At 46.9% G+C, this 117,441-nt stretch overlaps 2 protein-coding genes and 1 long non-coding RNA gene across 6 annotated transcripts; 2 read left to right on the top strand and 1 right to left on the bottom strand.

Annotated features, from left to right (window-relative positions):
- Nucleotides 1-496: 496 nt before the first annotated feature.
- ACTR1A (actin related protein 1A) lies at nucleotides 497-16,968 on the bottom strand. Its single transcript, XM_033131305.1, has 11 exons — nucleotides 16,815-16,968; nucleotides 9,114-9,178; nucleotides 8,119-8,194; nucleotides 7,246-7,371; nucleotides 6,309-6,433; nucleotides 4,895-5,111; nucleotides 4,080-4,172; nucleotides 3,325-3,499; nucleotides 3,161-3,222; nucleotides 2,443-2,483; nucleotides 497-2,259 (listed from the first exon to the last, which is right to left on the bottom strand). Exons 1-11 carry the CDS (start codon nucleotides 16,860-16,862, stop codon nucleotides 2,157-2,159), a joined length of 1,131 nt encoding a protein of 376 aa, XP_032987196.1. The 5' UTR covers nucleotides 16,863-16,968; the 3' UTR covers nucleotides 497-2,156.
- On the top strand, nucleotides 9,187-16,796 carry LOC117036406 (uncharacterized). Of its 2 annotated transcripts, none has more exons than XR_004425365.1 (4): nucleotides 9,187-9,564; nucleotides 11,708-11,820; nucleotides 12,271-12,346; nucleotides 16,221-16,796. It is a non-coding gene; the product is annotated as an uncharacterized LOC117036406 (long non-coding RNA). The 2 variants fall into 2 exon arrangements; XR_004425366.1 differs by having other exon boundaries at nucleotides 16,166-16,796.
- A 1,532-nt stretch (nucleotides 16,969-18,500) lies between the features above and the next one.
- On the top strand, nucleotides 18,501-115,921 carry SUFU (SUFU negative regulator of hedgehog signaling). Of its 3 annotated transcripts, none has more exons than XM_033130638.1 (12): nucleotides 18,501-18,866; nucleotides 22,985-23,119; nucleotides 46,032-46,168; nucleotides 79,006-79,148; nucleotides 80,041-80,126; nucleotides 80,363-80,435; nucleotides 83,342-83,498; nucleotides 85,355-85,466; nucleotides 98,864-98,998; nucleotides 100,592-100,730; nucleotides 109,487-109,555; nucleotides 111,961-115,921. In XM_033130638.1, exons 1-12 carry the CDS (start codon nucleotides 18,685-18,687, stop codon nucleotides 112,048-112,050), a joined length of 1,458 nt encoding a protein of 485 aa, XP_032986529.1. In that variant the 5' UTR covers nucleotides 18,501-18,684; the 3' UTR covers nucleotides 112,051-115,921. The 3 variants fall into 3 exon arrangements, with proteins under 3 accessions (XP_032986529.1, XP_032986530.1, XP_032986531.1); XM_033130639.1 differs by having other exon boundaries at nucleotides 83,345-83,498; nucleotides 111,961-112,600; XM_033130640.1 differs by lacking the exons at nucleotides 100,592-100,730; nucleotides 109,487-109,555; nucleotides 111,961-115,921 and adding an exon at nucleotides 99,584-99,696.
- The last annotated feature ends 1,520 nt before the right edge of the window (nucleotides 115,922-117,441 follow it).

Below are 117,441 nucleotides of genomic sequence, written 5' to 3'. Positions count from 1 at the left end.
CCTGGGTTCAAATCCTAGCTAATAAAGAACAGAACCGTGGGAAATTACGTGATCTTTCTGTGGCTCTATTTCCTCATCTGTGAAGTGGATAAAAATACCTACATTTTGTAGGGTCAGTGGGAGGATCAAATGGGGTAACATTTGTAAAGTGCCTGGCAATTCCTCTCTACCCCCAAGTATATAGGTTTTAAATGGAGAACTGATTAATCAGAATACCTGAGCATGGGTCCCAGGAACGCATTTTAATAAGCTCCTGAGTTTCTTATACACATGGAAGTTTTGAGAGCCTAACTTCAGGGATGTCAAGAGCTGCTTCCCACATTCGGGTCTCACCCACGGGCTTAATTAACAAGATGGGACTTGGGCTAGGTCTGGGCAAGACTGGCTGGTGCAGCAGTGCCCTCTAGAGGACAGACTAGGCCCAGTCACCACTTCAGATTCTGGGCCCACCACCATTCCCTCTTCCCAACCAGTACTGACTAGACACAGGCCCAGCTGACGTGTCTATTGGAAGGACTTTATTTAAGTACACTGGGCCCCACCAGGCAACGTGGTTTGTGCGAGGCTGTGCGAGGGACAGGCTTGGGCTAAGAGAAGGGAGGTGAGCTGGTTAAGCACACTGCAGTCCACGGGTTGCCACATAGCTTTCACACACACCTGCTGCTGTGGCCCACACCTGGCAGGGCCTTTGGTTGTTGGGTGGCATAGGGAAGAATACTGCCTAGAACTTGGGATTGGGGCAGGTCTTGGTGTCAGGTGAGGGTGCCGGTGAACATCTGCTAGCCCCAGGTTTAGTACTACCCAGGCTGAACGGCGTTTGGACCACTGCTCGGCCAGCCCGGCTCAGGGCAGGTGCTGATAAGCCTGAGTCCATCAGCTCCAGGCACTCGGGTCTGGCCTCCTCCCTCCCGAACCAAACAAGTCCAAAGTCAAGAATGGCACAAAATCAGCCCAGAGGGGGCCTTCTCATTTCTACAGCCTAGCCTCCGAGTCAGCTAGAGTGGGAAAAGGCAACTTGGTTAATTGCAGCTCATTTTCCAGTATTAGGGAGAGCCTCTGCCAAAGATTGATTCTACCTCCTGTTTCAGAAAATCCAACCAGCCTGGTGATTCTAGGGCAGTGAGCAAGCGGAAGAGGGAGAAAGAAAGGCTAATAACGGGAGTGACTTTCACGTGTAGCCTCAGATCCCAAGTGGCCTCAACCTATGGATACTGTCGTTTACCCTAAGCAGGCAGTGGTGGGCCTGGAGGCTACACGAAGCTTAGGTGCTGTAAACATTAGTGTGAACAGGGTGACTGGTGGCAGGAGGCACTGAGCTCCCTCTCTTCAGTCCCCATACTGGACAGACACTTCAATAAATAAAACTGTTTGAAGATGGCATTGCCCAAGGATGGATGAAAAGTTAACAGGGCCTGGAGCCAACAGGCTCCTTAAATTCTCCAAGGCCCCCTGGATGGGGTTGGGGGTTGGAACATTAACTTGGCTGCCAATCTGAAGTAGCACTACTCCTGCCCTCCTCTAATTCCCAGTGTAGTCCCTGGTCCCCAGGTGAAGTTGAGGGCATCCTGCCCTCTCCTGACCCTGGAGTTACTTTAGTAACAGCCCTTCCAACTGCCCAAACCCAAACTGCAATCAAAACCAGACAGAACTCAACCCCGGTCCCAGTCCTCGGTCCATGATCGAGAGACATCGAGAATAGAATGATGAGCAAGGGAGGCAGCAGCTGCCTTGGGCCTCAGGGCACCCTGGGGGTGGGGTGGGGGTGGGGCTCACCCAGCCTGGAATGGGCAGCAGCAAGGTCTCCTGGGGGTTGGGTTTACCTCCCTCCTTGTCTCCCCATGGTAGTAAACAGTCTCACACAGCCAGACAAAAGACCCAGTTGACGAAGGAGTGGGGCCCTCTGCCAGCACTCTTCCCTGTCAGGGGCCAGTTAGTGGTCAACCCCAGGCCTCAGGCCATCACCATCATGGGTAGTTCACTGTCCTTTCTGGGCCCTAGGATCCCTGGGCCACACTCGCATAGGCGCACATACTCGTACCCACACACCCACACGCACACTCACACACACAGGCAGTTCCTCGCAAACACTCCGACTCAAGAAAGCGAGTTTTAAAGTGGAGTTAACTTCAGAGAGAGGTGAAGATGATGTCCCAACATTAGAAGGTTTTCCTGTGGATGGACCGGGCACCATCTTCCTCGTATTCCTTCTTGGAGACCCACATCTTCTTAAAGGTGTCCAGGGAGGCGAGGATAGAGCCCCTGGAATGGAGGGAGTCCAAAGCAACATTGTGAAAGAGTGTGGAGAGGGGTATTCGTGGAGCCTGCCAGGCCCCATGGGGCCAAACCAGACCAGGCTTCTCTTTAAAGGATGGGGGTAGGGGGTGAGGGGTAATCAATGCCTTTCCTTCCTGTTCCGCTCTTATTCCCAGGAGAACTACTCACCCAATCCACGTGGAATACAGTCTCTCCTGAGGTGCAGATATCTGCAAGGGTGGGTGGAAAGAGGAATCTGAGACATTCATCTTCCCTTCTGCCTTTCCCTTCCAACTCTCCTCTTTCTGGCCAGCTCTCCCTGCCCGAGGCAGTGGATGCATTTCACACAACAGGCTTTAAGTTATGTCCCTGCTGGGCCCTGTGGCCCCTCTGGGGGTCTTGTGACCAGCCTGACACTCATCTTCAGAAGCAGGTCTCCAGCAGCCTTACGTACAATTCCCAGAGAAGCTGGGGCTGTGTGGGGCAAGATTCAGCTGTGCTGGGGGCCAGTGGGAAGTAGAGTCCCTGGCAGGAAGCAGACTCCTTCATTTAGGAGCCCTCCCTCCTCGGGCAGGCTAGCTCCCCTCAGCAGTCACTAAGACGTTGGATTGTCACAGGGGAGCAGCAAAAGTCAATCTCCTGTCAGTATGACAGTTTCCATGACAGACCACACGAGAGGCTCCAGCCTAGCAGCCTGCCCCCCCTTTTGTAGAGCTGGAGAGTGAGAATGGGTCCTCGCCTCTGGCAGACCTCAGGGTCAGTGTGGAAGCAAAGCTGTCTGGTGGTGCCTGTGTACCCTTGGCTGCCTGAAAAGCTTGGGCAGAGCTGGAGGGGAGGCCATACTGTGTGGGACTTTGGACTCTTGGAGGCCTAGTTCCACCCAGCCCCACCCCTGCCACGCTCGTACCCTGATCTTCACGTCTTTTGGAGCCAGTTTCTTCACTTCACTCAGTAGCCTGTCACCAAAACCTGAATGGGCATGAAAGGAGAATCTCAAATGAATCCTCTGGGCAACCAAATGTAACAGGATCTGGAAGCTTCCAGGGGAAGGGCCCAAGAGCAAAGACCAACCTTTGAACAGGGTGGAGCCTCCTGAGAGGACAATGTTAGAGAAAAGTGTGCGCCGCAAGTCCATGTCAGACTTCTGGATGGCAAACACCAGCACCTCATGGATGCCCTCACTCTCCTCGCCAATCAGGTCTGGCCTGAACAGCAGCTCAGGTGCTCGGAATCGGGAAGGGCCAATCTGCAGGGTGAAAGGCAAGTTTCCGAGGCTGGGACTGAGGCTGAGTCCCTTCGACAGTGGGAATGAAGAGGCCCCCTCTGCCCACCTTTTAGTAACCAGTGGCTCAGGGAAGACTGTATGCCAAGGGACTCAAGGAACAAAGAGAGGGCTCCTGGGAAACTAGAGAGGAAGCTCCTCTGTTTAATCCTAGCTCGGGCATTTCCCAGCCAAGAGACCCTGGCGTTAATACATAGATTAACTAATTCATGGAAATTTCTTCCTATCAGTGGAGATTCAGGGAGAGGCAACTCACCCTACGCAGCACCCAAGTGGTTAAGGACGGCACTAACCCCGCTCCTAAGCCCCGCCTCTAGGACAATGCCTGTGGTGCCTCCTCCCCTCCATGTAGGAGAAGCAACGTCCCTGGCACTTTGCTGGGTAGGAGTGGCACTTTGCTGGGTAGGAGACGGTGCTGCTCAAGAGCTCCACTCCTCCAGGCAGGGGGTGTAAAAGGACTGGCACATCTGACTCCAGCCTCCCCATGCGGAGTGTTTGGGCCCAGAGCTTTTGGGGGCCTGAGGGGAGAGGTACGGTTGCCTACCTCAATGGTGCTGCCATCGGGCAGGTAGTACTGAGCCTTCTCCGTCTCTAGTGTCTCATCCTTCTGGGGATTTATGGATAGGTAGCAGGCTCTCTGCAGAACCAAGCATGAGTTAGGCAGGCAGGAAACCTGGTTCCTACCTGGTCAAAGTCCCAGGGGAGTGGTGGTTGCTGCAGAAATCTGCCCAATCCAGTGATTGCCCTAAAGGTGGTTAGAGCTGCTGCCCCAAAGCACGAGCAGGGAGATTTCTGCTGGCCTTCACTGGTGGCATGTAGGATAGGAGTCCCCACCTACTCCACCTTCCTGGTGGACAAGCATGGAAACTTGATTCTTGGATCTGGGTCTGAGACCACAACCTAACTTTAGACTAAGGCATCTTTCTTCTATTCATACATGGTTCTGAGCCCCGTTTACCCAGCTCAGAGCTCTCCCTAGAGCCACAGGTGGCAGAAGGACAGTTTACTTAAAAAGTAAAATGCATTCTGAATTCTTCAAGGATGTAATAGAACATACGTAATTTGTACATAAGGTATAAAAAACCTAGTGATCACTGGTGTACCCATCACCCAGTTTAAGAAGTAGAAGCAGGTCCCTTTTCCCTACGAAATGGCAGCACTTCGGGAAGGTGAGTCTGTCGGTGTGAGGGGTCCCAGGTGGAGATCACACAGACACCACGAGGCCTGGCTGGGGAGACCAGAGCCTGATCCTGACTCCCAGGACGGGAACTTCGCCTCTCTTCACTCCAGGTCACGGAGATCCTGGCTGTTCTGTTCCCATTCCCTATCCCACCCCTGGGCCCATGGGGCAGCACTCACTTCTTTTATGGCCTTGACAATCTCAAACTCGGAGGATGAGTGGAAATCATAGCCCTCCTTACGCAGGTAGAGACGAAGGAAGCGAGAGACGTCTCGGCCAGCGATGTCAATACGCATGATTGAGTGGGGCATGGCGAAGCCCTCATAAATGGGCACAGCATGGGTGACGCCATCCCCAGAATCCAGCACCACACCTGTGGTCCTGCCTGTGGCATAACTGAAGCAAAGGAGGCAAAACATCACTAAGCCCTGCTTGCTCATGCTGGGAAGAAACTCATTTCTTTTTCGAGATCAGTGTCAGCTAACTAAAGCTGGGGCTGGCCTCGCTCCAGTGGCTTGGGCCTGGACTGAGTGCTGAGGCGGCCTGAGCATTGAAGCAAGCCTTGAAATACCTGAATGAAAGGAGCTGAGCCACTGCAAGCTCCCTCCTCACTCCCGGAAGAGCAGGCCCTCCAATCTCAGGAGATGGCCTGGCCTTCAGCCATTTCAGGGACTTAGCCTGAGGGGCAGTTTTACTCTCTAGATGAGAGGGAAAAATTCGAATGCCTACAGGGACTAGGCAGGAAAAGTAAATGAGTAAAGGAAAATAAGAATATTTTAACTTCCACATAAAACTAGATTTCCCCCCCACACATGGTCCTGTATCTCTGTCCTTAGTTTTTTTCTCTTTTGGTAGACAAGAGTGTAGACATATATTTATGTGATATGAGGAGGAAAAAACCCACAATGTTTGATAAATAGCAACGAGCACTCTGCCTTCGTGTAGGGAGGGCAAGGAAGATTGGAGCGGACTGTGGTGAAGTCAAGGTAGCAAACTACCTACATGGCAGCTGCTTTAGTTCCAGCTGATTTTTGCCCTATGCCTAGGAATACAGGCCCAACACTACCAGATATTCCCATTTTTTTCAGAGAAGCCAGGAATTTGATTTTGATAGGAAATCTCCCAATTTTTAAATGCTGGCTCTCAACTTTTCATTGGGAGAACCATCCCCTCCGCAGTTCACCAGGGTGCAACCTCAGCCACAGACCTAACTCTGGTGTGAGGCAGGCTGGGAGTAGGACAGGAATGACGGGCCTGAGAATAGGGACCATGGCGGTGTTTTCAACATGACCCTACCACCAGCCTCACACAGCACCTGCACAAGGAGGCAGAATAAATAGAATAAATACCTGAACACATAAGAGCCTTAGGAAGAGCTGTAGCAACACGTGGCCTTCCCAGCAGGCAAAGCGCAGAGCCCTGGGCGCCAAACCCACTGAGAGTATGAGACTGGGAGACAGCCTCACCACACCCTTCCCCAGCACCTCTAACCCTTCCCCAGCGGGTGCTCAAGTTGCTCTGAAACAACCCAAAGCAGATGCAGCCTTGATTCCGCCCAAGGACTGCTTTCCCCCAAGGGGCCAGGCTACTCACAGGCTGAGCACAGCTTGCATGGAGATGAAAAGGGCTGGCACATTGAAGGTCTCAAAGAAAACTTCGGCAGCTCGTTCCCTGTTTTTCCGTGGGTTTAAAGGTGCCTCCGTCAGGAGCACAGGATGCTGGTGAAAGATGCACAGACGGCGGTCAGGGCGAGGCTAGATTTCTACCCCACATTAGTACTGTAGGAGAAGCCCGAGTGGCTGGCTAGAGAGCCCAGGGGACCTCTGTCAGCCTCCCTCCAAAAGAAGTCAAACTGGTCCTGTCACCTAGCCCCGGCCAGTTTCTCAACTTTCCAAAACCATGCCCCCTTAAAAGTCTCATTCTGTCCTTGCCTCCACCCCTTTACTCCCCTCTTTTTCCTTTAAGATTCTTATATAGGTCACTGCATCAACTATATATCCCTAATTATCAAGACGCTTTTGCTAAACTCTAAATTTGGAATTGTGATAAAAATAATACATTTTTTTTTTTCAGAATAGAAAATTAAATTTCAATATTGAACATACTTTTAAAAACAGAACATATCCCTCCCCTGGAAATTCTGATACACCTAGTGTGCATGCATGTTCCTTGGTATTTCGGAGTTGAGAGTTACTTCCTTAGAAGTTAAAGAGTACAGGCTCTGAAGTCTGAAAGACGTGGGTTTGAATCCCAGCTCTACCATTTTATTTACTGGGTGATCTTGGAAAAACTACTTGGCTTTTCAGAACTTCTGTTCCCTTATTTGTAGAATAGAGATAATACCACCTACATCTCACAGGAATGGTGAGAAGACTAAATGCGAACATGTCTGAAAAAGCACATGGCCTGTTGCCTGGCACACAGTAAGACTCAAACACGCTTGGCAATTATCGCCAACCTCATCTCTGGGGTAGGGGTTCTGCCCAGCTCTGCCCACGCTGCAGGGCTGACCCCCACACAGGACCCTCACCTCCTCTGAGAAAGTCTGCAGCTGGTCCTTAGAATAGACGTATTGCCAGATGCGCTCCATGTCATTCCAGTCCTTGACAATGCCATGCTCCATGGGGTACCGAATGGAGAGCAGCCCCCGGTGCTCCTGGGGGCAGAGAGCGGGACGTACAGCAGCAGCCAGCCTCTCAACTGGGCCCGGTGGAACCTGCTCTCACAGGTCTGGGAGTTCCCACCCTGCAGTTCTCACCCAGGGCTAAGGGTGGGCACCCATTCTCCAAGTTTCCAACGGTACGCTGCAAACTGCTCTCACTGCCCAATCAGCACGCAAAGCGGAAGGCTTCTGCTTTTCCATGGGCCCTTGGGTGCCCCTAGGGCAAGTGTCAGGGGGCACCCTTCTCATTGCCTGGCCCCCAGACATAAACTCCTGGCTCCCACCCCCGGGCTTCAGCACTTGGAGCCCAGGCTGGCAACTGTGGTGGTGGTTCTGCTTCCAGAGGCTGCCTGAGGGCTCTGCCAAACTGTGCTAATTAACTCATCCTCAGGGTACCCAGCCAGGTTCTCCCCCTAATCTCTTTTGCCATAAAATAACCAAGACAGTCAATCTGATCATTGTCAAGGTAGTGGTAAAATACGGAAGGAAGGCAACAGCCCCATTTTCTAGACTGGTCTCTGTTCCTCAAAGTGGGGTTTGATCTTTTCTCTCTAAAACCAGAGGCTGCTCCTGGGAAAAAAAGACGGATGAGGCCTAGGATGAGAGAACCAAAGGGAAGATTTTAAGAGGACATTGTTCCTTTTCCTCATGGTTATGTCCTACTGTTGGGACACTGCCCTCGTGGGGAACAATGAAAGTCCTCTGCTGGCTTGAGGCGTCTTCGCTAGGAGTGGGAATTACCTCAGCTTTGGGGCCAATGAAGATGTCTCCTTCGAGGGCTCCTGCCATGACACGAACATGCTTGGGTCTGCCCACACTACGAAAGAGAGTGGGAGGACCACCAGTTTTCATTTGACGACAGAACACATGACAGAACACAGGAAGGATGTATCGAGGCACATCCTTAGATGGGAAGACATATTCAGTTCTACTGTGATTATCTTTGAGGAGTGAGGTTACAGTGGGTTTGGATTTTCTTTTTTCTACTTTTCTGCATTTCCCAATTTCTACAATGAACATGTATTGTTTTAAGTTATTTGTGTATTATTTCATATTTTAATTATATTTATATTGTTTTATAAGTCATTCAAACAAATTTTAGGGGATTCAATACCTCTAGTTCTTCTCTTTCCCCCAAGTATATGAAGACCAAGAAGGACAACGAAACAAGATTTTCCAAATGAATGGTTAACTCAAAATTTTGAGTGTCCTTAGCTCCCTGCCCAGGCCTTCTACTAAGTAAACACTGCGTTGTTTTAACGGTGACAGATGGCCTTCTTCCCTTTTCTCCCCCTTAAGCCCCTTCGCCAGGCACCTGTGCCCTTTTCCTGCTTGCAGTCTCTCTGTCTTAGGAGGAAAGTGCTGAGAAACTCGTTGTCACTGAAAGAGTAGGTATGGTTTAATGTCAAACCCCATCCTGGGTGACAGAGTTCTGAAAAGACGGCTCCATAAAGAGGCAATCATCCAAAGCAAAGGGTTACCAACAACAACATTTTTGGCATCAGATAAAATCAAATTTTAAAAAGAGGTCTTCTGCCTGTGCCTCTCAAATTGTACCACGTAGACAACTGTTTCCTTTGCTGACTCCAAAAGCCAGCTCCTGTCCTTTGCTTGTTATTTTGAGTACCAAAGCGGACCCAAAAAACAGATCCCTTCTCCCCAAAAGACAGAGGGCTGATCATGTAACAAAGCTGACAAGCCTCCCAGGCTTCTGATTAAGCTACAGAATGACTTACTAGTTTGGAAAGCAGTATTTGGGGATCTGATCACCAGCAAAACCAGCTTTAATCACACCGGATCCCTGAGAAGAGAGGAGAAGAAAAAGTCAGAAGCATCACAAAAACAAGAGGAGATATATTATCATACAATATGTATAATACGGTTTCATTTTTATTACAAAAAGAGAGAGACCTTATCTTTGTGTATAATATATCCATTTAGATAAGCATTTGCCTAGTGACTGCATACCAAAGGGAGGGAAATGGGACTGGGGATGGTGAGAACTTTCACTGCATGCTCCAAGTATTATTTGACTTTTCTATATTCTTTGACTTTTCTACACTGAACATGTTTTACTTTTGGCATTAAAAATAATATTAATAAAGGAAGGGAAAAAGAGAAAACCTGAGGAGAGGAAAGAAAAGCAGCTAGAAGCACCAAAGCATCCAAGTTCAAGAACAAGCCAAGGTGAGAAGAGCGTGTGATTCTTTCTGTTATACCACCATGGGATGCTTTTCACTGACTCTCCCTGCCCTCCAGCACGTATATGACAGACACCACCATGAGCGCTGCCACGCTTGAAGCTGACTCCAATGGAACACACGTTACCTGGTTCTTACTGCAGGAGCAGATCGCTCTGCTCTGTGGGGTTTGCAGTTATTGTTTTTTAAATTATGCTTTGTTTTACTCCTTGGTCTCCTAATGATAAAGAGCAGGGAAGCCCTAAAGCATTGTCTGAGAAGAGACCCAACATTACAATCCAGCAGCTCCAATCCTTGGCATGTTGGGTGGGGTGCCCAGGAAGAATCTGACTATTCCCACCAGCATATGATATCACCCTGGGCCCAACCAAAGTAAACGTTGACTCCAGACACAGGTACCGACTCCATGCAGGACAGCTGTGGAGGCTGGATACTGCCTGCAGATACATCGTGTTCTCTTCCTTCTTAATTCTTCCACCACCCCCACGAGACACTCTCATCCTTCCACCCCAACACGGATTGCAGCTAATTAGGGCGAGCCTTTTCCTGCAGTGGAGTGTGATATTTTCAGAACCCACAAAGCAAGCAGTAAATACATCAGGAGATGTGAAATAGCCAAGGTTTTACCTTTTCACCAAAGGCTTCCCAGCAACACCCCTGGTTCCCTCCCTGTCTCTTATTCCTGCTTTTCTACGGGATAAGGGGTTGAGATGGGTCATCCAAATGCCTGATTCTGGAAACAGAGAGGGAGGAAGTAAGAAGTGATTGAAGGATAGGGAAAACAGTAAGTTCAGCAGGATAAGCCAGTTCTCTAAGACCGCAGGAAACTCTGCCAAACGGGAGACAAGTGCGAACTCGTTGCCTGGGCAGAATTGCAAGGAGCCTGGAAAAGTTGCAGCTGTAGGGGTGGCCCGTTAGCTCAGTTGGCTCATAACACCAGGGTTGCCAGTTCGATCCCCGCATGAGGCACTGTGAGCTGCACCCTCCACAACTAGATTGAAACAACTACTTGACTTGGAGCTGAGGGGTCCTGGAAAACACACTTTAAAAATAAATTTAAAAAAGTTAAAAAAAAATAAGTTGCAGCTGTAAACTGGGCTGAGAGATTGGGAAGGAGGGAGAATTATCCTACTGCAAACGCAAGGGCTCCGGGGCAGTGGCATGGACAGTGAGAATAGCGCTGTACAAGAGAACTCCGGGAATTTATTAGCTCAAGCTTCCTATGATTGCTCACTGCCTTCATCTGGGTGTGGTGATGCCAACTGACTCACGGGATCTCCTGGTAAAGGCTGAAAACAAGAAAAGATGAGACCTGTACTTTAGTCTCTAGATAGTTTTAAGAGATGATTTTCCTGGATATTTGATTTTGAGTTTACTAGCAAAAGGGCTAGAGTCTGAGTAAGAAGGCAGATTAAGATGTTAGGTTCATTTCTTTCTTTCTGTCCTCCCAGCAAGAGTATAGAAGGCCAAGTTCAAATATTACCGCCTTTCTCCTGAGGGCTAGTCCCCAAGTGGTTTCTATTCGACTTTATGGTTTCCTTTGTTGTCTCTTTTCAGCCCAAGTTCCTCGAAGTCAGAGACTTTATGTATCAGCAGTATCTGGAATTTGCAGGGTACTCCAATAGGTTCTGGCTGACTAAAATGAAAATCAAGCTCAAATGACTGGCAGATGAAGTCTAATGTATGAGCAGCCGGAATGCCAGAAGCCCCAGGCAGAGGTGGTACAGAAAAGGCCAAGGCAGTGTTGGGAATAATGCACAAGACCTAGGAGCCAGACCCAGGAGCTGGCCTGCCAGGCCAGCGGTTGGGTGAAGAATGGGTGGGGACAGGGGGAGGCAGTTTTCCCTCTCTGTGTTGCCAAAGTCAGGCACTAGGATGGCCAGTCTCTCTGTTCTGCTCAAGCCATACCATGATATCATACAAAAGGGTCATGTCCATTTCTTTAACAGTATTTATAACTAGAAACTGTGTCCCTGGCAAATGGGCTGCCACTCTGTTATTCACTCCGGCAAAACCAAGTGAACAAATGCCTGTAGAGGCTTTTTGAAAAAGTAGTCTCATAAATATTTGGGTGTTAAGGACTCAAATCTGCCAACCACCACTAACCCTTCATTCTCCTTCTGATACAGGAAAACAAATAGCAAATCCCATAGCAAGGTTCTCCCAGTATCTGCTGGCTATAGGTCCCGTGGCTTGGGTGACTTTCATCCTATGTGTTCTGGATTATTCTGGACATGACCAGGTAGGAAGCTAACTGTCTCCTATTTTACAAGTGGGAAAAGGATGTTGAAAGGTGGATGGAGCCTTAGCTTTTAGGACACTCGTGGCCCATTTTGGCCCAAAGACATCTTTTTTTGGGCCCACAAAGTACTTTTTAAAAAACAACTTAATTGACATAAAATTCACACACCAATTTACCCATTCGAGGTGTGTGACTCAATGGTTCTTAGTATATTCAGAGTTATACAATCATTATCACAATCTAATTTCAGAACTTTTTCATCATCCCCCCCAAAAACTCTGTACCCATTAGCAGTCACTCTCCATCCTGCCCCCCACCCCCAGCCCTTGGCAACCACTAATCTACTTCTGTCTCTATAGACCACAAACTACTTTTACATTAACTTCTGACAGTTAAAAATTGGAGACTGCATATGAAATTTAACATTTCTGATTTCTCTTGAAAAATCAGGTCTGGCAACACTGGGCCTGCATTCCAGCATGGGGACAAGTGGCTGAAAAGGAGAAGCAGCTGGGCCTTTGGTCAGGTATGCTCAATGCACCTTCCATATTCCTTATATCACCTTTAAGGCTCTCCTCTTCCTCTCCCTTTTTAATGTCTCTGCTTGGCCTCTGCAGGCATTGAGTTGCAGACCACTATTCTAGGCATTCCCAGCAGCTCATTCTTTTTTTTTTTTTTTTAAGGTTTTATTGGGGAAGGGGAACAGTGTGTATTTTTCCAGGATTTTTTCCAAGTTGTTGTCCTTTCAATCTTAGTTGTGGAGGATGCCATTCAGCTTCAAGTTGTTATCCTTTAAGTCTTAGTTGTGGAGGGCGCAGCTCAGCTTCACGTCCAGTTGCCGTTGCTAATTGTAGGGGGCACAGCCCACCATCCCTTGAGGGAGTCGAACCAGCAACCTTGTGGTTGAGAGGACACGCTCCAACCAACTGAGCCATCCGGGAGCTCAGCTCAAGGTGCCGAGTTCAATCTTAGTTGCAGGGTAGAGCCCACCATCCCTTGAGGGCGTCGAGGAATCGAACTGGCAACCTTGTGGTTGAGAGCCTACTGGCCCATGTGGGAATTGAACCGGCAGCCTTCGGAGTTAGGAGCATGGAGCTCTAACCGCCTGAGCCACCGGGCCGGCCCCCAGCAACTCATTCTTGATAGTTCTCCTTCCACACAGTATCTGGCTTCCTTCTTACCCTCAGAGCACCTAACCTGGTGTGAAGCCCATCCTTGGCTCTCAAAATACACATAACTGAACAGTGAGGTATTTCTACAAGTCACCTCCCCTTCACCCTTTCCGTTAAGCTAGGGATGGATTCTTGCTGAAGTTGTACAACCAACAGCCTGGATGTCACATGGCAAGTGGCCATGTTAAATAAATACACTGCCTTCATTTCTTCAGCTAATTCTAGGGTCCCTTAAACTTAAGTGAATCAGCGTATCTTAAAAGCTGATTCAAATTGTAAAAAAAAGAGACAATTAGTGAAATTTGAACATTGAGTGGATATTTGATGATCTTAAGGAATTATTGTTATTAGGTTTGATAACAGTATACTGATTCTGTTTTGAAAGCATGTAGGAGAGGAAAGTAGGTGGGAATGTAATCAAAAAGATTGGCCAAGAGTTGATAATGGTTATAGTTAGGTGACGAATATGTGAATGTTTGTTATACTATTCTTTCTCCTTTTGTTTATATTTGAAATTTTCTATAATAAAAAGAAGAGCTGGTGAATAAGATGCCAGCATTTAAGTAAAAATTCAAAATACAAACAGTATGCACACAACGTATATATAAAATCAAGGATGGAAAGGAGCACATCAATTTTATGATTATGGTTGCTTCTGGGGTTACTTCTGGAACAGAAAGAGAGGACGGGATTGTGAAGGGGTACAAAGAGTTTTCAATTATACCCGTAATGTTTTATTTCCTAAAAAAACAAATCTGAAGCAAATGTCAACATTCATTAAACCTGGGTGGTAGACACATGCTACCTACGTATGTGGGTGCTTATTATATACTTCTCAAAAATTTTCTGCATTTTTAATGTATCTCATTTTTTTAAAAAGGGGGTTGAAGCAGCATAACATCTCTCCAAAACAGTGGAACTCTTATTAATGAACTTGTAAAGATCTGATACTGTGCTTGCATTTAGGCTCACATAGTCACAAAGACTTTTAAGATAGACAGTTTTAAGTATGTTGATCCATTTTAGGACAGAACTTAACCTTTGAGATCTTAGCAAAGACCTGAGCTTTAGAATAAACATAGTAATCTAATCAAAGTGTGGTGGTCCACAAAATGTCCTCCCGGAGCTGTCCTCCTCTTGTATTATCGTGTTGTGTTGTATTGTGTTGTATGCCTTTGGAAAGAATAACTTATGTTTAGTTTTTAAAAATCACTCTATTGTCATTAAAACACAGGCAAGTACACCGCCCCCTCACTCCCCTCCATTTTTCTCATTAAATTCTGATGAATTGGTTTGGTGCCAGAATAGGATGAAAGGAGTGGTCAACAATTGTCTTAATACTGGGAAAGATTGTGAACTCAATAACGAGGCTCTTCCCTCTCTTCCCTGCTTTCTTTGTTCTCCTTTATTTTAATTACACTCTTCTTAGCCCAGAAACAAAATTGTAGCCATATGTTAACCTATGGAGATGTTAAACCTGCTAAGATACATTATTCTCACAATATATAATTGCCTCAAATATTTAAAATGATTTTTCTTATCCACCTTTCACTTTGAAACAAACTCTCTAAATGGCAAACAGCAAGAACTACCGAAGGCCCCAAATATAAAAATGTGGCAGATGCTCAGTAAACCCTAATGGGACAATTACTTAAGTTTCTCCTACTTCACCGATTGGCAGAATTATTGGCATAATAAAGGAAATGCTTTCCTAGAGAAAAAAAACAAGTTGATTCTTTAAACCTTAACAATGAAAATGCACCACTACCTTAATGAATTTCAAATACATTACCAAGAAAGGGAAAGGAGAAACTAAGAAGCATTAGCCTAAGTGATATTAAAGAAAATGAGGGGGAGATTGAACTTCTGCCCAATAATTCAAGAAGCAGATTTGGTGGGATGGACACACTGCTTCTTCATGGCTGATGAAAAAAAGGAGCTAATTTCTTTTTCAAATTATGAAGAAGGCAGATGCAGCACACACAAACAAGCTGAAGACAGAAATAGTGGTTTCTGAAAAATCAACGTCAAGAACAAGGAGTCCTACTCAACCCTGTGCAGTAACTAACTAGGCTGCCCCACCCCATCCTTTATTTAGGGACATCATTGTTACTGTGATAGAGATATTTAGTCATTCATCCACCTACCCATCAATGCAATGAAAAAACACTGAGTACTCAGTGATGCCTGAACATAGGTACTCTGGTGTGTGGAAGGAGGTGGGAAAGGGGAAAGTATTAAAAAATAAAGGGATACCATCTTTTCCCACAAGGATTTAATAGTCTAGTGAGTGAAACAAACAAACAAACAAAATCCTCTCCAAAATGATTTGTCTCATTGAACTCAACTTCTTGCTTTTCAAGGCAGAAGCCATACTCCTGAAGAGAGGGAAAGCTAACAATAAAAAAAAGCACCCTTTTTTGAAAAAAGTTAGGAACTTGGAACCTGATCTCGATTTGAGTCTTGGCTCCTCAACTCACAAACCTGGTAGTTCGAATACTGTTATTTAACCTCTCCAAGCCTCACTTTCCTGCATAAACTGAGGATAATGATTCCCATCTACCTACCAGAGCTGGAGCTTAAAAGAGATGATGCAAATGAAAAGACCTTGCAATTTACCTAAGGTCCAAGAGGGCTGGATCAACAGAGCAAATCTGACAGTCATCTTAGGAGAGAGGGAACGGGCAGTTTTGCCTCAATGGAGAGATTTAGAAGGGGTACAGAAAAGGTATCAACCAATTTTGGTGGGATCAAACCTTTGGAGGAAAGAAATGCAGTTGTTTTACGATTGTCTCCTTCCGCGCAAAATAAGAGCAATATTTAGATTCTTTTCATTTATCACTATTGATGCTTGGCGTGGGGGAATGGAATAACGGATAAAGCACTGGATTTAGTGCGACCTTGTTTGAAACCTCTTCGCGCTCGTTTTCTCATTTGTAAAACGAGCATCAAACGTCCTGCCTTAACTATGTACCCAGTTTTTGTGAGGATCCAACTTGAAGGTTACGAGTATGTGAAAGCCCTCCATAAGCGCTAGAGAGCCTGGCAAACACTATGTAGGTAAAATTTCCCCCCCAGTAACTAGGCGTTCCAAAGAGGAAGGTACCTCCCTGCTTGCTTTGTCACTCTCCCTTCTTCTCGAACTTTATTAACGCTATAATTTACAATCACAGAAATAACTGAAATCTGATGGCCATTTCTGACACCACATTCTTGGGCCCCACCCAGATACACCGCCAAGCAACCCGGCCAGCTCCAGACCAAAGGAAACTTAGCCCTTCTCCACCCGCGGACCGGCCCTAGCCCATCAGGCCCTACCACTGAGAGTTCCGACAGCCAATCCCCACAGTCCTCGTGCACTGCCCCGCCCCTTAAAGAGAAACGCTTTGACGGCCCGGAAGAACGGCAAGGGCGCAAGCCAATCACTGCAGAGGGCAGCCCTCATCAGGCAAGGCTCAGAGGCGGGGTCATCGGTCAAGATGGACAGCCAGAACAGCCAATAGAGTTATCGGAAACTGGGGAGGGGCGGGTGCCGGGCGCTCACAGAGCGGTTAAGGCCCCTAAGAGTCAAGGGCCCAAGGACCCGGCTCGGACTACAGCTGTTCCCTTAATCCACTCCCAAGTTCTCTATCCCATGGTTGCTGGCCGGCCGCCCTGCGTGCGGTCTATGGGTGGAGGAAGGACGGAGGTAGCGGCGGTTGAACCCGCCTGACAGGCCAGACCAGTGACAAAGAGCCGGCGGCGCAGGCTTGAAAGCCGGGAAGCGATCCCTTCGGGGAGGAGAGCATGAGTCCCTTTAGAGAAATGGAAGACGAAACTCACGTTGTCGATCACAACAGGCTGGTTGGCGATCACATCGTAGGACTCCATGGCAGAGGAATCTCTCCTTCTGAGGAAGGAACTGCCTGCCGGGTCCGCAGCTAGCGCCACTGACGCGCATGCGCAGTCTAGCCGCTGATGCAGGGCGGCCAGGGAGCGGCCAGACCTCGCCTCGGAAGAACTACAACCCCCACGATGTCTTGCACCTGCAGTTAGAGGGCAAGGCAGTTTCGGAGCCCCGCCTAATTTAAGAGACCCATTACCCGGTGTTGCGTTTCCGACGCACAGTACCCTGGGCTTTGTAGTTTCCATAGATAAATACACGGGGATTCAGATTGATGGTTGTATTGCAAGCTTGGATCTGTAGGGATCCCTTTGGAGGGATTCGCAGTGCATGCTGAAGTACTTGTCTGTAGTTCGCTTTGGATTGATCAGTAATTCGTAGATGTTCGGATTTTACAGATCAGTTCTGCCACTCCGCACCACTTCTGGACAATATTAAGGCTACCATGTTTTTATCTGGATCCATAAGATATTAATAAACATCTATGGCCACCACACTCTAATAAAATAAATTTTAATACACACACATACGGGGAAGGACATATTCCCAGAACAAAGGAAATAAATTGCATAAAATTTGCTTTTTAGGAAAAAAATAACAACACATTTTCATTGCTTTTTGCATTTTTTCCTGGATAGGTATAAACTTTGCAACAGGCTAACACTGGTCTGAAGACTGGCATTTGGAATTATTGGTAGAGAATTGACATTGATGAGTGAGAAAATGGAGGTGAAAAGTCACTGCTTTCAAATGATTTCAGTGCATTTTTCTCTAGATTATTTCCTCCGCTGCTTCAAGTTGCAGGGATGCTTGTAGTCAATAGCACTGGTAGCCTGGACTCCTTTCTATTCGTCTTTTGGAATTTCTTCAAGATCATTGAGTGGGAGATATTACTTTTTGAAAAGTTATTGTAAACAAGAAAATAATTCCCAACCCGGTGCCTTAGAAATTAAAAATTCTCCCAGTTACAGAGAGTCAAAGTAATGGAGAATGGCAGGCCCATAGTAGATAATGAACATTGGTGTTCCTCAAGACAATCTGCATATCTCTGCCTAAAACACAACAAAGAAGAGATTGTCATTAACATCTATTAAATAATTACGAAGTTTCTTTAATTGATCCTAGTTTACCAAACTCTTGTTACTTTCCATCAGAATTCCATAATAGGTATTTTGACATACGACCCCTGAGTTTGGTGGTGTTGGTGTCAGTCAATACGATTAGTGGACATTCCAAGGTGTAGGAAACATTCAGATTTAAATCTATTTAAACTAGTGCCAAATGGAGGAATGAATTAATCTATTGTCAAACTTATGTTTAAATCCTTGTTAGCGTGTCACCCGACCAGTGATAAGCTCTTCGTCAGCGCACTTCCCAGTGCTTATGTGGGACCCTAGCACCTCAAAAGGATGGCTCCACATCTGTATTTAAACCTGGGCTCCTCCTAACACTAGGGGGAGGCCAAGAGCCTTGGGATACCCCTAACACAGGGAGAGGGAGGCGGGACCTATTGTCAAGGCACGCAGTCCCACGTGTGACTGGCACAGACATTAGCCAATAGAATCTGGGATAGGGCGCGCCGGTGCCCCGCCTCCTTGAGCGTCCAGCGGCCCCCCCAGGCAACCTCTGGCTATCTCTGCCGCGGCGACGGCCTGGGCGGACGGTGCGCTGTGCGCAGGCGCGAAGCCTAGACCTCGCTGCAGCCCCCATCGCCTAGGGGAGTCGCACCCTCCAGGTTCGCCCGCTGGCGCGTCAGTGCTCTGCCGCTCGTCTGCCCTCCCGGGTTCTCCCAGCGCCCTACGCGCCCGGATGGCGGAGCTGCGGCCTAGCGGCGCCCCCGGCCCCACCGCGCCCCCGGCCCCTGGCCCGACTGCACCTCCGGCCTTCGCCTCGCTGTTCCCTCCGGGACTGCACGCCATCTACGGAGAGTGCCGTCGTCTTTACCCTGACCAGCCGAACCCGCTCCAGGTTACAGCTATCGTCAAGTACTGGTATGCCCTGGGCCGCGCGGGGACACCAACTGGGCAGGCTGGGCAGGGTTAAAGCACCAGGGACGAAGTAATATTCGGAGGAGGAGGAGAAGAATGGTTAAAGCACTTGGATGAAGGGCTTCCTGCTGCGAAGGAAGGAGTTGTAAATGGGGACAAAGGGGTTAACGGAGCCTGTGGGTAGCGAAGGGTTAACGAGGGCGGGGAGGTTGAAGGGTTAACTGGAATTAGGAGAATAGAGTGAATTGGGAGTGTGTAGGAGCTGAGCGGGGAAAGATAGGAGAGTGGGAACTGTAGACGTGGTGAAAGGAGGGGGCGCCTGTAGGGGGTCATTAGTGGGCGAGGGGAAGCCAAGGGGGGGCAGCTGAAGTGGGATGGGGGAGACGAGGCGGGGCCTGGGGAGCATATGAGAGGGCTTTGGAGGAGCGCGGCTGGAGGAGCTGCGAGGGTATGAGACTGCACAGGGTAGGGGTGGGTCTGTGGACTCGGGCTCTCCTGCCGTTTAGAAGAGCAAGTTGTGAGCGTTATGCTTGTGAAGAGATGAGGAGGTCTCCTTTTGATACTTTCCCAATGAACTCAGACATCATATCAGTGCGGTGCTTTGGGGTTTGAAGTTTCACGGAACAACTTTTCCTGATAAACTTTCTGCTTACTCTGCACAGTTTTTTTCCTGCAGAGCTTCCTCTGCCTCTGCAGCTGCTTTGCTTTAAGACATTGGCTAGAACAGAGGTAGGGTCAGGGAGATCCATGATTTGGCTGAGGATGGAAGGGGACCACAGTAAATGCTGAAGACCTGGGACTTGGACAGGGAGGAAAGAAGGCAGTGAGATGTTGAGGAGCTTCCTGGCCACAAGCTTCAGGATTTAGGAAGCAGTTTCTGAGAGAAGCTGAGAGTAACCCCCAAGTAGTTGTTAAAGATCAGACCTGTTTACAGATGGGCTACCCTTGGAGTAGAAATGGTCTTTTTCAGTTTCTCATTCCTGTTTGCAACCTATTTCTTCCTGCAACCTTTGGGCAAAACTGGTGTTATGGGGACTGTTGGAAAGGGTCTGTCTTCGTGGTCTTTCTCAACCAAAAGTTGACGGAGGAATTGGTTGAATCTGTCCAGAACCACATTCATGCGGGCACTGTATTAGATGACTCCCTTCATTGAGTCCTGGAAGACTGTTCAGGCAGCTGCTTGCGGTGTGGCCTAAAGGGCAGATAGACTCAAAGAGGGAAGTGCAAAGAGTGGATGCCTTGCTGGTTACCTCTCCCTTTAGAACTGAGTCTCCTCCGTGACAACATCTTACTTCCTCCGGAGATGGCAGAAGCTAGGCTATAGGACTTAGGCCAGCTAGCTCCCGGTGTAGACGGGAGCATGTAAAGAGGCTGACAGTGTGAAGGGCCTGGGGACCTGCCACCTGCGCCTTAGGTAGGCCATGGGGAGCAACCTGCCTCTGTCTGGTAGCCAGGAGGAGGTGTGGCCAGCGATACAGTTCTTTCTGGCAAGCAAACTGTTCTTTGGTTGAGAGAAGTTTTTGAAGAGAGCTTCTGACTGAATCACAGCTCTTGATAACTTAATCACCCATTCAAATCGCACCTCTATACTTAAATATGTATTGTGATGAACTATATTGGATTGTGTCATGAGGAAAGTGGGCCTGGTTCTGCCATGCTGTTTGTTCAGGCCTCATTTGAGTGTAAGGAGAAATCCACTGACAGACTTGGGCAACTTTTTATGTCACCCATGTGGCCAGGAGGATAGTGTTGTATGGAAAAGGTATTGAAGCACATGCAAAGGACTAAGACTGGTTTGGGCAACTGTTTTTTTTCCTTCTTGCTGCAAGCTTGTTAACCAGCCAGGACTTATCTTTAGATGGACTAACATGTAATGACAAATAACGACGATTTACAGCACTCTGTGAAATTAGAAATGCTGCCTAGACGCCGAAAAATATGAGGGAACAGCTCAGTGACTAGTTCTTTCTAAGGTTTGGCGGGGTTTGCATAATTAAGATCCTGAAATGAATTCATCGATGTCCCTCATGTTAGAGATACCACAAGGCCTCTTCAGTTCTCATGGCAGGATGATGGACCCAGGCTGCCTGAGTCTGGCTGTGGTCCAGGGTACCTTGGTATTCCTTTTCTCGTGACAAAAGGGTGGCTCTTTGGCTAGTGGCCTCTAGCTAGCAAGGACGCTAAAAGCCAAGACTGTAGTGAGCAGGGAGCGGACGCAGAGGGGCAGAGCCTGTACCTTGCGGTCACTCCAGTCCTGCAACTGCCTTGGGGAGTGAAGTCAGGTGTTCAAGGTATGAAGTTGAGGGATGCTCTGGGTCCTTGGATAACATCTTTTTTCTAAATGCACAATACGATTATTTTCTACATGCTCATGGCCTACCCATCCTGTCTCTGAGTAAGTAGAACAGAAGAACACTCTGCACTTGGAGACTAGATTGATTTTGTCTGATTCTTGGTTATTCCCTGCAGTTGGAGTTTTAAGGTAAAACCTCTCTCCTTGATGCAATACCTCCTGGGACACTTGGCCAGAAAGAGGGCTGCAGTAGTGTGGCAGATGAAGCACAGAACGGGGAATGCAGTTTTCCCACTTGTTGCTGGATGGACCAAGGCTGGAGGAGGGTCAGGACTGGGAATTTGCAGTAGGAAACTGGAGCAGATATGGAGCCTGTCGTCACTTCCATCTATTCTGGGGTTCTGCAGCTATCATGGGGTACTTCCAGGGATAGCTACCCTTTTCTTTCCTCCCTCCCCCGACAAACCTCCCTAAATCTGACTGGTTGTGGGATTAGTCAATTGATTTTGCAAAATCAAAGTTAAAGAAAGATATGGAGATTTGTCCCTAAGCTATTTGTAGTGACTTTCTTACATGTTCTATAAATAACTTAGCTTTCCTAGCAGAGAATAAGGATTTCTACAAAGGCAAATAATATCCTGACAAAAGAGGATGAAACCAGACCTACTGGTTTTAAATAGTGTTTAAATTGTGTGGCACTGGCATGCTTGCTGGGATCACACGTAACACATCTTTTATTTGGTTGTTTGCGTTCCTTTAGCATATGATCCCAATTGCAAAGCGCACTCCATCGATGTCCCAAGGGCAGGCAAAGTTTTTGCAGTCTGTGGAATAGTCAGATGTCCGAGGCAGCTCAAATGCAGAGTGTTTGTGGGCTAAATGCAGACTTCCTTCCGCTGATGGTTTCCATTTCGTCTGTTTCTCAAGTTTACCAAGTTTCCCTATCCATTCTGAAGAAAAGCAGGATTTTTTGAAAGAACACTAATTACTCCACTAACGGGAACCCTTATTGAATTAAATCCTCAGAGTGAGATAATGACTAAATCTCTTCCTCAACTGCCTCTGTGTTGGAAGTATGGGGGATGTTTAATATGGTCCTGAGAGGCCCCAAATCATTTAATGTTCCAGCTCCACCTTTGAGGCTGCAGTTTCCTGGGATCCTCTTGCGGATGCAAGCCCTCACAGGGCTCTGCAGTTATCTGTGCAGAGCTGAGCCAACCTAAGTTTGGCCTTTGTCACTTGCATGATAAAAGACCAGCTTTGCTTTGTGGGGTGTGGGCAGGGGTCTGGAGGCATTGGGTTTGTTAAGAACAAACTGTAATTAACATAGGGCACAATATAGTCTTTCAGGAATTAGCTGTCTAAGAGACGGGAGTGGAGTTGAGCCTCTTCTTCCAGAAACAATGCCCTTAGGGAATGCTCAGGATGATCTTTCTACAGAGGCCAATGGATTGACTGAGGCACCTCTTGCCTCGAATTGTGGAATGTTTCCAGGCACCATGGAAGAGAGACAATCCCTGTCAACCCATTTAGGATTGGTCATTTGAAACCGGAGGAAGCGAAAGGGGCAACCACCCAGTCGGTTTTATATCTAAAAGAGGTCCTACCTGTTGGGGAGCGGAGAAAGGAGTCTGTTGTGCTTTCGGAATTGGGCAATCTCTAGTTGCCCAGCCCTTGGCTTATCCCAGAGAGGTGTGGCCTCCCTTTAGTTACCTTTCACCCCAGCTTCCTGCAGAATGGGGCCTTTTTGGTTTGTAAGGCAGAGCCCCTTAGCTTCACACTGTCTGCTTTCAGGCTTACCCTGACACCCCTGTTTTGTCTTTTGCAGGTTGGGCGGCCCTGATCCGTTGGACTATGTTAGCATGTACAGGAACGTGGGGAGCCCTTCTGCCAACATCCCTGAGCACTGGCACTACATCAGCTTCGGCCTAAGCGATCTCTATGGCGACAGCAGAGTCCATGAGTGAGTGTGTGCCATTTGCCCACCTTCCACCTGTCCATTCCTTAGCCTTGAGCCTTATTTCTGAGGTTTTCCTGGACAGAGCTGGTAATGTCATAGTCCTGTGGGGTTGGCACTTCGCAGGTGGAACTTCTGGGTTTCTGTCCTCTGCCTGTATCTACTTGTGTCGAGGGGGGGTCCAAGTCAGTACCCAGGCTCTGCTCACCTGGTGTGGGAAAGGGTCGATGATGAGTGTCAGGTTTTTCCCAGTGTGCTCTGGTGTTTGAGCTCAGAGGTCAGGCAGTATAGCTATGACCCAGAACTCGTGTTGACTCCTTTAAGTCTACTTCTCTTTTTCCCTCTAGCTTATTAAGAAAAATTTTAGACATAGGTAATGTTGAAAGAATTTTATAGTGAACACTCAATCTGCCCACTACCAAGATTCTACCATTAACATTTTACTCTACTTGCTTTATCACGAATATATCATCTCTATCCATCTGACCTACTTCCTCTTAACCTGCAGTTATCTGTGCTCAGATTAGCCACAGTACATTTTCTTATTCTAGTCTGTCTTTCATTTGCTGCCCTGTACACTTCTAAATCCTACTTTCCTCCCCTACTTCCCTCTGTAATCACCAAATTTAAGCAAGTTTTAATATTAAATTAAATGTAATCAGCCTAGTAGTGAATCAGCTAAAACAATAGCAACAGTAATAATAATAAAAGCTGACATTTATTAAGCATTGATTATGAGCCAGGCATTGTTCCAATCACTTTATATGTCTATATATTAATTTTATTTTTATCGCAACTGTATAATGTTGATAGGTACTGATATTTGTCCCATTTTATAGATGAGGAAACTAAGACACAAAGAGATTCTATAACTTGCTTAAGGTCACACAACTTTGAATTGGTGGAGCCAGGATTCTAATGCTGGCAGTCTGGCTCTAGGGTCCATACTATTATAACTGAGCTCTATTGCCTCTTAAACAATTATGTCACATATTTTAGTAAGCTACTATCTATAATTTTAAAAAACATTTTTTCTTTTGTTTAAATTTTTATTGGGGAATAGTGGGGAACAGTGTGTTTTTCCAGGACCCATCAGTTCCATGTCAAGTCGTCGTTTTCAGTCTAGTTGTGGGGGGGTGCAGCTCAGCTCCAAGTCTAGTCGTTGTTTTCAATCTAGTTGTGGAGGGCACAGCTTACTGGCTCATGTGGGAATCGAACTAGCAACCTTGGTGTTATGAGCATTGCGCTCTAACCACTGAGCGAACCCGCCGCCCACTCGAGGCTCAGCTCCAAGCTCAAGCAGTTGTTTCTCACTGGCCCATGTGGGAATCGAACCAGCGATCTTGGTGGTATGAGCACTGGGCTCTAACCACTGGGCAAACCAGCCACCCTCAAAAACATTTTTTTTCCATCTATACCGTGTTTCCCTGAAAATAAGACCTAGCCAGACCATCAGCTTTAATGGGTCTTTTGGAGCAAAAATTAATATAAGACCCGGTCTTATATTACATTGTATTATGTAAGACCAGGTCTTATATTACAGAAAGATAAGATCGGGTCTTGTATTAATTTTTGCTCCAAAAGACGCATCAGAGCTGATGGTCTGGCTAGGTCTTATATTTGGGGAAGCACGGTACTTTTCTTAAATTTAAATGCCATCTTTTCTCCCTCTCGTTAGCATGGTTAATCAAGAACTGATTCTATTTCTATTATCATATCCTCTTCTGTTTTTGCTTTTCGCACTCTTTTTTGCCTCTTGCACCATCTTTTTGGTATCTTGGTGGTGACTGCTTAGGGTATGTAGGTAGAAAGTAGCAGCGCTTTTGCTGCCCTGTGTCAGGATAAGAGGCTGATTCTGGAGATGATGATGATATGAAGATGAAGAAGATAATAATAAGAATATTTATTTATTTGCTTTGTTTTAGTTCTTACTAGCTCCCATATTATTGTGTCAAATGCTTTACAATCTTCTCAGGTTCTTTTGTTGTCTCCATTTCATAGAGGAGGAAACTGAGTCCCTTGAGGGGTTAAGTGAATTGCCTAAAGTCACACATCTAGGCTGTAAAAGAGTTAGGATTGAATTGAACTTTCTGAGTCCAGAGTCTGAGCTCTTAACCATTGGGCTATACCACCTCCCTGATCAAAGGCACAGCCTAACTTCCTCTTTTCTGTTATTAAGCTCAGAGGCCCAGGCCTCATCTCACTGATGATGTGTCAGGAGCAATGCCTGGGCTTGCCTTTACAGCCTTCTAAATGGATCCATTGCAACGTCAGCAGAAGGCTTTGGGAACAGGGAATTAATCTTGCCTGAATGGGGTCTCTGCATTACAGTATTAATAATGGAGATAGAATAGCAAACAGATGCAGGGAGTAAAGAGACTATGCTGGATTTTAATTTATATTCTTAACAAGAAACTGCAGAAGGTATTTAGTGCTGCTGGCCTGTACGTTTTTGTTGACAGATTTATAATAGTTAAAAGAATACCATTTCCTACGTGGCTTAAAGATTCTTACAGTTACTTGCTTATCAGGTATGGATCCAAGGCCCAAAATGGCATGAAGAACATAACTGAGAAAGCCCCATATTTCAGAAGGGACAACCTCAATTTGAAAGAGGGCCTTTCTTACTGTTTTTCCTAGTTTAATAGTACCCCTGTACCTGTGTGTCATTTCTGTATTTCTAAAGCACTTCAATATTCCTATGTCACTGACAACGCTAGTGAGATCTCCATTTGGGCTTTCTCCTCACCATTCAAGCCTAGTGTTTTCTGGTATTATATCCTGCCACTAGAAGGACATGGGTGGAATGTTCTCGGATATTTACCCAGTTCTGGTCTATATTGCAGAAGTCAAAAAGTACCTTTGTAATTAGCCTTGTGCTGGTGTGACTGGTCTCTTCTTGCTTCTGGTAAGTTTCTTAAAGAAAAAGTTTGCTTTTCCAAACATCTCATGTGGTGAGGCCTCTTTGAAACAGATTCATAGATTCTCATTTTACTTAGTGCTCGAAGCTGAGGTCAGAAAGGTTAGTGTTCTATCTTCCAGCTTAAGTGGTAAGAAGTGTTAAATTGGAATTATGGCAAATGGATCTCTGGCAACATTCTTCTTCCATTGTCTTTTGTCTTCTCATTCAGTGGGAAAAGGGCAGGAGCCTTGGTTCATTTAGTCAACATGCATTCATCAAGCACCTATTTTGTACCAGGCCCAGAACATCATAACTGATGTGTTGGGAAGAAAATGCAAGACAGACTTCCTGTCTCAAGGAGCTCATGTTCTCGAGGGGAAATGAACATAAAGAGATGGTTATAGTACCGGGTAATAAATGCTATAGTCCATGCATGTAGAACATGATCGGGGAGCATAGAGTAGCGAGTGATTGTTAGGCTGCTGGATCTGAAGAAGCTCCAGTGGAGTTTGAGAGGAACCTGGTCGGAAGGGGGCTGGGCTGAGGTCTGCAGCTTGCCACCCTTGGGCACCAACATTCACTTTTAGGGCTGAGAGAGGCTTTAAAAATATTCTAGCCCAGTATTTCCAAAACTTCTAGTGCCACCTTCATAATTTTTGCCACCTGTAATATATTATCGTCTTTATGTTCTCTTTAAATTAACCCTCCTTTTATTTTTTTTATCTGTTTATTTACTTATTTTTTATTAGTTTCGAGTGTACATTTACACCCCTCACAAAGCGATAACCCCAACAAGTCTACTACCCCTCTGACACCGTAGGTACCTAACATCGTTGACTGTATTCCCTGTGCTGTACTTTACATCCTGTGACTGTATAGGGATATATATGTATATTTAATTATAGTTCACATTCAGTATTATATTAGTTTCAATGGTACAGCGCAGTGGTTAGGCATTTATATAATCGATGAAGTGATCCCCCAATAAGTCCAGTGCCCATCTGACACCCTACATAGTCTTTACAACATTATTACATTATTGATTATATTCCCCATACTGTATTTCACATCCCTGTGACTTTTTTGTGACTACCAATTTGTACTTCCTAACCCCTTCACCTTTCTCACCCACCCCGCAGACCCACTCCCATCTAGCAACCATCAGTTTGTTCTCTGCATGTATGAGTCGATTTCTGTTTTGTTTGTTCATTTATTCTGTTCTTTAGATTCTACGTATAAGTGAGCTCATATGGTATTTGTCTTTCACTTAGCATAATATTCTCTAGGTCCATCCATGTTGTTGCAAAACTAACCCTCCTTTTAAAACTGATATAAATATATTTTTAAAAGTTAAATCACTATCATATATGGAAACCAGTATCACTTGCTGTAGACAAAAGGTAATTATGGAAATAAACACGGTGATAATAAAACAATGTTATTAAATTCTAGCTTAATACTGTGGCGGGTCGCAGAAAGATTCTAAGCCTAAAACCAGCTTTCTCTTTTTCAAGAAATTAGCAACAAGTATGAGAGAAGTGTTAAAAAGACATGCTAACACCAAAGAGAAGCTGACCCTAGACATGATTAGAAATAAACTGAAAGAGAACTATATTTAAAAGTATGATTGATTCAGTCTTATTTATTGTCAGAGACGAATAGGAAGCACTGATCTAGTCCATTTCCCTTAACTGAATAGTTGAGGGAAGTCCAGTACCTCCAAAGACCATACAGCAGTGAATGAGCACAGCAGGGTCTGCTAACATCCCCACTGTTCTATGCTCTGTCATGATAAGGGAGAAAGGAACATATGGTGCATTGTTTATCTTTAAGACGATAATGTAAGCAAACTTTTTTTTTTTAAGTTTTTACCAAATTCCAGGTCAGTGCTAAATTCTTTATATAAAATTATCACTTTATGTTATCCTTATAGTAATTCTATGATGTAAGGAATTCTTTTTTTTTTTCAGTGTTTTTCCAGGACCCATCAGCTCCAAGTTAAGTAGTTGTTTCAATCTAGTTGTGGAGGGCGCAGCTCACAGTGGCCCCTGTGGGGATCGAACAGGCAAGCTTGTTGTTAAGGATACCGTGCTCTAACCAACTGAGCTCACCGGCTGCCCCAGGAATTCTTAGTAACTCTTGCTTACAGATAAAGATATTTAGGCTTAGGAGAACTTACTTCACAGGTGGCAAATTAGAAGCCAAGTCTAGTGACCCCAAAGCCTACATTCTTAGGCAATGCGCTATATCACCTTTTCATTTTAATTAGTCAACAGCATTTATTAAATGCCTGCTGGGTACCTTCTCCTATTAAGATCTCTCCTTCTCCTCACAGTTTGTGGAATATAAGGACAAGGAGAAGCCCAAGGGTTCCCTACATTTCTTCTTGTCCCTGGCAGAATTGCTTTGGGGGCAGGAAAGGAGCCCCACATTGGTAGCCCTGAAAAGGGTGAAGAGCAAGCTGATGGGATGAGCCCTGGGATGGCCAATTCCATCTAAGGTTTTTCCCTGTTTACGTTCAGGAAAGGAAACAGGACAAGAGAGCACTTGTTTAGATTAAAAGGTTCTTAAGAGGCTGTTTCTGAAGTTGGAGAGATGGAACAAGTACGAGCTCGGGGCAGAATGGGGAGAATGGAGAGAATGGAGTGCTTTTTTAGGAACCCTAAGGCTGCCCCCTGTTGACTTCAGCAGCAGAGCTGTGCTGTTGCCCTTCCCCTGGACTTGGGAGGTGTGAGACAGCTGAGCGACAGCTGCCAAGTGCTTGTCCAAAGCCTGCAGCTCTGGCTCTTCCTTTTGTGGCTGGGCAGCTGTGGACTGGAATGCAGGGATTTGTGGGGCTGTGCAAGAGGCTGGATCCAGACAGCCAGGGGCCTGAGCAAGGTGCGAGAGGCTGGCTAGGTGCTGACTGTGATCTCAGGCAGACTTCCCTAATAAGATTCCATTGGGCAGGTCATGTGCTGTACATGTCGGGCTGGTTCCAAAGACAGCCTTGTGTGTGTTTGTCCAAAGGCTGGCAGCTCCACAGGGTAGAGCCCACACCACCTCTACTGCCAAGGTCGATGTGGGCTGTGCCCCCACAAACACTGGCTTCTCGGCAGGTATGTCCATCGAGTCTGGAGTCATTCTTGCCCTCTTGGTGCCTGGTTTTCTGTGCCTTTTGGGTTGGTGGAGAACCTCCTTTTCCCTTCAGGTTCCTCTCAGCTGGGCTCTGCACTGAATGAGTTATTCATTAAAACACTGGATACAGATTAACTTTTCCACTTCTTATTTTGTGTGGCCTTGGTCCCCTGCAGATGGGAAATGCTAATTTTCCCTCTTCAGAGCAGTGGTTTGCAGGAAGTTTTTGTGCCATTTCATCCCCTGGGTTTTCCAGTGGAAATCCTGTCTTTGCCATAACACACCTGTCCTGGGAGCGTGGTCCCCCCTATGTTTTCTTCCAAAACCTCTCATGAGGCTGACAGCTAAAATGCCTCTAAGCCACACACAGACAGCAGATCCCAGCCCTCCCCCCAGCTGGGCACAGCAAGCTGAGGAAGTGCTATGTAGGCTCATCCAGGCCCCCCTGAAGCTTTGGTCCTTTTGCCTTTCACCTCAGAGTTGATTAGTTTCAGGATGACTATGTGAAGTGGTTACTCTGCTGAAGGCAGGGGATCTGGGCTCCTTAGAAAGAGTGGGGCACCCTTGGTCTTGGCCCAGGGTGGGAGTAGGGGCCACCATCGGGGCAGAGCTCTTCCTGAAGCTGAAACCACCTCTCTGGCTTGGATTTTAGGCCCCAGGATCTTTGAATTTTAGAACGTTGAGAATTCCTTTTCTTTTGTAACCACAGGAAGGCCTAAGGCATTGCAGGGCTCCCAGCAGATCTGTGTGGGTATGTGGTTTCATCCTTTATAAAGCATTTCATGTGCAACATGGGTTAGCTTTTCAAACTTCATGGGGTAAAGATTCCACATTTTCCAATTCAGAGTCCCTCGGCAGTAAGGGGACAGTTAGGAAGAGATTTCTTGAACTGGTCCAGTCAAACTCTCTTTAAAAAGTCTGAGAGGTGATCATTTTGTAAGGTATATAAATGTTAAAACACTATGTTGTACATCTGAAATTAATATAATGTTATATGTTAACTATAATTTTTTAAAAAGGCCACCAGACCTGATTATCGGGTAGTGACTGCCATTGCAGTGGCGCTGCGGGCTGCTCAGCTCTGGAAGTTCCCTTCTCATTCTGCACAGACTCGGAAACCTCTGTGGGTTTGACGAGATCGGATCGCTCAGTCCCAGGACTCTTCCCTGTTCAGCCCACCCGTCTAGGCTCCCATCTTCCACACTGCGGCTTTGTTCATATCAAATGTCTTCACACCTGCCATGTTCTGAGTCTGGGTTTGCCAGCGTCTCCCTTGCCCAGCGTTCTGACTCAGAGGTCCTGACTCTGGACTTTGGCTGTTGCCTTCGAAGGGCATTCCTCTGTGCTGCCTCAGAGGTATGCCATTCAGCTGTGTCTCCTGTTTCATTAGCTCAGTTCTGACGTCTGGTCCTGAGATATGTAGGGAGTGATCTTGTCCTCTCTGATGTGAGCCCCAAAAGAATCCCCTTACCCCTGCACATACCTTTGCAGCTGAGCTGCCTGCTGAGCTCCCTGACACAGCACTGGGCCGTGCAGCACATTCCACCAGCGATGCTCTGTCAGTCCGTCTGTCAGTCTGTCAGGCAGGGATTGGAGAAGATGATGTGAGGGGTGGTGGGGCAGCAAGAAGTCACACCTAGCTCCTGTCCCAAAAACTCAGCATCTGCTTGGTAAGAGATGGCAAAGTCCCCGGGAAAGAAGACATCGAGCATTGGGGCTGGCAGTACCTTTTCACTTTGCCTGACTTCTGTCGCTTTGAGGCTGTCCCTCGTGGTCTTCACTGCTTCCAGAGACTTGAAACATGTAATAATAATGGCAAACACTCAGAGCTCTTACTGTTTGCAAGGCACTATTCTGACTGCTTTAAGTAAACTCATTTAATCCTCACAACACCTCTGTAGGGTAGGGATTATGAATCTTATTGTACAAAGAAACTGAGGCACAGAGATGTGAAGGAATTTGTGAACCTAGCCAGTGAATGCTGGAGCTGGGCTGTAAACCCAGGCAGTCTGGCTCCAGCAGTCCTCACCTTCTTCTTCCTCTGCCTGTGCAAAGATGGGGCTGGGGCTGGAGACCTCTGTCCAATTGTGCACCTAAATTCATTGTTAATCTTGGATTAATGGAATGTGAAGAGTTAAGCAGGAAGTGCTTTGTAGAGGAAATGTTGAGCTGGATGTTGAAGCAACTTTGTAGAGAAGGAGGAGTCCTGCTGGGTAATGGCAGGAGGGTAGAACTGGAGAGTAGGTGACAGAATCCTGTGTCATCACTCAAGTCAAGGCTTCTGCAGCCATACTGGAATCATTTTTAGGAAGTTGCCAGGGAAGCCTGCAACTCTTAACAGCACAGAGGTGATGCTTGTTGCTTAGATGTCAAGTTCATCTGGTCATACTTCTTGTGTGGTCATTGTGCTTCTGGTGAGGCCCCAAGAGCTTGCCTTGACCAGGATATGTGGCGTATCGGATTCTTCTTTCCTGGGGAGAGGGCGTTGAAATGAGGAACATTTAGAAGCAAGGAGTACCACACCAAGGTGTCTGCAGTGCCCATCTGTGAAAGATTTTTGATGTGAAGGTTTTGTCTTCTGCTGAGGATAGTTTTTCTCTCTGTCCTGATGTCAGTGCAGATTGTCAGATCATTTTTTAAAACATTTTGGTTTCTGTAATGGTTTTAAAATTAATAGACTGTATTTTAGAGCAGTTTTAGGTTTGCAGAAAATTGAACAGATCGTATAAAGAGTTCTCATATATCATTTCTCTCCTCTGCTTATAGTTTCCCTAATTATTAATATCTTGCATTAGTGCGGTACATTTGTTGCAATTGATGAACCAGTACTGATACATTTTAATTAACTAATGTCCTACATTAGGGTTCACTCTTTGTGTTATATAGTTCTGTGGGTTTGGACAAATACAACTGTATCCACCATTACAGTGTCATACAGAATAGTTTCACTGCCCTAAAAATGCCCTGTTCTTTGCCTATTCATCCCTTCTTCCCTCCTCCCAAACCCCTGGCAACCAGGGATTGTTTTACTTCTTTTTTAGTTTTGCCTTTTCCAAAATGTTGTGTAGTTGGAATCATACAGTATGTAGCCTTTTCAGACCGACTTCTTTCACTAAGCAATATGCGTTTAGGTTTCCTCCATGTCTTTTCAGGGCTTGGTGGCTCGTTTCCTTTTATCACTGAATAATATTTCATTGTATGTATCTACCATAGTTTATCCATTCACTTATTGAAAGGCATCTTGAATGCTTCCAGTTTCTGGTAATTTTGAATAAAGCTGCCATAAATATTCACATGTGGGTTTTTGTGTGGACACAAGTTGCAGTTCATTTGGATTAAATTGCTGGATCATGTCATAAGACGATGTTTAGTTTTCTGAGAAACTGCCAAACTGTCTTCCCCAGTGGCTGTACCTTTTGCATTCCCACCAGCAATGAATGAGTTCCTCTTATTTTGTGTTCTCACCAGCATTTTGGTATTGTCATATTTTTGGATTGTAGCCGTTCTAGAAGGGTGGAGTAGTATCTCCCTGTTTTCATTTGCAGTTCCCTAATGATGTGAGATGGTGAACATCTTTTCGTACGCGTATCTGTCATCTGTATCTCTTCTTTGGTGACCTGTCTTTGTTTTTGTTCCTCGTCTCCTCCCATTTTCCACTCCACCCCTGACCACATATACCCCATTTTCTCACATCCTGAGTTTAGACAATAGGGCTAATTATATTTTCTGGCCTCTTTTCCTTTTGGTCACTTTTCCAGCACTTTTGGTCACTCAGTTCCCCTGAGTCGGTGCTGGGCCCACATCTGAATTCCTCCGTCTCCATTGGTTTTGACTGGGGCTGGCTCATGAGTTCTACACCTTTTTTCCCCTCAGGGTGGTATCTTCCATAGTCTGTAGCTGGTTGTAGGGCCTAAACCTCATTCCCAAGGTTTGGGATTGACTGTGCCCTCCAGTACAGACCATAGAAAGACTGTGTGCAGACTTGTTCACTGGTACCCTAGTGAGCTTAACTTTGTCTTTCGTGAGAAAGAAGTCCACCAGGCTCCTGGAAGCCTCAGCCAGACCTCCAACTCTGTCTTGGTTGAACCAGATGAAGAAGATTTTCCAAAATCCAAAACTTTCCTGGCCTGTACTTTTCCTGTTCTATCCATTATAGTTGTCACTGTTTAGTTATAAATTTGCTTTTTTCATTTATAAAGGCAGTTGAATCATTTTACCAAAAATGTTGGAAATTAAGGAAGGTGAAAAAAAAGCATTCCTAATCCGATCACCTTCTGCTTGTGATCCTGTGTCTGTCCTCTCGATGATTTCTGTAAGCAGTTCATCATGACTTATGCCATCCCAGGTGTGTCAGGCCTTCTGTCTTGTGTGAGTTCCCTCCGTTTGGGACCTAACATCTTCCAAGGCTTCCCTACTACCTGGCTAATGCTGTTTTCTAAGCTCAGCTTGCTCACAGCTGCCAGGGTTTTCAGACCCTGAAAACAGCACATTTGCTTGGGAAGACAGCTCCCACCCACTGTCGTGTTGCATTAGCTGAAGAGTGAGTATTCCATGGTATGTATATACCACGGTTGTTTTTCCTGCTTGACTTCTCCCAGAAGTGCAGAGCAGTGTAGGTAGTATATGTACCCACCGTGCTGGCTGCCCGCAGCACCGTGATCCGTTATCTGCGGGTCACCGTGCATGGTGGTGTTTTCCCCTTAGAAAGGTGACCAGTGTACATTTGGTGGGTGTTGTCACCTGGAAGCAAATACCATGAGCCTCCTCGTTTCTCCCTTTCTTGAGTGTGCGCTTACAGAAGATGTGGCACCGGCTTACACAGTGCCCTGGGCTCCTGGCACCCAAGGTATGCAGAAGGTTCACAGGTGTGAGCACAAATGCCAAGAGATAGGTGAGATTCTTTTCAGGCAAGTGCCTGAAAGAAATGGTTACCATTTAGGGCTTGTGAGGCTTCCTGCCATACATAGGAATCAAACGATGTACTAATACTGTATGTCTATAGCAGGATCTGATCAGTGGGTCTAGGAGAATGGGTGGCCCACTGTCCTCTCCTGGCACTGGGTCTACCGGGTAGTACACTCGGTTCCCACCCCCCGTGACTCACTGGCCTCTCTTCTTCATTTGGAGGACTGGCCATTCATTCATTACAGAGATAGTCATTGTAGGGACAGTGCTGGACATGAGGTATATAGTAACGAACTGCATACTCTTGGCCCGGGTCTTCATGGAGCTTCTAGTCTTTTTGGCTGAAGGGTCCTTGAATTAGAAAACATTATGTATGGGGAGGTGGGCCTGATACAGCCTCAGAGCCTTAGGTCATCATGCAGAAGCCCTTGCCTCCTTTTCTGCAGCCCATGCCTTGAACCCTGGTGGAGGGCTCTTTGTGAGCAGGAGTCCTGAGAATCAGAAATGTGGTCAGGCCTATGTTTGGGGCTAGGCCAGTAGCCCCTTTATCTGTGAGAATATGGGTTCATAGCCGCTTCTCAGAGAAATATGGTTCATGCTAGGCCCTTTACTAGCATGGAAGTGAAAGCTCGTGGCCTTCAAAAATCCCTCACCTTCCTGCTCCCTCCCATGTTATTCAGGCTTCTTGAGTCCCTGGTAGTAGAACCAGCTGTACCACAAGAAGGCCAATCAAGGAAATGTTTTGTTTTTCCAATGCTGACCTCCATGTGATGCCTGAGGGCGCTTGGAGCGCTGCCTCTGACCACTAGTTTCCCTTACTCTGATCTCAGGAGCCATGCCTATGGGGAAGGGTAACTACTTGAGAATGGGGCTGGCCTAACCTCCTGATCCCAGGGGGTCCAGCTGGCTAGCTGGGCTTTCTGCCTGTGGCAGATTTGACTCCTAAATGTTTCTGAAAAAGCTTTGTTGGTTAGAGGCAAAAGCATAGTGAAAATCGGCAGATGACACCATGGCTTGTCATCTTCTCCTTCTTGCTGTAGCTTTTCCCATATATTGGGTTGCAGACATGCTGGATTCTTGCCCTCCTAAAGCCAATCTGGCAATTTTTCATTCCTGTAGCCAGGGGTTTTGCCCAGAGAAAGGTCCCAGAAGGACAGCAGCACCTGAGCAGGAAGACTTTGCGGTCAGAGCTTTGCAGGAGCATTGATGACGTGGATATCTTAGTTCTGTGCTAGCTCTATGGCTGGAAGCAGTATCCATAGCATCTTATATATGTCACTCCTCTGCGCAGAACCATCCGGTGGCTTTCTGTGCAGGCAGTGCTCCCTCAAGTTGTACAATGCTCTGGTCACTCAACCATATGAAGACAGTAGGCAGTGAAAATAGCTAGTGCAAAGGCCCTGAGGTAGGAAGGACCTTGAGGTGTTCAAAGAACAGAAAGAAGGCTGGCCAGTATGTTTGGGGCTTGGTAAGGGAGGAGGACAGTGGAGCAAGATGAGATTGGAGAGTTTGAAGACATGTAAAGAATGTGATGTTCAACAAATTATCTGTTGACTGATGAGGGAAGCAGAGGGATGATATAGTGGGGTCACAAGGGGGGCTTTAGGAAATTTTTCAGTAATGTGGGACCTCAGCACTGATGTGAAGGCAAGAGAACAGAATTGAGGGATGGTTTTATTTCCCGAAAGAGGAAACAGCAGCAACATTGCCTCAAAGGAAATGCCATTAAGATATTTGAGTCTGACTCTGATAGTGACTGAGAGGAAGGCTCATTGCTTTTTAATACTGTCTTATCTTGCTTGTCGTTGGATGTTTCAGTCTGATTATCTTTTTGGACAGCAGTGGGGATATTATTACCATTTAGCATTTGCTCGGCTGTGACATGATGTGCCCATGTACAGAACACGCAAAAAGTATAGTCCTTGCTCTTGGGGAACTGAGATGCTGAAAAGATTTGTTTCTTCCCATTACCCTCTTTCAAATGTCTCGGTCTGGGGTGGCTGGCTTCCCAGAGTCCTGGAGGATAGTGGGTGGACAGAAGGCCCTTGGGCAGAATACCTGGCTCTCAGGTATGCGAGAAGCCCTAAGCTGTACACTGTGTGCAGGTGTCACCTCACTTCCCAAATCAGGCTGTGATCTTGCCACCATAGACCTAGCCTGTCTTTTTATTTTTTTTTTAAATCTTTGTATAAGTGTTACTTTAAGCCAAAGCCAAGAGTGGCAGCTGTCATAATGATACCAAGAAACCCAGGCGCCAGCCTTTGCTTGGCCCAGAATTCCTATAGAGTGACAGGCTGGCTTGGAATCCCCCAGGGGACTTCCCTTTCCGTTCTTTGGTGATGGTTGGAAGTAGAAGGAAGAAGGTACAGTAGGTCTCCACTGTGGGAGAGTGAACTGTGAGCTTTCACCACCCTGCAGAGAAAGGGTCTGCTGCTCTGGGCTTGGTGCTTTTGTTAGGTTTTGTGTCTCAGTCTGGGAAGCTCTTTGCTCACTGGGATAGAGTTAAGCCATCCTAAGTGTTGGGAACCAGGTGAGTTTGTTTGGCTGGATTCTCAGCTGAATCAGTCCGGGGAGCTACTGTTTTTAAACTTGAGGCCTGCTGTGGGAATGTGGTCTTTTGCTCCCAGCAAGGGGTCTCAGGAAACATCTACTTGAGCGAGGCAAATGCATTCCCCGAATCTGGTTGGATGGCATGACCTGGAAGAAGCATCTACGACTCAGAGTTAAAACTCAAAGACGGCTGCCCTGCTCTATCGCTTTGCTGGACTTCCAGCTCAGTGTGACGTTGCAGAGTCTCAACTAATGGAGTTTTTCTTGTTTTTTTTCTTTTGTTCTTTAAAAAAAATTTTTTTTTCCAATTACAGTTGGCATTCAGTATTATATTAGTGTCAGGTATATAGCATAGTGGTTAGACATTTATATAAGTTACAAAGTGATCACCCCAGTAAGTCTGGTACTCACCTGACACCATACATAGTTATTACGATATTATTGACTATATTCCCTATGCTGTTCTTTACATCCCCATGACTATTTTGTAACTGCCAGTTTGTACTTCTCAATCCCTTCACCTTTTTCACCCAGCCTCCCAACCCCCCTCCCACCTCATTCTTTCCTTTTTTAAGTTTCTACAAAATTAATATACCTGGAAATTTAAAGAAATCTTAGCTATGTCAGAATATTACCATATAAACATATTTCAAAAGAGTTCTACAAAGTTTTACTGCCTAGTATATAGTATTTGTGTAGTCACCAAACACCATTTCAAAACAGCTAAAGAAGTATCAGTAATTGTCAATTGTACAAAAGCCTAATTCCCAAGGGGAAGGGCTCGTTGGCAAGGAAGACCAACCCCAGGATAAAGGGCTGGTCTGCCCAATTCTCTCTCTAGTGCAGGACCAGGGCGTACAGAAGGAAGAAGGGGGAAGAAGGGACAACAAGGAATAAAGTGACATTACCCCTGGTTCTGGAATTGGACTAACCGGGCCTCCTGTGCCATGTGTTTCCTGAGGCAAATGGTCCCCTCTTCCTTTTCTTTTGACATCAGCATTGAGCTTGAGACAGCCATAGTACCTAGACCTGACTTTAGAGGTGCCACCTTCACAAGATCAGCAGCAGCTTTAGCTGGCCCAACATTCCTTGCTCCAGACACCAATCGAAATATCCAGCCACCCCCAGAGAAAGGGGCATTGACCATGGTCCTCTCCAATATGTGCACTCAGCCAACAGATTCTATGAGAAGCCTGGCAGGCTAGACCTGCAGATACAGTAGTGAACCCTGCCCTGTGGGGTTTACAGTCTACACCGGACATTATAAACAGTAGAAAATTTGGAAAATACAAAGAAGATTGAAAAAGAAAAATTGAACTATGATAGCCACTATAGTCATTTCATTGCATTTTCTTTCTTTTTCTCATATATATTTTTTCTCATATCTTTACATTATGTGTGTATACACAAATATTAATATTTTAAATCATACTTTGTATTAAATTTTGGTTCATGCTTTTTCATCACCATTTGTTCTGTAGTAAAATATATATAACATCAAATGTACCGTTTTAATCATTTTTAGTTATGTAGTTCAGTGAAATTAAGTACTTACACATTGTTATGCTACCATCACCACCATCCATCTCCAGAACTTTCTCATCTTCCCAAACTGAAGCTCTGTACCCATTAAACAATAACTCCCTATTCCTCATTCCTCCACCCCCTGGCAACCATCTTTCTATTTTCTGTGTCTGTGAATTTGTACCTTATATGAGTGGAATAATACAATGTTTGTCCTTCTGTGTCTGGCTTATTTCATTTAGCATAATGTCTTCAAGGTTCATTCACGTTGTAGCATGTGTCAGAGTTTCCTTTTTCAGGCTGGATAATTTTCCATTGTATGGACATACCATATTTTGTTTATCCATTCATTCATCCATGGACATTTTGGTATGTTTTCACCTTTGGCTATTGTGAAGCATGCTGCAGTGAACATCTGTGTACAAGTATCTGTTTTAAGTCGCAGTTTTCATTTCTGTTGGGTATATACACAGAAGTGAAATTACTGGATCCTATGATAAATCTATGTTTAATGTTTTGAGGACCCACCACACTGTTTTCCATGCAGCTGTACCATTTTCATTCCCGTCAGCCATGTACAAGAGTTTTACTTTCATGACCATTTAAAAAAGTTGTTTATATTTTTGTCCTATAGTTAACAATAGGTGAACAGCAAACAATAGAGGCTGTAGAATGGGGTTTTGACATAAACTTTCTGTTCCTCCTCACCAATTAGAGATGGAAAGCCCTTTGCTTCTCAGATCTCAGAAATTAGTCCTCCTGCTTTTAGAACTCTGATTTTTTTTTTTTTTAAGATTTTATTGGGGAAGGGGAACAGGACTTTATTGGGGAACAGTGTGTACTTCCAGGACTTTTTCCAAGTCAAGTTGTTGTCCTTTCAATCTTAGTTGTGGAGGGCGCAGCTCAGCTCCAGGTCCAGTTGCTATTGTTAGTTGCAGGGGACACAGCCCACCATCCCTTGCAGGAATCAAACCAGCAACCTTACGGTTGAGAGGACGCGCTCCAACCAACTGAACCATCTGGGAGCTCAGCGGCAGCTCAGCTCAAGGTGCTGTGTTCAATTTTAGTTGCAGGGGGCGAAGCCCACCATCCCTTGTGGTTGTTGAGGAATCGAACTGGCAACCTTGTGGTTGAGAGCCCACTGGCCCATGTAGGAATTGAACCGGCAGCCTTCAGAGTTAGGAGCACGGAGCTCCAAGCGCCTGAGCCACCGAGCCGGCCCTAGAACTCTGATTTTTAATGACTGTGTAATGTCCCACCACACAATGCATCAGAACTTATTGCTTCTAAACTTTTTCCTCTTATAAGTACCATTGAATAAATTCATCCAAAGTCCTTGTCAAATACAAGATTATTCTCTTATTATAAATTCCCAGAACTTCCAGTATAGATAATAGCTGACAGTACCTACTGTGTTCCAGGTACTGTTCCAAGTATTTTATACATATTAACTCATTTAAGTAGTTCCCATTTGATAGCTACTTATATCTCCATTTTTCAAAAATAGACTATTTTTAGAGCAGTTTTAGACTCACAGAAAAATTGAGGGGAGGTACAGAGTTTCCATATATCCTCTGCCCCCACACATGCCACTGTTAGGCACCAGAATGGGACATTTGTTATAATTGATGAACCTACATGGACACATCGTTATCACTCGAGTCCATAGCTTACCTTAGGGTTCACTCTTCATATCTCCCTTTTTACGGGTGAAGAAACTGAGGCACAGAGAGGCTCTGGGATTTGCCTAAGGTCATACAGCCAGGAAGGAGCAGAGCCAGGACTTAAGCACAGGCAGCTTGACTTCAGAGACTCTGCTCCCGCACTGCTGGCATTTTGGTGGCTCTTGATATATAGTTGGTACATAAATGTGACAACATTTTGTTTTGTGTGGTCAGATAGTGAGAGTTCAGTGTCGGATGACAGACTGTCTCAGTTTACCTGAGACTGATGGTTTCCACCGGATGTGGGGCTTTCAATTCTAAAAGCCCGGAAAGTCCCGGGCAAACAGGGACAAGTTAGTCACTCTCCTTAAGCAGTGCCAGAGTCCTGTGGCCCACGATGCAGTCTTTTTAGTAACTAGGTCAAGAGCTGGAGCATCCCCAGGTCATGGGAGGCTGGGATGGACAGGAGGATGAGGGGAAAGGCCAGATCTGCTTCTTGTGCCCTGGCTTCTCCACATTTGTTTCTGGGCAGACTAACCAGGAGTCCTACTGGATGTTCTGGAGTTAAAACTGCCCAGGCAGAGCAGTGGATCAGATTTTGTGTTGAGTTTTCCTAATTGTCTTTTGATCGTTGGTGGATGTTTGCTGCTTCTGGAAGGAGTCAGAGTCCTGGACACTGCTCCGCCAGCTCCCCTGCAGCACACGTGCAGCCCAGAGCCCAGGTGGGGATGATCATACAATGATGCCAAGAGTGTTTGCCTTGCAACTCAGCTGTGCTGTGCCATCCTGAGCTGTGGGCTCACAGGGAGCAAACACATCTTGAAAAGATAGGTGGGTGATCACTTTGTGACATGAGATGGGTGAGGCTTGTCAGCTGCACTGTAGGAATGCCATAGCCCTTCCATTGGGTATCAGAGGAACTGGGGGCCAGCAGGGGCCACTTCCTCTGGAGTCAGGCTGGATCTTAATGGAAAGGGCTGCTGCCTGAGCCTGTTAGCTCATTCATTAAGTCTTTATCGAACACCTATTATGACCAGGATACATATTCAGAGAAATCACACACACACACACACACACACACCCACCCCTGCCGTCTTTTCCACCTCATTCTCACCTACCACCTATAGGTAACTAGTCTTAATAGTTTCTGATTTATCCTTCCTGTATTGCTTTTTGCACTAATGAGCAGATATATGTATAATTTCCTATTTTTCTTCCTCAAAAGGTAGCATACAATAGTACTTTTTGCTTTTTTTACTTAACAGTATCCATATGAGTTTGTAGAGCTCTTCCTCATTTTTTCTTAGAGCCGCATAGTTCTCTTTGAACCACTCTCCTATGAATGGGCATTTACGTTGTTTCCAATATTTTGCACTTAAAAATTCTTAGAAGTGGGATTGCTGGGTCCAAAGGTAAACATATATGTAATTTTGTTAGGTATTGCTAACTTCCCCTCCAAAAAGGTTGTACTAATTTGTATCCTCACCAGCAATGTTTGAGAATTCCTCTTTCCCCATAGGCTCAGTAATGAAATGTGACATTATACGTTTTAATTTTTGCCAATCTGATAGGCGAGAGTGGTATCTCATTGTTTTAATTTGTATTTAAGTTATATTTCTCTTATCATGAGTGAAGTTGAACATCTCATATGCTTAAAAGCAGGTATGTCTATATCTACAGTCTGAATTTTTTTACTATCAGGTCTTTGTTTTTTTCTCTCAGTTTTGAAAACTAGCTTTATTGAGATATAATTCATATACCATTCAGTCACCCACTTAAAGTATACAGTTAGTATATTCACAGTTATGTAACCATCACCATAATTTAATTTTAGAACTTTTTTTATCACCCTAAAAAGACATCCCACACCTATTAGCAGTCACTCCACACTTCTCAGTCTGCCAGCTCTAGGCAGTCTCTAATCTACTTTTTGTCTCTATAGATTTACCTATTCTGAACATTTTATGTTATGTATATATTATAGGTTATATAGCATATAGAAATGGAATCATACAATATATGGTCTTTTGTGACTGGCTTCTTTCACTTAGTGTAAGTGATAAAATGCTTACAGTATTCTAGTTTTTAAATATTGAATCCTCATAACAACTCTGAAATAGTTATTGCTACTATTATTATCTCCATTTTATAGACTAGAAAACTGAGACACACAGAGCTTTTCTTAGGTCACATAGCAATAAGAAGATGGCCCTTGGAGTCAGGCAGACCTCAAGTCTGAGCTCCATTGCTGGCTGTGTGACTTAGGGAATTTTACTTAAACTCTCACAAGTATCTTTTCTTTTCACATGTTAATTAAATTAGGATAACAATGGCTGAGTCATAGAGTTGTTGGAGAATTAAATGCTATGACATAAGAAAAGTTCTTAGTGCAGAGCCTCAAATGTAGTAAGTGTTCATAGTTTATCATAGTGGTGGTTATTAATAGGTAGAGCCAGGTAAAGACCTCGCTTACTTGGGGTGGTTGGCCCTGCCTCCCCGAGCATTTAGTTGTACCTGAGATGCCAGCTTTTTTTTTTTTTTAAGATACAATTCACATACCATGAAATTTACCCTTTTAAAATGTACAATTCAGTGGTTTTTAGTATATCCACAAAGTTGTACAGCCATCATCTCTATTTAATTCCAGAACATTTCCATCACCACCACCCCCAAAGAAACTCCGTACCCATTAGCAGTCACTCCCCCGTTGTTTCCTCCCCCTACTCCCCGGAAACCAGTAATCTACTTTCTGTCTCTATGGATTTGTCTATTCTGGACATTTCATGTAAATGGAATCATATACTATGTGGCCTTTTGTATCTAGCTTCATTCACTTAGCATGTTTTCAGGGTTCATCCACATTGTAGCGAGTATCACTACATCATTCCTTTTTATTCCATTGTATGAATATGCTACATTTTGTTTATCCATTCATCTACTGATGACATTGAGTTGCTTCCATTTCTTGGCTATTATGGATAACGCTATGAACGCTAGTATACAAGTTTTTGTGTGAACGTTGGTTTCGGTTCTCTTGGTTTTATACCTAGGAGTGGAACTGCTGGGTCCTGTGGTAACTCCATGTTTGCCTTTTTGAGGAACGGCCCAACTGTTTCACAAAGCAGCTCCACCATTTTGCATTCCCACCAACAGTATATGAGGGTTCCAGTTTCTCCACATCTTCGCCAATATTTATTATTGTCTGTCTTTTATTTTAGCCATCCTAGAGGGTGTGAAGTAGTACCTTATTGTGGTTTTGATTTGCATTTCCCTGATAACTAATGGTGTTGAGCATGAGATGCCAACTTTTAGGTCAGCTCTTTCTGTCCTCCCCAACTGTTGTGTTTCCTCCAGAGAGTCTGTCCTATTTATCTTCTGCCTGGAGTTAGCAGTCGTTTTGGCCTCATGGAGGCTGAGTGATACCTTCTTAGTCAGATGCTTTGGGACAGACCTTTGGTCAGATTCCAGTGGTCAGACAGTTGTGCCTACAATTCAAGGCACGTGTTCTTCCTATAGGTAGGTTTGCTGTTACTCTTGAGCCTGGCACAGCCCTTCCTAGGCTCGCCAAACGGCTGAGACAAAGCCCTCCTCTGCCCTAGACCCTCAGTGCGCAGGATCAGAATTCTTGAGCTGGAAACAATCTTCAGAGGCCATCTCATTCATCCTTTTGCAACGAGACAGATAGAACCCCTCGCCCCTCCCTACCAGACTGGGGATAATCTGTAATGTATTCCTTTAAAAATCCCTGTAGGAAGAAATCCCACTGGTCCCCTTTACCACAAGGCAGCCAGTATTTTAGCAGCCTAATGTGTTAGAAAAATTCTTTGCTCTGACCAGATCCCACCTTCTGCTGCACATGCCAGTTTCTTCTCATGCTTTCCGTTCTTGGAGGATGTGAGACACAGCCACTCATTAATAGGGGCTTTATCTTTTGGTCAGACAAAACCTCTTTGGCTAGAAAAACCCTCACATGAGGGAGTCCAGACCAAGCCAGCCCCCTCCAGGGGACTTTAAAGACTGAATGACTTTGTCACTTGGCTATTGCCTGGGAAGTCTGCCTTGAAAAAGAGACCTGACAGGCTCCAGGTTGTATGTTTATCCTGAGGCTGTGCCATTCCAAACTCATGTTTCAGAGTTTCGAGGATGTGTCCAGCCAGCCTGGTGGGTGGTAATCAAATACAGGTGGAGACCATCTGGCCGGGCCTGTCCCTCCCAGCCGCAGAGCTGGCCCAGAAAGCACCGTGTGTGGAGGCAGACAGCGTACACATGCGTGTGCGTGCATACACACCCGTACATGCGTGTGCGTGTGTGCGAGCCCTCCTTAGAGAAGCGGTGCCGCTTGGATGCGTATGATTTCTCTCTGCATCTGAGGTTCTCCCCATTGCGCATCCTGAGGAACGTGCTTCTTTGAGTTTGTTTCTCAAGTTTTTGCGGTTAGAAATCATGTATTTTTCTTGGCCCAAGATGAAAGCCCTGGAGTAATGTTCTAATACATTTTACAAAGCTGCCTCTAATTGGTGACTGCTTGAAATCTTCCCTTTGACCTAGTGACCCATCTTTTGTAGAGTTTTAACCCTGAGTCAGTCTTACATTTTCTTAGGTTTTCACACTCCTCTCACACCTGCAGCCCCTGGGAGGCAGCTCTTCCAGCCTCAGTTTGCTTAGCTATTCCCTCAGCCTCCCTACATGGAATGGCCCCAAAACAGGGCAGTTCAGCAAGGAAAGAAAACAGCTGACACTGCGTCCTGCCAAGCATCTTCTAGCATGGTCTCCAAAATTCTAGGCGTGTACCTCCCAAATGGATTCCGTTTCCCACATTGCTAGATGCCCAGAGGAAGTGCAAACCGTGTACATATCCTTTGAATATAATTGGGTCTGACCATGGTGACTTTAAGGATGGAGTCCTTTTCAGTCTTTCTGAGAACTTAGCTCTCAGAGGTGACCTCTCTGCCGCAGCGAGCAAAGGAGGTATGGAGCACAGCAAGGCTAGGACTGGTGAGAGCTGAGACTTTGAATCTCTTTGTCTCCAGTTTTTGGGCCTGGCCTCTTGGGGGTGAGGATGATGATGAAGGTGGTGATGATGAAGGAAAGAGGCCATCTGGAATTTCAGGGTTGGGCTGCAGCATCATCCCTTCAGAATTCTCCCCTCTGACCACCTGTTCTAGTAGCTTGGCTGGCAAGGAGGTGTGGGCTGTCATCTTAGTTTATGGTTTGTATTTGTATGCTGAGGAGTTTCCACATGTACAATCATTATGGCTCGTGTTTGTACAAGATATAATTACTGAAAATTATATCATGAACATGTTTTAACTTTTAACCCTTCCCATGCTGGCAGGCCTGAGCTCTCAGGAACTCCTCCTAGAACGCTTCCCTCACCTGAGGAGGTGTGTCACCCCACACCCTCCAACCAGGCCTTGCTCTCTAATCCACATCATTTCCCTCTCTAGCAGAAGTCCCTTTCAGGAGACTTGGGGCTCTTCAGGGTTTTCTAGCAGACAGGGAGGCAGGCATTCTTGCCTCATCGTCACTGTGATGAGTGTGGCCGCAGAGGCAGTAACCCTCCTCATCCTGGGCCACCTGGGGATGGCAAGGGAGGGCAAACCATGCTTCCTCAAGGTTCCAGTGATTGAAGAGTGCACGCAGGTGCCAGGTTTCAGGAAGCACACGTGCTGATTAATGAGTGCACAAGGGGTGCTGGTTGTAGGAAGAATATGGCCCCTCCAGTGTTAGGAATCTGCCCTGGAATCCTCCGGCAAATGCTGAGTTTGATGGCCAGACAGCCCAACTGGAGGATTGCACCCTTGTGGGACGGGATGGAGGTTGAAGCAGAGAAGGGGTCTTGTCTCACAGAGCGTACAGTAGGACCTGTATTCTTAGCAAACTAAGTGGGTGCTTGTTAAAAGCTTGAAGGAATAGGAAGTGTCAACAAGGAAGATTTTCAGTAATGGACCCTCAACACACAAAAAGGAATGTTCCAGAGCCACAAAATGTGGAATTTGTACATTGAGAGTGCCAGCAGGGACTTTGATTGGCTGGGCCAAGGTCATCCACAAGTACTGTAGGTGGCTGGTGGGTGGGGCTCGCGAGCCCTGTAAGTCCTTCCTCCCTTCAGGGCTCACACACTGGGACATTCCTCTGCCTACGGGGTTCAGATGCTGAGGCCATCAAGAACAAGGGAGAACTTTAATTAGACTTTCAAAATAGTGTTGTTCCGAAGATATTTGAACTAAAATCATTTGCTTTTAATTCCTTTCAGATTTACAGGAACAGACGGACCTAGTGGTTTTGGCTTTGAGTTGACATTTCGTCTGAAGAGAGAAACAGGGGAGTCTGCTCCCCCAACATGGCCAGCAGAGCTAATGCAAGGCCTCGCCAGATACGTGTTCCAGTCAGGTAAGAGCCCCAAGTCTTGACTGGTGTGGTGATCCTTCTGCCATGAGCCTGCTTGGCTTTGGGAACTCGCAAATGTATTTTGATGTCCGCAGAGTGACCTTTCCTGTGAGTATTACACCCCTTTTGTACCATGAGGGTGACTTGTTTTGCCTGGTGTTTTTTGGGTGGAAAACTGCCTGGGCCATGGAAGAGAAGGATATGTCACCATGACCTCCTGCAGTGAGGGGGAGTCCGTGTCGCTGTTCTGCCAAGCCGAGCCCTTGTTGCGTCTGCCAGCCATGCTTCTGATTCCCAGTGAACGAAAGGCCACCTCTGCATGGAACGAACTGACCAGCGCTTTCTGTCGGCCCCATTTCCCATAATTAGCACGGTCCTTGCTCCCTCTTGCCAGTGGCCTACCCATCCTTGTTTCTGAGGACACAAGCACACATGTGAAGTTTGACTAAGGCTTGGGTTAACGGTAGAGGGTAGGGCAGAGACAGAGAATCTTTTGCCAGGAGCTTGTTCCCTCACACTGAAGTGAAGCTGGAATCAGGCAGGAATTTGACAGTGAGAAATATTGTTTGATTCAGATGATTCAGGTGCTCTCTAGGGGATGGTCCTGTGCCCCTCTGGAGACTGCTGACATGGAGCCTGAATGGGACTTTGTGCTGGCCACCTTGGTCTCCTGCTCTTGGCTCAGCCTGCCTGGAGGACTCCAGTGGAGTCCTCTGTATCAGTGTCAATGTTGGAGTGACACTCAGTATCTTTTATGGAGGGTTTCATATCATCGGCATGTTTCTTTGTGGCTAATTAATTTCTCAGAAATATTTCGCATATGACCTCAGATTTTGGTTCTTTGGTTTGGTAAGTATCCTTCAAATGTAGGCTGAGATACTTCATCCAGCTCTGCGCTTTGCTTCTTGATAGGGCAGAGCAGCATCCAGGCCAGCGGCCCTCACAGTGGTCCTCAGACCTCCTGCATCGGGGGTCCTGGAGAGTTTGTTGCAGTCACATTCCTGGGCCCCTCAGGAGACCCCTGACTCCGAGTGTTTGGGGTAATGCTCCCAGATGCTTCTGGTAGAGACGAAATTTGAAGAGCCATAGGTCTGGCAGCTTCTCTTAAGTACTGTGACTTTTTTTTCCCCCCAGCCTTGAGTAGATTATAAATTGGAGGTACAGTAGCCTTTGGGTTGAACTCCTCTGCTCTCATTCCAGACCCCTGGGAGTCAGTTGTTGACAGAGTGGCTGTCACATAATGGGACTGGTACTTAACTACCATCTACCATTGTGTGTACTATGGGATAGTCCTATTTTGGAGGCCACAGTGGGTCTTCTCTAAGCAAGGCTTCCCTGCCTGGTTGCTCATGAGATGCCTTGGGGAGCCTGTAAACACGCTGATCCCCAAACCCCTCCGCACGGCTCTGATTCAGTTGGTCAGAGATAGGACTGGGGCATCTGTTTCTTCACCAGCTCCCCAGGGGATTCTAATGCAGCTGGTCTGGGGATGGTGTTTAGGCTCTAAAGAACTGTTGACCAGGAAGAAGTAACGTTCACAGAGGCAGGGGAAGCAGGCTGCCTGGAGCAGCTGGCCCATGTGATTTGGTACTGTCCTAGTATGGTTTGAAGAATCTTTAAAATTGTGCCAAGTCTACTGCCTGAACACTTTGTGTTTCCCCTCTCCCTTCTTGGGGTGCCTGAAGCTGACTTCCATATAGAACTGTCTTTGGGAAAATAGACTTTCCTTGATGTGGAATTTGATCTGCTATAGGAAAGGGGGCTCTAAAGACTAGGCAACATCTTGTTTAGATAGACAGGTAACTCCCTGTCTACTGCTTAAGCCAGTGTATTTATATGTTTGTTTCCACTTAATGTACTTGCTCAGATGGATAGAGATCAGAGAAATGTAAAATAGGTAGGTGTTATGAATCACTGTCAGGTGGGGTCAAGCAGATGAACTTCTGAAATAGTTCTAATATTATAGCTTATGAAATAGTAATGCAAGTGAGTGAAAAAATGGGATTTGATTTGCAAGGGTTCATTTCACCCACACCATACACATCACTACTGACCATCTTGCAATACTAATGTAATCATGAATTCAGGCAGATTATCAACAGATGCTAAAACCATTGAATAAAAAGATTGTAGGGGAACAAGATATTCACAAGGATTTAAAAAATCACTTTACAGATTATTTATTTATTACACAGAGAAAAAGAATTCCTTTACAATGAAAAGATTTGAGTGGACATCACCATAACCAAGTGATCAAATGTAGCAATACCAATAATGGAACAAATTCTTACTATGTACCTCCTTCTCTGTTGCATGTGAAGTATAAATCATCAGCTATGTAGCACTTTTCCAAAAATGATTCCCAAATTGAATCATGAGCCAACAGTCAGACAATTCCATATTGTGCATTTTACAAGGCAACTGCCTGGACTCAAAAAATGTCAGTGCTATGAAAGATATAAAAAGGTAAGGGGCGGGGGCTATCCCAGATTAAGGGAAACATGACCATTTAAATGAACTCATGATCCTTGATTGGATTCTAAATTGGGAAAAAGAAAAAGGTCATTTTTAGGGCAATTGGAAAAATATGACTATTTAGATAACAGTATTGTACAACTGAAATTCCTTGAGCGAGACATGGTATTATGGTTATATAGAATAATGTCCTTGTTCTTAGGAGATCAAAGCTGAAGTATTTGTGAGTACACTGACATGATGTCTGCAACTTAATTTTCTAACAACTCAGCAAAATAAAGTGTGTGTGGAGAGAGAGATGAGAAAGCAAATGTGGCAAAATTTAACAACTGGTGAATCTAGATGAAGGGCGTGTGGGTATTCATTGTACTGTCCTTCTAACCTTCTGAGTTTTCAAAATAAAAAGTGTGGCTGTTTCCTTAGTGTTTGTTGACTGGAGTGTGCTCCACAGTCCCTTCTGCACCGATGGCCCTTTTGTGGTGGCTCTAATGTGACGGCCGTGGTTTGTGCCTACAGATCCCCTCAGGCCTTTCACAGCAGCAGCAGGATGACTACAGTCCTAAAAGTATAACACTTGATTTTCTGTTTTTCAGATTCCTTGTAATATGATTTTATTACTTAAAGAATAGCTAAAATAAATCTAAAATTCACTTTGGAACCTGGCAGGGAATAATAGTATTATCTAAGTAATGGGGAAATGACAAAGAAAGGTATGTGGTAACTGATGTAAGATAGGAGGAGACCGCAGCTGTGGGCCTAAGTGGTGAGAACAAGAGCTAACAGTTAGGACTGTGTTCTCCTTGCCAGGCGCGCTTGTAAGTGCTCATTTAGTATGCAGTAAAGCCCCGTGAGTTAGACATGGTGTTATACCAGCTTCACAATTGCAGAAAGCAAGACAGTACGGAGAGGGGAGAGGTGAAGTATCACGTTCAAGACCACACATCTAATAGATACAAAGGCAAGATTTGAGCCCAGGCAGTGCAGCTCTTCATGCCACTCTCTTACCTGTGATGTATGTTGCCTGTAGCTCAGCGGATGTCTGGGCCGCTGAATGTCTCAGGCTGCACAGTGAGGTTTGAGAATCATCCACATGGGTGAATGCAGTGGTTCGCATGGCCTCTGAGCTCCATGGTGCCTCGCTCAGGCATTCTGGAACATTTGGAAAATAGAGGAGGGCAAAAGCCATTCATGATACTACCCAAATCCTCTTAAATCCATCCTTCCACTGTTTAATTTTTTATTCATGACTTATATGTATATAAAAAGTACAGCTTGATGAGTTTTCACAAACTGAACACACCCGTGTAAGCAGCACCTAAATCACGAAACTCTCTAGTTCTCCAGAAACCTCCCTAGTGCCTCCTATTAATCACCATCCTTTTTTTCCTTTTTTTCCTATTTCACTGTACTGGCCCTCAGCACCATGTGCCTGAATTTGTTGGTAATAGGTTAAGTAGGGCCCATTTCTACTCCTCTCCCCCGTACTGTCTGCCAGGCAGCATAGTACGGTGGTTAAGCACATAGCCCCTGACCCAGATTGCCTGCATTCTTAGCTCAGCTCTGCCAGTTACCGCCTCCTGACCTTGGGCAACATAACCCATTTACTCATCAATAAAGCAGGGATAATAAATAGTAACTACACATGAAGTTATTGAGGGGATGAAGTGAATTAATACCTGTAAAACATTTAGAACTGTGCCTGATATGTAGTAAGATCTATATAGTGTTACCTGCAATCATTATTGTTATTCAGTCTTTAAAAAGCTTGATCTGGATTGAGAAAGTAGGTACCTTGGTCTTTTTTTTTTTACAGTGATAATAGAGACTCCATTTAACAGTGAAACCCTGTTAGGAAGGGAATGCCTTGCTTGTCCCTGAATCAGATGCCTGCCTCAACTGATACAATGACATTTGGTACCATTATCTTTCTCCCACACAAATTACCTTGTTTTGTTCATCACATTATACAATCTAAAAACAAATTCTGGCTCGTTGGTTTACGTAGTTGACAGCGCCTGTGAAGCCTTATGCAAATCCAATCCTATTCTAAATGTCGTAGAGCCCATGCAGTTTAGTGGGACCTTGAGGTAAATCCTTTCGTAAAGTGCAGAATCTTTTCATATGTGAATAATTGCCCCTTATTACAACTGTTGTGTAAGATGGGCTTAGGCCTTTCAGGTTTTCTCAGCAGGGCACACTCTTAATGCTACAGACAACCTCCCTTGGGATGTGTAGGCATTCCTGTACCCCCTGGGTGGTTACACCCTACTAGGGTCACACAGACGCTATTACACAGAACATGTATTTTGTGTTTGATGTGTACGTAGATATCCCTACACGTGTAACCACCAATGTAGTTGTTTGCTGATCTTGCTTCTCCGGTGCTGTCCACCTTCGATTCGGTGACTTTATGTGGAGCGCCACGCCCATCTGCATGTGAGAGCTTGCTGAGCAGTGTCATCTCGTAAATGGAATGCTTAGACCTGCTTTTCCAGATCAAATGGCATCCACAGCTTTACCATCCAGCCTTGGAAATAGCATCAGGGCAGTGGTAGGCAGGGGAAAGAGGATGACCGGACTCTGGGGGGTTGTGGGGGGGTGACGGCCACGACTGGCCGTAGGGCTGTGTGAGGCGGCCCCGAAAGCCTGCTCTGAGGAATGACTCAGAAGGGTCCTGCAACTTAGCCCCAAACTGCTGGAGGATGGTTACATTTGATTTTCTCAGAAGTGGGAAGATGAGCCATAGAGACAAGGAAGTAGAAATGAGAAAGGCCTGGGAAAGAAGAATATCCAGAGAAGTTGAAGGATTCAAGATGGGGGGTGGGGCAGGTTAGTGTTTATTTCAGTTGGGACACTTCTAGTTATAAAAAAAAAAACACGATAGAAATCTAACTCAAACTACCTTAAGCAATAGCAGACTTGATTGGCTCAGGTAACTGGGACACCCAGGGTTTCAGGCATGGCTCGATCTGTAGTTCAAATAGTGTCCTCAAGGCTTCGACTCATGTGCTGGTCTTGTGTTGCAGACTGACTCTCCCCATGTGCCGGGAAAGATGAACACCCCAGTTAGAGTTTCTGGTCCTCTGCGTTTGTAGTCCCAGCAGGCAAAAGGCTGTTTTCTTCCAACATTCCTACACTAATCCTGGGGAAGAACTCAGATTAGTTCTGCCAGGGTCATGTGACCACCCTGGTTGGTGGTGGTGGTCCAGATGGAAAACCAGGATTTATGTTTAAAGTTTTACCCCCTCACTTCTAACCACATGGAGTAGAAGAGAAGGCCTCTAAAGCAAAGGGTCACTACTGGCAGAAAAAGAAAAGGTCTAGTGCTAGGCGGGCAAGATCGGCTATGCTCATGGGCCGTGTGGGTATCTGTGACTTCAATAATCGTGACATGCAGTTATGCTTGTCAGATTGTTCGAGCATGCGTAGATGGAGCGGGCACCTTTTGTTCTGTCTTGTTGTATCTGTTGGGATGGTTTTGACTACAAGTAACAGAACACCCTGACTAAAATGGCCTAACAATAAGGGCACTTATCTTAACATAGCAAGTCATCTGGAGGTGGAGCAGTTCCAGGGTTGGTTGTCATCTGTTCAGCAATGTTGTCGAGGACCTGAGTTCTTTCTAACTTCCTGCTCTGCCTTCCTTAGCACGTTGGCTTGTCTCTTTAAACCAGTTCCCTCATATTCCAGAGATGGCTGCCATAATTCCTAGCATCCTGGAATAACACTGGACAGAGTCTACCAGCAGTACATGAGACATTTCTGTCCTTTTTCTTTTTTAAGGACCAATCAGAATCTCCACAGAACTGCCCTCATTGACCTTGTATCTCGGCTAGAGTTCTGTCAGGAAAGTGAGACAATCTAATTGGTTTATTAGTCAGTATCCACCTCCTAGGGCTGGGGATGGGCTCTGGTTCCCTGAAGGTCATGGCCAAAGAAAGGCAGAGGAAGAAAATTTGGGCTCTGGTAATAAGGAGGGGAATGACTACCAGGTGGGCAAAACAGTATTTGCACTCCCACCCAAGAAGCCCCAGCCCTGCCTGGGGTCCGAGGAATCTTGCCTATAGAGTAGGTCACTGGGCCAGTACAAAAGTGTCATGTGGAAAGGGAAACGGTGGCTGTCATTGTTTTACCTGCTGTACCAGATTTAGAACCAAATCCAGCCTCCAGCATGAATCATTTGGAAAGTTCTGCAGTAAATACATCAGTAACTCCACTAGTAGACTCTTCAACTTCTTTCCTTCCTACCTTGCAGCCAGTTTCTCTTATTTCCCCCATTCCCTTTTAATTTTATGATCAGCTTATTCTTTCTTCTCAGATTGCCAGTGACTGCTCCCCTGCCCCCCACCCTCTGGGTTTCATTATAAAGAAGCCATTCCCCAACTCAGCAGGGCTTGATTTCTCAGCTGCGCTTTAGAGTTCTGCTGGAGAGGCTGTCTGCTCGCAGTTCCGCCATTGGTAGGCCTTAACCACAAATTCCAAGGCAATTTCACTTGAGTTTTAGGAGAAACATGGCCCCCCAACCTTGTAACTGACACTGTGGAAATTCAAGTGCCTTCGCTTGCTGCTGTTTAATGGCAACCTCATGACATGTGCTGAGTCAGCTCAATCTGTGATTCAGGCCCCAGAAGGAAGACAGGCAGCATGCGTGAGCATCCTGAGGCTGACTGAACTCTGGTACTGACGGACGAATGGCCACAGAGATTTTTTTTGTTTTACCTTTTCTTTCCTTTTCCTGTTTACAAAAGAAACACTTGCTCATTATAAAAACCGAAATAGAAAGTATGACACAGAAAGTGAAAATCCTTCATAATTTATTCCTCCACTGGGACAAAGTTGGTGTTCCTATTTCCAGATTTTCTTTTCAAGGCATATATCTCTGTGGAATTATCGTTATTTTAGAAAAATGGACTGTACTTTTCAGACTGTTTTGCAACTAGTTTTTTTTTTTTTTTTTTTTTAGTTCATATTGTTTGGACATCTCCCCATGTCAATATGTTCTTTTTGACTGTACACTTTTTTTATTATCTATATATACGATGTTTTATTTAACCAGTCTCCTGTTGTTGGGCATTTGGGTGCTTTCCACTTTTTCCTGCCACAAACCTGCACTGTGCATCCTTGGACATGTGTGTGTTTGCACTCTTGCCTAAGCATTTCTGTGGGAGAAATGCCCAGAAGTAGGATCGCCACGTTAAGGGACATGAACATTTTCCATGTTAATAGCCACTGCAGGTGAATGATTATATAATAATACTGGTGTTACCATCCAGTAAATGTCATAATCGTTTTTAACAAACAACAGAATGATTGTTATTTAAAATTATATTTATAGCACCTCTCCGGAGGTGAGAATTGGTCCCCTTTCTTAGATTACTTGGCCTGAGAGACATTGTTAATTCATGTGAAGTGGTGTACATTTGGGTTTAGGAGAGACAGGAAGCCCTTATACAGTGTCTCATGCCGTTTAGATTTAGCACAGGAACCCATCCATCACGTTTCCTGTCTCTGAAGTTAGAAGTGGTGAGGGACACAGCCTGTGCCTAAAGTCAGAGAGATTTTTCCAGATATTGACAGCAGGTCAAGCTTTCTAGAATCTCAATGAATAGTGGTGTTTTCTTGAGTTTTGCCTCCTCCTACCTTTCCTAAAGTGAAATTACACATGCAGTTCAGTCTTTTGCTGTTGAAGTCTTTTTTTTTTTAACTTGCTTTTTTAATAGTTAAGTAAATAAATCAGTAGTTACTGAGCGCCAAGCAGTGGAGAGAGACACTGACAACACAGGGGAAAAAATATTCGATTCCATGAGATCGCTGAAAGGGAAAGATGAGGGTGCCCCAAAAGAATACGGTGGTGGACTCATTTTAGGTTATAGAGTCGGGCAAGAGCAGGACTGAAGGCAGAGAGTGAGAAGAAGAATTTTTTTGGCAGAGGGAACAGCATGTGGAGGCCCCTGAGGAGGGAAAGAGCTTGAGGAATATGAGGAACTGGAAGAAGGCTTGTGTGGCTAGAGGGAGGTGAGGGAGAGGAAAGAGTGCAGGGAAAGGTGGAGGCCTAGCAGGCGTGGGAAAGTGCTGGGCCTTGCTTGCTCTTGCACTCAAAGTCGTGAGGAAGTGTCTGGATTTGATTCTGAGAGCAGTGGAAAGCTGTGAAAGCATTTTAAGGAGGAAGGTGAAGGGATCAGTTTGGGGAATGAAAAACCTCCTCTTCAAAAAATTAAGACACGTGTGGATTTGAGGTGTTTGAGCCTTTCTGCCTGCGTTTTAGGAGTGGCTCTTCCCTAGAACGTGCTGGGGCTGTTGCAGCACTTGGAACACAGCCGTCAGAGTCATGAATTCTCTTCTCATTCAAATCCTTGGGACCCTAACTCTCTATGATCCTGCTCCCAGCCAGCCTTCCCTGAGGCTCTGTAGTCTAAGGAGGAGACCCCTCTTCTCTCCTGGGGATGTTAGCCTTCCCATACCTGCGCCCAGTAGCATGCCACAGGGCTCTTCTTTCCAGATCCACGAGGTAGAAGGGTTTTCTTTCCTCATCCCAACTCTGCAGGTAAGTGAAGGAAATCAGGAAGATTGAGTAAGGAGCTTAGGGCATGTCCCAAGGTGTGAGATATTGCTAGGCTGCAGTTCAGCTTCTCATCAACAGCTTACCTGGCTTTCTCCTCTACATGTCCCAAGTATACGTGATCTTAGTATCTGTGCCTCGAGGAAAGTTTTCTGAAAGGAGATGCTCCCTCATTTCAATGAGAGCTGTCAAGTTCTCTCGTTTCCTGGTTTGGCTGAGCTGCCCATTGCTCCAGTCGCTAACTGAAGCCAAATGGAGCTGCCTGGTTATATTAATATCATTTTTCTTTCTCGTACTCTTTTTGATTTTCCTGACATTTCTTTCCCTTAGCCTGATTTTGTCCTCTTTTCTAGTTGCTATGGATCTGTAAAATATTTTCCTTTTCATCTGTTAGTAATACTGACCACAACTATAAAGCAAAACAATCTCTGATTTCTCCGCACTCTCCCAAGATTTTAGATTGATAGTTAAAAGATTGTGTTCCAACTCCACTGAAAAAAAACAGGTCAACCCCTCAAAAATGAGCTTATGCCCTGAAATTCAAATGGTTTGCATGTGAGTTAGTCTAGTCAATATCAAAATTTGGGTGTTTTTAGGGAAGACTTCAACCCTCAGAGCAGAGGTTGGCAAAGTACAGCCTGTGGGCCAAATCCTGATGGCCACCTGTTTTTGTAAATAAAATTTTATTGGAACACAGCCAGGCCCATTACATATTATATGTGGCTTATTTTGTGCTACAATAGCAGAGTTGAGTAGGTATGACAGAGACTATACATATGGCCCTCAAAGCCTAAAATATTTTATATCTGATGCTTTACTGAAAAAAGTCTGCCAACCCTGACTTAGAGAGTGTTTTCTACTTCTGAGTAAGGACCCAAGTGGAGAGGTGGCCATCTTTAAATCTCTGTGAGATATTCAGAGGCTTTGTGAAATTAATTGCCTGAGCTGGGGCCTGTACCCTGGCCCATGACAGAGGGATCATAGTGCCTAGAGGTTTGTTGGAGGAAGGGAATTCATCTCCTCCTGAGCTGCTGCGTGATTTGAGGCAAATTCCTTTAGCTTCCTTGAGTCCATGTCTTACTTGGAGAATTACGTGAAATGCTTTGAACTTTTTAGTAGAAAGGGGTTATTCGATATAGGCATTAACCTAGGATAATTTAGCCTCAGACTAGTTTGCTCATATCTTGCCCCCTGTGGAGTCCTAACCTGTGAACTCTCAGTGGTTCCTTTGTCTCTAGCACCTGCATTTCAGGGATCCTCCCTGCAGGGGGCGCCCCGTGAGGGCCTCTGGCAAGCCTCCCTCCGCAGCTGGAAAGTTAGGAGAAGACCCAGCACCTCTGCAGGAGGTAAAGCCCTTTGGTAACCTGAAGTGGCTCAAGATAGAATGTTCAGTGAAGAGGATTGGATGAGAGCAGGAGCCCAAGAGACAGGTTGCCTGGGTTCAAATCCCAGTTCGGCCATGGGGGACCTGTGGGACCTGGGGTCAAAACTGAACATCTCCAAGACTTGGTGACTTCATCTCTGAAATGAGGTAATAGTAATATCTCCTAGTAATATATTTATTGCAGTACCTGGCATGATACATGGAAGCAATTAATATTTATGTTGTCATTTAAGAAGCATATTGCAGGAAAAAAGGAAACAGGCTTAAAAGAAAGAAAAAAAGAAGAAGCATATTACAACACTGTATAAAGTTGGGTCCTAATCCTGTTTACACTATGTACCTGTCCTCACAGATGACTGGAAGAAATACGTGAAGTTACTCACAGAAGCTATCTTAGGGTGATGGGGTTATGAATTATTGTTTTTTCCTGTTGATACTTTAATGCCATTAAAAAAGTTTCTTTACAGAACATGAGTTTTATTATCAGAAAAGAAAAACCAAAAGGATAGCCATGACTGAATTTTTCAGAAAACTTCCCAGAGGACAGGACAGTGAGCCCCGAGAAGCAGCCCCAGGCCATTACCACAGGACAAGTCCCCACCTCGAGGTGCGGTGATTAGAACAGCTTTGAACACCATGCAGTGATCTGCCCACGTGAGGGGTCCTGTTTTCTTACTCTGTTTTTTCATAGCTTTCAGCGGGAAATGAATGGCTCCCGTAAGGTAGACACAGCTCTGCTCTAGCTCCCCTGGCAGTGGGACTTTTCACAGAGCTCCTTTTCTAGGAGTATGACAGTTGAAACTACAACCAGGGGAGGAAAGGACAAAGGAATTTGGGTGCTTTTCAAGAGGGATTGCAGCAAGCCCAGGCAATGAGTGGTTATTGTGCTGGCATGTAGCGGGGACCTCTGAAACAGAAGTGGGGTGGCCTTCCTCAGCCTCGTCCTGCTTGGCCCAGTGGAAGCTACATACCTGGGGCGCTGCCCTGGGGCAGGGAGGCATCGCTGGCTCAGGCTGCAGCCCAGTATCCTGGCCTTCCTGCCCCTGGCTTAGCTTTGGCTGTCCTTCGTGGGGTTTGAAGATTTCGGGAGAACAGGGCACTTATCAACTTCTGGACTAGGTGGGCATGTCTGGTCCAGCATGGTGACCTGAACCCAGGAAGCCTTTGTCCTCTTCACTGGGCCACTCAGATCACACATGCATTGTGTTCTGGCCTGGCTGGTGCACTTTTATTCCCCCAATCAAAAATAACTATTGTTGGGCCGGCCCGGTGGCTCAGGCGGTTAGAGCTCCATGCTCCTAACTCTGAAGGCTGCCAGTTCGATTCCCACATGGGCCAGTGGGCTCTCAACCACAAGGTTGCCAGTTCAATTCCTCGAGTCCCGCAAGGAATGGTGGGCTCTGCCCCCTGCAACTAAGATTGAACACAGCACCTTGAGCTGAGCTGCCTCCCGGATGGCTCAGTTGGTTGGAGTGCATCCTCTCAACCACAAGGTTGCCAGTTCGATTCCTCGAGTCCCGCAAGGGATGGTGGGCAGCACCCCCTGCAACTAAAATTGAACATGGCACCTTGAGCTGAGCAGCCGCTGAGCTCCCAGATGGCTCAGTTGGTTGGAGCGCATCCTCTCAACCACAAGGTTGCTGGTTTGACTCCCGCAAGGAATGGTGGGCTATGCCCTCTGCAACTAGCAACAGCAACTGTACCTGGAGCTGAGCTGCGTCCTCCATAACTAAGATTGAAAGAACAACTTAAAGCTGAACTGAGATTGAAAGGACAACAACTTGACTTGGAAAAAAGTCCTGGAAGTACACACGGTTCCCCAATAAAGTCCTGTTCCCCTTCCCCAATAAAAAAAACTTTAAAAAATATATATATATAACTATTGTTTTTCTAGTTAAAAAAGAATGATGCTTAAATAATCCAAGCTATGTTGAAAACATAAAAAAGCAAGTCACAGAACAATGGGAAGAGTGCAGTTGCATTTTTACTTTAAAGAAATAAGAAAAAATATTAGTTTGATTGTGTAAGTTTAGAAGAAAATGTTGAATGCATGTCAAACATTAATAGTGGCTATATCTGAAAAATGGGACTGATGGGAAAAACATTTCATTTTGTACTCTCTACACTTGTCTATTGTTTGAATTTCTTATAATAAGCCTTTATTATTTTGTAATTTAAATAAATATAGAACTGAAAATGAAAAATAAACATTGTCTAAACCCTAGACCCTGAGATAGCCACTCTTAACATTTAGTTACAATCCTTCTAGACATGTTTCTATGCATAAAATAATTAGACAATTTTACTAACTTAATATTGTCCATATTAGCATGCTTTCTTCACACAGCATCATGTCATGGAAGGCTTTCTAGCTAGAGATCAATAGCAGTGTTTGTAATGATTGTAAGGTGTTGCATTGTTTGATGGTGAAAGCAAAAGGCAGTTTTCCTGTGCTACTTTATTCTTCCATGTGAGCAACGTGTGGATTTTCCACGCCAAGCAATTCTCCCGTTCTCTGCAGACACCAGCTGGGTATCCTACGATTCATTCAGTTCTGACACTATCTACCTGGAGATAGCGTCAGATCTCACAAGTAAGGGCCCAGTCCCACAAGACTACACTTCAGACACAAGTGCCAGATTGTCACCTGTACTTCTGACCGACCAGCTATAAATTGGAGTTCCCATAACCTCCTCCTTGGGTTTGATAATTAGTTACAACAGCTAACAGAACTCAGCATAACAGTGTACTTACTGGTTTACTGGTTTATTATAAAGGGACACGACTCAGGAACAACCAGATGGAAGAGATGCATAGGGCAAGGCCTGTGGGATGGGGTGCGGAGCTTCTATGCCTTCCACAGGTGTGCCACCCTCCCAGCACCTCCGCGGGAGCTCTCTGAACCCCATACTTAGGGATCTTTATGGAGGCTTCATCATGGAGGCGTGATTGATTATTATCTCAATCTCCAGTCCCTCTCCCCTCCCTAGAGGATGAGGGGTGAGGCTGAACATCCCAAGCTTCTAATAATGGCTTGGTCTTCCTGGTGACCAGCTGCCATCCTGAAGCTATCAGGAGCCCACCAGGAATTGCCTCAAAGGACTGTCCTATCAGCCAGGAAATCCTAAGGGATGTAGGAGCGCTATGTCAGGAACTGGGGTCAAAGACCACGAACAAAAGATGCTCCTAGAACCTTTATCGCTTAGGAAATTACAGAGGCTTTTGAAGCTCTGGCCAGGAGCTGGAGTTAAAGACCAAAATACATAGTTCGTATTATATCACAGTATCACAAATAGTAAGATAACAGACCCTTCCAGTATAAACAGACCTTTCTTGAACTTTCAGACAGTTTCCAGTTTTCCCCACTTTAAACAACACTCTCAGGAGCTTCCATGTATGTGCATCTTGGGAACTGGGTTCAGTTATCTTAGAATAAACTTCTAAAGTGGGATTGCTGGGTCACAAGGTCTGCATATCTTACAGTGTGGTACATATGCCCAGCTGTCCTCCACAAAGGGGATTCTATGAGGCTGGATGAGCCCTGGCCACGACACCTATCGTGTGGCCATTTGGCAGCCCAGGCATCGAGGAAGCACTGTGCAGCCTTTGAAGTTCACAAAATGAGTCACAGGAGTCTTCCAGCTTTGGGTAACTTCAAGGCTGGCTTTCTTCCAATGTTACAGGAGTTCTGTGAGGCTGGAGACCTATAAGCTAAGCAGACTCCAGGCTTTCAGCAAGCCCAGCTAAATGCACTTCCAAGCTCACCCTCACCACTTAGTCCCTACTGCATCCCTCCAAGTAGGAAGATGTGTCCTGGCAAGGAGTCTGGCCTAAGCACCAAAACGTTACCACTCATAATGTACTGCTGCCTCTTCCTATAACCAGCACCCCAAATTGGTTATCCCTAAACCCCTTCCTGTGTCTGATCAGTAGGGAACTTTGGAAGTTCATGGGCAGACACATAGACAGCTGGGGTTCTGGTCTTTACACTTACACTAGAAGTAAATGCCTGCTTCATTTTTCCATTTACTACTCAATAGCCCCTCTTGGATGCCACATTCTATGAGGGGCATTGACAACTCAGCATATCCAGAGAAGAGTGGCTTTCAGATGGGCAAAAGCTCTTTAAACTGTGGTCTGGGAGGAATGGCTTTAAAAGTAAAGAAACTAGAAACATTTTAGTCTGAAGAAGAAAAGACTTTGGGATGAAGTGTGGGGAGTGGTGAACTATGACCCACAACAGGTGTTTTAAAAATGTTTGAGGTCTTGCCATATGGAAGAGGGATTTGACTTTTTCTTTGTTACCCAGAGGAGAGAACTAGAAAGCTGTTAGCTATTCATTGGATTGTGGAAGCACTTTTGAACATGCATAGGTCTCAGGAAACAGTGAACTCACCATCTCTGAAGTTGTTCTAGTAAAGTGGGCAGCTGCTGGCCCAAGCCTTTGTAAACGGGTTGGTGATCTGGGCGCTCAGCCCACTGAACTCAGAGGCCACCTAGTACATGCTTGTTTTTCTTCTAATCCAGCATGCTTACGACCGCTTCTGCTGGGCTGCAGTCTGGCTTCCTGCAAACAGCCTGCCTCCTTCCCTTTCTTGGTGCTTTCTGTTCTGCGCCCCTCCAGGTCTGACCCAGCTGGGAGATCTCTGAGAACACCCATAAATACTATCGCTGTGTTTCTTGATGTAAACTAAGGCAGGAAGAGGGGGAGTGGTTTCCTCAGCCAAAAATTAGAATCCCTGAGGAAGTTGTCTGCTCTGCCACTGTGGATGGACCTTGTGTGTCTTACCTCCCGCTGTGCCCTTCTTCCTTTATTTTTTTCCTGTACACAGTGGCTATGCTTTCCAGTGGTAGAATCTTTCAAATGAGTAGCAGTTCTTAATTTGTATCGTACTTTTGGCACACAGGCAATTTTTACATATTTTAATTCTTTTATTTGATAATAAAACTACCCTGCAAGATAGGCAGTATCATTATCGCATCGTTATGTTTTGATACATAGAGAAACCGATGCAGAGAAGTTAAGTGACTTCTTTAAAGTCACACAGCAAAGGAAAATGCATCGGAGAATAAAGCAAAAAGAAGTGTCATTACGTGAAGACTCTACTTGAGGATCTGTTTTAGCCTTGGACTTGATTGTAAACACAGTATATTTGGAATGACTATTTGCCGCCATGATCTGGTAGGAGGAAAATGCTAAATTATGTTTTCACCTTACACTGTGGTGGCCAGTGACAGAGCTAAGAGAAGTCAGTGTTTTATTAATTTATCCTTTTTTGGATTGCTGGGGATGAAGCCAACCAAAAAAAGCTCTCTGGGTTAAAAGTTGAGGTTTCAAACAAATGGTCCATACACATATAAAAAGAAAGATGTTCATCTCACAGTAAGAGAAATGCAAGTTAAACTGCCCTGCAATAGCACTTCTACTTGTCAGATTGGCAGAGATCCAAGTTTGATATCATACCCTGTTATCAAACTATGAGGAAACAGTTTGTAGGAAACATAGAATGTACTTTCATGCACTCATGATGGAATACAAAATGGTACTCTCTGTTGAAATGAATATATATTAGTATCTAGTAGCAAAATGCATATCTATTTACCCTTTCACACTGCAGTCCCATTTCTAGAAATCTCAAAGACATGAGCAAAAATACGAAAAGACATTTGTAAGTGGCTTGATTGACGCACTGTGCGTAATAAGTACTGTAGGCATCTTCTATAGCAGTGATGTGTTCATGGGAAGAAGGAGAAATGTGTACGTGCTTTGTCAAGTCTCTGCTTATTTTTGCCACTGACCCATTGACCAGAGTAAGTCCCCTAGTCAAGCCTCAGGTCAGAGAGAAGGGGCTATCAAGTTACAGGTAAAATGCGTGAATTCAGAGAGGGTATCAGTCGGGGCTATTAAGGTAATCAGTTTACCACAGGGACCTTACAGTCTTTTTTTATAATTCATACAGAATGTTTTGTAGATTTATCATCTTGGTCATCCAAATAGAATACTCTCATAAGTTAACAAGATGTCTCTTAAAATGTGTAAATCCAACCAGTCTATTCCAGATATTTCATATACATTAGGCAGTTCTATTTGGGAATATCCGGACTCCTCACTCTATCTTTGCAGTAAAAGATTTGATGGTAAGAATGATAATGCCAATGAGGATGGATGATCAGTGGCTCTGCCTCATCAAGAACGTCTGTGTAGTGTCCTCAGAGTTGTGATTTAAAACTAGCAAGCAAACGAATCAAAGCAAAAAATTTTGTTTTTCATATAACCTAGAAAGTTGTTGAACATTCAGGGACACAGAATCAAATATATGGCAGTGCTGTGACCAAAATAAAACTATGGCCATTGCAAGCTTAAAAGAGAAGGGAGGGGGGTGGGGGATGAGGGTGAGGGGGATCAAATGTATGGTGATGGAAGGGGAGCTGACTCTGGGTGGTGAACACACAGTGTGATTTATGGATGATGTGATACAGAATTGCACACCTGAAATCTATGTAATTTTACTAACAATTGTCACCCCAATAAATTAAAAAAAATAAATAAAATAATTTTTAAAAAAAATTAAAAATAAAAAAAAAGAAAGAAGAGAAGGGAAAGAAAGCAATGTGGAGAAAAGTATATAGCAAGTTATATAAGAAAACATAAAATGACATAAAGAAAACAGTTCCTTTATATTTTAAATAGAAGGATAAATCATTTTTTTTTTTTTTAAATGGTGATCTGTTGGAGGAGGAGGGAATAGAATGGCGAGCACAGGAAGCCAGACTTCTTTGAATATACTTTGTTTTAAGATTAATGACTTTGGAACCATATAATTTTACATAATTATAACACAAAATTAAATCAAAATGAACATTTTTCCTATGTTAGTTTTCTGTGCTATATAGTAGATTATCACAAAATTAATGGCTTAAAACAACCCACGTTGATTATTACCTCACAGTTTCTGTGGGTCAGTAGTCTGGCCACAGTTTACCTGGGTCCTCTGCTCAGGGTCTCACAGGACTAAAATCAGAGTGTCAACTGGGCTACGTTCTTATTTGGAGGCTCTACTATGGATCTGCTTCCAAGTTGCCTTGGGTTGTTGGCAGAATTCCTTTCCCTACAGCTGCAGGATTCAAGGCAGTTTGCTGCTTCAAAGCCAGCAATGCAGAAAGAGTCTCTAACGTGTGTGTGTGTGTGTGTGTACATACACACAATCCCCTTTTTAATGGTTTTCATATGATTCAGTCAAGTCCACCAAAGATAATATCCCTTTTCATTAATTCAAAATCATTTGACTTGGCCTTACCTAATAGGATGGCTATTATTAAAACAACAACAACAACAACAAAAAACACTGGAAAACAATGTGTTGGCGAGAATGTGGAGAAATTGTAATCCTTGCGCATTGGTGATAAGAATGTAAAATGGTACAGCCACCATGGAAAATAGTATGGTGGTTCCTCAAAAAATGAAACATAGAGCTACCATATAATCCAGCAATTCCACTTCTGGGTATATACCCAAAAAGAAATGAAAGCAGGGTATAGGAGAGATATTTGTACACCCATGTTCATAGCAGCACTATTCACAATACCAAAGGGTAGAAGCAACCCAAGCATCCATCGAAAGATGAATAGAAAAACGCAGTGTAGTATATATAATGCAACATTATCCAGCCTTAAAAACAAGGACATTCTGACACATGCTACAACATGGATGAACTTTGAGAACAGTATGCTAAGTGAGATAAGCCGGTCACAAAAAGGCAAATATTGTACGATTCCACTTATATGTGGTACCTAGAGTAGAGACAGAAAGTATAATGGGGAGGAAAGAATGGTGAGTTGTTATTTAATGGGTACATAGTTTCAGTTTTGTAAGACAAGAGTTCTGGAAATTAGTTTTCACAGCAATGCAGATGTTCTCAGTACTACTGAACCGCACACTGAGAGATGGCTAAGGTGATAAACTTTATGTTATGTGTATTTTACGACAACTGAAAATAAAAAACAATTTGAAAGTCAACTGATTTGGGATTTTAATTATATCTGTAAAATCCCTTCACTTTTGTCATATTCTGTTGGCAAGAAGCAAGATACAGTTCTTGCCCACACTCAAAAGGACAGAATTATGCAAGGTGTGAACACCAAAACGGATAGGGACCGTGAGAGGTGCCTTGAAGTCAGCTTGCCGTATTTCCTAAAACTCAAAAGCACAGTGAAACAAGTGAAATTCACAGCATATCCAATTGATGGTATAACAATACACATAGATTTTAAAACAGTAATTTGACTATGTAGCCCTTATACCACAAAGACAAAAAATTTCAATAATTACATTGTTAATAATAATATTGGTAGTATTGTTCTGAAAGTAGTATATGTATATAGTAGAATAAAGCAGGTAAGTAATTGTTAGAAACCAAGATTTTCAGCATAAGAGAAAAAGAAATACAAATGTAAAATCAAATAAAAATGCTGTATTCTTACATTTCAACCAGAAATATCGGGATAAAGTTGAGATACGTATTCTCTTTAAAAAAAAACAAAGGTGGTGAACACACAATGTGAGACATAGATAATGTATTACAGAATTGTACACCTGAAATCTATGTAACTTTACTAACAATTGTCACCCCAATAAACTTTAAAAGAAGAAAAAAGAAAAGAAAAAAATGTACATACTATTTCTGTTCATTGTAAAAATCTTGAAACAATAATCAATCCAGTAGCAGTAGGTCCTTCTAGTCTAGGCTATGGTCACTGATACCATTTTCCACTAAAAGAAACCAGAGCTTTTTGGAGAAATGGCTGATTCTAGGTCTGGGGCAGAAAACATACATGATGAGCCTACATCTTTTTGTACCGGAAAACAAGGAAGCTATCAAAGATTTTTAAGGGTCACATCAACAAACCCAGCAGCCTATTGTAGAGATTTCCATCAAAGATGGGATAATATAAGTATTAATAACAACAATTGTAATGGATTGAAACTCATCAAACATATTAAAATCTATGTGTTCATAATAATATTTTAAAAGGCAAACAAGGAAAAAACCTCACTGATCATCTTTAGAAGAAAGATACAACAATTTATTATTCTGAAAACTGGCCAATAAAGGAAAAGAAACACACACTTAATTTGCCTTTCCTGTATAAATTACTTCAGGGTAACTTTAGAGAAGATTTCCAGCTAAAAAATTACAAAGAAAGAATTAAATCATTACTGTTTTTGGAACCTCCTAATAAAATATTGGGTCTAGGCAATTGTCATTTCAATGGCTGCTAACATCACAATCTCTAGTTCTAGCCTTTGGTATTCACAGGAAACACCCAGGGACAGAGGGACATGCTAAATGACACCATGGGGATGCAATCAGCAAAATTCAGACTGGGACGTTCTAGACAAACAACTTTGTTTCTTCATCAAATAAACTGCAAGGGGAAAAAAAGGAAGAGGGAAAAACCTTTAGATTAAAAAGACTTAAAATTAAACCAGCCAAATGCACTTTGTGATCCTTGTTTAGATAGTAATTTAAAGAAACCAACCGTAAAAGATATTTATGAAAAGTCAACTTAGTAACTTTGATATTTGATAATGTTAAGAAACTAATGTCAATTTTTAAAAGGTGTGAGGCTTACAATTGTGGTTTTATTTTTAAAAAGAGTCTTTATCATTTAGAGTTCTATACTCAATGGATGAAATATGATGTCTGAGATTTGCTTCAAAATAAAATAATCCAGTGGGGATAGAGTGGGAAGTTAGGGTATTGGTGGTTATAGATCATTCAGGATTGTCCATGAATTGATAATTATTGAAGGCAAGTGGTAGGTATATGGGAGTTCATTGTATTATTTTCTCTACGTTGATGTAATTCACCTTAATAACAAGTTATTTGTTTTGTTTGTTTCTGAAACCTAAGCTTCAGAACAGGTGCGAAAAACAATTTTTTAATGTGCTTTGGAGAAGTTTGAACTCTAACGCTGTGTGGTTGACTGGCGAAGCCCTAGTGGATTAAGTGAGAAAGAATTCCTTGGAAACCAGTTTCTCCAGTGCCCAGGTCACCTCCATACCATATACTTTTCTTTCTCTTCATTCTTTCAGTATGGTTTGTGGCTGGGAAGAAGGGTTGAGGTTTGTTAGTTTGGTCTGATTGATTCCTCCAGTTTTCTCTGCTGCCTGACTGGATCTAGTGACTCACTCAGCAGCGGCTTCTTCTTGAGAGTGTTGAACCTCATACCAGGCCTGCCACCAAATGGTCCCAGGTCCACTCCTGGTTACATTTGAACTTACAGTCTGGATGAAGATAGACATGTTATCTGTAATGAGGACAGCACTTGAGATAAGAATTTCTGTTTTGATCTACTTAACAACTTACCTGGCTCCAGAAGGTTTCTCTCTTCATGTTAATTGGAAACCAACTGGTGTATGTACATAGAGCCACTGCAGAACCAGGTTCTTCTCCTGAAAAAGTGCCAGACCTACGGTCTAGCCTCATTGTCCGCTCTCCTGAAGGAGAAACAAAAACGCTTATTTTGTCTGCACCTCCGTAGCCAAGAACACACAACTCTCTCTACTCCCAAAACAAACACAAATGACAACAAAGTAAAAAAGTTTATCCTAGAGTAGTATGTCCCTCCAGAGTTCCAGACTTCTGTGGGGCAAGATGCCCTTCCTCTTTGGAAGTTAGGTAAAATGAGGGCTATGCTGAAGTTCCTTGACTTAGAAATGTTCATAGGTACACTTGCAGCTTTGCTTCCCTGACAAATGGGAGTAGCAGGCATGTGTAGTATCTTTACCTGGGCCTGACCAGTTGTTGGTCTATAGATGTATTTACCATTGGACCTTATATTTTAGATGTTTTAAGGGCAGTGTTATCCCTGAGCTGCCAAGCAGTAAAAATACTGGAAGTGCTAATAAAAAACCATGTGCAGAAATAGGATTAAGAACAAAAATTGCAAGGGAGAGAAAGGGGATTGTTTTTATGTAACTGACCATAACCACCAAGAGAAGAAAAAAAAAAATAAAGAAACAGGAAAAGTTTGAAGTCTGTAGCAAGAGGACCCAGCCTCACTAGTCTGGGTGGTTTAGGAGAAAGTGGGGCATTTGTTCAAGAACTTAAAAGCTACGCTAGTGGAAGTGCCACTGGTGACATTTTAGGTGTGAGCCAACGATGGTGCCAGGATACCTGGCCCATGCAGATGTGTCCCACCGCGCTCAGTGGCCAGTGTGATGCCTACCTGATCTGCTAAAGGAGTTCCCGCTGCACATCAGAGGTACGGGGCTGGGGGGTGTCTTCTTTCTGTTCCTTTTTAAGTATACAAGTAATACATCAATACATTTTTTGAGGTAAAAATTCAGACTCTGCAGATGAAGTTCCCATGACGACACAAGCCAGTATCAGGCCCCTCCCTGAAGGGAACCACTTCATCCTTTGAGGTGGGTCCTTGCAACCGTCCAGGCTTTTGTTCTACAAATTCATCTTCTAGGTACTTACAGAAATGGTTTGGGTGTTTCTTTGTCCCTCCTTTGATGTAAGTGAAACTGTACTGCCCTTCACAATTGGATTTTTCAATTAGCAAGATGTCTTAAGAGATCTTCCCATGTCACTATATAAGGATTTATCTGATTCTTTTTGCTGCTGCCTATGATTTTGTAGTGCCGATAAACCATAATTTAACCATCCTCCTCGTGATGTACATACATTTCGGTTGTTTCCATCTCCCCACTATTGACAAGCAGGCACAGATGCTGTGTGTGTTCTTATTCGTTCCTCCCTGCGGACATGTTTTCCTCTAGAGTGGACACTAAGAAGTAGACGATTAGGTCAAAGGGAACATACCTTTTATATTAATAGGTTCTGCCATGTGGGCCGCCAGAGTGACTGTGCTAGTCTACATGTGTCTTGCAGCTACATGGATTTTCATTGTAGATTTAACTAGTTTCTTCAGGAAAAAGATGAAAGGAGTAGAAGCATATGCTTGATTTTAAAGCTTCAAAGGATCTCCTGACATTTGGGGCGGGGGGGTGGTGGGGCGGTGGTGGTGGTAAAATGTATAAAGGGACTGCAAGTTTGACCTTAGTCACTTTGGCTTTAAGAACAAAGGGGCTTGGAACCTGACCTGCGTGTAGGTGGTATCCCTCTGTGCCGGTGAATGAGAGCGCGAGCACCAGGGCAGGTTTTGCCCAGTGACAAGCCTCTGGGCAGAAGACTCTTCCATCCCATACTGACAGGTGTCTACACAGATGAAATTGCTTTAAAAGGAAAGTGAAAACATCTGCTAGCTTAGGACGCAAGGCTCTCTTAAAATGGTGAACCAGGACTGGTTCCTAACAGAAGGGCAGGCCACATAGTGGATGAATGAATAGGATTTGGCTGGTGACAGCTACAAGCTGTGGAGGGTAAACCCCTGCTGAGTTTTGTTGGAAGTTGAGGGACCCATCCTCCTCTGGGGGAGAATGAGGTTGTCCTGCCATGGCCCTGTGTGTGTGGACACAAGGTAAGTGTCTGGGATCCGCAGTCTGCTTCTAGGGGCACCACGCCACTGCCAGAGAGTGCGCCAGTCCTGGAAGGTCTGCAGCCAGCCCAAGACTGGCTTTTGGGTGAGGTCCCCAGCCCGCCGACCTCCCTTGCTATATCCAGATTCCAGTTTGCTGAGCTTCTCGGCTTATAAAAGGGAGTTTCTTGATGCTTCATTATTTGCCTTTGTGATTGTGGCTGTGAGGGAGAGGAAGGAAGCTGGAGAGCCAGAGGTTTTGAGAACATACATAGGGAAACAATTTTGAATCTCCTCTGACTAGCTTTCTAATCCTTGGCGATTTCTTTGATTCTAGGCAAAACCTAGAAGAAACATCCTTTACGTTTCCTTTTAGTTTTGTAAGAACAAATATGTCTCCTCTCGCTCTTCTTTATTTAATGAAGTGGTACAGCACATCCATTTCCCGCTCAGTTGTCTTGCAACCACATTTAACCAAATTAATATCAGACAGAACTAGTTGAGGGAAGCTCTCCAACCAAACATTCAAATTAACTTTTCAAGTCATGAAACTACATTCAGAACGTTAAAAAAGTAGGGGGGGGGTGGGGGAAGAAAGGGGATTAATTCTTGCTTCTACCACTTGACCAGGTTGGAAAAACTTTCCAACTGGCCACCATCCATCCAGCTATGAAGAACTCTGCCTGCCAGCCACAAAAGCTCATTAACACGTGTACAGAGAATCTGTTTCTCTCCCTCCCCCTCTCCCCACGGTTTGTTTGTGTTTTAAATTTTTTCTTTCTTAAAGAAAGGCTTCTGTCTTGGCCTTTCTTAGAAGGAGTTTGATTTGAAACCCTGCTGTGAGGCTGTTATGCAGTCATGCTCCTGGGATCTCCTTCTCTGCAAGCATCTTGTCTGCCGTGCACATGTGTAGAGAAGAGCAGGGGAGCCAAATTCTCTTGTTTTGTACCAGCCGAAGCCTCTAAACTCCAGAGTATCCCACTCTTATCCTCTCCTTGCAGAACTCGGATGTTAGCGGGGAATTGCCCAGGACGTAATTATGTCTTGCTCCTAGCGATGTGCATACATCATTGCTCTGAAGGCCATCAGAGTTTAGGGCGGGCCTTGGTCTCACCACCGCGGCAAGGCTCTGAGCTGAGCTCTTAGCTTTGGCTTGAGGATGGAGAGCAAGGGCGGGTCCCACAGTGCCCTCTGTGCAATGCCTGAGGTCATCCCCTCCCCAGAATGAGTTGCATTAAGGGCTCCAGAAATATAATCTGCGGCAGAGACATCAGGCTGTGCTGTATCCTGTGACCTCCTAAGATTTTGTAGGCTCTTCATTTCAGGAAATATACCAAGAAACAAATAGGTTAGGCACACACATCCTCACTCCCTTACCCCAGACTTGGCTTAGAGCAAGGAGAAAGCCCCTGGGCTTTAGAAATTAGGATAAAATTATGTGAGGGATCCAGTGGGCAGATTAAGTGGTCCCAGTTAGGAGCATCTGGGCTGGGCAGGGGCCAACAGGACCGACTTTGAACTTGACCTTCTCCACTGCCTTAGCCAGAGATGGTTCATTTAGCAAAACCTCCTGGTTCTGTCCTCTCACGGGGGGTGGAGGGTGAGACTGGGGGGTCATGAGGCTGCCTGGGCCTGTGCAGATTTATGTTTCTGCCCCTATAAGGACATTTCAGTTTGTAGGCCTTCAGTTAACTTGAAGGTCTCTGTTCCAATCTCAGAGGAAGCCTTCTCTGGGCCCAGCTCCTTCACGCAGCCCACAGTGGCTGCAGCAGCAGCTTGGGCCTTCTCGGGAGGGTGGGGTTAGGCAGTTGCCAAATTCTCCCCATGTCTGTTGGTTTCATCTTGGAACTTTCCAGAGACAGGACAGGCTACCTGACCCTTCCCTGTCAGCAGTGTGTGTTGCTGGGGGAATATTGGGCACATCTGGCATTTTAGGGAAGAACTTCTAAGCCCTCCTAGGAGCACCCCAGACCTTGGTTGTCAGGGTGATTTGTGAGTACTGGGAAGGCAAGAAGGATGGAGACCCGTTCTTGAGAGACTGTAATGGCTACCCCATTATTCAGAATTTTGACCTCACAGTTGACAGACTCCATCCAGTCTGCCAGCCTGCTTTGGGCCACCTCCATTTTCCCGGTCTCTAAAACACCTCTTGCAGACCAGCCTCTCATTTGATACCTGGCACAGTTCAGCTGGGTTTCCTGCCCTTGCCCACTACCCCCGGAAAGCATGTAACCATCTTAGAACACTCAAAAGGGCTTTTGACTTCCAGGCTCCAGGCTTTAGCCATGAGAAGCCAACTCTTCTGAGCTCCAAAAGACACCGTTAACCCATTCTCCTCAGACCAGGCTATTGATTCTGATCATTGGGATGGGCATGGACTATTGTGTGAAACATCTCTGGGACTGTACTTTCTCACAGGATAGAAACCGTTGTTCTTCAGAGGTGGGATGAATTAAGAACTCTTGAAGAATAATATATTTGTTTCTCAGTGTTTCTAAGGCAGCACTAATTATTTTTCAAACAATAGCTGTTTTCTTCTGCAACTCATTTCCCTAGATTTTGCTAACTTACTATATTTGGCACAGTCCAACTTCAAACCACCATGACTTAAGCTAGATGTTTGGGGGTGGGGGACGGGGTAGGGTCAATTTGAGGGGCCAGGTAAAATCTACACACCCTTTCAGCCCCCCACTCCCCAACTCTTAAGAGTTCTTGCCAGGGAGATGTTTGTTAATGGGGAAAGAAACAGAGTAATGAAACCTTTCTCTCAACTAAGCAAGGACAGAACTGTACCTAGCAGTTTCTGGACTCTTTGCCACCCTGGAGTGGTTATTTCCCCTCTGGTGAATTTGCCAAACAGGCAGCAGCTGAAGGAGGTTTCTCATGGTACTACTTGGAGGCAGAGCTCAGAGGAAGAGAGAAGGGGATGGAAAGTGAGCACCCAGGCCTCACCTGAGATGGCCTGCCTTCAGACCGCAGGTGGCCCCTCTGCTGCGTCGTTTTGGTAGGGGTCCCAGGGATTTACATCCTAATTTCTTGGTAAGGATACTTCAGGGAGCCAGAGAGAGGAAGGGGGTGGAAGAAGCTCCTCTAACCACTGGACAGAACAGCTGGGCCTCCAACCGAGGGATTTTTAGCATTTGAAATCTCTGACGGGGCTGAGAGCTTCCTGGGGTGGGCGCTGGGGCCTGAGTGCAGAGACCCGCGGTGGCTCCCCACAGAATGGGGCCAAGCATCCGGGATATAAAGACCAGACTGGACTCAAGAATGAGCCCTTTGTGGCTTTGTCCCAGGCTTGAAAACTGTGACCAAGGCTCTTTCATTGTTAAGAAAGACTGTTTCTTGGCCACAGCAGAGCTAATAAGTCTAGTTCTCCCACCGCACAAGGCTGGGCAAGAAAGACCCAGCCCCAGGCTGGAAGATGGTTCGCCTTGTGCTCTCTGAACCTTTATGTGGGTAGTTAGGCTTTCTCCCCTCCCCTTTAAATCACTAATACATTTTGCCAAATTTTGATCACACACACACAGGGTAGTTTGTTGGTCCTAGAGCCACTGGGTCTGTCTCCCTTTCCTGCCTTAGGATCTCCCTTCCCAGCTGACTAAACTGCGTTCCTTGCCAAATTAAATCTGTATAAAGTCCCTTTTGGTTAGTCTTCACCTAAACAGTTTAGGTTTGCACAACATTTATTTTAAAATAAATGTCGATTCTGGTTAATAAAAGGTCCTGGCTCCAAACCTTTTCAGTCTTTTCCCTGTTTCCAGCCGAAGTCCCCACCAGGTTTGGGGTGCATTCTACAGAGCAGACGTGAGCTAGACCTGAGGCCCTGGAAGGAACTGGCCCAGCTCTTTCTTAAACCAGGAGTGATGGTGCCACCTACTGGCACTTGCTATTAACTACAGGCTCTGGCGGGTCCTGTTTCCTGGTAAAATGGACTGGCTAGGACGTGGGTGGGAGTCGCTGTCCTATCTTCCAGCACAGGAATAACACGCAGCCATGGATAGCACACTGAGTAGGCACACTGTTTCCTGCTTACAGATGAGGAAACAGGCTTAGAAATTGTGGTTGTGCAAGTTGCGCAGGTTTACAACTAGTAAGGGGCAGAGGCAGAGAGGAACAAGGCCTTCCCAACTGCAAAGTTAACCACAGTGCCAGGGTTTGCCCAGGCCAGCAGGAGGTCGGGTGCTAACTGGCACGGTATTCAGTAACACGAATTGTGAGGACTCTTCTTTCCGTTTCAGGGCTCTGACTCGATCTTGCGGATTTCGTTAGTTTGATATGACTCTTGAAACCTCTAACAGCTCTTTAACCCTTGTTCATTTCAGTTTTGTTAAACAATGTTAGTTAAGCCACAGTATCTGTTAGAAATTAAAAACATTTTGTTTTCATTCAATTATTCTGAAGTTATCAAATTATCATGTACTTTATGGTAAGCACCACTGATTTTCCCTTTATTTTCCTCATTTAGTAGAGTGATAGGAAGTTTACTTTTTAAAGTAAGTTTGTATAGGTTGTAAAAAAAAGTAAGTCAATTTTACAGAGAAAAATACAGGTAGGTAATGGTACAGATGTGTTAAAAACCCTGATGAGTGTTATGGATGACTCAGAGTTATGGAAATGGTACTCTGTGCCCATCATCACGGACTTGCCCCATGACCATAGGCAATCTCAAGTATCTTTTCCTTATTTGTAGACAATGAAAGTGTTGGTTAGGTGTTTGTTCAGGTCACGGAGACCTATAAAAGGCAGTGATGTCTGGCCATTATGAGACAGGCTTCTCCTAGGCTAGGCTGCTTCCAATGAGGAGGGAGTAACAAGGAATCCAGGGCCTTGTTCTTGCTTCACCAACTTTGCCTCTCCCCCAGATTCTTCCTTCCTTCGTTCCTTCCTTCCTAACATCTTTATTGAAACCATCACCACAGTGAACCCTAGAACATTTTCATCACTCCAAAAAGCAACCTCATACCAGTCACTCCCCATTCCCCCCTAGCCCTAAGCAACTACTAATCTGTCTACATAGATTTGCATATTCTAGACATTCCATATGAATAGAATCACATATGGTCTTTTGCGACTGGCTTCTTTCAGTTACCATAATGTTTTTAAGATTCATGTTGTAGCATGCAGGTGTCATTCATTTTTGTTGTCAAATAATGTTCCATTGTGTGGATACATCACGTTTTATGTATCCATTCCTTAGTTGACGGATGTTTGGGTTGTTTCCACCTTTGGGCTGTCATGAATAATGTTGCTATTAAAATTCATGTACAAGTCTGTGTGGACATGTTTTCATTTCTCTTGGTTATATACCTAGGAGTGGAATTGCTGGGTCATGTGGTAACTCCACGTTTAACATTTTGTGGAATCACCAAACTTTTCCAAAGCAGTTCTACTATTTTACATTCCCACCAGCAATGTATGAGGGTTACCATTTCTCCACATCCTTGCTAACACTTGTTATTGTCTTTTTTTATTTTAGCCATCCTAGCAGGTGTGAAGTGGTGGTATCTCATTGTCGTTTTGATTGGCATTTCCCTGATGGCTAATCAGGTTGAGCATCTTTTAATATATTTATTGGCTATTTATATATCTTCTTCGGAGAAATAACTATTCTGATTCTTTGCCCATTTAAAAACTGTATTACTTGCTTTATATTATTGAGCTCTAAGTCCCTCTATATATTCTGGATACCATATACTTTATGTACTCTGGATACTATATACTTTATATATTCTGGATACCTATCAGATAGATACATGATTTGCAGATATTTTCTCCCATTCTGAGGGTTGCCTTTTCATTTTCTTTTTTTTAATGGTTAAACATACATAACATAAAATTTACCATTTTAATCATTTTAAGTGTACAGTTCTGTGGCATTAAGAACATTCACATTGTTGTACAACCATCACCACCATCCATATCCAGACCTTTTTTCATTTTTCTCAACTGAAACGCTATACCCAGTAAATACTAACTCGCATTCATCTCCTCCCTCAGCCCCTGACAACCACCATTCTACTTCCTGTCTCTGTTAATTTACTACTCTAGGTACCACGTATAAGACGGATCACATAATATTTGGGGGTTTTTTTGTGACTAGCTTAATTTAAGGTTTATTGATTTTTGTGGCATGTGTTAGAATATCCTTCCTTTTTAAGGCTGAAAAATAAAACACTACATTTTGTTTATCCATTCATCCATTGATGGACACTTGGGTTACTTCCGTTTTTGGCTACTGTGAGTAATGCTGCTGTGAACAAATGAGTGTACAAATATGTGTTTGAGTCTCTGTTTTCAATTCTTTTGGGTATATACCCAGAAGTAGAGTCATTAGATCATATGGTAATTCTATATTTAACTTACTGAGAAATTGCCATACTGTTTCCCACAGTGGCTACACCATTTTACATTCCCACCAACAGTACACAGGGTTCCAATTATTCCACATTCTCACCAACACTGTTTTTTGGGTTGTTTTTGTTTGCTTTTTTGTTTTGTTTATTCTATAATAACCATCCTAATGACTGTAAAGTGGTATCTCATTGTGGTTTTGATTTCCATTTCATTTTCGTGATGGTACTGTCTGTAGCACAAAAGGTTTTAATTTTAACAAAGTCCAATTTATATATCCTTTGTTGCTTGTGCTTTTGGTGTCTGTTTAGAAACTATTGCCTAATCTAAGGTCAGACGATTTACTCCTGTGTTTCTTCTAAGAGTTTTATGGTTTTAGCTATTACAGTTAGGCCTGTGATTTATTTTGAATTAATTTTTGTTTGTGGTGCAAGGAAGGGTTCTAACTTGATTCTTTTGTGTGTAGATATCCAGTTGTTCTAGCACCACTTGCTGAAAAGACTTTCCTAGATTGAATTGTTTTGGCACTCTCCATAAATGTGAGGGTTTATTTTTGGGCTCTAAATTCTGTTACATTGATCAAATGCGTGTCCTTATGCCAATAGCACACTGTCTTGATAACTGTAGCTCTGTACAAGTTTTGAAATTGGGAGGATTAAGTCTTTCATTTTTCTTCATCTTTTTCAAGATTGTTTTGGCTATTCTATGTCCCTTACATTTTCATGTGAGTTTTAGGATCACCTTGTGAATTTCTGCAAAAAAGCACCTGGCATTTTGGTAGGGATTGCATTGAATCTGTAGATCAATTTGGGAACTGTTGCCATCTTAAGAATATTATGTTCCGATCCATGAACATTGGATATCTTTCCATTTATGTAGGTCTTCTCTAATTTCTTTCAGCAATGTTTTATAATTTTCAGAGTACAAGTTTTACATTTCTTCTGTTAAATTTATTCCTAAGCGTCGTATTCTTTTTTATTCTATTGCAAATGGAAGGTTTCTTAATTTTATTTTTAGATTGTTCATTGCTAGTGTATAGAAACACAAGTGATTTTTGTACATTGCTCTTGTACCCTGCAACCTTGCTGAACTTATTTATCCTGATAGAGTTTTTTAGTGGATTCCTTAGGATTTTCTAGACACAAGATAATGTCATCTGCAGATAGAGATAGGTTTATTTCCTTTCCAGTCTACCCAGATTTTTATTTCTTTTCCTTGCTTAATTGCCCTGGTTAGAACCTCTAACACAATGTTGAATCGAAGTGGTGAGAGTGGGAATCTCTGTCTTGTTCCTGATTTTAGAGATCCTGATCTGAGAGAAAAATAATTCAGCCTTTCACTGTCAAATACAATGTTAGCTATGGGTTTTTTGTAGATGCCCTTTAACAGATTGAGGAAGTTCCTATCCCTAGTTTGATTGCTTTTATCATGAAAGAACATTGTATTTTGCTAAATGCTTGTGTCTATTGAGATGATCATGTGTTTTTTTTACCTTTATTTTATTGATATACCGGGTTTCCCCGAAAATAAAACCTAACTGGACAATCAGCTCTAATGCGTCTTTTGGAGCAAAAATTAATATAAGACCCAGTCTTATTTTACTATAATATATAATACTGGGTCTTATCTGATATAAGAGTCTTTTATTAATTTTTGCTCCAAAAGATGCATTAGAACTGATTGTCCTGCTAGGTCTTATTTTCGGGGAAACACGGTAGTAGATTATATTGACTTTCTTACGTTACACCAACCTTGCATTTCTGGGTGAAATCCAACTTGGTCATAGTATATAACCCTTTTTATATGTCACTGTGTTCAATTTGCCTGTGTTTTGTTGAGGATTTTTGTGTCTTTGTGCATCAGGCATATTGGTCTATAGTTTTCTTGTGGTGCCTTTGTCAGGTCTTGGTATCAGGGTAATATTGGCTTCATAGAATTAATTGGGAAGTGTTACCTCTTTTATTTGTTTATTTAAAAGTTTGTGAAGAATTGGTATTAATTCTTCTCTAAATGTTTGGTAGAATTTGCCATCTGGGCTTGGACTTTTTGTTGTGGAGGAAGGTTTTAATCACTATTTCAGTCTTTTTATCTGTCGCATTGTTTCTAACTTGTAGGCAATGCAAGCTGCTTGTAGACATACACTTCTGTAAAAGGAGAGGGGATCTGCATAGAGTGGGTCCAGCAGGAGTTTGGAAATTAGTGGGTTTCTAGTTAGCTCTGTCTGGAGCCATGCCCTCTCTCCACTTTACTGTTCCACGTCTCTTAGAGGAAGAAATTTTTCTTCTCCCTCCTGAATGAATGCTTTTGAGGTTAGAACCAATAACCCAAGCCTGTCTCTTGGACAAAAAAAGTGGTTGTGTAACTTCACCTGACACAGGAGGGAGTTAGTATTCAGACCAAGACACGTCAGAGCAGAAGCTTTCTCAGGCCTCCCTGGGAGCCTTCAGGCTGGTGTGTGCGTGTGTCTGTGTGTGTGTGTGTGTGCGTGTGTGTGTGTGTGTGTGTGCTGTCTTGCCTCAAATATTGATAAAAAGTGAAGGGACCTCAGCTGTTGAGATTCCCAGATCATATGTGATAGACCACAGTGAACTACCACACAGTCATTTAAAGAATGAAGTAGCTTTCTGTGTGCCGATGTGAGATGATTCCAAGATACATAATTAAGTGAACTGTGCAAAATGATGTGCTGCCATATGTATTAGAAGAAAAAACTAGAGAACCTATAGATGCACTTACAGGCTGGTAAGTGCAGAGTACTTTTCAAAGGACATCCTAAGCTTCAGGGTGGTGGAAGACTTCATCCCATGTGGGTGGTTCTTTCCTTGTGGTTCCGCTTCTTAAACACATTTTTTTAAAGTAATAGGCCTGTGTGAAGTTCAGTGGTGAGGTTATGAGGTGGCTGTGTTCGCACATGTTTGTCTTAGGCAGCCTGGGCACAATGTGTGTCCTCATGGAAACAGCCACCCCTCCAGGCTCTACGTCTCTGCCAAGGTGTGTGAGGCACAATTCAGACCTCCATTTACTTCACACCTCCTGTGTTCCTCCCTGAGGAACTGTTCCCTCAGTCTGTCTAGCTGGGGGAACCTGCTGACAGAGCTCCAAGGCCCTCCAAGGTTAGGTGTTCCCTTTTGAGCACAGTTTCAGCAACACCACAAATCCTGGTCTGTTTTTCCAAGGTGAAAGGCTTTCACTGCCCTCCAGTCTCCCTGTGGACTTCTGTTCCGGTGGCCCCACAATAAATCACTTTATTCTTTCTTGGTAGACCCAGTCATGGCTGCCCTACCCCCACCCCCCAAATAAGTGAAGGTGCAGGAGAAGTGGAGCCGATGCCAGAAGGCTTTGGACTTGCTGGGCCAAGTGAGCATGCGTACTAGCAGCCTATCCTTGTCTACGAAGGCTGGCAGAACTGATCAGCAGGAATATGTTTGGTTTGCTCCATCCATGTGAACGCTTCACCTCCTTCACAGGGGCTACCTTGGAAGGCTGGGGAGACTCCCAGCCTGGGCTTATCAGATCCCAGGTTGGGTTCCAGGCCTGGATGCAGGGCCTCACACACTGAGGATCCGCCTGTCTCTCCCACAGAGAACACATTCTGCAGCGGGGACCATGTGTCTTGGCACAGCCCTTTGGATAACAGTGAGTCAAGAATTCAGCACATGCTGCTGACAGAGGACCCGCAGATGCAACCCGTGCAGACACCCTTTGGGGTAGTTACCTTCCTCCAGGTGAGGCACAGGTTGGACATGGGCTTGAGCCTTCCCTGTGGGAAAAGTTCTGGGAGGGCTGGAGGGCTTGGGTAGTGGGAATGAAAGGAACGGGAGGTTCCCTTGGTCTTCTCCTATTTTATGTTCCCTCTGATGGTTTGTCAGGTCGATTCAGGTTGTCTGATGTAACCTGCTGAGATAGGAGAAGGAGGAAGGGCAGGAGACATTTGGGTAGGAGAGAATAGTTATAGCTGAGGAGGGTATGTCCGTGAAATAGTTAAGACCCCAGCAGCCACAGGTGCAGGAGCTTCCAGGAGGAAGGCAGCTTTGGGCTGGACTTGCCGCCACCCAGAAGGGATGAGCATCCACCCCAGCTGCAGGGGCCTTCCTTGGCATTACAATGTAAAGGTTCAGTTGTTTCCCTTGAGAGTTACTCAAAGGCTCAGCCCCTGATAAGTAAGGGAGCTTCTCTGCTAGCTGCTGGGGCCTCTGGTCGTCGTTCCGAGTTTGAAGGGTCTCAGAATCGCCTCTGTTCACGGTCCCTGTGATCCTAGACTGGGCAGAAATGTCCCCCTGGACCTTCCCTGTTTCTAGGGCCATGGACTGGGGACCCATCCTGAATTGGCAGGGCCCTGATTTTCCCCTCCGCGGTCTAGGGCTAGACTTGGTGTCAACAGATACCTGACCTATCACAGCAGAGCAAAAATCAGGCCTCAGTGTCCCCATATGTGGACCCATGCATACCTTGGCCAGGCAACTATTCCCTCCTAAAGGAACCACCCCATTTTGGATGCACCGGCCCCTGAGCACAAATCCTGCCTGTGGTCCTATCACTTGAGGTGACACTTACAGAGCCTCGGTGAGTGGGAGGGATGGCCATTAACATGAATGGCATCTTGTCCCTGGGTCTCAGATTGTTGGCGTCTGCACTGAGGAGCTCCATGCAGCCCAGCAGTGGAACGGGCAGGGCATCCTGGAGCTGCTGCGGACGGTGCCCATGTGAGTACACTCCCTCCCTACGAGGTAGGCGCCTGGCTTCCCAGGCCTCGGAGCTGGGAGTCCCTCCTTGCCCCACATGTGGGCTTTCCCTTACCATGCTGTTCAGGCACTGGTTTTCACATCGGGGCTTCCTGACGACTCACTCCCTCATGGCCCCCTTCCCCTCACCACTCCCCTGTCTTCTAGGCCCAGCCCAGCCCCTCAGTTACCATCTGGTTCCCTTTCTTTGTCCACAGCGCTGGCGGCCCCTGGCTGATAACAGACATGCGGAGGGGAGAGACCATATTTGAGATCGATCCACACCTGCAAGTATGTCTTGAGTGAGGAAAACCTTTCTAGCACACTGTGCCTAGGCTTCTTCCAAATTACACTGGCTTTCATCCTGGGAAAACGGAGGAGCTTTATCTGTGAGTGAATAGAAATTTGGCATGATTTGGAACTTGTACCCTCAATTCTGCAGAGCGCATAAGGGAGCAGAGATTTCAGGCTAGGAAACCTGCTCTCAGACAACATGTATTTTTACATTTAAAAGGATAATTTTATTGTACGAAAATCATACACAAATCACATACCAATAAACCTGACTTAAAAAAATAAGATCATCAGCAACTAAGGAAAATCAATATAGTGGATGTTGTTTGCCTAGTATTCACCTTCCCACCTCCCCCTTCTTAAAAGAACACAGACTTTCTTTCAAGGAGCCATCCCACCGCGGCCACCATCACCTCGTAACAGACAGAATAGGTGATATTGACCCCACAGCCCAAATGCAAGGGGTGCCGTGATTGGTCAAATGATCCCATCCTCTTTTAATTACATTTTCATCTTGGGCAGTCAGACAACTTTCCCTGGGTAGGTTGGCATTCCTTGATGCATAAAGGAAGTCTTCATACATACAGGCCTGCAGTTGTCCACTCAACGTAGCCCAGCTGTATACAGTTTCAGTGTCGCCTTTGGTTTTTCAAAAGAAGCACTCTTTTTGCATGCAGATGAATTTTGAAAGCGACACAGAGCAGAACTTCCTTTCTTACGGGCTCCTTATGAAGCAGGAGCAGCCTACAGCTAATAATGTGCCTGGCCTGTGTCTGCCTCCTTCTTCCCCTCTGCCAGTTGCAGGTCATTGCCGTCTCTGAACCTTTTATGCCTCTTTAAAATCTGGTAGGCCACAGGCAGCTGCCAGGAATTCCATGTCCTCTAGGAGGGACAAGAGGTGACAGGCGAGAGGTAGCAAGTGGACACATAGCCAGCAGTCCCTGGGTTCTCTACTACAGACCTATGAGTTCTTGGGCAGAAATCCTGCTGATTCACAGATGATGCTCCTCTATTTTCCTAGCACCATTAACACTGAAGTTTTCAAATTGCTGCCAAGATCCTCTGTTATCTCTACTTTAAACTTGGTTTCCTTGTAGCTTTTGCTTATGCAAGACCCAGGAACCATTAAGGCTGTTTCCCTAAGCCCTTGTTCTGTAGCCACACTGGGATCCAGCTTGGGATACTGGGCTGTTGTTTGGCTCCTGTCAGAAGTGCCAAGAGCTAAGAAAGAACCTGGTCCTTTGAACTAGCAGAGTAAGCAGTCTGTCCTTTCTCTGCGTGCCAGGACTGGTTCTCTTCCTAGTCATTAGGCTCCCCTGAGACCAGCCAGCAGGACCAAGAGCACCTAGTGGTCTTTAAAAGCAAGCAGGTGGACCTTGGTGAGAAAGTCCAGCCTTCTTTCCTGGTGGCTCTGTGTGCCAAGTGGGGGCTCCTCTGTGCTCACTTGTGCCAGTCTGGGACCTGCTTGCAGGTGGTTCATTTTACATCTGGCTCCTGGTCCTTTGCTCCAAGCTCTACCACTAGCTAACGGTGTGCCTAAACAAGCCCTTTAACTTCTCTGGGTCTTAACTTTTGTTTGTTTGTTTGTTTGTTTGTTTACTTATAAAGTAAGTGGTCTCCGCTAGTTGAGCCAAGAGGTGTCCTCAGCTCTTTGCTTCAGTGAGGGGACCTCAGGGTGGCCAGTGGAGAGGGAAATGCTCAGACTCTACCTTGAGCAAACTCCTGCTGGGAGTGCAGAGCTGCTCCCTGTCGTCAGGCTCTCCCTGTCACTGCTCAGAATCCCAGTTTTGCCCAGGCTAATGGCAGCACTGGAAAGGAGGAGCATGTGATTGATGAGACGGAGGCATCCAGGGCAGGGTCTGGTCTCAGGAAATTAAGGACCTTATGTAAGCTTACCTTGTGCTTCCCCAGATAGGCTCCCTGGCCGACCAGCAGGCCCGTTTGGTACCTATGGAGGCATGGAGAGAAGGGCAGGCAGACAGGCAGGTGCGAACTCTTCCTGAGGTGCTCACTTAGGAGCTTTATTTGGCCCACATGTGAGTGCATGTGAGCAAGGTTGCTAGAGCCTTCCAGATGACCTTGAATCCAAAGCCCAACATTACAGAAACCACAGGGATATTTAGGTGTAACTCTTTCTTGAGACCATTTGGTGAGGCCATTTGGAGAGTGTTTGGACTCAACAGTGCCAAGGCCTGCACGAAAGCAGGGCCTCTGGGGTCTGCAGATGCTCAGTGCCCTCCAGGCCCCCATTTCATTCCAAGAAATGGAAAAGCAACTCCATCCAGAGCCCTTTGCCAAACAAGTGAGCAAAGCAGGAAGTCCTGCCCTTGGGCTCTCTGGTGGTGTTCGCTGTGTGACTGCACCCCCTGCTGTTAGAAGAGGAAACTGCCGATGCGGAGCCAAGGGAGAGGTTGGTCTGAGTCCTGGCCTCTCCCACCTGTGGCAGGCATCCATCCTGTCCTCTGTAGCAGCGACGGGGGTGGGGGCAGTGGGGGGGCTTCTTCCTGGATGAGGAGAGGAGAGGAAGGATTGTGCCTTTCCTCAGGGAAGTAGCTCCTGACTGCCCCATCAGCTACACAGGCAGGATGGGGTGGGCGGAGTCAAGGCTGCACAATAGGTGTAAAAGGTCATTTTACTGGAAGGTTGATGATAGAGGAGAAGCTTCTCTTGGGATTTTCATTCTTCCTGGCTTGCCCTAATCCCTGGTTCCCCTGGAGGAGTCCAGTGGCAGGCAGAGATGGTCATGCGTCAGTAACCAGGGCAGAACAAGATCAGAGACCCTGCTCTTCTAGCATTTGTCCCGTGCTCAGCACCTACAAGGGCTCAGTAAATACTGCAAAGGTGGTGGTGACCTAAGGCCGCCGGTTCACTGAAGAAACTCTGGCTCTTTGGTTGTTTCCAAGCAGGAGAGAGTTGACAAAGGCATTGAGACGGACGGCTCCAATCTAAGCGGCGTCAGCGCCAAGTGTGCCTGGGATGACCTGAGCCGGCCCCCTGAGGACGACGAGGACAGTCGGAGCATCTGTATTGGCACACAGCCCCGGAGGCTGTCTGGCAAAGGTGGGAACGTCCCTCGGCCTTCCCCCCTTCTCTTTCCCCAGGCCTGGTGTTCAGTCTCTATAAGATGAGTCTCTAATATAAACAGCCCATTCAATAACTTCTTTCCTGACAGTATTTAAACAGCATGTGAAGTCTTCCAGCAGGGTGGAATTAAGGGAGCTTTATTGGCCCATTTCTCCTGTGTTTCCTGTGTGTATTTCAAATGCACCACCAGCAGCGACCATAATGTTTTAGATTTACCCCTTGCATTCCGAGGTCATGGAGGTGAGTGGAAGCCAGAGAACAGTTACAGGAAAAGGCCACACAGTCCACCCAAGTGAATAAGCGTCGGCCACCCACGGGATTGACACAAGGCCCAGCTCTGGCCCGGAAGCCATGCCAGACCCAAGGGTCATTCTGGCCTCAGGCCCTCCCAGGCCTTACAGGGGAGGGGCCCGCGTGTGAGGCCAGCTTGCCATTTTCCCCACCTCACTGTCCTGAGGATATAGTCGAAGGGGCTGTGGGCAGAGGACCCTGTACCCACTGCATTCTGGGTGGGGCCTTGGAGAAGGAGGATATGGCTCTCCTGTTGGAAGCTCACCATGTTGGTCTTGGCTATAGAAATAGTTGTGGTTTTTTAGCAAAGGGCATCCATAACTAACTTCAAAAGAAAAGCAGCCATTTACATATACATATGTTTACAGCTTTTTTTTCTACTTCCTTTCTCTATTCTTCCATCTTATTTTTTGAAGAATAAGATACCTTCAGTTCTAAATAAAATCCCTGCATATGTGGTAGCACGTATACAAGGTTTTCTGTTTCCGTAAGGGACAGCTTGAACCCTTAGCACAAATGTCTGACCCCTTTCTTTTCTTCCTGCTTGTTCTAATGGTGTGCCAAACCCATGAGAGGTTCCGAGGTAACGTATACAGTTATTGGAATCATTCTGTTGCTTTTGACAAAAGAGGTGATTTAAGGAGGGATTCATAGTCTTGTCCAAAATTTCACCATTATTAGATTTTTTTTAATTATAAAAGTAATCCATGCTACTATAAGTCAAACAGAAAAGTTAATAATCACCTCCATCATCCACTCTAAGCCTACCCTTTGAGCAACCAGTGTTCATTTATTTGCTTTTTTGTATGAGTTTGCAGTTTGCAGAGGAAAGTCTTAGACTCAAATCTCAATATAGGGGACCAGACTAGTAGGTTTCACCCAAAGACCAGCAAAGCACCTTGCAAAGAACTAATCCCACCAGGAGATTCCTCTCTCATCTCCTGGCCACTGGCAGCCCCATGGAGAGGCATGGTACCCTGGGCCAATGTGGGGAGATAACCTCAGTGTTCCACTCAGCTGGCCCAGGGGGAGGGAGTGGCACGGCCAGATACCCACTGACCACCCATAGCCCAGAAACTTGTGTAAGAGACACCTGCCCATTCATGGCAGGGCACTTGCCACCCTTCCTGGCATTTCAGTGGGCAGAATCTCTCGGGGGTCTCGAGCAACGGCAAAGGCCTGGGCAGTCACTTGCTGGAGCTCTGTTACGGTTAAAGCTGGGGGCTGTGAGGCAGGGAAGGAAAGGACAGTGGAGCAGAGCCCTGTCTTGGAGGGTGTCCTTCCGAAGTCAGAGGCCACCCCTTGTCTTCTACAGGAATGGCACTCTTCAGACCCAAAGTTTCTTGAGACCGTGGTCCCTTATTTGCCCTGTGTCCCCACACTGCACTCACTCAGATCTCACAGCTGATGCCTGGCTCAGGCTCAGGAGGCCTTCATGGGGTTGTTTCTCCAGCACGTGTCCAGAGCCAGGTTCCGGGGACAGGGTTGGGGGATGCTGGAAGCCCAAAGGGCCACCAGGCAACTTAGTGGTGTTGTTACAGACACGGAGCAAATTCGGGAGACCCTGAGGAGAGGACTTGAGATCAACAGCAAACCTGTCCTTCCGCCAATCAACCCGCAGCGGCAGAATGGCCTCACCCATGACCGGGCCCCGTAAGTTCCCCACCACAGAGCGTTAGTGCTGCTTTCTGACAACAGTGTCCCAGGGCTGGAACAAGGGGGCAGCTTTGTCCTGAAGGGCCTGCATGAGAGAGAACAATGCTGATAGCCCTTGCTGGAGGGGCCCCGGGTCTGGGGCACACAGATCTGTGGGTCATAGGAAAGGGCCTCAGAGGGGACTCAGCAGAGCAGAAATATAAACATTAGTAAATATTTACATGGGCTGTGTGAGTGGACGGGAGGCCAGGTTGGGGCAAAATCTGACTTGGGGCCTCCCAGCCTTGTGGGAGGCCATTGTGCTGAGCACGGCTCCCCTCCTTATCTCGGCCTCGGCCAGAGTTGCCCTTCCTTCCTTCCTGGAGCCTGGTCTCCGGCTGATAGCTGCAACTCCAGGGGCCTCCTGTCTGGCCAGCCCCACACTGGACGCCTGCACCGAGGCCCTTCTTCCTGCCTCCTTTTCATGGGGCCCATGGCAGGGAAGGGAAGTCCTTTGCAGGCCTCTGCTGCCTGTCCAGGGGCCCCTGTAGCCCTTGGGAGAGACTGTGGCCACCCCAGAGGTCAGATCCGCTTCCTGCTGACCTCTCTTCCTCTGATAGGGGACAAATGGTGGGCAGGGCTGGCGCTGGGCACCCCCCTCTGCTCTTAGACCCAGGGCAGCTCTGGGGAATAGCTGCTGACGGGATACCTGGGAGCTGGCAGGCCAGAGTAGGGACCTTGCCTGCCAGGGAGGAAGTTGCTGTGCTCTGGGCTAAAAGGGAAGCAGCTTACTCCTGCAAGACCAGGGTGACATATCCTTCTTCTAAAGTCTTTATTACATGCTTAACTGTGTGGCAGGCTCAGGACCCAGGGGTCCATCTGAGGTGTAGGCTCTTTTGGGGGCATATGAGCTTGAAACAATTTAATTAGTTAATTAATTAATTGGTGTGAGTCTGGCTGTAGATGCAATTTGTTGGAAATAGCTACTTCTTTGAATTCTAGCTTCAGATACTCATCCCTAATCCCCAGAAGTGGTAGTGATTTAATGCAGTACAGAAAAGACCAGTCAGCACGACCTGGAGTAGTTAGGGAAGGCTTCTCGGAGGAGGAGGAACATGCGATGGATCTTGAAGGTGCCCTAGAGTTTTAATAAGCAGGGGAGGGAGCTGACAAGGATGGAACAGGGAGACCCGGCTGGTTAAAGTTAAGGCTGTAACTTGGGAGCAGATTATGGAGCAGGGAGAGTTATTCTGGGAACACCGCTGCCCAAGATGGCTCACCTGTTGAGTCTGCCATCCAGAAATCATGAGAGTTGAGCTCCTTGGTAAGAATCAGGAGAAGCCTCCGCTGCCACCTCAGAGCAGTTTTCGCCGCCAGCCAACTGCCTTGGAGTAGCTGCCGCGAGGTACCGTGGTCTCCCTGGGCAGCAACAGATGGCCAGGTTAGGTCATAGGGCATCTGGAAACTCTCCACCTGTGAGTCTGGACCCTGTCCCAGGGCCACACTCCTTTTTGTGCCCTGAGGTCAGCTCCTCCCTCCTGGCCCCATTGTCGTTGGTGATAGGCCAGGAGGTACTTGAAGGCTTAAAGGCTCAAGCATATCGCCGACAGCTTGTAGACAGTCTTAGTCCAGGTAGTGCTCCCAGCTCTGGAAGGTCGCGGTTTCTGGGCAACAGAGACACACGCCGCTTACCCCTTTTGTCTATCGGGATAGGCCTGAGCTCTCACTCCCTATCTAGGTCATACTGCCAGCTGCTATGCCCCCGGGCATTGCAAGGGGGCATAAGGCTCAGGATCCCTGGATGCACACAGACAGCCCATACTCAGCTCCTCTTGACTGGGCAGTGGGCTTGGATCTGGTCCGAGGGCTGTCTGTAGACCCAGGCAGAGGCTGCAGCCTCCAACCTTTGGCCTGAGTTGGCTGAGCTACAGAGAGATGGGTGGGAACAGACCAGAGGTGCCAGCCCTCTGGGGTGTCTCCCTCCCTGCAGCTCAAGTACGCAATCAGGTTTCCAAGGTGCCGGAATCTGCACTTTGGAGAGAATCAGATCATCTCCTCTGAGTTTCTCAGTGCTGGTTAGTAATTTGTTAGCAATTGGTTGAGAAATGGTTCCTCCTCCTTTGCCAAGAACATTTTCCAACACACCCCTCAAATCTCTCAAGACTCCAGCTCCCTATTATTTCAGGATCGATGACGATGGACTCAGTTCAGATTAGCAAGCACAATTGTAATATCTGTGCTGCCCACTCTGGGACCTGACCCCGTTTCAGATAAACCACACGGATTGCAACTGAGAAAGCCGACCCCAAATGTGCTGGCACCAGTGTTTGCTCCTCTCTCTGTGGGGGAACAACCAGCGTGGGCCTTATTGTGTCTGCGTGTCTACTTTTCCTTTAGTCAGGCTTTCCGGGCTGGGGCGCTCTGATGCATGGGGTTTCATGGGTCTGAATGTGGCCCGAGGAAGCTGCAGTTCAGAGGAGCTGATGCAGTCTGGACATTAGCAGCTGGGCTCGAGCCTACTTTGGGAGTCAGGCACTTTCTCTTTTCACTCCTCAATGGCAGCTTTCACTTAAATAGTACCTACTACGTGCTAAGTAATGTTCCAAGTGCTTTATGCCATATGCATTTAGTTCATCGTCATAGTCACTCTGTGAAGTAAATAATCTTATAGATGAGGAAACTGAGGTTCAGAGAGGCTAATGAATAATTTTCCCCTGGGTTAGAAAAGGGTGGCACTTACGGCAATCTATCATCCATTAAGATGGTGTGATCTTCCTTGCCCCATGATCAGGGACCGCGTGGGACCCCGTGATCAGAGACTGTGTCTCTGAGGTAGTGATAACCCTCACTGGGGGACCTCCTTTAAGTTGTCAGAGCAAGAATAGAGTCCTCTCACGTAACACCAGGACAAGGCTAACGCCTCACGTTAGAAGCTTACTGGTTGTATTTAATTCTAGAGGGGACATGCTGTCAGCCTCGTGCTTCCAAATCCCAGAGATAACAAGCTGTGTCATAATTGGTCCATTTATACCAGAACTACTTTTTGACACAAAGCTTTGTTTTCTTCATGTTCAGAATCAAAACCAACCCTATCGCTGGCCCCTCTACCACCTCAGGGCTTGGGGATTTCTTTCTTTCTTTGTTTCTTGAGGCCTTACTTTCCTGCTTCCCAGAAAGGCAGGCCCCTCTGGGCAACCTGCTCCTCTCTCACTAGCCCCTGCCCACCCTCCACCCACCACCTTCCCGGAAGGCGAGTCCTTAGCCCTCTTTGGGGCTTCTTCCAGCATTTCACAACTCTTGCATTCCAGCCGTGAAATTTGTATCTGGTTTTTCCCAAGATGATCAGTTGAAAAAAGCCTCCTTGGGCTTGCAGGCGCCTCCCTTCCCACTGCCTGCCCGGGTGAGTTTGGGAAACATGGAAAGCGACTCCTTTGTGCTACTGAGGACAGCCTGGCTTAGGGACCATGCCTGCTGACACTTGTAGGGACCTGGGGGAAAAGTCAATGGGCATCTTCTCTGTCTGAGGTTGCCTGGTTAGACAAGGAATATTCTCCGGAGTCTGGCCTTTGCGCCCCGGCCTCTCTGCAGTGACTCAGAGGATGTGAGCCGCTGCATCGTGTCGGGAGGCTTGCCGTTCTGTAAACTGTTACTCTGATGCTGGAACCTGCAGCAGTGGCCCCGCACCTCCTCCTCTTCCCTCTGCCAGTGACTCACTAACTGAGGGACATGTAGGGAGCTCTCGGGGGTCGCATACCCTCCCAGAGAGGTCAGCGCTCACACACGTGTGTGCACACGTGTTGGCAGGGAGGGTTCCTGACTGTGGGAAGAGCACTTTGTCACTGAGGCACCTTTAAAAAGCAAACTAACCATCATTGCTGAGCCAAGTTTCTCAGTCTTCTGGAATTGCACCAGCAGCTTTTAAGGTTGGTGTGTTTTGTTTTGTTTTCCTTTTTGCCTTAATTTCCTGGCGAATTAAGATTGTGTAGCATGAACTTTCCTGTTGTGTCATTCTCAGCTGCACCTTCCTTCCAGTGCATACACATGGACACACATAGATTTCTCTCCATTTTTATGAGTGTCTCTGCTCCCATCTGTTTAGCCTCTTGGGTGGGGTGACGTCGCTGCCTCTGTTCCTAGATTGTGAATAGCTTGTGACCTGGCTAGGGAGTCATCCTTTAAAGAAAATTGTATTTTGTTTTGCTCAGCCTTGAGGCCCATGAAGATTACATAGAAGAAAATATCTAGTTTGCATCCAGTGAACTGGGTAAAGGAAGGTGAGTTTCCATCTGGGAAAACAGCCAGGCTGTTCCTGTTGCTGCTTGCATGCAGGCAGTCTTTGGTAACCCTGCTCTAAGGCGTCTGTGGCATCAGTGCAGTGGCCCACCTGGAGCCTGTCGCATTGGCTTCCCTCACCCCTCCCACACTAGGGAAGTATGGTTCTTTTCACTGTGGAGAAAACCCTGAAAGAAACAGGCCTGCTCTCAGGGCCCCAGCCAGGCCCCAGAGGGCTCATGGCAGGAAGGGGCCAGGCCTCTGTGATCCACATTTGTCGTGCTAAGTGCCTGCCTTTATGTGCCTTTCTCAGAAACACACGTTTGAAAGGGCAGAACAAGGGGCTCCACAGCAAATCCGACTGGGGTGAATTTGTGTTTGAACTCCGTTCTCTGCTCCACTTCCCCAAGGAGAGGAAGCCCTGGCCATTGTTAACACCCCAGCCTCGGAGTTCAGAGGCAGTGCATTGATTGAGTTCTCCCTCCAGACTGCATCCCCTTCCCTAAGTTGCACAATCAGGAGTATTTTTATCACCCATCCTTGATCCCCAGTGTCACCCAACACTTCAGCAATGAGTCACTTCTCCAGGGAAGGGAAAAGGAAGGCTTAAAGGTGAGAGTTAGAGAGAGGAAATAACTCACTGTCTCAGAAAACGGAAAGCAAAGGGCTCTGGCTAGAGGGCTCATTCAGGAAAGCAGGGGTCCTCATCGCCCACCAAAGTCAGAGCACAGGCTGGGGTGGAAGTCTCTGGTGCTCAGAGGACTAAGTATTTGGTTAAGGAATCCCCTAATCTTAATGCATGTTTTCTCACTCTGTCTTCTTCAGCCACACTCTTGTCCTCATAATCCATCACCACACGCCATCCTCACTATGTTTGCAATGAATATTACTGCTTTTTATCGTTTGGTTACGGGTGTACCAATAACCTCTTGAGGCCTTTTACTCCTGGTATTGTCCCTATCGGAGAACGTCTCAGAATGACCTGGTGATACAGTTTTGTGCTTCACAGTAACTGTGGAGGTGAGCTGGTGCCCTCATCCCCACCCACACCCTGTTCCAATCCTGCCCTGAAGGCCGACCTGCAAGTGGTTCTTTCTCTGGAAAGTTCAGAGCTTTCGTCAGCAATCTGAAAGCAAAAGGAATAATCTCCCAGGCTAGAGGCAGAAGCCAGAGGTTGGGCTGGGCTCAGCAGGCCAAACCCACTTCACTTCTGAATAGTTGCCAACCCTGATGCCCTGGTTCCTGCTCCCGGGCGTCCCCAAGGAGAAGGCCCCAAGACGTGTGGCCAATGCAGACGTCACCACTGTCACAGGACTGGGATTGTGGATAAAAGGAGTCTTGGTGGTTCGACTCCTTTCCACACGTGCTGCTGATACAATATGACCAATACCCTTAGACTAAGATAGAAAAATGAAGCCTTTTCAATGTGAAGAGACCAGGGTGGAGCGGAAACATGGATAAGTTTCTGTCTGTAAAGTGTGGGTAGGGTGAACAAGGGCATGTGTTGTAAACTATACAGTACTAGAAATCAGGACTGCATCTTGACACTGAAAGAAGAGGGTGTTTTAGGGTATGTAAAAAGTCACCTTATGCAGTTGGAAGTGTAAATATAGAATGTATTATGTAGACAGGTACTAAAGGAGAAATAAATGGAAAGAATTAGATCAATTCCTGAATTACCAAGGTATGCCTCTAAGCCAGGGGTGTCCAAACTGCGGCCCGCAGGCCAACTGCGGCCCGCAATCCATTTTTAGATGGCCCGCAGCAAATTCCAAAAATACATTTAGTTTACTTAAATAAACCAGGTGAGGCAATACGTACTTCACCTCGAGTGAGTGGCCCGGCTGTTTGTGTATTTTACCGCATATGGCCCTTGGTGAAAAACGTTGAAAAAAGTTTGGACACCCCTGGTCTAAGCCATCCCATACATAAACCACGCCTCGGTACTCAAATGCAAGAGGAATCCTAGACTAGAAAGGTTTCTGTGGCAGAGCAGGCTGTTTTCATTGAGCATTGTCTGTGTTTTGGGCTGCTATTGTCCCCATTTTACAAATTAGAACATGGAGGCTTAGATAGATTGTCTAACTTAGCTAGGGTCAATAAACTGGGAATAAATGTCAGAGCCAAGATCTGAACCTTGGGTTGTTTGACTCCAGACCCAGGCCTCTTCACCACTGGCTACTGCTTGTAAAAGAAGATAAAAGGATTAAAAAAAAAAAAAAGAGGAATTGATACCTGCCAATTCCCAGGAAAAGCTATCTGGAAAGAAGACCTTAGAAGTCTACATACCAATGCACAGAGTAAAGCTGGTATTTTAGTTTGCCTGGAAACCCAAGGGGATGGCAGATCAGAGGGTACCATTTGGCTGAGAAAAGCATACTAAAAAATAAAGTAAAATCTGCTAAATGATACGCTCCATCAAAATGAGTGAGGAAGACATGGAGTATAGGAATTGGGATCCAACATGAGAAAGAGGCAAGAGAAATCACCTGGGTGAAGGTAAAGGATGATCCCATGATGACAGCTGTGCAGCAAGAATGGAAGGCAACTGATTTGGACCGGAGTAGTTTGGAAGCATCCTCCAAAAAAATGTCTTTAAGAAGATAATATTGATAAATACTTGATATATTTTAATGTCTTGGGATAATCTATAGACCATTGGTAATTAATTCAGGATTGAATTAGTGATAAACGCGTAGAAAATGAAGACAGTTATTAAATCCAAGGAAAATTACACCAGAAAGGAAGAGGAATCCTAGTATACTACATGGCTCAGTTGTAAATAGCTTCGGTATAGTATAATAATGTAAACACTTAATACTTATCCAAACAAACTTACAATACACTTATCTTGGGAAGGTGGGAGGGTGGGGTGGCAGAGTGCTAAAAGCTCATCTTCCACAGTGGGAAGTTTTATAGGTAAAGCCTGAAAAGGGAATACCCAAGAGAAGAAATAAAGCATATTAGAAATATTGAAGTAAACACCAATAAGAATCAGCTAACAGAGATGAAAACGTTTGTTTCTGAGGAGGGGAAAGTAGGAAGACTGCAGACTATTGTAGTGAACCAAAAAAAGTCAAAGAAATGTTACTGTAGGAGCTGTTAAAGGTTGCCCTGCCCAGGAAAAGGAAAGGATGACACATTTCCAGGTAAAAATCACAAAATTGGCACAAGGCAAGCCCTGGTCATATAGAGGAACTTCATTTTCTCCAGCATCAGGCGAAGACCTGAAAGTGAGGAGTGTATAACCACCCAACAGGCCTCCTGAGAGCATCTGTCTTGGGGTAAAGAAAATGATGAGGGACACTCAGTGGTGCATCTAATTCTGACCAGCACAGAGGCCGGTGGAGTAGAAGTGACAGGACCTTGGCATAAAGCATTTTGGGCAGAGCTGACTTCAGGAGGGAAAGCCTTGTGCCCTGTCAGAGCAATAGCTGGCCAGTGGTCCCCAGAGGGAGGGTCCCCATAGTCGTTTAGGGGGTTTTGTTGGGTGTTAAATGATACGAGTATTTTGGAAGATGTTGGCTTATGCAAAATGAAACCAGTTTGTTTGCCCTCTGAGGTTTTTCTCAGAGTCTTCAAAATGCCAATATTTTATGAGTCCCTAATCTGAGATGCAGCATATTACATCCAGCCTTTGCCACATCTTCTTTTTAGTAGCTTCTTTTAAATTAAAATTCCATCAAATACCCTTCGGGAAGCCCTGTTCTGCCTTCTAGGAAGCAATTGTTTTTAAGAGTTCAGGGGAAAAAATAGATGTGTCTTCATGGCCTTGAAACCCCCGGAAGAAAGACCACTCAAAGGGATAGAAGGTTCCTAAGGAGAAATATTGTGGTTACATTTTTAGCTGGTGTCAGGAAGACCTGGGGATTTTGTCTCAGCCCTTTATTTGCTCATTCTGTAACCTTGGGCTAGTTATTTAAGTCTCTGAGTTTCAGTTCATCAATAAAATGGGAAAAATAATAGGGTTGTAAAAACGAAAGGAGTTTAACATAGGAACTGCACCATGGTCTGCATTCAATAAAAAGTACTTTTTAATATTATTATTGTGAATAATCTCCTGAAAATTAAAAGGAGGTGTAATACTTCCAGGGACCAATATAGATTTGTAGAGAATCAATTACATAACTCAAAAACATTTTTTTTTTTTAACATTTATTTAAGTGGGTTCCAGGACCCATCAGCTTCAAATGAAGTAGTTGTTTCACTCTAGTTGTGGAGGGTGCAGCTCACAGTGGTCCATGCGGGGATCGAACCGGCAACCCTGGTGCTACGGGCATCGCTCTCTAACCAACTAAGCTAACCAGCCACCCCATAAGTCACAATTTTTGAAGAATTTGAACAAAAGCTGGAAGGAGAAGTGTGTTTGTACCAGTACAGACTTTAAGGAACAGGGTAAAAAAAGTTGAAACTCAAGAAGAACTGCGTCTTGCAAAAAAGTGCTATGACCAGCAAAAAGGACTCTATTTTTTGTACTTCTGTTTGAAACAAGAAGAAAACCTAGGCCCCATTGTTTGGACAGTAAAGTTAATAGGTGGTAAAAAGAAAGCAAAATTTACTCAGATTCTATTATGTTTCCATCTCACAAAGAATGGTTATCATACCAGGAGGGGTCACACTGCATTGAGAAGAGCATTGAAGCCATGATTTCACATCTCCTGGTCCACATGTATTATGCCCTAGAATCCCAGGCAAATGGGCAGATAAGATTCATAAGGTTGATGTTAGAAATCTTTGAGGGAATGGGAAAGAGGTGTTGGCAGACTGGAAGCACTCAGAACCTCCAGGATGGGAAAAGCATCTTGACGCCCTAGACAAGAGCTTGGTGTCAACTCTCAGGGAAAATTCTGGACTACATTATTCAGCAAGTAGGCTGTGACACTCTTTAAGGCAAACAGTGAACCCCAAGAGTCAGCATGGCTTCACTAAGAGTCAGACCTGCCAGACCATCCTCACTGTCTTTTTTAGAAACAAGTTACCTACTTCTACCTGGTAAACAAAGCAAGTCCTGTAGACCTTACACAGGTGGGGTTTCATAAGACATTTTGAGAATCTTTTAATGTCATTGTTAACAAGACAGGGAAAGGTTCACTGAGCATCCAGGAGAGTGAGGGGCTTGGTGATGGGATGGTCGGGTTGACTTATAATGGGATGGGTGAGCATACCCAAAGAGTCTGCCTGGCCCTGTCCTGTTCACTGTTGAATCAAAGCCTGGGATGAGAACGCCGATGGCAAGTGTATCAGTTTTGTCAGTGATGTGAAGTCAAGAGGGAATGCCAATATGATGTATGCCAGAGTCAGGTTTCAGAAATACCCGGACTGCTTAAAACACTAGCCAGACAATGCAGAGTTCTGCTTTTAGCTCCAAATAATCCACAGGACCTACAATGGGGGTGAAGAGGTCGAAGTGCAGCCCATGGGAGAAAGCCTGAGGGAGAGTTCGCTGACGGGGGAGTGCAGTATGAGCTGGTCTTGCGATAGCAGTTTTAATAGGAATAAAATATCCCAAACAAGAAAGCTCGTAGTCCCTCTGTGATCTGCACTGGTTAGGCCACATACTGTACTCATTTCCACATACGACCCTTCACTTCCGGATATGACACTCTGGCTTCACAAGCTAGAATGAATCCACAGGAGAGTGATGTGGATGGATGGAAGATTTCAGAACCTTGTCTTAAACATACAGTTGAAAGTTGAGGCCACCAATACTGGAAAAGAGAAATTGTGAATGGTCTGTGAGGGCAGCTTTGGAGATTTGAAAGGCTGGCATGGAGGGTGAATTAAAGTACTTCTGGGCAACTTGAGGACCAGTAGATGAGAACTGCAGGAAGGCTGATCCTGCTCTCTAGAAGGAAGCCGGCCCTGCCTCTGCCTCCCTCAGCAGAACAAAGGCCTCGAGGGCTTTGTTGATCTGCATAGTTGAGCCTTCGGGAGCACTGGTGGTTGACCAGGGCCCGCAGTGACTGCTGAGTCAGGGGTCCTTTCAAGCCCCATCTCAGAAGTCCCCTCTCCCAAGTTCAGGGCAAGGACCTTTGCTCAGAAGTGGGCACTGACTTGGCAAGAAGCAGTTAGATTATGGGCCCAGGGTAAAGGCAAACGTGTTTGTATTAAGCTATCAGCATTCTTGCAGGAGGAGCAGACAGCTCGCCTTCTGTATGCAGCCAACTAATATCCTGTCAATGCATTCTAGATATATTTTGAGCACCTGTTACATCCCAGGCGCTGTTAGATGCTTTGCTTGGGTCATTTCATTTAATCCTATAACGAAAGGGTATTCTTACTTATTTCCGAAGCTTAGGGAGAGGTTCAGTCATTGGCTCCAGCCAATGCTGTGAGCCACTCTGCCTCCTGTGGCAATAGCTCATCCTTCATCTCCTGGCCCCTATCCCCAGCAGTGGGTGTGGACCATGCCTCCCTGGGAGCCCTTCTCCCTTCCAACCCCGGAAGCTCTGCCTTTTCCTCCATGGGGAGCTCAGGGAGAAAACAGCCCAGCTGAAAAATGAGGCCATGCTGGCGAGCACACTACTTATTTTTTTATGACTAAGATTAAGCTGACAACCATGCAAAACATTGCAAACCTGTGTCAATGCAGATTTAATACCTCACCCAGCCCACACAAATAATTCATGCTTCTGCATCGATGTCCAGAAAAAACAAATCAGCAAAAAGCTGGGCTCCTGCGTGTGTGTGTGTGTGTGTGTGTGTGTGTGTGTGTGTGTGTGTGTGTGTGTGTGTGGAGCAGCCGCATTTCCATTGAAGCAGCATGCCGGAAATACCCAAGCTCCAGGACTGCAGATCTAGCATTTTGCCTTTTTTTTTCTCTTAAAAGATTAAAGTACATTTTCAAATGATTGAAGGTTGGTGGGAGGTGTAAATGTGGGCACTTGTCACATTAATTCTTCAGATGATTAAGTTCTTTTCCATTTCTTTAAAGCTGTTTGCACTTGGGCTTGATGTCCTTGTCCCGGGTGAGTGTGTTGTAGCAGTTACCAAGGTGACTTTAGCTGACTTTCAACAATTTATTTTTCTCTCCAGCTTGAGATGTCTCTAGTCCTGTGTGCTGTTGATTCTTCTCTCCCAGCCCCCCCCAGACCCCCCCCCCCGTTGCTATTCATCAGCATTTTTGCCCCTGCTGGAGAGGTGGGGATCCTCCTCCCTCTAGCAGGCCCCACAGGCTCAGAGGCCCTGCCTGGCAGCCAGACCTCAGCCCTTTTCCCGTTCGGGAGCCTGATGGTGGTATGTCTGTGTGACCATTGTAGGAGCTAGTGTGGGCAAGTGATTGTAAGAGTCATACCCTGGCTCTGCCATTTAAACTCTGTGACCTTAGGCTTGTCACCTCACCTCCCTGAGTCTCAGTTTCCTCATCTGTAAAAGAAGGGTTAGCAATAGAATCTCCCTGGGGTGCTTGTTAGCACTAAGGGAGTGAATCTATGGACTCCTTCCTCTGGAACACAGTAGGCACTCACCCAAGGAAGGCTGCTGCCTTTCCTGAGTTCTGCTCTTGTCTGAGCCCTGAGGGTGCCCGCTGAGAGGTGTTCTGTGTTGCTCTCCTTTCCTGGGACAGGAGGCAGGAGGCCTAGCCGCTGGGTGTAAGGGAGAGACCTGCCCAGAGGTCCCAGGCTGCCACGCTGGCCTGCCACAAACCTGCTCTGTGGCCTTACACGCATTGCTGGCTCTCTTTTGTAAGGGAAAGAGAGAGGTAGATGAAACACCCTCAGAGTTTCCTTCCAGTGCGGAAATTCTGTGACCCTCTTGACCAGAGCATGTGTCTCAGGTCTTGTGAAAGAGTTTGTCAAAGAAGAAGCTAGAGCAAAGGGCAGTTTCAGAATTGGCTTTGGGAAACCAGAGAAAGGGGATGCTTTGGGAAAGAGGAGTCACATATATCTGGGGGTGGACACACCCCACTGGTGAGAAGGGCCCCCATTCCCTCAGAGGCTTTTATAAGCGCTGCCTCAGTGGGCCTTGTGTTGTCCAATGTCAGCCTCCCTCTGGGATATGCTCTGCCTCTCCGGGTGCCCCATTGACCACAGACCCCAGCACTCAGCCCCAGTGTGTTGAGGAGGTTGGGCCTGCTCTTCACTGGCTGTCTGCCCGTCAGGCCCAGACATCCTGGGTGGCTTTGGCTGCTCAATTGATAAAGAACTAGAGCTTCTCCCCAGTATTTTGATGGACACTGGAGAATTGTTCTGAGATTCACAGCCCAAATCAGGATCCGGCCTTTTGAATGGGATCAGTGGGTAACTCGCATTTCTGGCTGAGGCAGATTTGAGAGGTTGTCAGTGGGGGCAGCTGAATATGAAAGAGCAAATCTTTGATTCTAAAGGGACCCTATGGCCCAGCTGTAGGACAAGCTGTTGGTGGGAAGCAGGACTGGAGGGAGTGTGAGGCAGCCGTGATAGATCACGGTGGCCAACACTACCGTCAGGAAGACTCTGGTACAGAGCTCCTGGGGCCTGGAAGTCCAGCAAGCTGGTGGCCCAATTGTGCCACCCAGCCAAGCCCATTGATCTGACTCCTGAGAGCCTGGTTTCTACCCTGCCTCAGGGTTGTATCATTTCCTGGTGAGATGAAGGATGTGTATGTCGCTGCAGCTCCTGGCCGGTAACAGGAGTGTGCAAGCTCAGAGTTTGCTGTGATGTCACAGCCTTTGCAGGTCAGCTGGAAGGAAGCCATGTCTCCGGGCACTCTAGCACCCCAACTGTGGAGCACTTGGGGTCTGAGTCTCCAGGGCAGGGGAGAAGGACTCCCAAAAGCTCTTGCTGCTACTCCTTCTGCACGTAAGGAAGAACAAGTCCCTGCATCATAAATGTTTATGTGGGGTGTTGGCCAGATGTGGGCTTTAGAACCAGCCCCACCATGCACACCTCCCAGCTCCACACTCCCTGGCTCCGCATCCTGGACAAGTTACTTACTCTCCCTAATCCCCAGCTCCTTATCTGTGAAAGGGATATAATAATATTAGTGCCCACCTCATGGAGGTCTAATGAGGTTGCTTGGCAAGTTCTCAGTGGATGGTAGCTGTTATCATAATCATCAATCACCTTCATTGTCAGTGTTCAGGAGCCCAGCCTGAGAGACTCCCATCTGCCTGCTCCCTGCGCTCTTTACCTTGTGCTAAACCTGTTCCTGTGCTCGCTTCACAGGAGCCGCAAGGACAGCCTGGAAAGTGACAGCTCCACAGCCATTATTCCCCATGAGCTGATCCGCACGCGGCAACTCGAGAGCGTACATCTGAAATTCAACCAGGAGTCAGGAGCCCTCATTCCTCTCTGCCTAAGGTGAGCGCCCATCTTGTCCTCAAGGAGCCATCATGCCTGTGCTTACCATCTCCCCACCCTCCCAGGTGGAGTCAGGGTCCCAGGGAGAGAGGAGAACTAGTCAGGCAGCTCCATGCAGGCCTATGGGGGAGTCTGGACGCTGAACCAGCCAGTAGCCCCCACTGTGCTGAAGAACTCTCCTTTGTCTAGAGGAGCATCCCTCAGCCCTGCTCCTTTAGGAAGGTTCAGTGACCTAGGGGGTCTCAGCTGCCCTGCACTCCCCCAAGCCCAGAGTCAGGGGTGGCAGGGTCCCCATAGCACTAGGGTAGTAGAGCCAGGGCTCTGGTTGGTTGGGCTCTGTTTTCTCCTGCTTACTGCTTTTCCCGTGCAAAACACTCAGTTCTGCAAACCCACTGGCCAGCCCAGCAGACTCCTTGAGGGACCAGGAAGTCCAGCTGTGTCCCTTCTGCTACTGTCCACAGTGCCAAAATCCCAGCCCTGTGGCCAGAATTCAGCTCTCTGCTTGGGGATGCTGCACTGGGCTGAGTCTGTTGCAGCTGGCTTCCCCCACAGCCCTCAGGGGTTCCACCCTCATTTTTATTGCAGGGGAGGCAACAAGAATAACTCGAAACTCAGACAACAGTGACAAGGAAGGAAGAGGGTTGCACTGGTTTGGACCCTCCACACTGTCCCTGGAGCCTGGGGAAGGAGCTTGGATGGTGACCAGCCTTGGCCAGCCACCCTGGGTAGCAGAACAAAGATAGCTAGTGGTCAGGATGAATGGTGGCTGGCAAGGCCCCCCCCCCCCCCCCCCCCCGTGAGGACCCCAGCCATTTCCTCCCCAGTTCCCTCTAAAGGTGTGGGGCCTTTACATTACTGGAAGGGTTAATCTGGGGCAGCCTGAGAAAGCAAAGAGCAGTTCTGTTCCTTTGCTGACTGGCATCTCTGCCCCACTGGTCGCCCCCTGCCTGCCCTTCCCCCAGGTGTGTTTCCAGACTGGGAATTAGCAGTAACTTCTGTGGCTCCCTCAGAGTGACCCCACTTGGCTTCAGCCTTTTTTGTTTTTTGTGTTTTTTTTTTAAAAAAAAGATGTGCTTATGGCCTTGGAGCTAGTCATTTAAATCTTGTGGGAGAGCCAGGAGCAGGTAGAGGATTCTTCCCGGGACACGGGGCTTGTGCTGTGAAGGCACTCCACCATCATCCAGGAGCATGGGAAATTAGGAACTCCTTCACTCCCATCCTCCAAGCAAAGGGCCATGAACCCCCTCCTTGCTCTGGGCATGACCTTGGGCACATTGCTAACTGCCCTCTGGCCTCAGTTTCCTCACCAGGACATGAAAGAGATGGACTCCAGTACCCCTGCAAGCCCTCTGAACACTGACCTAGTGTCTCTGCTAGCTTTGAGCCCTTTGGAAGAATGCCAGCAGAGAACTTGTGAGAGGAGTCTCTTGGAAGGTGTTGAAATGAACATGTTTGGTTATGGTCCCCTATTAGTGGCCAGGTGGGCAGTCAGGAGGGCGTTTGCCAGGCACCCATTCCCAGGGAGCATAGCCCCCACAGTCCCTGCGCCTTGGCCAGGCCCGCTGCTCACTGTCTCCATGTTCCCACCCCCAGGGGCAGGCTCCTGCATGGACGGCACTTTACATATAAAAGTATCACAGGTGACATGGCCATCACATTCGTCTCCACGGGAGTGGAAGGTGCCTTTGCCACTGAGGAGCACCCTTACGCAGCTCATGGACCCTGGTTACAAGTGAGAAGGCTCTTTTTCTTCTCCCCACTTCCTTTCCATAGGCTCTTCCTGCGCCCACTCTCTCCCTCTCCTCCCTTGGCAGCTCTTGGCGGCTCCCTTCCTGAGGGCTGGTTCTAAAGCCTTGTGGAGTGTGGCTGCTGCTGCTTATGCCGTCAGTTCCAGGAGCACTTCCTGGACTCTCCTTGTCACTTGAGACACGAGTGATAACTCCAGACCCTGGCCATTGGTAGTTCTGTTTGCCATGGAAATCCAGGTTTGAGGGATGTGACATGTTCTGCATCCTGGGTAGACCAAGGTGTATAGGAAACCGAGGATGAGGCAGGGTGGGAGGAAGTGTGGACACCACTGTTGAGTGCCTGTATGGAAATCCCACCAGAATTCCTAGAAAGTGGACATGTGGGCCTGGACCTGGGGCCGGGATGAGCAGGCCTGGGCAGGCAGAGCCTCTCTCCTCCCCTCATCTAACGGCTCTCCCATTCCTCCTGGTGGAAACCCAGCTTCTCTATGCAGAACACTGCTGGCTTGTCTAGAACACCTGGTTCCTCCTTTGCCCTTCTGCTGGAGCACAGCTTCAGAGCTACTGCCCAGCGGGGTACAGGGGCCTGAGAGCCACAGGCCTCCTTCCAGCCCCCACCCTGCTTCAGGTCTCACAGGTCCAGCACACTCCCAGAGGTATTAGAGGAACAACATCCTTTTTTATTGTTTGTTTGTTGGGGGTGCAGGAGGTAGGACACTCTACCTTACCTCTCTCAGGAGAATCAAGAAAGGGAAGCTGACCCTAATCCAAAAGGTGACCGGCCTTGTTTGTGGTGTAGGGATCGGGGGCAGGGAGATGACAGTGGAGGGGAAGAGAGTCATGTAGGTTTGGTGGGTTTAACCCAGTCTGGGGGTATGTGAAGCATATGTATTATTAATGTGGATATGCTTTTTGTCCAGATGTGTGTGCTCGTCTTGCAGCTGACGTTCTCCTCCTTTAGGCCAGTGCCCCCACCACCACCACACAAAATACTAACACTTAATTAAAACAAACAGCAAACAAAGGACACCAACCACACTCCCCAGACTCAGCTGAGGTAGAAATGGAAGCTGGTGCTTTAGGGATATTGTGTTCCATAAATTATCTTGCCTTTTTCCACTGTTGTTATTACATTGTTTCATAACAAAATTACTTTGAACCATAAAGTTATAAATACATTTTAAAAGTCCCTCTTGGTAACATTAGATTTCTGTCCATGTGGTGTTGGTAGTTACTGTAGCAAAAGCTCTGAAGTATAACATTTGAAATTAGCCCAGCAAAGTGGAAAGAGCCTCCCCACCCCACCCCCAGCGGTGTCCCAGGCTGCCAAGCTGCCTCTGTGGACAGCTGGAAGGGAGCAGGCCTCTTGCCTGGGCAGAGCTGGTAAGGAGAGGGAAGGTGGGGACCCCTCTAGGAAGGTGACCCCAGCCCCTGAGAGTTCACAGGTCATCATACCCAGAAGATGACAGAATGCGGACAGGTCTTAGCAGAACTCTCCTCAGGTAACATTTGTGTGTATTAAAGGTTTGAGCACGTTTTCTTGGGAAAGTAGACTGGAGTCTCCCAGAAAGCAAGAAGAAATTTCTCCCAGCTATACATTTTACATCCTCAACTCTTAACCTGTTTTTGGAGTCCCACCTCCCTCTTGGAACATTTTCTAAGAAGGAGGAGGGGGATGGTCAGCATCTCCAATTCTCAGCTTGGCGACCATGGCCACCAGAGGACTTAGCAGATGTCATGTTGCCCCTCTGTCCCCCCAAAGTTCTGGACCCAACCCCAATTCCCAAGCCCCTGACCCCCAGCTTCTGGCATTCCCCTCCAGCTCCTCCCCTCCTCGCCTGCCTCCCTGGCAGCCCCTCTGTGCGCTTGAGCACTCAGCACCACTGACTCCCATGCACATGGTCCCCTCCCATGCACTGTTGCCTGGGGAACCGGGAGCGGTGGGAACCAGCCGCTGGCCTCGGCATGTTTCAATAAAGTTGCTGTGCTGGGAGCTGCTTAATCAAAGGCCTGTGTTATGGGCTCATTAGTGTGGTCCACCACAGAGGCCAACTCACAGGGAGCTCCCAGGAAGGCTGGCTGGGGCCCCACTCCCCAAGCATGCACCCTCACTCACCAAGGGGTTTCTCAGGCCCTTTCCAAGAAGTCCTGGGAAACCCTCTGCCCTGCCCCCAGCGGAGCCAACACCCACACCAGCCCTCCTCCCCACCCCCAAAGCAGTCAGCATTTTCTGCATCTGCCTGCCAGCCTGCCTTCCCTTCAGGGTCTTGCCCCTGTGGTCACAGGCAGCTCCCTAGCTTGTGGGAACCTGGGCCTGTAATTACTTGTGGGCCCCTAGGTCTTCCTCTGGGGCTGGCTGCCTCCCTGAGAGTCTGCAGGGCCTCCTGGAGGCCTGGAGTTAGGCCCACTCCACTGGGCCAAGAAGGGCACTCCGCCCCTCGGCAGGGAGACCCTAACACAGAGACCTGCCCTCACCCCCTGCAGGAATCTCTTGCTCATGCTTCCAGGATTGGGGGTGTCTCCTTGGCCCCTGTGTGCCAGGCCTGTTGGGGGCAGAGAAGCAGAAAGGAGCGAATGCAACAGACCCAGGACTTTCAGAGACCCAGACTTCTGTTTTCTTGGCTGCTACTTGAACCTCCCTGTTGGTCCCAGCGGAATTGGGAGGGGCTGCGATGGCTTTCTTGCATCAGCCTTCAACAGCCTTGCAAGCCCTCATTCCCAGCCTTGGCACCTTGTTCTGGCTGTCCGCCCAGGCCTGTTATCTCTTGGGGAAAAGGCATGGCAAAGACATCCCACATGGGGGGAGAGTGACAAAGGAGAGGCTGGGAGAAGGCAGAAGGTGAGGGAAGCTGGGCTCCTTCTGGAGCTTGTAGAGTAGCCCCAGACAGACTTCCACACCCACCTACCCTGGGCCTGCACCTGCGCTCCATGCGTCTTCCCTCCCCATCTCTCCAGCCCTGGGAAAGTCATGGCCCCAGAATACAGAAGGGCAGGGCCTTCTGCAAGCCCAGGGTGAGTTCAGTGGATGCTCGCTGCTTCCCAGAGGAGCTGGAGAGGCAGGAATGCTCCAATTCCACAGACTTCTCAGTTGCCAGAGATCAACACCGTGACTCCGGCTGCTCTCCTGTCTGCCGTTTTCACCCTCGTTGAGATGGTAAAGCCTATCAGCCAACTCGGGAGCTTTGCAGAAAGGTCTCCAGACCCTGTGGGAGGCCTGCCAGCGTCCTCTCCTGCGCACCTTTCCCCAGCGTTGCTCAGCCCAGTAGCTTTAACAAGCCTCTCTCCCTTGAGTCTGTCATCACTGGGCTGTTAGTCCTCTGAGCGGGAGCCTGGCCCAGAGCTGAGTTGTTCATCCATCCCCAGCCAGGATTGATCTGAAGGGAGAGAAGTTGTCTCCAGAGGTCACATAAGGGTCACATCACCAAATATGAGATTTTTTTTTTTAAGCCCTGCAATGCTTTCTCAGCTGGGTGGTATCTGACAGCTCACCCCGGAGGCACCCCCATTCTCAGCCATTCCCTACCATCCCTGATGGGAGGCCCCAGGCTTGGGAGAAGATGCCCAGCAGCTGTTCCAACTTGGCCCCACGGCTCCAGGCCAGGTTTGGGGACTCACTGCTGGGCTCTCCTGTTAGCCCAGCGGCTGACTCAGGACTGTCCTCGGACAAGCCCCCGCCCTCTCCTGTCCCCATCCACCCACTTGCATATTGTGTGGAAGACGCTTGGCAATCCCTGGCTCTGGGCAGCTCCTCTTCAGTGCCCCTGTTTCTCCTTCCACAGTGGACCTGGCCACAACCTTTTCTCCCTGAAGGCCTTTGCTTGGGACCTCATTGTCTCGGGGCACACCCATTAGGGTTTAAATCGCAGCTCTGTGCCTGGGGAAGTACAGCACCCTCCCTTTCAGGAGAGGACTATGATAGCCCGCTGTGCCCTCACCTGCCAACAGAGCAGGAAGAGTCTGAGCCTGCTCTTGGCCACCAAAGCCAACTTCTCACCACCCGCTGAGAGCAGGAAATGAGTGAGGCCTCGCTTTGCCACCACTGTAGCCCTACCTGCCACGCACACTTCTGCTCCCGAGCCTGGTGGGTCTCCAGGCTGTTTGCTGGCTTATGTCTGGCCTGTTGAGGTGAGGGGGACACAGACTGGACCGCCTCCTCATCCCTGCCTCCTTCACCGTCGTCGTCGTCGTGGGTGCCAGAGCAGCTCCTTGGCAAGCCCTATCCTGTAAACAACACATTTCCTTCCCTCAGAGAAGGAAAGGGAGGGAAAAAGAAAGCCAAACTTGTTGGGAAGCAAGAACAATGTGTCAACACGCAGAGCAAACAAGGCCCTGGACAAAGTGTGGATTGTCATACCACGGGGAAGGACTGGGCATTGTCAGCACTGTGTGCAGACTTAAAAATACCGTTGACCACAGACATTTGAATCAGATCTGCAGCATCTGGGCTTCTGCCTGTAGCATAGCTGGGCCTGTCCAAGGCAGGCACTGACGAAAGATCACTTTTTGAGTTCCTCCTGGAACTTGCTGGGGCCTGGGGAATTGGGCAGTTGTTGACAATCTCCCTCCTCACCAACCAGCCAGGCTGTCCTAAGGCGCCTGGTGTGAGAACCTTGGCACAAGCTGCTGGACCAGATTCCAAGCCCCCTCCCTGGCCAAGGTGGGGTTGGGGTGGGGGCCCGGGAGCCACTGCTCCCCTCACAGCTCAGCCAATTAGATGGTGGTGAATGGAGCTGCAGCTGCCAACTCACCCCTATTGGTTAAGTCGGTGCCCAAACCCCCTGCCTGAATATTTCCCAGCACTCCCCCCCACACACACCCTGATCTCCTGGGGTGCCTTTTAAAAGTGCAGATGGCTTGACCTTGCCCTGATATTCTGATTCAGAAGGTCTAGCATCTCCATATTTTTGAAAGCTTCTCAGGGGAGTTTGGTTGGGGGGCTTTCCCTTCACCAGAGCCTCCTCCCTCCAAGGGCTGTTTGTGCACAAATATAAGCCTTTTATGACCAGCTCTTGGTGAATGCCGACCTCAGTGAGTGCTATTATCATTTTCATTATTTCTACTGCTATTTTCTGGGCTAGAGTACCTTGCCTTATGTATGTGTTCACTAAGCTGGCCTGGAAATTTGCCCTGCTGTCCCCACCTGGAAACCATCTTTGGTCATGGTTTGCCTTCCTTTCTAATTGGCCAACCTGGTTTTTGAGCATCTGTACATCTGTGACCCTCAGGGTTCTAGCCCTTTTCAGCTCAGCAAGTAGCCAGAAGATATGTGGCTGGTAGGGGTTGGGATGACTGACTGGTTTTCCAGGCCATTGGTCAAATACAAAATCATCTTCATCTTCCCTATCAGAGCAGAGAGAGGAGTCAGCACTGAGTATACAAGCCTTCTCGAATTGGGGTACCTTCCCCAGACAGAAAAAGAGGATCCTCAACCTCCCTGAGGTCAGATCACTGTTCTTCTAAAGTCCAGGAGACTTGTCTCTTCTTGATACCTGCTTATCTACAAAATGGAGGTGATAGTTTCCTTCCCTGCACGACCACCTAAGGGTTCAGTGAAATGATACAGGTCAAGCACCAAGCCCAGTGCCTGGCACATGGAAGGGACACTGCTCCTGCTCTGAGTCGCCTTATCATTGCTACTGCCATTGCCATAAACATCCCTGTTATTATTTGTGGCAGAACCAGGCAGCTCCATGGGGAGCCAGTGAGCTTCAAGAGCCCCAAGCCCCAGAATTGCACAAGCTTTTCCCACAGTTGTATCACAACGGCCAGTCTGTTACTCGTGAGAGCGCCCAGGAGCCGCTCCATCATAGCTGTCTATCTCCAGTGTCCTGTTGATAAGATCTGTTAACATTCTCAGCTCCAGGTCTAAAATATACAAAGAACAGGGCCTGTTTGTTGAATCCAAGCGTCTAAGGTTTAACTCCCAAAGGAAATTAAATTAGGTGCCTGGAGCTATGACAGGCTGTCGTGTTTCTTTGCAGGGAATGTCATCCTCAATATGCAGATCTCGTGTATAATTTTCCCCCGTTTGTTCCCCGTTGGTTCCGTTAAAGTAATGGGAAGTTTCCAGCAGGAACCAGCAAATCACCAAAAGTGAAAATTGGCGACTAGGGTTTGTCCCCTTTTTTGGTCCTGCCATCCCCTCCTCCAGCTGAGTACAAAATGAGTCCACACACAGATTGTATACTATGCCCTTGGTAGTTGTTTTACTAAAAGCCACTATAACCCACCCTCTTTCCACCGCCAGTTCCAGACCTTTGTCAGAGGAACTGGCTTAGGCCTGAACTTAGCGTTGGTGGGGTTACCTTTCCCATTGTTGGAAAAAGCTCTTTGGAGTCTCACTGGGTGGCCACAGCCTTGTGAGCCCTCCTCCACCCATTTCACTCCCGGCACTAGTTACAGTCCCAGACTTATTTATCTCTCTGGCAGAAAGTCTCTCCCTCCAAATTATTTGTTGGTTAGAAATCAGCCCGGACTGGAGCCATTGTAATATAACTGGGTTTTAGGTATGCTTGTTTGTGCTAACATTTGCAGAGATGGCAACAAGCCCCGGAAATGCCAAAAATATGAATGTGACTTTTGTACTACTCAAGCATACTAGTGATAACTAGTAGGGAAACTGGACTTGGGTGGGGGGGCCGGGGAGGGACAAGAGGAGGAGGAGCAAGGGCTCAGGCTATGGGAGGACTGGAGTGTGATTGGCAGTGGGTCACTAGTCTGTGAGAGGAGTCGGCCAGACCCACCGTGGGGAACTTAGAGGAAGAACAGGGTGGGATGGGTACCTTGGACAGGCATTTCCCTGGACCAGCTTTGCCTGTCTGAACCCTGTGTGTCCTCACTTGACGCTTGAGCTCCTCAAACAGAAACTTTGGTGAGGGGATGTAAGCCAGTGGTCGGAGCTGTTTTGTTCAGGCTGGGAAAGAGATGTCCTTTTGACTCCTTGCCAACCAATGGAAAGGGCATGTTCAGTTGGGGAACGGACTGCCTTCTGCCTGTGTGCCTGGGGCTCCACCCAGGGCCGGGCCTAGCAGAGGCCCCCAGGAAATGCTATAGAATCGATTAGATTGCAGGGCACGAGTGGAAGAAGGAATACGTGCGTAAATATCAGGGGGGTAAGACTTCAGGAGTTGGCAACAGTACTTCAGGCACTAACGTTTAGAGTCCAGATGTGACTGGAATGTGGTCTTATCTCAGCCATTCACAAGCCGTGTGATGGTAGGCAAATTACAGAGCCTATCTGTGCCTCAGTTTCCTCATCTGTAAGGAGACTGAGAAGAGAAAACTATGAGCAGTTAGCAAGGTGCTGCTTGGTGTGGAGCTGGCCTGCGCACGAGGGGTCGTTTCATTCCTTGCTCCCACCTCCACCCCGTCGACTTCCTCCCTTTGGAGTCCTCCATCCTGTGAGGTCCTGCAGCTCTTCTCTGCCATTTCACGTCATCTCACAAGCTGACTATATTCTAAATGTAACTTCTGTTCTTATCAGAGTGGACAACTCCCAGGGGAAATCGGATGGGTATTTTCTCAAGTTCTTGATCCCATCCTTCTTATAGGGAGGTTTCCCTCAGAGGAGCCCCTCACCTTGGTCTTTACCCATCGTCTTTCTCCCTCTGTGTCCCACCCAGGGTGTTCACAGAATGTTGGAGGAGGCAAAGCAGAGGCAGGTGGAGCCATAGCTAGGAGGACCTGGTGCAGAGGCCCGAGTCCATGGACCAGCACAGGAAGGAGCAGGGTAGAGGAAGGGGTCAGCTTGGCAAGAGAAAGGACATCCTCAGCCTGGGCCCAGTGTGGTGCAGGCCTGAGGTGAGCTTGGCCTGGCTCTACCGAGCCCACCTGAGCAGGGTAGCCAGCTAGGAAAAGGGCCGGCCCATTGGGTTGAGGAAGACCTGAGTGCCCTTGGACATTCCCGTGGGCCGTCAAAACTAGGGGGTGAGGGTGGTAGTGGTTCCAGCCTAGTAGTGAGGCCGGGCTGTCTTAGACGTCAACACGTAAAGTGGCAAGGTGTCGGACTATGAGCAGCAAAGTGGAACAGCTGGGAGGTAACCTGCAGAAGAGGTTTCTTAAAGGAAGTTTGAAGAACTCAGTGGCTGAGTGGGGCCAGCAGTACAGGGGTTTGAGAGCTTCCAGCCTGAGAAAATGTGGATACTGCAGATGGAAATGGGAGTTGAGAGTCCCTTTCCCATTTGTAAAATGAAAGAGGTTGGTGCAGTCTCCAGATTCTCCAGCTCAGACATTCTTGGTTGTACCTTCCGGGGCATTTCCAGATTCCAGGCGAGGCTGCTATTCCAAAAACAAACATTCTTTTTGTCCTACCAAGGAGGGGGTGGCATGTGACCTGGTTGGGCAAGAAAGATGTTGGCAATTGCTCTTTTCTGCCCCTTGGCTTTTGTTTCCCCTCTACTGCACTGCAATATGCAGGAGGCCCAAACTGCCAAAATAGGGTATTTTCCCACCCACTTCCATATGCCTTCTGGGATCAGCATTCCTAGCCTTCCAGATGCCCCCACCTTGCCTCCTCACTGTGCTGCCCTGCCCTTCCTTCTCTACCCTGGCCCCTCTGATATTGCATGCAGGGAGTGGGCTTCAGTAGGCTTCAGGCACTTCCTTCTGTCCCTAAAACTGATCGCTGTGGGTTCACATCTCCTCCATGACCAGAAGGAAGGTCCATAGCTTAGCAGTTGGCAAAAAGACCATATACTTAAAAAATAATAAAATAAAAGCCTGTCTTCTGCTTTCTTCCCAGATTCTGTTGACTGAAGAGTTTGTAGAGAAAATGTTGGAGGACTTAGAAGACTTGACTTCTCCAGAGGAAGTAAGCCTGTTTGATTCTCTCTGACAGCTGGTTCTAGTCTCCAGGAGCACCTCTCCCTCTCTCTGTCTCTGTCTCTGTCTCTTCCGCCCCCCCCCCCCCCCGGATAGGTTGGAAAGGAGACCTTAGAGATGTTAAATGGCCTTATTTCTCCCTGTATTCCCCCCCCCCCCAATCCTTCATAAGGACACCCAGGAAACTGAATTGCCAGCTCCTGAGAGCCTCACTGAAGAGGCAGCCAGGGCCTGCAGGCCAGTACGAGTTCTCCCCAGCCCCTGCTGTTCCCTGGCAAGTTCTGAACAGAAAGCCCCTGTCTGCTGCCAGAGAACATTCCACCGGGGAGTTCTGGTGGGCAGCGAGGGACTCCTGTTCTGCCTCAGGCCACCCAGGAGCTGTTCTCCTTCCTCCCTTCTCCAGCCATAAGTTCTTCCCTTGTGGTCCGCCTCTTCTAACCCCAGCCCAGAGCCTGAGGAGCTGGCAGGCCAGGTGGGGGCTTGTGCCTTCTTTGGCTACTCCTCTGGGGTGCAGGAATGGAGCCCATAATCCCCTTTGTTTTTCTTCCTTGTTCCCAGCATCCTCATTTGTGGGGACTTACCTCATCCTGGAAAGTCCCTTCCCCTCCCCAGCCTCCTCCTAAGCAGCACCCTAGTGAGATCTGAGCCTTCCTGGCCTTGACGCCCCATATGTTAGTGGAACATTAGCAAGCTGGCCTTGCTTCCAGCCTCGGAGGAGAGCTCTCTTGGGCCCTCCCCTGCCTGTGGCAGAGACAGGCCCTTGCCTTGCCTTTTCTGCCGGGAAGTGCGTTTGGGGGAAAGCTCCTTCACCTCCCAGGGCCAGGCTTTCAAGCCAATGGGAGGTCAGGCAAAAGCTAGTTTTCAGCTAGGGCTGGAGCTTCCAGCTGCCAGGGCTCCCAACGCCGCCTCAGCCAGTACTTGGTGGCCTCCAAAATCCACAGGGTGGAAGAAAGTGCACAGGGTGGGACTGTCCTGTCCAGGTCTCCAGGTGGACAGGAACTTTTCAGAGCCGGAGCTCACCCCTCAAGAGATAGTGTCTTCTCTATCCTCTGGATGCGGCTTGCTAAATTAACTCATTTATACATTCAACATCAAGCATCCAGTCTGTGCCAGCCAATCAGCCCCCACAAGTCACCAGTCCCTGAGGCCCGGCTCCCATTCAGTCAGGCCAGAGCCAGCTGCCCAGAGCTCTTCCGGAGAGGCCATGTAGCACGGGGATGGCACTGCGCCAGACTGCTGCTTTGAGCTTGGGTGTTGAGGGGATGGGAGGGGGACAGTCCAGGCAGAGGGACAGGAGCCAGGGGAAGCTTAGGAAAGTAGGTCACTAAAAATGACTTTTTTTTCCTTTCCTGTCCAGAGGCTGTCCCCACACCCTGCCCCACTCTCCACTTTAGTCCTGGCTTGGACAGTCCCCCATCAGAGGGAGGGAGAGGGAGCCAGCCAGGAAGTGTCAGGCCTGTTCACTTCCAGCCCCGGCTCTAGGCCGGCCGACGGCCTGCTCTTTGCTCCTGTCTAGCCTGGCCGGACTTCTTGCCTAGCCCCGGGACACTGGGAGTCATAAAAGGCAGACCCTGTTTTTAAGTCAGTGAGCATCTATTGAGCACCAGCTGTGTGCCACACCACTTGCAGGGTCCTGGAATACAGAGGGAATAAAATATGTAAACCTCTCCCCCCTACCCCCACCAGAAGCTCTAGAAACAAGACTGTAAGCGAATCAGTGATTCTCGGGGATAGGTAAAAAGACCTTGGGCTCTCCTTGGCCGCCGCTTGGACCACTCTCAGGCTGGTAACCCTGGGAAGCAGATGAGAATGAAAAGGGGGAGCAGGGTGGGGGTTTCCTCCTGTGTTCCCACCCAGGCCGAGCAGGGCCTCCTTCCCTTGGACGCTTCAGAGGGCAGGTTCCAGGGTCCTCCTGCACCAGCCTCTGAAAGAGAAGCCATGGCGGGACAGAACTGCAGTGTTCCAGACCTCAAGCCACTTCCCTATAGCATCCGCACCCTCCCCTGCCCCCATCCTCCAGCCCCGGGGCCTCAGGGAGCAGATTCCTTACATGCTTGTGGCCAGAGGCAGAACCAAGGAAGTGAGCTGGAGGGAGGTCAGCACAGTCAAGAAAGAGTTAGAAAACATGCCTCCTCCACCCCTGGCTAACTAATCACTGGCCTGGCGCAGCAAGGGGGAAGAAGGGGCCACCGAACTCCAGCAGCTTGACCCCAGCCACCCACCCACCTGGGTCTAGCATTTCAGATGGAAGCCAGCCGCCAGTGTCCCATCTTGCCCCCGGGTGCTGGGGGCAGGCCTGGGTGAGGGTCCTGCCACAACCTAGGCAGTCTGGGAAGAAGGCAGTGGGTTCTGCTAACCATGTGCGCTCTGGCTCTGTGCTTGCTCCCTCCACAGTTCAAACTTCCCAAAGAGTACAACTGGCCCGAAAAGAAGCTGAAAGTCTCCATCCTGCCCGACGTGGTGTTCGACAGTCCCCTGCACTAGCCTGGGCTGGGCCCTGCAGGGGCCAAGGGAGAGCCCAGCTGCTCCCCGGTGATTTCCGATGGAGCGGCTGTGTGAGAGTCCCACCAAAAAAAGGACAAGTGTGAGGATGACGGCGCAGCCCAGTGGGAGGCCGGGCACAGGCAGCAGGCCCCGCCTCACCTGCCGCACCAAGCCCACGTGACCAGGCCCTGACCTCACTGGGCACTGAGTGGGCAAACGCAAACCTTCCCCTCCTGCTGTTGCCACAGGCTCTGGTTTGAGAAGTGACTCTGGACCTTTGATGTGCCCCTAGGTGGAGACAGGCCTCCTTCTCACCTACCCACTGCCACGCAGCCCAGCAGGAGGGTGGTGGAGTGGCCATGTGGGTACTCTGCCCTGCTCAGCTCCGGGAAGCCTTTGGTTTTGGTAGCCAAGCTCCTCGCCATGGAACAATTCCTTTGATTGTGTTGGGTTTTCTTCCTCCTTATTTTATTTTGTAGAAACCAATGGTATTTTATTGCTCTTCAAAGATGTCCAGAAGCTGTGTATATAATGTTTTTTTTAAACAGAACTTTATTCCCAGATGAACTTTCTGATTCTCTCAGACAGGGGCATGGGGCCATCTCCCCCTAATCTGCCAGCAGAGAAGGGGCGGATGTTCTCCTGCCAGCCCAGTGCCCAGAGGAGCCGGCTTCACAGAGAGGCCTTTCTTCCCAGCCGGGCCTGGTAGAGAGCCTGGACCAGGGGGAGAGCTGAGACAAGTCTCCATGCAGCCTTGAGTCCAGGTTAAGGGGTGTGCTGGTTTCCAAGTGGACTGAGCCCCACAAAGTTCAAGGACCATCAGGGTCTCAGAGACGAGGTGGCCCCAGCCTCATCTTTCGGGCCTTTTCCACCCAACCAGGCCTGGCTAGGAAAGGGTGAGGCCCAGCACCTCACAGACCATCCCCACCTGCCACTCGGGGCCTGCGTCTCCAGCCCTTTGACCACTCTGGTTCCATTTCCTCATCCCCTGAGCCTCCCAGCCTCCAGGCTGCAGGACTCAGGCTTATTAAAATCAGAAAAACTAACTTCTTAACATGTCTTTCCCTTTGATTTTGCAAGCACTGTACTCTACCACCCTCCCAGCCTCCCTGTATCCACTCGTTTCTCATCTTTCCTTCCCCCTTCCTGTCCTGTCTCATCCCTACTTCGGAGCCTTTCATGGTCCTTGGCCCCTTGCCTCAGTCCAGTTCTCATGGTCTTCCTCCCAGAAGCCAGGCTATCTCTGGCCCGTGGTTTTGGGGTTCCTCTTGGGTTATCTCTGATTTCTGCCCTGGAATCAGTGAGCCCTTTTCATACCCTCTTACCTCTGACTCTAGGGACTGCTGTTCCAAGATCACCTTTTAGGCCTGTCCAAAGCAAAATTTTGTCTGTTAGGGCCCACACAGGGCCTGCTCTGCCCCTATCTACACTGCCACACACACGGGCACCACCAAGAGTGGCACAGGAAGCCCATGGGCGTGGGACCCTTCTGATGAGAAATCCAGCCAAAGAGCTGCCTCCAAGTGCTATGAAGGCAGTAAGCAGGCATTCCAGGGAACAGGAGTTGGACTTCCAAGGGACCACTAGGACCTGGCTTGTTCTCTGCACACGCCCCCAGGTGTACCCGGTTAATTCCATCAAACTCAGAGCATCAAGGCAGATCAGCCTGGAGTATTGGGAGAGATGGACTCCAGGCCCCCACTAGCCAAAATGGAATCCTCTGGACCTGACGTTAGCAGTAGCTGAGGCCTTCTCTGAGGACTTTTCAAAAGGTCCTTTCCTGGCCTTTGCCCACCACAGCTTCCTTACCTTTGAAACTTCTCATCTTCTGACATTTCCTGGCCAGAGAGGTACCACCAGCTTGCCTCCTTCCCTTGCGACCCTGACCTCCCTCTCCACCAATTCTTCCTTTCTGGGGTTCTGCCTCCACGTATCTGGTTTGGTGGCGGGAAAGGGGGTATTTTCTGACCTAAGCTTTATCATCAGTTTGGGAAGCAGGAGAGAAGCAAGTGAGCTCTGAGACGATGAGCCCAAGAAGCTGGTGGCCCCTTCCTGCCCCACTATGTCAGGAACCTCCAAGGCTGGGGAGGCCAGGCCTCTATCTCCTTTCCCTGCAGTGCACTGGCTCTGGGGCAGTGTCAGGCACCTGCGTCTCTGACTAGATCTCCTTCCCCTTGGGCAATGGCACCTTCCTAGAGGTTTTCTGGGGGGTGCTCTCACTGAGCTTTTGCTGGTGAGAGGGGACCCTCACTGGGGATTAAGCAAGGCTGACCATGTACTGTGCCCAGCACACCACCTGGCGCATGGTGGGTGCTCACTAAGTGTACCCCTTCTTTCCCTCTCTGCAGCCTTTTGGGAGCCCTGATCTCATAGTGAGTGGGGAGGTAAGAAGCTTCTCTCTCTAACATTCCTCTTCCACAGGCTTTCTTGAGGTTTGCCTGGTCCGACCCTCTCCGTCAGGTTCCTGATGCTGGAGTTCTATGAGGAAGGGGCCCCCTCATGCAGTTTGCCTGCTACAAAAGGCAGACTCCTGCGGCAACTCGGGTCCCGTGTGGGCTGCAAGAGGACCACAGACCCATCTGCCATTCGGAGGGGTAGAGTGGCTCATGCAAGTTCTCAGGTCTGGCCAGGGAGCTGGTGCTTCTTCCTGTCCTCTTTCTCTTCCAAAGGCCAGGCTCCAGGCCAGGGACTGGAAAGCCTTGGGGTGACTCGAAAAGGGCTAGAGTGTTTTGTTTTGTTTTTAATAAACACAGGGTCTTGGGACTAGGTTTTGAGACTGAGTTGAGAGCAGAGAAAAAACATGAAGGTCGGTGCCCCTATGGGGCAGACCAGTAAAGAAATCCCTTGACTGTATTTTTTTTATCTGGTTGTCTTTCCTCTCTGGCTTCCAGGTCCTCCATGCCAGGTGAGGTACCTGGGTCTCTGTTATAAGTCAGGAGCCCTATAGAGAGAGCCCTCCTTTTTTATAAATACCTGAATGCTGCAATGAGCAGACTTTTGTAAAATTTTATATTAGTTTCTAATGTCAATGGCGACTCGGTTCCTGGGGGCTGCAGCCAGCCTGGAACTTTTGTAAGAATTTTTGGGTGACTCACTTAGATGTCATTTCCTTCTTTCCCCATCTCCCTCTGTGTAATCTAAGTGCATTAAACATATTTGCAGAAGTGCTGGGTCTTGTGCTCCTTTCTGGTTGCGTGGAGTAGGGGAGCAGAAAGCCTGGGGCCCTGGCAGAGAGGGTGGGTTGGACTTGGCCACTTAGAAAAAGCTGGGATGGGGAAAGACCTGGAAGACTGTTGTTGGGAGTGGAGGTGGTGCCAAGGAATAGGGTCATGCAGCGAGCTGGTGAGTCTTCAGTCATGCAGAAATGACTCTGCAAGGACAGGCTGTCTTTCATTGGTCTTGAATTCCTCTAAGGTCAAGGGAGTGGAGTGTGGGACACAATCAGGATATGAATAGGTGGTTAAAACCCCTCACTGCCACTGCATTCCTCTTCTACCTTCCTCTCACCAAAACACCTTTTCCCCTTGGGAAGATGGGCTTCCCTCACCTCCTTTTTGGAGTCCCTGAGCCCATTTCCAGCTAGGACCAAGAGACAGCCACTCCCCTCACCGAGCATCTAAATTCAACCTTCTAATCCAGAGCCTGGGAGCAGGATGGAGGAACACAGCCTCAGAACCGGCACATCTATTGGTGACACAGGCTAGCCCACCCTCCCTATGAACTCCTCTGGGCCTGATCTGGGTGAGAAGGTGGGTGGATTTTCCTTCCTTGGATTGCCAGCTCCTGTCTGTCCAGGACCTGGTATGGCAAAATAGAGCTCAATGACCATGGGAGAAAAGGGCAGAAGCCTGGGGCCTTAGAAACAGGCAGGAGGGGGCCTGTACCCAGACAGGGTGATGGAACCTGCAGGATTGCTCTCCATCCCCACGCATTCTTCCCCTTCCTGCTAGGCCTGGTTTTCGGTCCTGGGAAGTAGCAGGGTCTTTTCTCCTGGTCCTCAGGATGGGGCTATAGTATCCAGGGGGTTCTGATGGGGCATCACAAGGGGGGAGGGAGAGAGGGTGTCGGCTCCTGTGAGAGGACTGTTAGCTCCCCTCCCTGTCTTCTGTGAGAACCAGCTGTCTGGGGACCTTACCCAGAGGTCAGCACTCCCCTGTCTCCTGTGACCTACTGAACTGTGGCTGGCCCCTGGAGCAGTGGGGCAGGTCCTTTCCCTCTGGCAGGCAGAGCAAGGGAGTTGGGAGGGTCTGGAGCCATGCTAACAACCTCAGGGTGGCCCAGGACACACCCCTTCCCCTTTCTTTTTGAGACTGGGGGTGGGGGTGCTTATCTAATCCTCCTCATCTGACTAACCTAGAAGGACCCAGGGTCAAGGGGAAGTTTTTGCTCCAAAGAGTACAAAATAGCAAGATCTTGTGCTTAGGTGATTCCAGGAGTTAGGACTAACTAGGCTGGAAAAAGAAGGGCTCCTGGGCCTAGAACAGAGACACTGTCCTCAGATTTAGGGAGGGGAGAAATCTGCCAAGTGATCTTTAATGCCTCCTCCCAAAGACCTATGCATTCCTCCAGGTGTCTGCTCTGCCCCATCTGTGGGAGTCAGGGTCTCTGGGGAGGGGGGCCCACAGGCTCCAGGGCCAGGGGCTAGGGAGCCTGAGAGATTTGCCAAACTGGCCTGACCAGGAGAATGCATGCTGGAAGTGAGTCAACCAGCCTTCCAGGCACTGAGGCAGCTGCAGGCTGCAGAGGGGTAGCAGGTAGAGAGGCCAGGGTGGGGTGAGGGGACTGATTTGCTGGACAAGAGATGTATTCCAGTTCTGCAGGAGTAGGTCGGGATGTGGGCTGACCCACGCCTGGGAGGGGCAACCATCTTCAGGCCCCTTCCATGGGGGCATAGTGGGACTGTCCAAGTCCTTCGTCTCCTAGTGCCAGGAAGCCTTTGGGAGAGAGCTAAGGGCAGGATGGAGGAAGGAGCACGATGACTGATGCTGCGTGTCCATGGTTTGTGTGAGCATAGCTCTCTGAGTAACTTGAGCGGCAAGGGAGACTCTGAGAGGGCTGTGATGAGAGTAGTGGCTTTGGGTCCAGAGAACTAAGGGCTGTACCCCTATTCCTCTGTTTTTCTAATTTCACACTGCCAGCCCGCACACTGCCAGCCCGCACCCCATCTCAGTGCCTAGAGCCCTGAAACGAAGGAGAATGGGCCTTCTGGGTCACAGCATTTACAACAGAGGCAGGCCACCTGTGCACTGTTGAGCCTCTACAGTACCACTGTGGGAACAGTGAGAACTAGAAAATATGTTCATTCACTTATTCTTTCAACAAATCTGTGGCAGACACTCTGCTATATGCTAGGAAGCTGGACACAGTCCTGGCTTTAGGGAGCTCTGGTGC

The sequence above is a fragment of the Rhinolophus ferrumequinum genome, chromosome 16, assembly GCF_004115265.2.
Source record: "Rhinolophus ferrumequinum isolate MPI-CBG mRhiFer1 chromosome 16, mRhiFer1_v1.p, whole genome shotgun sequence".
Taxonomy (NCBI): domain Eukaryota; kingdom Metazoa; phylum Chordata; class Mammalia; order Chiroptera; family Rhinolophidae; genus Rhinolophus; species Rhinolophus ferrumequinum.
Note: the sequence above shows the minus strand (reverse complement) of the source record. Positions and strands in the feature narration are given on the sequence as shown.

Coding starts and splice junctions, on each gene's coding strand:
- ACTR1A (XM_033131305.1), bottom strand. CDS start 16,862: ATGGAGTCCTACGATGTGATCGCCAACCAGCCTGTTGTGATCGACAAC. Junction 6,434..7,245: donor TGCAGACTTTCTCAGAGGAG/GTGAGGGTCCTG, acceptor ATCTTTCACCAG/CATCCTGTGCTCCTGACGGA. Junction 3,223..3,324: donor AGGCTCCACCCTGTTCAAAG/GTTGGTCTTTGC, acceptor ATGCCCATTCAG/GTTTTGGTGACAGGCTACTG.
- SUFU (XM_033130638.1), top strand. CDS start 18,685: ATGGCGGAGCTGCGGCCTAGCGGCGCCCCCGGCCCCACCGCGCCCCCG. Junction 80,436..83,341: donor AGATCGATCCACACCTGCAA/GTATGTCTTGAG, acceptor GTTGTTTCCAAG/CAGGAGAGAGTTGACAAAGG. Junction 85,467..98,863: donor CTCACCCATGACCGGGCCCC/GTAAGTTCCCCA, acceptor CTCGCTTCACAG/GAGCCGCAAGGACAGCCTGG.